Source organism: Narcine bancroftii, chromosome 7 (assembly GCF_036971445.1).
Source record: "Narcine bancroftii isolate sNarBan1 chromosome 7, sNarBan1.hap1, whole genome shotgun sequence".
NCBI classification, from domain to species: domain Eukaryota; kingdom Metazoa; phylum Chordata; class Chondrichthyes; order Torpediniformes; family Narcinidae; genus Narcine; species Narcine bancroftii.
In genome coordinates, this window is record NC_091475.1 from 136,137,883 (window position 1) to 136,282,061 (window position 144,179).

Here is a 144,179-nt window from a genome sequence, read left to right on the forward strand (position 1 = left end):
GAAGAGACTGCCATCCGTGCGGTACCGGATGTAAACAGCGTCTTCATTGTTGGGGTCTTTCATGGCTTGGTTCAGCATCATGCTGAAGAAGATTGAAAAGAGGGTTGGTGCGAGAACACAGCCTTGTTCAGCCAGATCTCACATATCTAAGACTGATGTTAAGGATATGATTGGGAGGAGGACCTCAAGACAATTCCTATTACAAAAGAAGCAGTGTCAAACAAAAAAGTGGGTCTAAAGATAAATATGTCTCCTTGTCCTGATGGAATACATCCCAGGGGACTGAAAAAAATGGCAGAAGTTATAGCAGATGTGTTTTGGCTATTTACCAATATTCTCTGAACTCTGGGCAGGTCCTGGCAGACTTATTATAAGACTGAAGTCAAAAGGTAGGTAACTGTAGGGCTTTAAATGTTATGTCTGTTGTACATAAAATGTGTAATGCTATCATTAAGCACAGAGTAATGAGTCATGTGAATAGAAATTGTTAAATCTAGTAGACATGGCAAGGATTTGAGACTTTAAGGATAGAATAAGTGTAGTGAATAGAGGAAATAGGAGGACATTGTATATTTGGATTTCCAGAATGCATTCAACAAGGTGCTGCAAAAAATACATCCATAAGACAAGGATGCACAGATTTGGAGATAATGCATTATCATTGATATAGGATTGGTTAACTAATTGTAGTCAGAGTTAGGCCAAATGGGTGTGCCTCTGGTCAGCAATCAATAGTGAGTGGAGTACCAGAAGAGTCAGTGCTTGGCCCACAAATATTGACTAATAACATTAATGATTTGGAACCGAGTGTAATTTGATGATGATGCAAAATTGAGTGGAAATGCAAATTGTGCAGATGATGTGAAGTGACTGGAGCAGAGAGATATAGATTGCTTAAATGAGTGGGGAACAGACTGGCAGATGGAGTACAATGGTGGTAAATGCAAGGATGTCCACTTTGGAAGAAAATTTAATAGATCTGATTATTTCAATTGTGATAGATGTGAAGGAATTGCTTTTTCCCGTAAGTCATGAATCTCTGAAGTTCTCTGCCCAAGGATGCAGTAGAGGCTATCTCATTAAATATTTTGAAGAATCTTGGATAGATTTTAGCATATTAAGTGAATTAAGGGTTATGAGGAAATGGCAAGTAGGGGAAGCTGAATCCACGGACAGATCATCCATGATCTAATTGAATATCTGAGTAGAATTTCTTGTGTTCTTATATTCTTATGAAACATCTCCCATGGTATCAAAGGCTTCAACATTAGCAGAAGGGCTGATTGTAAGGTATAGATTGCATCAATGAGATTAAATCTACCTTTCGGCAGAAAGTAAACAACGTATATTGAGTTGTGAGGGTTGCAGATTAGCTGGCTAACTGGAAACAGAATTGATAACTTTTTGAATGTGAGGTGTTACAAGCTGTGTGCTGGAGGATCAGCACTGGAGCCAAAGCTTTTTATTTTATGTAAGTGGTGTGGGTGTATCAAGATGCATTAGTCAAAGTTAATGATGACAGAAAGATAACTAAAAACTAAATTGTGAAGACAGCAAAGGAAGATTATAACAATGTTAAATATTTGGGCAAAGATCTGGTAAGTGATGTAAGAGGGCAGAAAATCTGGAATGGCCAAGTCTGGACAGAAAATTACAAAAGAAGCAAATTTTCTTCATAGCAGGAAATGCAAAACAGAAAGATTAAAGGGATGTGGAGTCTTACAAGATCATTTGTTAATTGCATAATTACTGTAAGTAATTAGGAACAATCATAAAACCAGGGGAATTAAGTGCAAAATAAAGAGGCTATTTATATCAGGCAATGTTGAGGTGACACCTGGAATGTCATGCACAATATTTTTTTTACTTATTTAGGGCAGAATGATATTGCATTGGAAACAATTCAGTGAAGGGTGATTAAACATAAATGATTTGGAGGAAGGTATCACATATAACTTATTTATGTTTTCTGATGATGTTGAACTGAAAGGAAAAGAAAATTGTGTAAAGGTCACAGAGAGTCTGCAGAGCTATAGATAGGTTAAGTGTGGGGGCAAAGATATGGAAGATGGAGTATAATGTCAATAAATGTGAGGTTTGGAAATAATAATAGTCAATTGAACCATTATTTAAATGATGAAAAGTTGTAGAATGCTGTTAGGCTGGGAGAGTTTGTCCATGAATCTCACAAATTTTGCAGGTCCAGCAGGTAATCAAGCAGGCAAATAGGATCAGAATAAGAATCAGAATCAGGTTTATTGCCATGAACATGGACACAAAAATTGTTATTTTGTGTCAGGTTCAAAATTGCTATAAATTAAAATGACTAAATGCAATATTAAAAAAAATAATTAATGCAAAAAAAGAGAAACAGTGAATGTCCATAGGTTCAATGTCTATTCAGAAATCCGATGGCAGAGAGGAAAAATCCATTTTTGCAATGTTGAGAGTGTGTATTCAGGCTCCTATACCTCCTTCTTGGTGGTAGCAGCAAGAAAAGGGCATGGCCTGTGTGGTGATGGACCTTGATGATAGAAGCTGCTTTCTTGAGACACTACCTCTTAAAAATGTCTTTAATGGAGTGGTCTAATGCCCATGATAACACTGGTGGAGTTTACAAATTTAGCTATTTCTTCTTCTGTATATTGTCACTTCAATACCAGGCAGTGGTGATACCAGTCAGAATGCTCCTCATAGTATATCTGTAGAAATTTGCAAGAGTCTTTGGTGTTATACCAAATCTCCTCAAACTCCCAATGAAATATGGCTGCTGGCGTACATTCTTCATGATTACATCAATGCGATAGCCCCAGGATAGGAGTTCAGAGATGTTAACACCAAGGAATTAGAAAGACATTACCCTCTCCACTGCTGACCCCTTGATGAGGACTGGTTTGTGTTCTCTTGGTATCCCCTTCCTGAAGTGCACAATCAATTTGTTAGTTTAACTAACACTGAGTGATGATTGTTATTGTGACATCACTCAACCAGCTGATCTATCTCACTCCTGTAAGGTTCCTCATTGCCGTCTGTGATTCTGCAGGCAACTATAGTGTGATTGGCATTTGATAACCTAATCACACAGTCATTGGTTTAGAGAGAGTAGAGCAATGGGCTAAGCATGCATCCTTGGGGATATGTCTGTGTTAATTGTCAGTGCAGTGGAGATGTTTTTACTGATCTGCACTGACTGTGATGTTCTGATGAGGAAGTCACAGATCCAGTTGCAGAGAAAGGTGCAGAAGCCCAGGTTTTGAAGCTTGTTGACCAGGACTGAGGGGATGATGGCATTAAAAGCTAAACTATAGTTGATGAAAAGCAGTCTGATGTAGGTATTTCTGGTGTCCAGGAGGTTCAGGGATGAGTGGAGAGCAATGAGATTGCATCTGCTGTGGAACAATTGTGATGATAGATACATTGTTGTGGGTCCAGATCTTTTCTTGGGTATAAGTTAATACTGGCCATGCATTTCATTACAGTAGGTGTAAATACTACTGGGCAATAATTATTGAGGCAGTTCATCCAGCTCTTTTTAAGCATCAGTGTGATTGATATCCTCTGATAGCAGGTGGGAACCTTCGACTTCAGCAGTGAGAAATGGAAAATATTCTGAAGCTAGTTGGTGGGCACATATTTTCAATACTTTACCAGGTTTGCCATCAGGTCCTAATGCCTTGTGAGGTTCACCCTTTTTAATGGATTTTCTGATGTTGACCTCTGAAACAGTTATCACAGGGTTGCCATTGGTACAGTTTAATTCTCCTTTTCAAAGTGAGCATAGAAATTTTTAGCTCAACAGGGAGTGAAGCATCACAGCCATTTATGATGCAAGAGTTCACCTTGAGGGATATAATGGCCTGCAAGCTCTTCCATAGTTGGCCAGTATGTGATTCTATTTCTAATTTCACTTGGAATTGCTTCTTTGCCATTAAGATAGTCTTCTGTACACTGTACCTTGACTTCCTACATAGATCTGGATTACCAGTCTTAAACACTATTGACCTATCCCTCAATGGGCTGCAAATATATTGGTTCATCCATGGCTTTTGGCTGGGGTACTCCCAGTATGTATGTATGGGCACACACTCATCCACCTAGGTCCTAATTAAGAACATAAGAACTTAAGCAATATGAACAGGAGTAGGCCATATGGGCTGTTGAGTCTGCTCCATTATTCAATAAGATCATAGCTGATCTGATCATTGACTCAACTCCACCTGCCTGCCTTTTCCCCATATCCGTTAATTATTATTTTTATGTAAAAATCTATCTAACTGAACATTAAATATGTTTAATGAAGTAGCCTCAACCACTTCCCTGGGTAGAGAATTCCACAAATACACTACTCTCTGGGAAAAACAGTTTTTCCTAATCTCCATCTTAATTCTACCCTCCTGAATCTTGAGGCCATGTCCCCTAGATCTGGTCTCACCTACCAGTGAAAACAATTTTCCTGCCTCTATCTTATCTATCCCTTTCATAATTTTATATATTTCTATAAGATCTCCTCTCATTCTTCTGAATTCAAGTGAGTATAATCCCAAGTGATTTAGTCTCTTCTTGAAGGTCAACCCCATCATCTTTGGGATCAACTTGGTGAACCTCCTCTGGACTGCCTCCAAAGCCAGTATATCCTTCCTCAAATATGGAGACCAGAACCACACACAGTACTCCAGGTGCGGCCTCACCAGTACCTTGTACAGTTGCAGCATGATCTCCGTGCTCTTAAATTCAATTCCTCTAGTGATGAAGGTCAACATTCCATTTGCTTTATTAATAACTTGTTGTACCTGCAACCCAACTTTTTGCAATTCATGCACAAAAGTCCTTCTGCACTATAGCAGGCTGTATTTTTTCACCATTTAAATAATAACCTGCTCTTCTATTTTTCCTACCAAAGTGGATGACCTCACATTTACTAACATTGTACTTCATCTGCCAGACCTTTATCCAACTCACCTAACTTAACTATATCCTTCTGCAGCTTCTCCACATCCTCTGTACAATTTGTTTTAGTGATAGCTGTAGCAGTGTAATTAAAATTTGAAGATGAATCCTCAAACATTGTCCAGATAATTGATTCAAGTCGGTCATGCAGGCACTCCTCCTTCTCAATGCTAGAGGGATTGAATTTAAGAGCAGCGAGCTTCAGCTGCAACTGTTCAGGGCACTAGTGAGACCACACCTTGAGCACTGTTTGCAGTTCTGGTCTCCTTACTTGACAAAGGATGTACTGGTTTTGGGGACAGTGCAAAGTGGGCTTACCAGGTCAATTCTGGAAATAAAATGTCCAGTTATGAGGGGAGATTGAGTAGTCTGGGAATGTACGGCCATTGGACTTTAGGAATGTGGTGGAACATGATAATGCAGGTGGGGACCTCACTGGATTGATCAGGTTGGCCTGCCACTGGTAACTCCTCCCCATAGTTTCCCAATAAAGGCTGAGATCCCTAGTCTCCTCCCTCAATTCCAGCCTTAGATCCGGGCCAGAAGCATGTAGTTATATGCTGGATGTTTCAGGACATTAAAGTCTTTAATCGTGTGCTTTGCGTCTGCGTGAGGTTATTGATTCTGCTACATGGAAGATAAGAGGGTATTTTATAGAGATAAACAGAATGATGAAAATAATAAATTAGATAGAAGTTTGCTTCCACCGGTAGGTGAGACCAGGACTAGGGGACATAGACTCAAGATGATGATGATTTAGATTGTGGATTAAATGATTTTGTGGCACGAAGTAGAGTACGAAGTGTAGAAAAATCAAAAGCTTGCAGAGAGACTTGGACAACTTAGGAGAATAGGTGAAGGATGGCAGGTGAGATATAATGTTGAGAAATGTATGATTGTGCATTTTGGTTGAGGGAATAAACAGTCGGATCATTATTTGGATCAGAAGAAAATTCAAACATCATAAGTACAAAGGGACATGGGGGTCCTCGTGCAGGATAACCTGAAAGTTGACCACCAGGTTGGATCAGTGGTAAAGAATTCAAAGGGGATTGTGTTTAAGAATAAAGAGGTGTTGACAATACTCTATGGGGCATTCACAGACTTCATTTCGAATACTGTGTGCAGTTTTGGACACCATATCTTAGAAAGGATATAGCAAGGCTGGAGAGAGTACAGAGGAGGTTTACCAGAATGATTCCAGGAATGAGAAGAATAACATATGAGGAATGCTTAGTGGCTCTTGGACTCTATTCATTAGAATATAAAAGAATGAAGGGGGCTCTCATGGAAACATTTTGAAAAATGAATGGATTAGACAGAATGGATGTAAAGAAGGTGTTTCCCCTTTTGGGTGATTCCAGGACAAGAGGGAACAGTCTTAGATTTAAAAAGTACCAATTTACAACAGAGATGAGCAGAAATTTCTTTAGCCAGAAGGTAGAGGGTTTGTGGAATTTCTTTCCACATGCACATGTGGAGGCAGGAACTTTGGGGGAATTTAAAGAAGATATTGATAGGTATCTAATTAGTCAGGGTATCAAAAGATATGGGGACAACTTGGAACTAGATGTGAGAACAGTTTAGCTCAGGGAAGTTTCACGGAGCAGACTCTATGGCCTGCTTCTATTCCTTTTTCTTGTGATCTTGTGATTTGTTTGGGCTGTTGATATAGATGGTTATGAAGAGGAAATGCAGAAATATGAATCTTGGAATTCAATGCTCAAGAATCCAGTAGAGGCTGTTACATTAGATATATTCAAGACACAGATGGATATATTTTTGAATCATAGGAGAATTAATGGTGATAGCGATCAGGTAGGTAAGTGGAACCGAGCTCAAGTCATGATTTAATTGGAGTACAGAGCAGGCATGATTGGACAGATGATCCCATTTCTGCTTCATTTTCTTACATTTTAAGTACATTATATTTATTACTTGACAATGAACTGTGCCTCTCATACCTTTCCAACAGGGTGACCTGAACTCCTTGCAGGATTACAAATGTGGACTTATCAATGCCTCTTATGTTGTATCATGAGTCCCAACATTCTCATTGAATATCCTGTGCAATGAAGGCAAGTGTGCCAAAGGCCTTCTTCACTATGCCGTTCACCAAAGTCACCACTTCATGGAAATATACACCTGCACCCCAAAGTTTCTCTATTCTACAACACTCTCCAGGCCCTGCTATTTACTATACAAGTCCTACCTTTGTTTGTCACACTTATCAAGGTTAATTCCATTTGGCACTCTTTGGTTCAATTTCCTAACTGATCCACATTGAGTTGTAAACTTAGATATCCTTTCTCACTGTCCATTGTACCACCAATATTGGTGTAATTTGCAAATGTATCAATCATGATTACAGCATTACCATGAATACAGGTAACAAACATTTGGACTGGAACCCTTCATCAAGTCTTGATACAGATTCATGAGATACAGTCTTCCATGCACAAAACTATGCTGAGTATTTCTAATCTCCCATTCATTGCCGACATCTATGTGAGGCGCTGTTTGAAGATGGCAGCCAATATCATAAAGGACTCCCATCACCCTGGTCCCAACATCATCTCACTGCTACCTTCAGGCAGAAGGAACAGAAAGCTGAAAAAGAGCACATTTAGGTTCAAGAACAGTTTCCAACAACTATCAGACTCTTGAACCTCCTCTTGATACACCAGTTGTGTGCTGTCTGCATTATTGAACATCATTTTTTTTGCACTAGGATTGCTGAGAATATTATCTATTTATCATCTATTTTAATTTAATTCAATTTTTGTTTTTAGTTTTATTCAAAGGTACCATTTGGCTGTAGCCAATAATTTCAGGCAATGTGAATGACAATAAACTCATCTCATTGTCTCATTATCCCTGCCTATCCAAATGTCTGTAGGTCCTGTCCCTCAGAATTGCCTCAAGCAATATTTCTACTTTTGATGGTAGGGCCACTTGCCTGTGGTTCCCTGGCTTCTTCTTGCTGGCCTTTTTAAATAATGGCATGAAGTAGCTGCCCTCTATTCCATCGCTTGGAGTGAGGTCAAATATAATGTAAGCATCTCTGCAAGGGCCTCTGTATTTTCTTATCAATTTTCTCACAAGATATGAGGATGCTCTGGGGATTTCTCTATGTTAATGTGCTCCAAGCGGCCAGCACCTCCACCTATACTCCACGATATCACATGTTTACTTCAATTCCTTAAGTGTTAAATGTTAAGACCATTATTCTAGTGCAATGGTTCTTCCAGACCCGTTGTGATGATGTAGTAAGTTCCAAATTTGTGTTGTGCTTGTGATCACTGGTTTAATCTAATCACCTATGAATCAAATATCCCATCTCAAGCAGAATTGTCATCTATTCTGCATTATAATTTCTGTCTTGATAACTAATACAGGAATAACCTACTTGAGGTCATACAACCACTGGACTGTCTGTGACTGCCTGCACTTGTCCGCACTCCTACACTGCCTACTGCGGGGGGAAACCCATTGTACCTGCAGGGAGGTAACTTGGGAGACTGGCTCCACCTACTTTCTGCCAATCACCCACCCCATATAAAGGCTCACGCCAGCCCTTTGGGCAGGAGCAGAGCACACGGAGCCAGAAGGGATACAGAAGTTTGTGTGCAAGTTTTAAGCTAATTAAGGCCTGTCGTAAAGACTTTTGTTGTTTGTGCTAGTTTTGTTTGCACTGCAACACACCACAGAACTTATAATTAGAAGCCTAAGATTGTGCATTTATGCTGCCTTACTGTTTTTTCCAACATAGCCTTTGAACTTGCTGTTTAATTTTCATTGCAATTGTGAAATGCAAGTATTGGACTCGAACATACTCCCAGAGTACATGGCCATTAAAGATTTTGCACACGTGCAATCTCACGACAATAAGTTTGTGGCAGTTTTTAAAAAATGATTTTCAAAGGATAAGTATTGAAAGTATTACTCCCAAAATTAGTTTGTTTACATTTAGGTCATCAAAATTAAACGTGGAATACATTTAATACATGAGTATTTCTAATCTCCCATTATAATCTCCCATTTCTAATCTCCCAAATACATCAGGAGATGTATTTGAAAGGGAGAGATTTATTTTGGAATGATGAAACTCTCTGATGTCCCTTAGGCTCTTTTGCAATCTCGAGAAACAGATTTTTAAATCTATGTGGTTGCCCTGGTGACCTTAATGAACCTTATCAACAAACTGTTTACATTCAAATTTGGGGCTCTGATTTGAAATGGGCAGCTAGGAAATGGCTGCCATAAGCTTCTGAAATAATTTGCCACGTAAATATGCGGCATATATGGATAAACCTTGATCTATACAGACAGGAAGTATAACATGAACATCTGTAAACACCATGGTTGAAGTAAAACACACAATGCTGGAGAAACTCGGCAGATCAAAGAGTGTACTTTCTATATAGCAAAGGTAAAAATACTTAACCAACATTTCAGGCTTGAACTCTTCGTCAAGGGATCGAAAAATATCAGCTGGCGTCCGAGCAAAAGAAAAGGGGGAGGTAGGATCACAAAGGCAGGAGGTGATAGGAGAAGAAAGGAAGGAGGGGACAACAGCAATCAAAGGGAGGAGGGATGGCTGGTTGAAGGGAGGGAGAAGGGATGTAAGGGAACTGGATAGCAGGTTAGTAGAAACTGGAAAAGTCAATGTTTATGCCGTCTGGTTGGAGAGTGCCCAGACAGAAAATCAAGTGTTGCTCCTCCAGTTTGTGAGATAGTACATAAGGCCATGGATAGACTTGTGAGTATGGTAGTGTGACACACAACTAAAATGGTTGGATACTTGGAGGTCTCCGTCACTGTATCAGATGGAGTGAAGTTGCTCAGCTAAACTATTTCCCAATCTGCATCAGATCTCTATATAGACAGGCTAGCATATTTGTTAGCAAATGCTGTTACAGCTCCAGCGACCCAGGTTCAAATTCGGCGCTGGCTGCAAGGAGTTTATATGTTCTCTCTATGCTTCTATGGTTTTCCTCTGGGTGCTCCGGATTCCTCCCACCTTCCAAAGACATATCGGGGTTGTAGGTTATTTGGGGTCTTTGGGAAACATGGGCTTGTGGGCTGTATATTTCAATGTAAAAATGCATCCTTTAAAATGGTAACATCATTTCTCATTACAATACTTAGGATATCTTCTGAATTGAAAAATCAGTTCAATTTTTAACTGTGCTGTATCAGTGAGGTTGAGTTGTCAATAGTTGAGAATGGACTGCACAATATGAGATGTTTTCATCTTCTTTGCCATCACTTAATAATATTTTCAGGATATCTGTCTCAGCGTTATAAGGTGTGGTTTATAAAATCTGGTTCTTATTTTGATCAGAAGTCACACACCCACCTTAGGTGTCATAGTCCTTCCAGCAAGGCTCTTTTGGAGACTCCAATATATTTAGCTGATTTCTAATTTGATATTATGATGTCTGTGCTCCATAACACTACCCAGTGTCTAGTCATTCCCAATGTATGTCTTTCCCTGGTTTAATCTCTTAAAATATATTACTTCACTCTTGTCCAAGGTAAATTGAATATGAGATCCTGTCTTCTTCTTTGCATTTGACCTCAACCTGGCTGTGCAGAAGGCCAAAGACATGCAGGTTAGTATTAGGATAGAAAGGGGAGCTGAAATAGCAAGCAGCTCATAAATCATTATGATCATTCCAGATGCTCTGTAAAATGGGCATCCAGTCTATTCTTGGTTTCACTGATGTAGAGGTGGCTACATCAAATGCCCTGGACAAATGCAGTGGACAAATTTGGCAGAGGTAAATCTCTGCCTCATCAAGAAGAGCTGACTAGTTCCTTGGATGCTGGTGATGGAGAAGATGCAGGGTCACGTGTGGCACTACCATTGGCTGCAGAGGTAGAGAAGGGGATGGGGACAGGGATGTGTGAACAAAGAAGTTATTGAGAGAGTATCGTCACCATAAATCGTGAGTTGAAGATGTGACTGATGGTGGGATTGCATTGCGCCTGGCAGAAATACTGAAAAATTATGATCTGAATGTGAAGACTGATAAGGTGAACAGTAAAGATGAAAGGACCACTATCTCTTTGAGATTATGGGGAAGAAGAGCCAGTGGAGGAGGAAGACAAAAAAAACGAAGATTGCAGACAATCTAGAAGCTCCCCTTTACACAAAACTTGTCTTTGAACTCATCCAGCAGAGATGCTGGTAAAGATATAGCAGTTATTGAAAACCACACAACATATCTTCTTCCATCACTGATTATCATAACTCGAATTTTCTTGGTTCTGGCACATAGAAAGTCTCACACAAGTGCAAACTCAATAAATTTGCACAAAATATCATGATAATTGTTTGTTTAAAATTGTCAAATGCTTTTTAATGAACAATTGGTCATCTTTCAAAATGAATAATTTCTGTTTTGTTTCACATGCATAAAATATTATGTTCTGATTGATGGAGGGAAGGATGTATGATAATGATCAGCTACTTCATTGTCAGAGTTATGATTATTAGAAATCAAGTTGGGATGGATATGTCCTTTATAAAGTTCCTAATATGAGGGTAGAACATAAGTGAACCAGGAGGTGCCTCAAGTCAGTGTTTGAGTTGAGGAATCAATTCACACATTGGTTTGCTCGAAGCACGTTGGTATGTTTGATAGCTGGTCACCTTACTGGCTTGGTATGTTAGATAGTATGACCAGGGGATTTTTGATGTCATACTCTTGGAAGAATTCTTAATTACTACATGTTAAATTATTTGCTGCATTTTAGCTGTCAGTGGAGATAGATGTGTTAAGATAAACATTCATTATCATAAGCCTCTTTCACACTTGCAAGTGATCCCACAAATTAACCACTAATCGGCCTTTAAAGTGTCTAGTGTGAAAGCAAAATCAGCTCAACGCTAGGGTCAGATGATGTCATCTCATGCCAGGGATTGACGGCCTCAGCCCCTACTACAATTCACGGTGTCTACAGAAGCTGGGGTTGCGATCAGGCAAGTGTAAAATGGGTAATTGCATTGTGGGATTGAAATGACCCAAGTTTTTGCCAAAATGCACAAACGTAAAGGAAGAAAAGATTAAAATGAAGGTATAAAGTTTGCTGTGGGAAATTTGCAGTGGTGTGTGTGAGAGAGAGAGAGAGAGAGAGAGAGAGAGAGAAAGAGAGAGAGAGAGAGACAGACAGACAGACAGACAGACAGAGAAGAAATAAATAGCAAAAGCGAACAATTTTTAAACAGCGTAAGAAAATTGGTAGAGCTATAGTGAACAATTTATAAAGACTATGGGAAAAAGCAATGGTGGACCTGACTTTCCAGAATGCTGTGCAGCAGAGAAACCCCTCCATGAATGCTTAATGCATGCAGCTGTGCATACAGCCCTTTCTCTGCTGCATGAAATTCTGGGAGGTCAGTTCCACCATTGCTTTTTCCCATGGTCTTTATAAATTGTACATGATAGTGCTAGCAACTTTCCCATGCTATATAAATTGTGCGCTATAGCACTACAAACTTTCCCACACTATATAAATTGTGCACTATAGCACTACCAACGTTCCAACCCTGTTTAAAAACTCTCCGCTATTGCTATTTATTGCTAGTATTTTCCCATGGTCCCTTATAAAGGTTATATAGGTCGGCACAACAACAGGGGCTGAAGAGTTCATACAGTGCTGTACCTAAAGCTTAATTATGTTATAATTAGGCATGATTAATTTTGTTAAAATATAAGATCATAATACATTGATCATGATTTTTGGCAGGTCCACCATTGCTAGATGTGCCAGTAGAAGGTAGAACAGCCCTAACCCTAGGGATGGCTCCTTGCAAGTGTAAAAGCATTCAGTGTTCCAATTAGGAGTGGTCAAGTGTGAAAAGCCAAATAGCTATTCCTATCCTGTGACACTGAACAGCCAATCTAGTTGAATGCAAGTATGAAAAAGTCTCTCTCTCTCTCTCTCTCTCTCTCTCTCTCTCTCTATATATATATATATATATATATATATATGTATATAATGTACAGATATAGCAATATTCTTATTTGTTGCACTCAAATACACACCATAAAAAATAGAATGTAGAGTATAGAACATACATGTAGAAATCTACAACACAGTACAGGCCTCTCAACCCACAATATTGTGCCAACCTAATAACCTAGCTAAAATCTGCCTAGAACAGTGGTTCTCAACCTTTTTCTTTCGTTTCACATACTACTTTAAGTAATCATGATCCTAAGGGATTGCTTAAGGTGGTATGTGAATGGGAAGGGAAGGTTGAGAATCCCTGCTCTAGACCCAAGTGACACTGAAATATTTTGATTGAAGAAAATTGTCATTGGCCCATTTCCTTTGGAGTTATGAAACCGGGTACATAATGAGTCAATTAGGTCTGATTAACATAGTGGTTTTCAAACTTTTTCTTTCCACCAACATATCACCTTAAGCAATCCCTTGCTAATCACAGAGCACCTATGGCAGAGAGAATACTTAAAGTGGTATGTGAGTGAAAAGAAAAAGGTTGAGAACCATTGGCCTAGAATAACCCTCCATTTTCTCAGCTCCATCTACCTGTTTGAAAGTCTCTTAAAAGAGCCATTGAACTTACTGCTCCTACAGTTTCTGGAAGTGCATTCCATGAACCCACCACTCTCTGAAAAAAAACCTTGCATCTTACATCCTCCCTGTACTTACTCCCAACCACCTTAAAAATATGTTGCTTCGTGTTAGCCATTTTATCCCTGGAAAAGTCTCTGGCCATCCACATGATCAATGGTTCTCTTCATTTAATACACCTCTATCAAGTCACCACTTGTTCTCCATCAGACCCACGGAAAAAAAGATCAAGTTCACTTAACCTATCCTTTTAAATCATTCACTCCAAACCAGGCAGCATTCTTATAAATCTCCTCTGCACACTTTCTAGAGCATTCATATATTTCTTGTAATGAAATGACTAGAATTGCACACAATATTCCAAGTGGGGTCTAACCAAGGTCTACAATTACCAAAGTATAAAAGATTACCACCATGTGCCAAGACAGATAAAGAGATAATAAATATCAAATGATAGATGGAAAATTATCATAATTGCATTAGTGTAAGAAAAAAAAAGTGACTTTTCAGTCAAGCAGACAAAACTTCTGGTGGTAATGGAATCATTTATAATTAGGGTTAGAATAGTACAGGGAGGTTCAGTAGTCATTAGCTGTTGGAGATAAACTGTTCTCAATACTAGAGGTGCTGAACCTTTGGCTTTTGTTCCTGCTTCCTGATGGTAGTAGTGAGAAGAGGTTGTGACCAGGGTGTTGTTGCTCCTATAAAATGTTGGCTGCCTTTTTGATGCAACAACTCATATCGACGTTTTTATTGGACACCCATTTGGCTAGGTTTGCCTTTCTGCAGCTTTCTGCATTCCTCAGCATTCAGATTTCCAAAGCAAGCTGTGCTGCAGTCAATATACTTTCCACAATACACCTGTGGAAGTCTGATAAAGTCTTTGATGACATGCCACATCTTCTCAGACTTTCAAGAAAGGGGAGGTATTGGTGTGCCTTCTTCATGTTTGCCTCAATGTTCTGGGTTCAGAGTGGTCATCCAATAGGTGGACTCCTGGGAACTTAAAGGTACTAATCCTCTCCATAGCCACCCATGAATGGGCAAGTCAATGGCCCTTCAGTCTCCCCTTCCTAAAGTTCACAAGAAGTTCCTTGGTTGAGCTGATGTTGAGAGAAAAAATGTTCTTTCAGCACCACCCAACCAGATTCTTGATCACTATTCAATATTCTGACTCATTAATGTCTGTTAAGGACATTGCTACAAGCAGAATTGATGGAGTTTATAAAAATGATACTACTAGAAAGCCCACCATCACCCATTAATGGTTAAGACTAATCCCTTGTTCCCTTAATTCATTATATACTGTGTAAGTTTCATGACACAAATTTATCGTAAAATAAAACAAAACTATAGTTTTGGAAAATGCCAATAGCTATAAATACTGATCTGGGGATTCTCGTAAATTATGTTTTTATACTTTTTCACTCACCTGAAGATGGAGACAAAAGTAACAACATGACACTTATTGAATAAACTAGATACTGAAGTGAGATTGGACAGTTGAATGGTCTTGCATGAACAATTATCATGTTCTAAAAAAAGGTTTTGTAGTGTAATTTCCATCTCTAAAATTCTGTGGTGAGCTTAATTGGCAATTAATGTTTAATTGCAGAAATAAATGCTGGCAAGATGAAGACACTTACAGTATTTGTGTGAAGCAAATAGCGGAAAGGTGTGAAGCCTCTAGGGTCTTCTCAACTCATGGCATACTTTTCAATCACTTAAATAGTTAACCTGTGCCTGAGCTAATGATGAAAACATTACCTATCAAGCAGAATCTGGCCCAGTATTAATCAAAGGAAGTTGACAGGGTAAATGCACAATAAGGATCTTGCAAGATGGAGACAGTCATAATTATTGGGGTCATATATTCACAATAATACCATGAATAAAACTTTTCAAAACAGAGGCAGACACCTCTATTAATCGGTTCATTGATATTTCAGTGGGTGACTTCTGTGCAGCTAATTTGTATCATGGTTTGAAATACCACGAAAGTCAACATGAGATAGTTTAATAAGTTAGTGACATCCACGCAGAAAGCAATATAATTCAGTGTAGCAACATGAGATTTTTCTAATGTTTTATTCCATATGGGAGGTTTTTATTTGAAAGTGTGAATAATAGTTTTCTGATAGGCTAAAGAGTAAGGAGCAGTCCAAGCTCACTTGAATTTCATGTGCAAATCTTGCTCTTATGTTAAAAAAATCTTTTTCATACCTCAAATACTGGGATAAATTGTTGGAAGAAATATATAAATTTGTTATAGTTTATTTATTTATGTAATACCATAATGATTTCATCAGTCACATTGGTTAAAAACTAAAAACGGTCATATAATTTTCAAAACTAAGAAAGCTTGCAGATATAAATAGGTAAATGAACTCTCTAATGACATTTAATCTGATTTGATAGAGTTCATTAAATCATCCATCATACCAAGATGGTATCGCTAATTTAGGTGTGAGAATTAATGACCAAATTTTCTGCTCCCCCAAAAATTTAATAAGTATTTTGTTATTCAGCAAGAGCTATCAATATTTTAAATTATTTATATTACAATCTGATGCATAATTTCAGACAGAAGCTTTAAATTGGTCACTAATGTAACAGCAGCTAAAAGAACATATTCTTCCAAGGGCGTTAACATAACAAATTTAAGTGACAGTAAATCGCATTATAATTGTAAAAACATGAATCATTTTAATTGTAAAATGCACCTCAGGTTCAGTTACTCACTTTTTAAAAAGGAATTTGCAATCTCTTCCAATATGTAGGATCATTCTTGTAAATGTAAATCGTGACTAACTGCATCTCAACAAGCACCATGTCCTTAAACAACTGCAAGCTCAGAGGGAATTTTAGTTATCAATGGTGCTATTTAATGTAGTAGTCTAGTCTTGATGAAGGGTTCTGGTCCAAAATATTGCTCCAGATCCTGAGCCTCTGCAACTGGATCCTTGACTTCCTCTTTGGAGGACCACAGTCAGTGCAAATATCATCTCCTCCTCACTGACAATTAGCACAAGTGCACCGCAAGCATGCATGCTAAGCCCACTGTTCTACTCACTATGCACCCACGACTGTTCCAGTGCTATCTACAAATCTGTCAAGGACACCACGGTTATCGGAAAATCACAAAGAGCAAGGAGCTCGTTGAGTGGTGTCCCAACAAACAATTTGCACTCAATTTTAGCAAAATCAAGGAGATGATTGTAGCCAAGGAGAAAGTCAGGAGAACAGGGCCCAGTCCAAATTGGGGGATAGGCAGTGGAGAGGTTGAAGAGCTTCAAATTCCTGGAGTCAACTTCTCTGAAGACCTGTCCTAAAACCTCCATGCCGATGCAATCATGAAGAGGAGTTTGAGAAGATTTTGGATGTCACTGCAGATTCTCAATAACTTCTACAGATATAGCATGGAGAGTATTCTGGCTGGTTGCATCTGGAGGTGCCAATGCCCAGGAAAGGAAAGATCTCCAGAGGGTTGTTATCTCAGCCTATGACATCACGGACACCAGTCTTCACTCCAACAAGGACACTCCAACAAGGACACTCCAACAAGGAAAGTGGCATCTCTCACCTCTAAGATTCAAGATTTGAGATTATTTTATTTTATCATATAAAACAAAAAAATGTGGCACTGCACTAAATTGTCTTTAGTCTGCCAAAATGCAGACAAAAATTCACCATCACCACACATTGTCTGGCACCCCTTACAGTCAGAGAAAAATGAGCAATGAAAATTGCCCCAGATTCACCTCCTGTCCAAACCATCAGCAACCTGAGTTCCACATCCAAACCCCTGATACAGCCAAGAAGCCCTCAGTGCCCTGGTCATCCCATTGGATCTCAATACCTAGTATCCCTTCAGCCAGTCTCGAACCTGTCTCTAGCAGTCTGCAGTCTGGTGTGAGCCCCTTGACCGCAGTCACCAGTAGCCCACAGCCTGGCTGGGTTCCTTGCTTTGAGTTGCCAAAAGCCTGCCACTTCAGCCTTAAAGCCCTTTGCTGGTTACCATCTCCTGGGACATCTCTTCTGCTTCTCCTTCTCAAATAGGGTATGGTCTCCCCATTTTCTGGTACCTTGTGCAAGTCCTCTGCTTTTGCAGAGTCTGTAAACCATCCCTATACATAGGCAATTTTGCCATCTGCTATTCGGACACATGATCTGTCCACAGCCTGATTAGCAAATGCGGCCAATTTGAGTCTGGTACCAGGATAAACTGAAATAAAACCGAGGCAATGCTATTTGCTAAATGGTTTGACCAGTCCACCATCCCCTTCACACCCTTAAAAGGTATTGGAGGGGCCAGGCATGCCTCAAAAATTGGTCAGAGCAGGTCACAAAGGTCCAGCAAAAATTGTGTCTGTGCTCACATTGTTCACTCTCAATTACAGGAAAAAAAAAGGTCATCAGGTACGAGGAGCTCTCAGTACTGCTGTACATGGCACAGATGTGTTTCATCCCCTGCTCTTCTGCCCTGCAGGTCACCAGTGTTTTGTTTCATATGGGGATCCAAGATGGAAAGAGTCCGAAGGGTCATCTTGAACAAATCGTCAAGTGAGCCATCTTCCTGATGGCCACCTTCACAAGTGGCAGCATCAGGCTGTGCATGGAATCGAACTACTAGAGCACTGTGTCACTTGTGTGCTGAGGCTCTGTCTGTCCCAGCTGTTAGGAAAGATGGGCCTGGCCCCGCTTCCATACTACGTTACAGTCTGCTGGATTTTGCTACATCACCTATCCTTTATTGAAAAGTTTTTCCAGACAAATACTTTTGACCACAAGGTTATCAGGTAGCATCCTGCAGACACTGAGAGATGAGAGTGTGACGGGAGAGTGTGACGGGAAGGTAAGGTCTTTTTAAAGACTCTTACTGGGGACAGAGCCTAGCAGTAGGGAGAGGAGAGGAGAGGAGAGGAGAGAGGAGAAGGACAGAAAAGAAAAGAGTCCGGGGCAGGTAAGAAAACTTTTTAAAAAGTCTCTTACCAGGGTCTGCGGGGAGGAGACAGCGTCGGAGGCGGCCATTGGTCGAGCGAGCGTACAGGAGAGTGTGTAGGGGTTAATTGGTAAAAGCCCAATAAATAAGAGGGACAGCGAGCGGGTGGCCCAGCGAGTGAATGGCCCAGCGAGTGAGTGGCCCAGTGAAGGAGTGGGACTTCCAGGCTTTGGCTCATCAGGCTTCGGCGAAAGCAGGCAGAGAGAAACCTAAGATAGTCTTTATTACTACTTCATTGGGGTAAGGGATGAGTGTTAAGGCTGTGTGTTGCCGGGAGTGCCGGATGTGGGAGTTCCTGGAGTCTTCCAGACTCCCGGATGTCCATATCTGCACTAGGTGTGTCGAGCTGCAGATTCTCAGGGACCGTGTTAGGGAACTAGTGCTGCAGCTCGATGACCTCAGGCTGGTTAGGGAAACAGAGGTAGTCATAGACAGGAGTTACAGCCAGGTGGTCACACCAGGGCCACGGGAGGATGAAAGGTGGGTAACTGTTAGGAAAGGGACAAAAGAACGTAAGGTGCCAGAGAGGAGCCCTGTGAATGTAACCCTCAGCAATAAGTACACCTCTTTGAGCACTGTTGAGGGGGACATCAAGGTTGGGGGGAGCGACAGTGGCTGTGCTTCTGGCACGAGGTCGGCCCCTGTAGCTCAGAAAGGGAGGGAAAGGAAGAGGAGGGCAATTGTGGTAGGAGACTCCATAGTTAAGAGGACGGATAGGGGATTCTGCGGACGCAGCAAGGAGAACCGGATGGTGGTTTGCCTCCCTGGTGCCAGGGTCCGGGATGTTGCTGCTTTTGTCCCGGATATCCTAAAGTGGGAGGGACAGGAGCCAGAAGTCATGGTACATGTAGGTACCAATGACATAGGGAGAAATAGAGAGGAGGTCCTAAAAAGTGAGTTCAGGCAGTTAGGTAGGGAGTTAAAAAGAAGGACCGCAAAGGGGGTAATCTCTGGATTACTCCCTGTGCCACGTGACAGTGTGAATAGAAATAGAATGAGGTGGAGAATTAACACGTGGCTGAAGGGGAGGAGTAAGGGGCAGGGTTTTAAGTTTCTGGATAACTGGGACCTTTTTTGGGGGAAGATGTGACCTGTACAGTAAGGACAGGTTACACTTAAATCCCAGGGGGACCAGAATCCTGGCAGAGGTATTTGCTAGGGCTACTCAGGATCCTTTAAACTAGAATGGTTGGGGGGAGGGAACAAAATAGTACAGAGCAGTAAGGAGAAGGTTAGAATGCAAACAAAGAAAGTTTGTAGCAAGTATTTGAATATGGATGGGCAGGTGATAGAGAAGGGAAATGCTCTGGAAGAAGATGAAGGGCAATTGGCAGGAAAAGTAAATAATGTTGTTATTAAAGATGAGGGAAAACAGGGATTAAAAATTGGGAAATCTCTGAAATTCATATATTTTAATGCCAGGAGTATTGTAAAATAGGTGGTTGAGCTGAAGGTGTGGATTGATACTTGGAAGTATGATGTGGTAGCGATTAGTGAGACATGGTTGCAGGAGGGATGTGATTGGCAGCTGAATATCCCTGGGTTTCGTTGTTTTAGGTGTGATAGAGTCGGAGGGGCAAGAGGAGGTGGGGTTGCATTGCTTGTCAGGGAAAATATTACAGCGGTGCCTAGGAAGGATAGATTAGAGGGCACATCCACAGAGGCTATTGGGGTGGAACTGAGGAGTAGGAAAGGAGAGGTTACACTTGTAGGGGTGTATTATAGACCACCCGGAGGGGACCAAGACCTAGAGGAGCAAATCTGTAGGGAGATAGTAGATATTTGTGATAAGCATAGGGTTGTAATTATGGGAGATTTTAATTTTCCACATATAGATTGGGAAACACATTCTGTGAAAGGACTGGATGGGTTAGAGTTTGTGAAATGTGTGCAAGATAGTTTTTCACAACAATATGTAGAGGTGCCAACCAGAGAAGGAGCAGTGTTAGATCTACTGTTGGCAAATGGGATGGATCAAGTGACGGAGGTTAGTGTTGCCGAGCACTTCGGGTCAAGTGATCATAATGCCATCAGCTTCAATGTCATTATGGAAAGAGAGAAGTCAGGGCCAAGGGTTGAGGTTTTTGATTGGGGAAAAGCTAGATTTGAGGAGATGCGAAAGGACTTGCAGGGTGTGCATTGGGACAATTTGTTTTATGGGCAGGATGTAGTAGAGAGATGGAAGTCTTTTAAAGATCAGATTTTGAGAGTGCAAAAGCTTTATGTTCCTGTTAGGTTAAAAGGAGGGGAAAAAGGTTTGAGAGAGCTGTGGTTTTCAAGGAATATTGGAAACTTGGTTCGAAGAAAAAGGGAGGCATACATTAGATATAAGAAGCATGGAGTTAAGGGGATGTTTGAAAGATACATTGAATGTAAGAGGAATCTTAAGAGAGGAATTAGGAAAGCTAAAAGAAGGTACGAGGAAACTATGGCAAGCAGGGTGAAAACTAATCCAAAAGAGTTCTACAAATATGTTAATGGTAAAAGGAAAGCTAGAGACAAAATTGGTCCCTTAGAGAATCAGAGCGGAAAACTGTGTGTGGAGCCTAGAGAAATGGGGGAGATATTGAACAGTTTCTTTTCTTTGGTATTCACTAAGGAGAAGGATATTGGGAGATGTGAGATAAAAAAAAGCAAATTGCGTAAATATGGGGAATATAGAGATTACAAAAGATGTAGTTTTAGGGCTTTTGAAGAATATAAAGGTGGATAAGTCTCCGGGACCAAACGGGATCTTCCCCAGGACATTGAGAGAAGTGAAGGAGGAAATAGCAGAGGCTCTGGCAGTAATTTTCCAAATGTCATTAGATATGGGGATAGTGCCGGAGGATTGGCGCATTGCGCATGTGGTTCCGTTATTTAAAAAGGGTTCAAGGAGGAAGCCTGGCAACTATCGGCCTGTAAGTTTGACGTCTGTGGTAGGTAAATTAATGGAGAAAATTCTTAGAGATAGTACTTATAAACATCTGGATAGACAAGGTCTGATCAGGAGCACTCAACATGGATTTGTGGGAGGAAGGTCATGTTTGACCAATCTGATTGAATTTTTTGAAGAGGTGACTAGGAATGTGGATGAGGGTAGCACAGTGGATGTTGTCTATATGGACTTCAGAAAGGCCTTCGATAAGGTACCAAATGGAAGGTTAGTTAAGAAGGTGCAGTCTTTAGCTATAAATTTTGAGATAGTCAAATGGATTGAACATTGGCTGAAAGGGAGAGGCCAGAGACTGGTAGTGGATAATTGTCTGTCAGGTTGGAGGCCGGTGACCAGTGGTGTTCCTCAAGGATCTGTATTGGGCCCATTGTTGTTCGTTATATACATTAATGATCTAGATGATGGGGTGGTAAATTAGATTAGTAAATATGCAGACGATACTAAGATAGGTGGAATAGTGGATAATGAAGAAGGTTTTCAAGGATTGCAGAGGGATTTGGGCTGCTTAGAAAAGTGGGCTGAAAAATGGCAGATGGAATTTAATGCTGATGTGTGAGGTGCTTCATTTTGGTAAGAAGAATCAGAACAGGACATACGTGGTAAATGGGAGAGCATTGATGAATACAGAAGAGCAGAAAGATTTAGGAGTAACGGTACATCGTTCCCTGAAGGTAGAAACTCACGTGAATAGGGTGGTGAAGAAGGCTTTTAGTATGCTGGCCTTTATCAATCATTGCATGGAATATAGGAGTTGGGAGGTGATCTTGAGACTGTATAAGACGTTGGTGCGGCCTAATTTGGAGTTCTGTGTGCAGTTCTGGTCACCTAATTATAGGAAGGATATAAACAGAGTGGAGCTAGTGCAGAGAAGGTTTACCAGAATGTTACCTGGGTTTAAGTATCTAGAGTATAGGGAGAGATTGGACAGATTAGGTCTTTATTCTTTGGAGCATAGAAGGTTGAGAGGGGATTTGATAGAAGTATTTAAGAGTATGAAAGGGATAGACAGAGTGGATGTGGATAGACTATTTCCGTTAAGAGGAGGAAAGATTAAAACAAGAGGCATGAGTTAAGAATTAAAGGGCAGAGGTTTAGAGGTAACATGAGGGGGAACTTCTTTACTCAGAGAGTGGTAGACGTGTGGAATGAGCTTCCGGGAGAAATAGTGGCGGCGGAGTCAATTGTATTATTTAAGAAAAGGTTGGACAGGTATATGGATGAGAAGAAGATGGAGGGTTATGGGCATTGTGCAGGGAGGTGGGACTAGAGAGGGGTGATTGGTTCGGTGTGGACTAGAAGGGCCTAATGGCCTGTTTCCATGCTGTAAATTGTTATGTTATGTTATGTTATGTTAGGACTCAATAGATACAGTGAGGTTGTTCCCTAAGCAGACCATCTGGCAGAATGCCTCATTCTTAATACTCACAAACAAGTGCCAGGACTTGGCCTGGCTGACAATAAGAGGATCCTTCCTGTACAATGGGAACATCATCCACAAAGCACATTGTCTCTGAGATGACTGCAGTGTAGTGGAGACAGTCACCCACATCTTTGCAGAATGCAGATTCACTAAGAGTGTGTGGAGAAGGATGCAAGTGTCCTTGTCACAGTTCATCCCTAGTGGCAGCGTGACAAAGGACTCTGATTTACGGGCTGTTCTTCACACAGAGTCAAACATCTAGCACGGGTGGAAAACTATCAAGTCGGTGAAAGATGGACTTTGGTCTGCTTGAAACATATTTATCTTTCAGCACATGGAAAGGGAATGTTGCTGACTGGTACATTCCAGTGTCCATGCTGAAGGATGCATTGAGGTTTTGCACAACCAACACCAGGGAACTGTGGGGAAGGACCACAGTCCAGATCCTCCCATTATCAGGCATTGAGAGGTTGAGACCAAGAGGAAGCCTTTCAAAGAGAGGCAGGAGTAACAGCAAGATGCCACAGTGGAGGCAATGGTGTGAATAGAAATGATTGTAGCACTGTACAGTCATGGAAATATACAGAAGGGACTGTGAACAGTTTTCCTTTGGTAAATAAATTATTATGAATAAAGTCTATTTTTGATTTTTAAAAGAATGTTAAAGAAAAATAACTTTAGTCTTTCAAGGAACTCAATAGATAGTAGTATGTAGTCTTCCAAAGGGGCTATTTGCCTTGGCGAGTCTGTTGTCTATCTCGTTATCGATCCTTGCATCTGATGAAATGGTGCAATGAAATATTTCATTTGCAGTGATTTAATTGTATGAATCAGTAAGATTTAATTATTCTGAACATTTTTTGAAAGCATTTTTTTTTTGCATCAAGACAATTGGATGATATATTAACTGCAAATTTTATACAAAAGATCCTGATTTTGTCACCCAGCCGTAGAGATGGTGTCAATGAGCTGAAAAGAATGCAGAGAAGATCTACAAGGATGTTACCAGGACTAGCAGTCTTCAGTTCTAAGGAAAGGGTGGGCAAGCTGAGACTTTTCTTGAGGGAGAAAAGGAGGATGAGGAATTACCATTTAGGTATATAAAATACTGTGGGACATAGATCAGTTAAATTGTTATCGTTTTCTTCACAGTTTAGAGGAGTCTAAAACTGGAAGGCATAGATTTAAGGAGAGACTGAAAACTTAGAAGCATGGGGTACCTTTTGACATAGAGGGTGGTGGGTATGTGAAGTGAGCTGCCAGAGGAAGTGGTAGAGACAGATCTTCTTTCTTTCTTCTTTGGCTTGGCTTCGCGGACGAAGATTTATGGAGGGGTTAAAAGTCCACGTCAGCTGCAGGCTCGTTTGTGGCTGACAAGTCCGATGCGGGTCAGGCAGACACGGTTGCAGCGGTTGCAGGGGAAAATTGGTTGGTTGGGGTTGGGTGTTGGGTTTTTCCTCCTTTGCCTTCAGGTGGGCTCTGCGGTCTTCTTCAAAGGAGGTTGCTGCCCGCCAAACTGTGAGGCGCCAAGATGCACGGTTTGAGGCGATATCAGCCCACTGGCTGTGGTCAATGTGGCAGGCACCAAGAGATTTCTTTAGGCAGTCCTTGTACCTTTTCTTTGTGCACCTCTGTCACGGTGGCCAGTGGAGAGCTTGCCATAGAACACGATCTTGGGAAGGCGATGGTCCTCCATTCTGGAGACGTGACCCACCCAGCGCAGCTGGATCTTCAGCAGCGTGGACTCGATGCTGTCGACCTCTGCCATCTCGAGTACTTCGACGTTAGGGATGAAAGCGCTCCAATGAATGTTGAGGATGGAGCGGAGACAACGCTGGTGGAAGCGTTCTAGGAGCCGTAGGTGATGCCGGTAGAGGACCCATGATTCTGAGCCGAACAGGAATGTGGGTATGACAACGGCTCTATATACGCTTATCTTTGTGAGGTTTTTCAGTTGTTTTTCCAGACTCTTTTGTGTAGTCTTCCAAAGGCGCTATTTGCCTTGGCGAGTCTTTTGTCTATCTCGTTGTCGATCCTTGCATCTGATGAAATGGTGCAGCACGAGATAGGTAAACTGGTTGACCGTTTTGAGTTTTGTGTGCCTGATGGAGATGTGGGGGGGCTGGTAGTCATGGTGGGGAGCTGGCTGATGGAGGACCTCAGTTTTCTTCAGGCTGACTTCCAGGCCAAACATTTTGGCAGTTTCCGCAAAACAGGACGTCAAGCGCTGAAGAGCTGGCTTTGAATGGGCAACTAAAGTGGCATCGTCTGCAAAGAGTAGTTCACGGACAAGTTTCTCTTGTGTCTTGATGTGAGCTTGCAGGCGCCTCAGATTTAAGAGACTGCCATCCGTGCAGTACTGGATGTAAACAGCGTCTTCATTGTTGAGGTCTTTCATGGCTTGGTTCAGCATCATGCTGAAGAAGATTGAAAAGAGACAGATAAAATTGCTTAAAAGACATTCTGACAAGTACTGGTTAGGAAAAGTTAGAGCAGTGGTTTTCAAACTTTTTTTTCACTCACATATCACCTTAAGTATTCCCTATGCCATAGGTGCTCTGTGATTAGTACAGGGTAAGGGATTACTTAAGGTGGTATGTGAGTGGGAAGAAAATGTTTGAAAACCATTGTTTTAATCATACCTAATTGATTCGTTATGTGCATGGTTTCATAACTCCAAAGGAAATGGGCCAATAACAATTTTTCTCATGCAAGATATTTCAGTAACAATTGGGTCGAGAGCAGTGATTCTCAAACTTTTATCCCCACTCTAATGTCTAATGTCTAAAAAAAGAAAATAGGACAAGATCCTGAAGGCAAACACCCAATCGTACAAAGACAGCTTCTTCCCCTCTGCCATCAGATTTCTAAATGGAAAATGAATCACAGACACTACCACAATTTTTATAGCAAATTTTGCACCTGTAATACTACCACATAACAACAAATTTTCTGAGATGTCATGACAATAAATTCTGATTTTGATTCTGAGTAAGACTCTTTAAGAACAATAGGAAACAAGGTTCTTGATCCACCCTAAGTATGATAAGTGAATCGTCTGTGACTTTTCAATTGATGAAAACACTGCAATAGTTTGCTCCATGTCTTATATTTGACATTGGCTCAGTCTAGACATCAGCCATTCGAAAATAATCTCCAGGATGCAGTTAATGCAAAAGATGAAGGCTTTGAATAAAATAGCCTAAACAAGATACTCAAATAAATCTGTTCTTGCATATATTTGATCATTTAGCAGAAGATAAGATGAGATGTGGAAATCACAGGTTTGACCAACATTAATTGACTATTGTCCATTTGTCCTTGAGGTGGTTTCTTGAATTCTGCTGTCCTTCACAAATTTGATTCAGATTTCAGATTTATTATTTGCTAGGACACCCTAATCAGAGTGTCCAACCGTCACCAGGGGTGGGTGTTACCACTGGAGCCATCAATCTACTGAATGGCTCATGAGACTATCTTGTGCATTGAAGTCAAGCTTGGGTACATTTATATAGACAGCTCACTTCATTTTTTTGTAGAAAAAAGAGGTAAAGAAAAGTCAGGTGTGGTTTGGCGAAACTCTGTGTCGCTAATTCTCTGAGTAAAGTGGGAGTTAGATTCCTCAGCTATTTGTGCAGCCCAAACATTTTGGGCACAGTTACAACATTATCAGAGTACATACATGACATCACATACAACTCTGAGATCTTCTGCGGGTAAGGCAGAATTACCACTTGTTAGTAAAAAACACTATACAACATGTACATGTAAACACATAAACAGATAACAAATGCAAACAAACTGACTGTGCAATACATAGAGAATAAAAAGATATCAATAAAGTGCACAAGTAAGAGCATTAATGAGTCCCTTATTGAGTTTGTTGTTGAGGAGTCTGATGGTGGAAGGGTAGCAGCTGTTCCTGAACCTGATGGTACGTCTTGTCGTACCTATAACGCTTTCATAGTGGCAGCAATTAGAACAGCTAATCTATCAAAATACATCCCTTTCCTCCCAATGCTGTTTTTATAACCTACTTTCCCATTTAATTGTGCATTGTCAGCAAATTTGTCAATCACGCCAACTTCAAAACCTGCATAGATTTTTATCAGTGTCTTAGAAATAGGTTCTACTTGAAGTTTGTTGGAAATCTGGACAAGAGTACATTGCACTTTTGAATTTAATTGCACATCCTGCTGACTTCTGGTTCAAAAGAAAGATGATCCCTGCAAAGTTAGAACTGTAGAATCTAGGCCAATACTTCACATTTGGAGACTTTCCAGCAGCAAACCAGTTTCATTGGTGTTGGATTTGAATAAGAGTGCAACATTGTTATAGTGATTTCTTGTGTGTGGATCTCTACTTCTGCAACTCAAAGCAGAGTTAAACCAGGAAACAAAAACCATATGTGATTATAAATATTTTAAACATTTTACAGAAGATTTAAGATTAGATAACACATCATATTCAAAGCTGAAGATGAAATAGCATGAGTAAAATTAATAAACAATAGAGAATTATTTTTTTAAATCCATTATATTTTAATTGATAGGATGACAATTTGCATATGCTATATAAAATTCATTTTGAGAATCAGTATTCATCATTTATTATTTCATCAAAAGATCACTTCCACTTTATGCAAAAAGGTATAATTACTTTTGGAGGTTTTGGCAACAATATTGATTTATATATACCGAATATTTCGATGTATAAGTCAACCGACATATAAGTTGACCCTCATTTTTGAACCTAATTTTAAGGGTTTTATGATATATCTGGCATATAAGTTGATACCCATTTTTTGGGCTGTTCAGGCCTCCCAGGAACAGCCCAAATTTTTTTTAACAGAGCAGGACGAATGCTACCCCCGGGGACCACAAACCCACCCAGTATACCCACAACACCTGGCCAAATGACTGCCCCCCTCCCTAGCCCAAACCACACACCCTCCCTAGGAGGTTCCAGATTGTACAGAAACTAACAGTACGCCTGGACTTGTGAGTAATACCAGACCTTTTTAAAGGGGGTGAATGTGATGATACGCTGTGGTACACCACTCGGCCACTGGTGGCCTAGAGACACGGCACCCGGCCTAAAGACATCCGACAACCAGGTAGGTCCAGAGGGCCCATGGTATAAAGCTGAGATCTCGACTGTGTGCTCTCTCTCTCTTCCTGGGATCACTGCTCCAAGCAGCTAGCAGCCAACTAGATCTTAATGTGAGTGGAATAAAGCTGTGTTTCCCCAAACAGTATTGTGCCTGTGTTTTCCTTTGGTGCAGCCTGCCACAATAACTGGGGTATCTGAACAGAGTGAATACTGTGCAGAGTGCTTTAATGACCATGAATGTGATCATGTTGGGGTAGGGGATGGTGAATAGGAAATGTGAGTACTCGTCCACAGTGCTCAGGAAGTAGATGTACTGATTCATGGAAAGGTGGGCCCCTTGAAGTTCATGCTGAGACGTTCAAAGGAGCGAGTGGGCTTGATGAGTTGGGCTCTCTCTGTTCTGTAAAATTGTGGCTTGCATTCTGCACAGACCAGCAATTGTGAGTCAGCTCTCTGACTTCCTCCACTGAGTAGGGAAGGTCACAGACCCTCACAAAATGGTAGAGCCTTGTGACCCCAGGGTGACAGAGGCTATCGTGGAGGTGATCAACTTGTACCCGACCGCAGTTTCCCCTGGACAGGGCATCGAGTGGCTCATTGAGCTTTTCCGGCTAATATAAAATTTCATAATTGTAGGTGAACAGCTCAATTCTCCACCTCATGATCTTGCCATTTTTGATTTTACCCCACTGTTTATTGCTAAACATAAAAGTGATAGCTCTCTGGTCCTTCAGCGGGATGAATGGTCTGCTGACCAAGAAGTACCTCCACTATAGCCTGTGCCTCCTTCTTGACGGTGGAGTACCTGTGTTCGGGGCCTTGGAGATTGTGGGAAAAAAATGCCATTGACCTGCCTGCTTGGTTCAGTGAGGTGGCCAGAGAGAAGTCAGAGGCATCACTTCCACTTGGACTGGGACGGATTCATCAATGGCATGCATCCCAGTCTTGGCACTCTCGTCCATGATACACTTGAAAGCCTTATGGCCCTCCACTGATGGGGTATCCGTAGGAAATGATAGAGATGGCCATTGGCCTCAAACACTGTGCACAGCCGGTCTTCTGGGTGAATCAGGAATTGATGCTACGCTGATTTGAGGTCTGTGATAGAGAAGATCCTATACTATGTGGGTCAAAGTATAGGCATCCAGTAAGGTGAACCTGTTGATCGTTTGACTATAGACTATCACCATCCAGTACTTGTCCCCACTCTCCACCACCTCTACTTCTGCCCTCCAGGGACTGTTACTTGGTTGCATTATGCCCTACCCCAGCACCTGGTTCACCTCCGACAATGAATTCCCTGCCCTTGGGGCTGTATTGCCTGCTCTTAGTGGTCACAGGTTTGCAGTCTGGGATGAAGTTATGGAACAGTGGAGGGAGAGGGATTCAGATGGTGGGGCATTACCAGCAGTCTGAAGTTCTTATATTTGGTGCCCCCCATGGTTGGTGCATTTCCCACGGATTTCCACAGAGAGGGATTTGGAGGCTAGTGATACCTTGCACTTGGCTGGGGATGCGGTCAGGGATCGATGTTTGGCCATGCCCAGTTGTATGAAGCTCTTGGTGCTTCCCATGTTGAACAGATAGCTAGTGGTGTGACTGTTTACCTCAATGTCCATCATTGATCGTCCAAGCTGCTGTGGTCTACTCTGGTCCAACACATTGGAAGCCAATGCAGCTCACTGTCTGAATCATTGCTCCATGTTATTGGGTTGGCTGCCACCAAGGTGGCCACCCTGGAGATTGTGAAGATGGCCACCCCCATGGATCACATGCATTAGAGTCTGGAATTAGAGAGCATGCCTTGTGAGGATAGGTTGAATGAACATGGCTTTCTCTCCTTGGAGTGATGGAAAATGAGAGGTGACATGACAGAGCCGTATAAGATGATGAGTGACGTTGATCATGTGGATGGCCAGAGGACTTTTCTCAGTGCTTAAATGATTAACATGAGTGGGCATAGTTTTAAGGTGCTTGAGGGTAAGTACAGGGGGTGGGGATGATATAAGAAGTAGGTTTTTCACACAGCAAATGGTGGCTGCATAGGATGCGCAGCTGGCAATCATGATAGAGGAAGGTACAATAGGGTCTTTTGAGAGACTGTTATATAGATACATTGAATTGAGGAAAATAGAAGGTTACGCAGTAAGGAAATTCTAGGCAGTTGTTAGAGGAGGTTATTAAGTCAGCACAACGCTGTGGACCAAAGGGCCTATACTATGATGTATGTTCTAATTATCAGGGATTCCCTATCAGATGTTGTTGATGTCACAACATTAGGTAAGTTTACAGTGGAAGTGTATCACTTTCCATGCACCACCACTCAAGAAAACTTGCCAGAATTGTTCTGTGAAACTTGCAAATTATGTACTTGCTCCCATTACAACATTCTAAAAACAGCGTGGTGCAATTTAAATACCTTAATGTTGACATCAGTCAAGTTGTGTGCATAACATTTCTCAATCTATTCCTAACTTTTTATAAGGTAGTTTTATGCAGACAGCTGAACACTTGTTAGTGAAATTCTAAAGTTCATAGTTTGATCCTGGCTTCATGGTGCTGTGAGAATTTGCCAGCTGAAACACCCCACCTTCACCAACCCAAAGTGCTGTTGAAAAAATACCCCCTATTGAAAGTTGATACACGAATAAAATATTCCATGCAGTCACAAGCTTTTTTTTTAATTTAAAAAAATTAATTCCTCCCTGTCGGTGAAGAGAGAGGAGAATTAATGAGGTTGTTTCTCAATTCAGCAGCCCACAAAATTGAAAAAATGAATTCTATTTAGAATGCTGCATCTTCACTGAAGAATGATTCTTTTTTATCATGTTTCTTATAAAATTACTTAGAATTGTGTCTAAAATATGATAGGTACTCATCCAACATGTCAGAAAATACTATTCAGCATGTCACTGCAGCCTCCTGGGTTACTTACAACTAATGAAACCCATTGGTAATTCATTTCTTTAGGTCAAGATACTGGACTGACTACACAGATCTGAAACAATTGAGCTGGATAGTGAACATATCAGCCCTCTTGCATGTTGAAAAAGGTAGACATTACTAAGTCTCACACTAAATATTCTAATGTCCTTCAAAGATATAAAACTGGAGCTTTCAAATATATGCTTATTATAAGGTTTGAAAGGCATTACAGATTTTTTTATTAAAAAAATGAAATAATTTGAAAATTTATGGGTGTTATTTTCCTTATTTTTAAGTATTTGTTTAATCTATTAAAATATTCTTTACTGAATAGTGAACAAATCTAATAATGACTATATTTGGCTGATTGTTGCCAAATTATTACTTTGGCCATCAGATTTTTACATAATTTCCTGAAACATACGAGAACATATTAATTCGAGGCTACATCTGAACCAGTAACAATGTGTGCAAGCGTGTTAATTACATCTACTTTTATGATCTTACTGCTGATGGTGAAGTTCAAGGATGGTTACTGAAATCATAATCCCTCTCTGAGGAACTTGAGTGGCTAAACCACTAAGAACACGACTGTCAAATTGTGTACAATTCTGGGTGTGGATTTGAGAAAAGATGTGCTGATATAGGAGAGGGTTCAGAGAAAATTTACTAGAATGATACTAGGAAGGAAAAGGTTAGTATATGAGGAACAGTTGATGGCTCTTGGACTGTACTCATTGGAGTACAGAATGATGAGTGGGAACTACATAGAGGCATTTCAAAAGCTGAAAGGCCTGGATAGAGTAGATGTGACAAGGATGTTTTGCATGGTAGGGGATTCTAGGACAAGAGGGCATAATTTGAAGATGCAAGGACATCAATTTAAAACAGAGATGCAGAAATTTTTCTTTAGTCACAGGGGTTATGAGTCTATAGAACTTGTTGCCACTGGCAGTCTAGGAAGCGAGGTCATTGGGTGCATTTTCCTAATTTAGGACATTCTGACAACATATGAATCAGTGAGGCTTCAAAAATTTTACACTTTTCACATAATGGATCAACATCTGGATAGAAATGGGATCATTTGGGTTTGGACATGTGTAATCTGTGTACCACCGTAAATTGTAATAAACAATGCCTTCACAAAATGAAGAATCATTGATCAAACTAAGAGTGGAATACCAAACCTTATCTGAAAGAGTTATTTTAAGATAATGCTCTGAATCATTTTTTATCTTAGCTATTGGGGCTAGTCTTAAATCCAAAAATCAATACAAAAATATGTGATATCAATCTGCTATGAACAAATTGTAGATCAATAAGTGCATCAAGAATATTTGAGTCTGATTCGAGGAAATGTATTTGATTTAGAGTGAACAAAATTCCTAACTTGCAAATATCTAAAAAGATGTCTATATGAAAGCTTAAATTTAACTGACAATTGTTCAAAAGAAGCAAAGTTATTTTGAATAAATAAATCTTTAAAACTTTTAATACCAAATCTGTACCATTCTTTAAAGCCTTCATTGAATACAGAAGGTGGGAATAGATGATTATCAATAATAGAAATAGCCAGAGAAAAGATATTATAACCAAAATATTTCCTAAATTGACCCCATAATTCTCAATCTAATTCTCATTATCGGATTATATGAAAAGGGTAAAACAGAACCTAAAATTGTCAACATAGATGATTTCTTCGAAAAGTTCAATTCTATTTCTGCCCAAGAAGGGCAACATACTAATTTATCAAATTATAGCCCTGGAATCACAGTGGAGACAATGAAATAACCACAAGGCATTTCTTCAGTGAATCAAATGGATTTACTGGTCAGAACATGCACAACCTTTTAAAAGCCCAAATCACCTGCCCAACTCACGTTGACGTCATCATGCACTGATGTCACGTAGTCATTTCGATGCCTTCTGGGAGATGTAATGCCACCACAAAATTTTAATAATAAAAGTAAACTACGTATATTAATTGCCGAGTAATGAATTGAAAATTTGGAAGTGACATTCTCTCATTCTTAATAATTTTCTGAAGATGGGTTTTGTTTTATATCTTGTTGTTTTCCCTGCCATATTTAAGGATTACCAAATCTAATGAATTACTGTTTGATATGATACTAGAACCATTAGCAGTAGTCCTTCAACAATGTAGAGAATTTAAAGGATTAATCAGAAATGGAATTGAACATAAAGTATCTCTCTATGAGGATGATTTATAGCTATTTATTTCAAATCTGGAGGTTTCTATACCAAATATATTAACTATGATTGCTTAGTTTGGACAATTTTGGGGATATAAAATACACTTACACAAGAGTGAACTTTTACCTTTTTCTATGTATTCTAAATTTCCATTTTAAATAGTGAAAGACCAATTTCACTACCAGCAAAAGTGTAAGAAATTTATGAAAGAAAATTTTGTACTATTACTTAATCAAATTAAAATATTATTATCGGGATGGTAACCACTTTCAATGACAATGATTGCACATATTAATTTGATTAAAATGTACATTCTACCTAAATTTTTGTACCTTTTTCAGGCCTTACCAATTTTTATTCCTAAATCATTTAGGTGCATCTTAAAGCAAATATTGACAGTATTTGATTAGTCAGGGCATCAAAGGTTACAGGGAGAAAGCTGGGAGTGAGGCTGAGTGGGATTTAGATTAGAATAGCAGAGCAGGCTCGATGGGCCAATGGCCTACTTCTACTCCTACATCTTGTGATCTTCTGATATCTGGCCTCTTTTAATCATAAAAAAATGCTGAATGAGGAATATATTGAGCAGGTGAATAATTTACTTACTTCCTTTAATACAGATAGATAACTGAAGTAGGAGTTACTGACTGCAGTACACGAGACTGTTATCTTTAAGAATGATAAAAAGCCATTAACAGTAAAATTGTAACCAGCATGTAACATTTTCAAACAAGGAATATAAATGACTGGATGTTTTTCAAGTTGTTAAGAATGTCTACAAAGTCTCACTTCAAATGCTCCCCAGAGAACACCATAAATGAGGCAGAATAAATCACCTTGTTCCTGAACCTCCCCTCTGCCATACAAGTTTATTTGTTTCAATCTGAGCCACAAGTAGGAGTTTGACTTGGTCCCATGGGGAAGCCAACCCTGAATCTGGGAAAGCACATAAAATGTCTGCATCTGATGTATTTGTCTTGATTATGATCCTCCAATTAATGCCCTACTTTTCCTTCCTTAACCATGATCTATAATAGCAGAGCATTGCTGTCAAACTGCACTATAAAATGGGAAGTACGATTCTGTGACCAATTTCTTTTTGGGTCATTTCAATTACTATTGAAATGACAGCTGGACTAATGGTCCTGGGACCCAAAAAGGTGACATCCAGGAGACTCTGTTCAAGGGCTTTCAAGTTCACCTAAAACTGGGCAATACTTCAGCGAGCATGGTCGTGATCATGGCTTTGGGGTTTCACAGCTGTGATATGGCAAGATCAGGTGGGATTGAAGAACCTTTAGGAGAAGCCTCTCAAAGTCTGGAGATTGTTTGGATCAAGTTTGATAGGTCCTGGTCAAAGAGGTCATAAAATGGATACAAAAACTGAATTCCAATGTTCACTACCACAAGAGCACTGGAAGTTATGGTGTTAAAATTAACAATGCTGTGGAAAATCAACCTTTCACCCTTTTATTTGGGTTTCTGCCATTTCTTGCTTTACTTCAAGAAGGATTTCAGCCCAGAACATTACCTTACTCTGATTGTCCATGGATGCTGCGTGACACATTGAGTTTCTCCAGCAATTTGTCTGTTGCTCCAAAATTTGTTTTCCTTTGATTGACCTGTAAGGGCACACAGTAAGATGCCACTAGTCCAGCACTACACTCAAGATAAGAATGAAAAGGAAATGAAGGTCCCTTCAGAGACATTGAGTGGCTGAGGATCCTGCCACTTCTTCTGATGCGCAAATCAAACAAGGCCTTTGGGAAACTGAAAGGAAGAAGGGAATACAGTATTTGATGGCACATAAGACTCAAGGCATATCAGAACCCCTCCTCCCACCTTATCAGCAGTGAATATTAAGTATGTTTTATAGTATATTTACGGGCAAATATCTCTCAATTGCTTGACCTACCAGCACAGGCTACTGTAAAACCTTCAAAATAAAGTAGTTTAATTTCTCACAATAGATCAGAATATAGCTTTCACTTTTCTTCTCTTCTTTGGCTTGGCTTCGCGGATGAAGATTTATGGAGGGGTATATCCACGTCTGCTGCAGGCTCGTTGGTGACTGACAAGTCCGATGCGGGACAGGCAGGCACAGTTGCAGCGGTTGCAAGGGAAAATTGGTGGGTTGGGGTTGGATGTTGGGTTTTTCCTCCTTTGTCTTTTGTCAGTGAGGTGGGCTCTGCAGTCTTCTTCAAAGGAGGTTGCTGCCCACCGAACTGTGAGGCGCCAAGATGCACGGTTTGAGGCGATATCAGCCCACTGGTGGTGGTCAATGTGGCAGGCACCAAGAGATTTCTTTAGGCAGTCCTTGTACCTCTTCTTTGGTGCACCTCTGTCTCGGTAGCCAGTGGAGAGCTCGCCATATAACTTTTAATACAACTTTAATACCACATGAAGCCTCCCCCACCAGCAAGCACTGCGCTCCCTCTGCACCCTCCCAGTGACCATGCTCCTTTGGTTACCCGTGGTTCCTTATCTCTATTTTGAAGCAGCAGTGTGGCTACAGCACTTTCAACGTCACTGGACATGGTGCACACCACCTGGCATTGTGACTGGCTTATCAGCCCCCAGGCCAGGGTCAGGCCATTGCTTCTCCCTGGCAATGTGGCCAGTGAACTGGAGCCACACAGCACACAGATTCTGCTGGGAAACTGTGGCTGGCAAACAGGAGTTGCGGTATGGTAAGGAAAATTCAACTTTGCATATAAGGCCAAGAGGATCATTTTGAGCCAATTATTTGGGGGAAAAATAGCTCTTACATGCCATCAAATATGGGCATCTTAAAGAATGGTATTTTGGAGAAATGATGAGGCCATGAAATGTCCTTTGTAAGAAGAATTAAGGAGAATCCCAGGATATTGAATATATTAATCTTCTCCACCTGTCTCATCATAGCCCTCAGGTATGTGGTTCCTCAGCCCCCAAAGAAGATTTGCTTTCCAGAAGTGACGAGCCAGAAATTCAAGGTAGTCAAGGAGCAAAAGTGAATGTTGTCTCTTCCACTGAGAAGAAGTTTCTTGGGAAGCTGAAAGGTCTGAAGGTGGATGTCACCTGGACTGAAAGAACCACACCCTAGAACCTGAAAGAGGAATAAGAGATTGTCGAGGCAAAAGTAGTGATCCTTTACGGAATGGATCCAGAGGATGGAAAATCACATATGTTACTATTTAAGGAAAAAGACTGGAAATTATAGACCAGTTCACCTAAATTCAGTGATTGGTGAGGTTAGAGTAATTTGTTAAAGATGGAGTTTCAGGGTACTTGAGGAGATTTACCAATATGATGCCTGGATTGGAGAACATGTATGAAGAAATGTTGAGCAATAAGGACTTTTGCCTATTGAGACAAAAAAAACAAAGAATGAGCAAAGACAATACCCACAAAATGCCCACTTAAGACAGGAATAAGGTGCTTTCTTTTCATAGTGAGTCATGTCTTTAGGATTCTATTGCTGAAGAAGCAATGAAAGCAGAGTACTTGAATAATTTTAGATCAGATATTCATGTGGAAAAATATAGAGTGGAAGGGAATGCAAAGTCAAGCTTCTGATTATATTAACCCACCATCTTATTAAATAGCAGAGCAGGCTTGGGAATTGAGAATCCTAAACCTCTTTACTCACATGCCTCATTGTGGTCTGAAACCACATGAGATCTCTGGGAACACATCTTCTTAAAGAGGGAACAGACAACTTGGCAAAGTTCCAACAATAACTTTCCCAGTAAAAGAGAGAAATGGGGAGGGTGAGGCTTCAGCAAACATCATAGTTTGCCCTATTACACTTTTTTACAAATGGTACTGTAATAATTTTAGTGTTGCAGAGGGAAACACGGGTTTCCTTTGTCAGATCAAATTTAGGAAATGAATAGAGCCAAGATGATATTGCTTCTCTAACCACTTTTAATATATCAGCTGATATGCTATTTGGATCTTGTCACCTATTGGCAAGCTGGTGTGAGTTTCCCAGATTGGGTGTGAAGCAAGGGTGCAGTACTACTTTTTTAGGTGCCTGACCTCCTCAAAAATGGTGACAAAGATGTGCTGGATCTGCACCATGAGGTGCCCAGAGCCACCCCATGTGGTATGTGGAGCAGGCCCTGAGCTCCAGCAACACTGCACCCCAAATGGATAGAGTTGGCTGTGCCATTAGTCACCGTCAAAGATAATCACAAAAAAGTATTTTCTTATATCAATGACATGAAACTGCATCCTCTAATTCTTAATCTAACCACCAATAGAAAAGGTCATCTTTATTTACCCTATCTGCACCAGTCAGAGTTGTGTACAGTGTTATCAACTTTAACTCATTCTTCTCTGTTCCAAGGAAAAGAACACTAGATTTTCCAGTCTAATCGTTGGCTCAGGACTGGAGTAATTCTATGAAACCTCTTCCGTACTACTCAAGGGCACTCGTATCTCTTTGAGGTGGAAGAACCATAAATAAATGGATGTCACCCTCCTGCCTGATCTGATCAATGTTTTATCAAGAATGAGCATGGCCTTCTTGATTTTACTTTATGATCCATAAATTTGCTCTGGAACAAAAAACAGTTATGATACAATTTAACCCAAAATGGAGTGAAGTTGTATTGATGCAATTTCTTTTCAGGATGAAATAAAGCTTGCAATGCTGATGTGAAAAAAACCTATGACAGATTGTGTTATTTTATATTGTATATAGATATGTATTTGGAAGCTAGACTGTGGAGTTTTTAGTTAGGTCACACTTCAAAACAGATCCCATTTAAATTGCAAGAGCTTGGCTCAAGCCAGTCAGGCTCTGAGTGCCTTTGTAAAACCTTTGAAGAATGCCTATAGAGACTTCACAAGTAGGTGTTAATTGGACATGCTGCAAAGTAAAGGAATATTGTTTTGGAAAGCAACAGATGAACAAAGTCTGAAGATTGGGTCTGGTGCCACAGTCTGTCTGAATGCAGTTTGCTGTTCTAAGAGGGTTATGTGGTTTACTTAATCAAATTAAAATATTATTATCGGGATGGTAACCACTTTCAATTACAATGATTGCACATATTAATTTGATTAAAATGTACATTCTACCTAAATTTTTTCTCTCTCTTTGAGTGAGAGAGAGAGAGAGAAGAGAGAGAAGAGAGAGAGAAAGAGAGAGAGAGAGAGAGAGAGAGAGAGAGAGAGAGAGAGAGAGAGAGAGAGAGAAAGAGAGAAAGAGAAAGAGAAAGAGAAAGAGAGAGAGAGAGAGAGAGAGAGAGAGAGAGAGAGAGAGAGAGAGAGAGAGAGAATTCAGTTCCACAGTTCAGCAGCAGTAGCTGGGACTGGAACAGGACAAGTTGGAAAGCTTGTGGAAAACCCGTATTTTGAAAACAGGTTGTAAGTTCTCAGTTCAGCTTGTTCAAAGCCCTTGTGGTCCATAGAAGAGGAGATAGCTGGCTGTATAATCGTTCACTTGAAATAAGGGAAACAGAAATGGAACTCTGTGGTGACCTGAAAGGAAGAGGTTATCATCTGGAAAACCCTGATGGAGCAAGTTTCCTCAGCAAGACACTAAAGTGGTTAATGGGAAGGAATCAGTTTGTGTCCAATGAGCAATGAATCTCTCTCTGAAAACCAATAACAACCTTCCTGAGCAGTAACCATTTACCTTTCAAGCACCGAAACCTGGTAAATTCATAGATGTTAAAATTCTGTACACAATATAAGAATTGCCTGATACCAGTGAACTTGAAGGAGTGAGAAGTGAGATTGGACTGTGAATCCTGTTTTCATGTTTAAAGATAATTAAAAGCAACTTTTGTTTAAGTATCCATTTGTCTTGGTGAATTTCTATTGCTGCTGAGTTTTGGGGTCCTCTGGGCCCATAATAAAACAAACTCCGAAAAGGCCAGGCATCTGGGAATCATGTCCTGGAAACACTAGGCCCTTTACTATTGCCTTGTAATATGGGGTTAACCAGGAAATTTACTAGGTTGAAGATCTATTTGAAAGGGCCAAACCGGGAAAATCTGTCAAAATCTACCTGGGTCCAAGACATACCTTGAATGTGGTCAGTCAAATTTACCCAGGTGTCCTCCTCTGCCTACTTGAAAAGGGAAATGGCTCACCCAGTTACTCTGGAACTTTAAAGAGAAAGGGAACAGAAATAACACAGGGAACAGGGGAATCCCTGTGGCTGTGTGATGTGTCACTCACCACGTCATCACAGGGGCTGCATCCCACTTAAAATGCCAGGTTGGCAATTTAACAGATAGGTTAGGCTGCTATCCGGGTCCCAGGAAGGCTACCCAGTTGCTGCAATTTGAAAGTGCCTAGTAAAGTTCTAAGGATAATTCTGCTGATACAGAACAAACATGAAATTGGATGCATGTCACATCATCACTTGGCACTAGTGGGGGTGGGTGTGTGAAAATGCCAGGAGGAAACCCATTGCAAAGAACTATCTCATGAAAAGTTTATGTTATTTGGAAAATTAAACATATTTGTTGTGTTTAGTAGGTTCTCCATTTGATTATTGAATTCAGTTGACAGGACGTTAACTAGTTACAAGCTGAGTAGTAAGTTGAATTGCCTGCAAAAACAATCGATGAAAAAATATTGGATTGAATCTGGCTTCCTCAATTAGAACCCAATCAAACAAAAAGTGAATTTTGTCCTCATCCTGATACTTCCCAATCCCACACTGTATCATAATCTTGATCTATCGGGTCTCCTCCTCCGTATTTCCTGAACCAAACTCTCTCCAGAACTCTCTGCTATATTATGCTGCATATTCTGCAAATGTCCATCTTTGAAAACATGCTCCTGTAGCTGCGCCTGTTCTAAAGGAAGTCACACTCAAGATTGCAGTCAGGTTAAGCTCTGTTTTTTATTGGGAGCTCAGGCCCGACATTTATACCTCTCATGTTCCCACCGTTTCCCACTTTTTTACTGATGCAATGAGCCGCATAACAAAAAGCGGCTTCCTGTGCGACAATCTCTCCTTCCCCACGCGCTGTCCCTGTCTGTTGGCTGTGCAGCAGTGTCAGTGCCATTTTAGGGTCACAGGCCCTTAAGTTGCCCTTGCCATTCATCCGCCAGTTCGCTTGCTAGGGCCAGTGCTGCAGTGCGGTCTGCTGGCTTTTAGGTGCACTTGCCACCCGGAGCAGCGGTTTGATTGCTGCGGTAGTGGGCTGCCACATGACCCACCCACCCTCCACCCCCCCACAGAACTGGCGATATTGTCCTTGGTGCCTGAAGGCAGTCTCTGCAGGCTTCGGTGGCCTGCCTCTTTTGTGTGGTGCTAGCGTCTCGACTGGACGCACCAGGTCCAGGTATGCCGGCTTTAGTCTGTCTGGGGTGAAAACCTCCATCTTGCCTCCAACGTTCAGCTCGAATGTGACTCTATTTTTACATATGACCCGGAACGAGCCTTCATAAGGTCTCTGCAGCAGTGGATGATGTGGACCCCTGCGAATGAAAACATACTCACAGTCCTGTAGTCTTTTGGTATGTTGGTCCTCGCGTGTCCTTGCCTGGAAGGTGGAGTCAGGGCCAGGTTGCTGACTCTTTCCTTCATCTTGCTGAGGAGAGCTGCTGCGTCATCCTGCTGCCTGCCTGGAGATGGTACAAATTTCCCCGGAACCACCAGTGGAGCTCCGTAGACGAGCTTGGCCGAAGAGGTGCTGACGTCCTCTTTGGGTGCCATGCGGATCACCAGCAGTGCCCATGATAGCTTGTCCACCCAGTTAGGTCCTTGGAGTCTGGTCATGAGCACATTCTTGAGGTGCCTGTGGAAGTGCTCCACCAGCCCATTGGACTGTGGGGGATAGGCCATTGTGTGGTGCAGCTTGGCACCCCACAGGCTGTCGAGGTTGGACCACAGGCTGGAGGTAAACTTGGCCCCTCTGTCAGATGTTATGTGGGATGGTAACCGGAACCTTGCCACCCAGGATGAGTTAAGAGCCCTGGCACATGAGATTGTGGACATGTCTGCCAGCGGGACTGCTTTCAGCCACCTGGTGAAGGAGTGGACTATTGTGAACAGGTAGCAGAATCCAGGGATACCGATAAGGGTCCTATTATTCCACGTGGATGTGGTCGAACCTTCTTTCCCCAGGCTTGAAGTGTTGAGGTGGGGTCTTGGTGTGCTGCTGTACCTTGGTTGTTTGGGATTGTTTGCACACCTTCACCTACTCGCTGACCTGTTTTTGCAATCCATGCCACATGTACTTGCTGGCCACCAGTGAAACCGTGGTCATGGTGGATGGGTGATCCAGTCCATGGATGGAATAGAAAAGCTTTTGTCTCCAAGCCACCAGGATTATAGGTCTGACCTGGCCAGTGGCCAAATTGCACAGGAGGATGGTGTTATCTGTGTCAACTGGGAAGTCCTGGAGTGCAGTCCCAATATGACTGTCCTGTACTTGGGCATATCCTTGTCATCTTGCTGCAACTCTGTCAGCTCCACAAAATCCATTCCCCTTGAGAGCATGTGGATACTCTGCTGGACAGTGTGTTGGCCACCACGTTGTCCTTGCCAGAGACGTGCCTTACATCTATGGTGCACTCCGAGATATAATTCACGGGGGGCATGTTTGGCGTAGCGGTAAGTGCTATTGATTCTCCACTATCTGTAAAAAGTTTGTATGTTCTCCCTGTGTCTGTGTGGGCTTTCCTTGGGGCTCCAGTTTCCTCCCACCGTTTGAAAAGTACAGGGGTGTCGGTTAATTGGGTGTAAATTGGGCGGCATGGGCTCGTGGGCCTAAATGGCCTGTTGCTGTGCTCTTTGTCTAAATTTAAAAAAAAAGTTTAGATATACATGATGGTAAAGTCCCTTCCTGCACATGATCTGATACACCAATTAATCTTTTAAACCTCATACATTTTTGATGGGTGGGAGGAAACCAGTGCATATGGAGGAAAATCACGCAGTCACTCTCCTTACAGTCTCCGTTGCAGTAATAGTATTGTGTGAACTGCAAAGCTAATAGTGCCTCCCATATGAGAAAAATATACTGATTGTCTACACTATCAATGCCTCTCACAATTTTATAAACTTCCATGAAGTCATCTCTCAACCTCCAATGCTTCAGAGAAAACAACACCAACTCTCCTTCTAGCTCATACCCTCTAATCAAGGCAACACCATGATAAATCTCTTCTATCCCCTTGCCAAATCCTCCATATCCTTTCTATAATGGGGGAACCAGAATTGCACATGGCATTCCAAGTGTGATGTAACCAATGTTTTATGTAGCTGAAGCATGACTTCCTTTCTTGTTATACCTTAATGCTCCACCCAAAGAAGCAAGCATACCACAAGTCTTCTTTACTATCCTATCTATTTGTATGGAAACTTTTAATGAGCCATGGACCTGAACTGCAAATCACTCTGCACATAAATGCTTTTGATGTAAGGAATCTTGTCATTCAATGTATAATGTCACCTCACATATGGAAACATTTGTATTTGCTGACCGTCCATGAGAATATTCAGTCCTGCATAAGATCCAAACCACGGTGCATGACCAACAGGTCTTTCAATGTAAAGGCACATAAAGTTCTTCAGCAGAAAATATTCATTCCAAATTTCTGAAAAACAGCAGGTTACTTGGTGGAAGTCTGTCAATGAGTAGTGTGAAAGATATTATGAGTTTACAATTGGGTCGAGACAACAATGGAAAGAGAATGATCAAGACCTTGGAGACCTTGGACAGATTAGGTCTTTATTCTTTGGAGCATAGAAGGTTGAGAGGGGATTTGATAGAATTATTTAAGATTATGAAAGGGATAGACAGAGTGGATGTGGATAGACTATTTCCGTTGAGAGGAGGAAAGATTAAAACAAGAGGACATGAGTTAAGAATTAAGGGGCAGAGGTTTAGAGGTAACATGAGGGGGAACTTCTTGACTCAGAGAGTGGTAGCCGTGTGGAATGATCTTCCGGGAGAAATAGTGGCGGCGGAGTCAATTGTATTATTTAAGAAAAAGTTGGACAGGTATATGGATGAGAAGAAGATGGAGGGTTATGGGCATTGTGCAGGGAGGTGGGACTAGAAAGGGGTGTTTGGTTCGGTGCGGACTAGAAGGGCCTAATGGCCTGTTTCCGTGCTGTAATTGTTATGTTATATGTTATGTTATGTCTTGATTAGGTTCGATTGGGAGTCAGAAAATTGAGTTGTTCAGGTCGATGAGTGGGCAACCCTTGGCATGGACTAGGTGTGAGGGTTAAGATTGAGGGTTAAGTATAGAGCACCCTTCTGAAAGTGCATTCAGATATTGAACCCTCCAGCAACAGACACAGGAGCCAGATATGTTGAGGTAACATTGAAACACCTTTTGCATCTCTGTTTTTCTGTGTCAGAAGCTCTGAACACATCATTTTATTTTCTGTGAGAGGTGCAAATATAATTTTTGAAGTTTTAACAACAACAATTTGTTAATTATATTAGTTATCCTAAGTAATGCAACAACATTTCAAAGACAACAAAGTCAAGCTCAGATGCACACAACTGATCAAATTTCCTTTCAGTAACTGAAATCAAAATCTGTGTGAGCAACTGTGCTAGAGATTGTAAAATAATATCTAAAATATCTCAGTGTGCTGTACTGTTTGCCATAAAACTCATTCTGAAGCAGATAAAACAGATAACTCCCTGTTATGATTGTGGTATATGTATTCTGATATCTCAACATTGATTGAAATGACGATCAGAAAATCTTTATGGAGGTAAAAATCTCTCTATACTCTATACTTCATTATATAGTGTCACACTACAATAGCCCTTTTCACATTGGCTAACCAGTAAATTGGCTGTTCAGCGAACCGGTTAAAGAAGCTGCTTGAAGCTAACTGAAACAGACTCAGAAAATATTCAACAGCTCAAAGCTCGGCACTCATGAGCTACTGCAAACCATCACCGTCATGATTTATAATCTCATGACACAGCATATTACTCCCCAAATCATCATTATCTAACCACAGATCATCACTGCTTATCATGAAGAGTACACAAAGGCTAACTGGAAGCACATCAGTCAGTGAGAAATGAGGAGTCAATTTGGTGAGAGGTTCAAATGAGTTCAGAACACCTAAAACAAGATGTAATGTATTGGAAAAAGCTCTGCAATTCTGTCATTTTACACTGTGAATGTTGATGGACAATTAGACATAATCCAAGATCAGAATCAGAATTTATTATCATGAACATGTCACGAGATTCATTGTGTTGTAGTTGCATCAAAGTACAAGTATTGCTATAAAATTATGTATAAAATAAATAAATTAGTGCAAAAGTAAGAGAAACTTCAGAAATCTGATGGCAGAGTAGATGAAGCTGTCCTTGTGCTGCAGGGTGTTCATCCTCAGGCTCCTGTACCTCCTTACAATACTAGCAGTGTGATGAGGGCAAGATCTGGGTTCTTGAGGATAGAGGCAGCTTTCTTCAGACACCAGCTCTTGTACATGTCCTCGAAGGAGTAAAGACTGCTGTCTGTGATGGTGATGGCCGAGTTTACAATTCTGTAGTTTTTTTTTTGTCCTGTGCATTGGCATCTCCATATCAGACAGTGATGCAACCTGTCAGAATGCTCTCTACGGTACACCAGTAGAAATTTGCAAGAGTCTGAGGTAATAAATCAAATCTTCTCGAATTCTGCATAAAATAGAGCCACTGGTGAGCCTTCTTTGTGATAGCATTGACGTGGAAGCCCACGGAAAGGTCCTCAGAGATGTTGACACCCAGGAACTTGAAGTTCTTAACCCTCCATTACTAACCGCTTGAAGAGGACTTTTCAGATATAAGAACATAAGAAAATAAGAAAAGGAGCAGAACCCCCAAGCTGTTGCACATCAGGAACCCATGCAGCTATACTGGGGCACAGGAGATGGTGGTAGTGGAGGAGGAGTTGGGATTCACAGACACAACAGGGACTCTCTTTTGCTTCTCCCTTTTGCCTTGATCATGGAACTACATTAATAGCACCTCTGTATAGCTTTTCAGAGCAAAGCAAAGATTTCTGTGTATTTTGAGTGTGTGCCAATAAATAGAATGTTAAACCTTGATGACCATGGCTGATCTACACAATTCCTCTTCAGTACCTCTTACATATTGCCCTACAAGCTCTGATTTTTAAATATATTTTCCACTTACTGTTTAAATTCCCAAATAATTTTGCCTCCAAAACCATGTGGTAAAGAATATTACAGCTTCCCTCTGCAAGAAGAAACCCCTTATACACCTGAGTATTAAATAGTTGTAGCTTAATCTAATAACTATGTCCTCTCATATGACAAATTGCCTCCATTAATTCAAATAAACTATAGGGCTTTGCCTAAATTCCTTTTGTCAGTTCACAAAGTGATCTCACAATATCCAATATAAATTGAAGGGCAGCACTAACACTGGTGAGGACCTGGAGAGAGTGGGGACCGGAGATGCAATGCTCCTCCACAAGGTCCAACTGCCTGGTCCTAATGCTGATACAGGCTTTAAATGGCCCATTAAAAAGCTGACCATGTTTTTAATTAAAATCCTGCGACTGCAGGTCTGTGCCCAATATGGTGGCCACAAAAGGTTGCAGACTTTGGTGTGGGGGGGAGGGGGGGAGTAGCGGATCACCAGTTTAGAATCAGGGAGAAGACCTGGCCTTGAGAAAGAGAAGCATACGAGATGACATTGCAGGACAGTGACCATGGCAATGAAGTAGTGAAGGACATACACAGCGCATTGGTAACTTGTGTCAAAGGATACATACAGGTAATGATCTGCTGGAGACTGGCTCATGGTAGCCAGGTATGAGAACTGGAATTTGAAAGGGTGATGAGGCTAAGAAGGTCTCCCAAAGGTCCTTGAGAACTGAAGGCTTCCTGATAGTATTGGAGGTCTGGATCTGGAGCTCGGTTTGCCAATGGATCAAGCAGGAGACTATGAGGCTGCAGAATTTGCGGAAGTGTTGGAGGCAAATCCACAGACACACAATGATTCCGAAGGGGGTCTCTTTTCCTTCTCTTTCTCTTACTGTAAGCAGTGCCAGGCAATACTATTGGCCACTAAAATAAAATTTGTGTCATTTTCTGTTTTGTTAAATGATAATAAAAGAATCTTGAATCTTAAAGTGGTGCCAATGGTAGATTGGTGGTGGAGAATGCATTTGGCACACTTGGCTTCATTGAGTACAGGAGCAGACACAGCATGTTACAACTGGACAAGATGCAAATGAAGATGAGACTTCATTCAGAGCAGTGGTTATCAAACTGCCTCCCCTAAACTCACATCCCACCTTAAGCATTCTCAATGCCATAGGTGCTCTGTGATTGGTAAGGGATTGCTTAAGGTGGTATGTGAGTAGAAAGAAAAAATTGTTTTAATCATGCCTAATTGACTTGTTATGTGCACATTTTCATAACTCCAAAGGAAATGGGCCAATAACTATTTATCTTAACCAAAATATTTCAGTAATAATTGGGTCTAGAGCAGTGATTCTCAACCTTTCCTTCCCACTCACATACCACCTTAAGCAATCCCTTACTAATCACAGAGAACCTGTGGCATGGGGATTGCTTAAGGTGGAATGTGAGTTTAGGGGGATAGTTTGAAAACCACTGATTTAGAATATGTGCACAGTTCTGGTCACCATCCACTAGTCATTAATCTGGAAAGGATGCAAAAAACATTCACAAGAATGCTTCTGGGACAAACCAGCTTTAATTACATGGATAGAACTTTTCTCCTTGAAGTGTTGATAAACAGTCATGGTCTTTTTCCAGGGCAAGGGAAACTAATGATTGATGGCATAGATTTAACATTTGAGGGGAAATATTTAAAGGGGAACTGAGGTGGATCATTTTTCACATAGAGGATGGTGAGAATATGGAATAAGCTGCCAAAGGAAGTAATGGAGCCAGGTACAACTTTAACATTTAGAAGATATTTGGACAGGTACATTGATAGGAAAGGTTTAGAGGAATATAGGCCAAATGCAGAGTTATGGGATTAGCTTGGGTAGACAACTTCTTCAGCATGGACAAGCTGGGTTAATTCTATGTAGTGTAAGTCTTTGCCTCAATATAAAGTACTTCAAATTCCATCCTTCTGCAAGTGTTTTCTTTTACTCAGCGAACTCCTTTGCATTGTTATCTGAAATCACTTACCAATTTTTAGTTCAGGCTTTTCAGCCAAAGCTTCATGGTCATTGTTTGGACTGTCAACAAATTCCACCTGCAATGGAGCCAGTGTGTTTTTGTTTTGATCAGCACACTGGCCCACATGTAGGGAGCTGGCTCCATTTACTGGATGGGTAAATCGAAGTGTTGAGGTTTTGGGAAAAGATGGATGGGTACAGTTGCCATCATATTTGGTCAGCTGGAGCATACACAAAGAGACATCAGAGCAGGTTTGGACTGAAGGTCATTGCTTTTGAAAGGAACATAATATTTTTGTGGAAAGATTTTTGACCTTACCTGAGCAGACCTCTTACCAATAGTTACAGTAGTTACAATTCTATATTTTACATCACCCACCCATGATTTGAATGCACAGCAGACTCGATGGGTTGAATGGTCAAATTCAGCTCCTCTCTCTTATGGTCTTCTGGCCTTACCTTGTATTGGTATGTTATTGGCTAACAGACACAGTTGCAACAAATTCCACTTTGGATGCTTTTTTAAAGCACCCCATTATCTGCCTCTGCTTTCACATAACCTTGCATTCTGACTCAACTCTAATTCTTTATAGACATTGGACCTTTCTTCTTTCTTGTCTGTCTTCAAAGTTTGTTAATTGTTTAATTTTCCTGAGAGTACAAAATGTCACCTACTTTGACCAAGATTTCTAAATCCTTTCCAATGTTTTCAGCTCAGCCACCACGGTTTTCAGATTACCCTGATTCACTCTATGTTTTACTGGGCTAACATAATGATGCCAATGTTACGCTAACAGCAGAGGATTTGTAAAGCTTTGGAGATGTCTTCTCTTTATATTGAAGTTCTGTGAACACCAACATCATTTTAGACACTACGTCCTTCCCCAAATCTTGCATAGTTTCAGTCTAATGAAAACAAATAGGATTTGTGTAGATCCTTCTATCAATATGTTGTAAATTTAATCAGCTATAAGTTCACTTGTTCTATTTCATTCACTAAACTATTCCCTGTAAACCACATAAACAGCTCCAAAACATACAACAGTAAATCACTTTTCCAGATATGCCTCACACATATCTGGTTTCACCTTCTGTTCTATAATTATTGATTCAACATTACTGTGAATATATTACATTTCATGGTCTGGATCACTGTCCTCTTGTCAAAACCAGTATGCACAAGTGTCTATATAAAGCTTAATTCACAGTCTAATAATATCAAGATGTCAAGGCAAACTGGTTCCCAGCTTTTCTGCTGATAGCACAAAAATAACAATGGCAAAGAGATAAGACTATCAGAGTGTTTGGCACATTTCCCTCATCTGACTAATAAGACAAAATGGGCCATTCGGCCCATTTAAATCTAAATCTAAAGATTTAGATTTAGTTCATCCCTTTAAATAGTTGACTTATATGTTCTTATTTTGTTCATAGAATGACCAGAGTCTAAAGAAGTGTCTAGCTGCGAGTTAGACTGTAGCATATATGACTGTTGATATTGAGTGTCCTGAATGACTCCTCTAGAAGTAAATAATATGTATGAAAGTGCATGAATATAAAGTTTAAATGTACATTATATGCTTGTAAGATTATTGTTATTTTTTAAATCATGCAGTGTTATTGAGTACAGTTTTAAAAATCTCAAAAACAACTGTATAAGGTATCTGGAGTATTGCGGGCAGTTCTGGTCGCTTTATTGAGGAAGGATATCTTGGCTTTAGAGGAGGTTCACCAGTTGATTCCAGAGATGAGGTGGGTTAGCCTATGAGGAGAGATTGAGTCACCTGGGACTGTATTTACTTGAATTTAGAAGAATGAGAATGGATCTTATAGAAACATAAAATTATGAAAAGCATGGATAAAATAGAGGTAGATAAGTTGTTTCCATTGGTGTGGAAGACTAGAACTAGGGACATTGCCTCAAGATCCAGGATAGTAGATTTGCGAGAGAAATGAGAAGCAACTGCTTTTCCCAGAGGGTAGTGAATCTACAGAATTTGCTGCCCATTGAAGAGAATGGAGGTGACCTTGGTGAATATATTTAAGAAAAGGATGGATTGATTTTTACAAAGTAGGTCAATTAAGGGATATGCGAAAAAGGCAGGTAAGATGAGCCTTTCATTAGATCAGCCATGATCTCATTGAATGATGAAGCAGGCTTGATGGACTAAATGGCCTACTCTTGCTTCTATTTCTTAGGTAAACTATTACCTTGTAGTGCACCATGCACGGAGACACGGACCAGCGTGCAAAATGTCTGATAAATGTTGCAACCACGCAGACCTGTGAGTAACACCAGCCATCGTCCCAGGTGACCTCCGCATGGCGGAAAAATGGGGAACTCTGCTGGGACCAGCGACCAATCCTAGGCCAGCGGTCCAATGACGTGGGGCCCTGATGTCAGCACATTTGGAGTGCTTGTCATTTTACTCCATGCTCGCGTAGTGCATACGCTACAATCTAAGCATACATTTGCTCCATTTTTTGAATTTTATGTAGTCAGCTCCAGGAATTATTACTGTGATCTTTACGTGAACACCAGTGCAAGTTTTAGCACATTTCCAAGCATAGGGAAGTGGCAAGTGTTGTGCTGGAGTCTCTGCCAACAATTAGCAGTGTGGAAGTGATTTCAGTGCTTCAGCTATTTGTGAACCATCCTATATGGCAGCTTCAAGGCTAATTCAGCCTTTAGCAGCGACACTCGCATTTTCTCAGGGACACAGCAGAGAGACCTACACATTTTTGACACTGATTTTAATACCAAACACATTTCTAATTTTTTTTCAGCTCATGCATGATTGTTGAACTGTGTTTTTCAATCATTGGTTTGGACTAGTAAGCTACTGTTCACTAACCTGAATATTGTGTGGGAAAGATCAATGGTCATGTGCCTGGCTGTTTCTCTGATACAGCAACCAAGCACCATCAACAGACTGACCGTGATAAATCTCCTTTCATCTTTAAAAAGGCTTTAAAAAATACAGGTATATGATTAAGTAAGCTGCTTGTTGATATACTTGCATCCATAATGCCCTGTTTTGCTCATTACACAATATTCAGCTTGCAACTTCAAATAATATTTTGGACAAAATAATTTTAAGCAGAGTGGTAAAGAGGCAAATCTAACTTATGCCTGACAAGTAAATTCTGGCCCATTGATGAACAGATGGAAATGCATAATGGAGATTCAATAGAATCTCATTAACAATATGATTTCTTATGCTATTCCTCCAAAAATAAAATGAGATCTAGCATCCAAGAAAAATTCAGTGTTCTTTTTCTCCAATAAATTTTCTGTTACAAATAATGGTCCTTTCCATCTTTTAAAACTGATATTTTTGATGACATTTTGCTGATGTTTTCATTCACTTTCCATCAAGCCTATTTGGAAATTAGCCATATTCAATGATTGGATACTCTTTCCAAGGGTTAACTTTGTGTCAATCACAATTAATAAAATAGGGTGTGGCACTAACACAGCAATGATGGAAATGGATTAATGCATAAATGTGTGAGCAATCCATCTTATCTTCTGACAGCATGAGGCATAATGTGACAAATAAGTACTTTAAATGGTATATAGGCAAGTTGTTATTTTAGCGTAAATAAGCAACTGAAGATGTCTGATGATTGAGGAAGGTAGGGCAGTTTACACTTGAACATGCATGGAATTGAGGGATAATGGTCATGTGTGTACCTTTGCCCAGGATAGGAGTAGCAAACAATAGAGGGCATCTGTGCAAAATGAAGGGATGAAGGCTTAGGGCTGAAATCTGGGGTAATTTTTTTTTACACAGAGTTGTGGGTACCTGGAATGAATTACCAGGGGTAATGGTGGAGGCTGGAACAATTGGACCATTTAAGAGACTCAAACAGGCACATGAATGAAAGAGAAATAGAGGATTATGCATGAGTTTTTCAAGCTCTGCTGGGACCAAGGAAAGCTGTCTCAGGACCTTCATGATGCCATCATCATCGCCCTATACAAAAACAAAGGCGAGAAATCAGACTGCTCAAACTACAGGGGAATCACGTTGCTCTCCATTGCAGGCAAAATCTTCATTAGGATTCTCCTAAATAGAATAATATCTAGTGTCGCCGAAAATGTTCTCCCAGAATCACAGTGCGGCTTTCGCGCAAACAGAGGAACTATTGACATGGTCTTTGCCCTCAGACAGCTCCAAGAAAAGTGCAGAGAACAAAACAAAGGGCTCTACATCACCTTTGTTGATCTCACCAAAGCCTTCGACACCGTGAGTAGGCAAATACTAGAGCACCTCGGATGCCCCCCTAAGTTCCTCAACATGGTTATCCAACTGCACGAAAACCAACAAGGTCGGGTCAGATACAGCAATGAGCTCTCTGAACCCTTCTCCATCAATCATGGCGTGAAGCAAGGCTGCATTCTCGCACCAACCCTCTTTTCAATCTTCTTCAGCATGATGCTGAAACAAGCCATGAAAGACCTCAACAATGAAGACGCTGTTTACATCCGATACCGCACGGATGGCAGTCTCTTCAATCTGAGGCGCCTGCAAGCTCACACCAAAACACAAGAGCAACTCGTCCGTGAACTACTCTTTGCAGACGATGCCGCTTTAGTTCCCCATTCTGAGCCAGCTCTTCAGCGCTTGACGTCCTGTTTTGCGGAAACTGCCAAAATGTTTGGCCTGGAAGTCAACCTGAAGAAAACTGAGGTCCTCCATCAGCCAGCTCCCCACCATGACCAACAGCCCCCCCCCCACCCCACATCTCCATCGGGCACACAAAACTCAAAACGGTCAACCAGTTTACCTATTTCAGCTGCACCATTTCATCGGATGCAAGGATCGACAACGAGATAGACAACAGACTCCCCAAGGCAAATAGTGCCTTTGGAAGACTACACAAAAGTGTCTGGAAAAACAACCAACTGAAAAACCTCACAAAGATTAGCGTATACAGAGCCGTTGTCATACCCACACTCCTGTTTGGCTCTGAATCATGGGTCCTCTACCGGCATCACCTACGGCTCCTAGAATGCTTCCACCAGCGTTGTTTCCGCTCCATCCTCAACATTCATTGGAGCGACTTCATCACCAACATCGAAGTACTCGAGATGGCAGAGGCCAACAGTATCAAATCCATGCTGCTGAAGATCCAACTGCGCTGGGTAGGTCACGTCTCCAGAATGGAGGACCATTGCCTTCCCAAGATCATGTTATATGTTGAGCTCTCCACTGTCCACCAAGACAGAGGTGCACCGAAGAAGAGGTACAAGGACTGCCTAAATAAATCTCTTGGTGCCTGCCACATTGACCACAACCAGTGGGCTGATATCGCCTCAAACGGTGCATCTTGGCGCCTCACAGTTCGGCGGGCAGCAACCTCCTTTGAAGAAGACCGCAGAGCCCACCTCACTGACAAAAGTCAAAGGAGGAAAAACCCAACACCCAACCCCAACCAACCAATTTTCCCTTGCAACCGCTGCAACCGTGTCTGCCTGTCCCGCATCGGACTTGTCAGTCACCAACGAGCCTGCAGCTGACTTGGACATTACCCCTCCATAAATCTTCGTCCGCGAAGCCAAGCCAAAGAAGAAGAAGATATATATGGGCCAGTATGACATTGCTGAAGGACATGTACTGTGCTGTAATATTCTATGTTCTATCTAGACAGATGGCATCAGATTGTGTTGGCAGCATGTCTGTTGTAGACATGTTGGGCAAAGACCTATCATTGTCCTGTACTGTTCCATATTTTATATAGCACTTGGTGATGCTCAAAGAAGGAGGCTGCCTCATTAAATGTATTTAAAACACAGATTTTTGAAGAAAAGGGGCATTAGGAGTTCCACAGAATAGGCGGGTAAGTGAAGTTGAGCCCACATCAAGATCAGTTGTGATCTTATTGAATGGCTGAGCAGGTTCATCAGCCCAGATTGTCAATTCCTGCTACTATTTCTCATGTTCTTTTCTATCAACCATGCTTCATTTAAATTTAAGTAAAATCACAAAATGCTGGTGAAGCTCAGCAGGTAAGATAGTGTCCTTTATGTAACAAAGGTAAAGATACATAACTGACATTTCAGGCTTGAGCCCTTCATCAAAGTAAATTTAAATTTAGTCATTTTGTGTAACTCCTAAACTCTGACATAGGCCTCAGAAGGAAGAGACCAGACAGTGATCCTGGTAAAACCCCACAGAACTTCATCAATAAAACATATTGATATTTATTGATTGCTAACGTCACTACGCTCATTATTAATCCTGTTTGCTACTTTTCCTTGGATCAATGTGAGACTTTTTCAAATGCTTTGCCAACATTCACGTGAACTTTATCAAATGCATCTATTCCTTGACGGTCCTCAAAGTATTCCGTAAATTTGGCCTCCTTCTTCAGAAATCCAAGCTGATTTAACAATCAAATTTTACCTTTAATGTTCTGATTTATCCTCCTCCTCAGAATTTCTACTGCATATCTATCATTTGTTTCTATAATGGTTAGATGTTAATGTAAAATCCAACTACCCCTGTAATTTTAAAAATTTCAATAAAGGTTTCAATAAATTTCATTTTCACTGAGCATTCTGTAACCAAAGTGTGAATAACAGAACAAGAGTACAAAACTAACTAAAACTATTGAGTAAGATTCTTGCAAATGGAATAATGAAAAGCATTTAGTTCAAAGCATTGATTGGAAAAGGATAATTGAAATTAGAGGGAAAATGAAGCATGGCTAAAAAGAAATCAAAATAATCCTCCTAAATTGATCCTTCTTTTAATATCAGTCTCCATCAAATGTGAGATACTTGGATTAAAAGACATGTGTTGATTGGTTCAATAGCTCTCCCACTGTGTTTTCTCATATCCTGGGCCATTCTGGAAAGGAATTAGAAGTGTGGAGGAATCAGAGAAATTGCACAGTCCTCTGGTGAAGTCTTTTTTTTTAATTTTCTCTGTTGTTTTCAGTTACAAGAAGTACAATTTTTGGGTGCTTTGTGCCTCATGGGAGGAACGTTTGCTTGCCATTTATCCCACAAAATGTTCATGATAAAGGGACTGCTTTTGATTTATAATCTCTCTAATCAACAAATGCGGGCTAAGGCTTGCTCTCTGCACAGTGTGCAGCCAATCTACAGATCCAAAATGGCTCATGAACTTGTATTAGTGCACATCAAGCACAAAGGCAAACTATCCTAAGTTTAATTCTATTTACTTTTGGGATTGTGGCTGAAATTTAGAATGTTACAGAAAACTTTCATTTAACTTTATTTAAGTTCTCTTCCACACAGAAAAGAGTTAGTACAACATGCGCACTGTGGACAATTATCATAATGTGAAATGGTTATGATCAAGTGAGTTGCCCATTTTTTTCACCTTCGATTTTCAGTTAATTAAATAAAAATAAAGATTAATGTTCAATGGAGGACTAAAATCATATTGTTCATTGTACATTTACAGCCATCGTTAAAATTATCTCTCGTTTTCAGGGGAATGCTAGTTAGGGAACCAGACAGCAAATTCTGGAGATGAGATGAGAGAGTGAGAGTTTATTATCATATTCATAAATACAATGTACAGAGCCATGTAAATTCTTATTTGCTGCAACCAGGCAGGTACATAAGATACACATCTACAATATTATAAAGTTAAATTACCATACTCTGCCAAATCAAGAAAAAAAATATAAAAGGATAGACAAATAAGTATTTACAATTACTGTTAGTGCAAGGAAAAGAAGTTACATTTCAATTGTGCAGACAGATTTTTTGGTGGTGCCAGAGTAGTTTATGGTGAGGTTAGGGTAATAAGGGGTGGCTGAAGAATGTGACAGCTACTGTAAAAAAAAAACTGTTCTTGAAGATAGAGCTGCTGGACTTTGGGCTTTCGTATCTTCTGCCTAAAGGGAGCAATGAGAAGAGATTATGTTTAGGTTGATGGGGATCCATTATAATATTGTCTGTTTTTTTGAGAGTGTCTCACATAGATTCTTGGAAGGTCAGTGCCCGTGATGGGCTTGCTAGGTTTGCAACTTTCTGCAGACTCCTGAATGCATGGGGACTTGAATTTCCAAACTAGGTCATGATGTAACTAGTCAATATACTTTTCTCAACATATTTGCTAAATTTTTCTATTTGATGGCAAATCTTCTTGGATTTCTCAGAAAGTAGAGATGCTTCTGAGACTTCTCCACAGTTGCCTCAATGAACTGGTTCCAAGAGAGGTCCTCCAAAATGTAGATTTCCAGGATCATGAAAATACTAAAATTAATGAAGAGTTCAAGACCAAAGAGCTGGTTATGTATCTGTATTTTTGTTATTTAAAGGACATTGTTTGACCTGCTGAGTTTCTCCAGCATTGTGTTTTTACTTCAACCATGGTGTCTGTAGACTTTTGTGTTTTACTTTTGTTACTAAACTCTGGTTCAGTATTTTTCAATGTTTTAATACATTTGAATTACATATGGTGTTGAGAAGTGTATTAGGTTTGGTGGGTAAACAGAGAGATGAGACTGGACACAAGTGTTACAACCTTAATTAACACATGGGAGACAAACAGACAAAATGTTAAACAGTACTCGATCACTATTTCACTTAAGCGATGATATAGACATTCACCTTAGACTTCAGTTGGACTCCGACAATGGTAAACCTATACTCGATCCGCTCACACATGACAAACAGGAACTCTTACACACACCCAGTTCCATTACCAAAAGGGATGTGGCTCTCTGCAAGTATTGATCTATCACAATAGGAGGGGTCAGTTTGAACATAGTACACACCTTGCCTGCGACACTTCCAGTGATGTCCATAGTAGCGACCTGGCATGGAGCGACTGTCATGATAATGAATATGTATGAGATGTACCGGAAGTCACGTGGTATGAGAGAGAGATAAGAACACAAGCAAGAGAACAAAGGAAACCGGAGAATAAAAAGCCACTGAGAAGTTTACCTGATAAAACTTGTGTTTAATGTTTTATTAACTTCACATTTCGAGCCACAAATGTGACATTGGCGACGAAGATGAAAGAAGCTTGAAGAAAATTAAAGACTAAACAAGATTACAGAGGATTACAGACAACTTCAAGGTGATAAGAATTTTCTCTGTGACTCAGTACTTTTGGGGCTGGAATATTTCCTCATGGCTGGTGCAAACTGTGACTTTCTAACACATAGTGGAATTGCTCATTTTGACCCAACGGGTGATGCAAGCACTGTAAGTGTGAAGTGGAAGGCATGGCTGGAAGAATTTGAATCCTACGCCGACAGTCGGGGCCTATTTCTACATACCGGTACAGTTGAACAAAAAGCGCAGAGGAGGGCGTTACTTCTTTTCACTGCGGGATCCTCAGTTCGGGAAACATTTAAAACACTTTTGAATACTGGAAGAAAGGATGAGTACTGGAAAGCGGTAGATGCATTAAATGCACACTATGTAGTGACACCGAATGCTACATTTCAACGCCATTTGTTTCGGAGAATGAGACAAGAAGATGGCCAGACAATTGCTCAGTACGTGACAAGACTACGCCAGCTAGCTGTTGGATGCAATTACATGCCAGCTGATTTGGACAACCAATTACTGGATCAAGTTGTACAACACTGCAGATCAGATAAACTCAGAAGACGTCTACTGGAAAGAGGAAGTGAGTTGGAACTCACCGATGCTTTAACCATTGCTGCTGCATTAGAGGCTGTTGAAGGGCAATTTCATATCATAACCCTGAAAGACAACTCAAGCCAGCAAATTAAGAGGCTCTCACATCGCCATAATCAGCCAAGATATATGTCGACACAGGACGTGGAGTGTTATCGATGTGGAAACCGAGGTCACTTTGGAAAAAACACATATTGCCCGGCCAAAGGCAAAGTTTGCAGAAAGTGTGGAGGTAAGGACCACTTTGCAAAGAAGTGCAAAAGCAAGTCCAATGCAGACCAGAAGAGGAAGAGTACAACTTCCAAAGGCAAAGCCTGGGGGAAAGGAAAGTATCCTGGAAAGAAAGATACCATTCGCCAGATAGACGGTGACGATGATGATACCCAGGAGGAACAGAGTTGTTACCAATTTACGTTGAATGAGATACATCATGAGAAGGTCCCAGTGATCATTGGTGGAGTGACAGTTCAGGTCATTGTAGACTCAGGCAGTGACAGTAATGTGATTGATCGACATTTATGGGAGAAGTTGAAAAGGAAAAAGATTATCTGTACCTCAAAGAAGTGTTCCAAGAAACTGTATCCATACACAGCAACCAAGCCATTGCAGACCATTGGATGTTTTACTGCAACTGTTGAAGCTGGAGATAAGTACACCGAAGCAGAGTTTATGGTCATAGAAGAGAGGGGAGAACCATTGCTGAGTAGAAGCACAGTGCAAGACCTGGCAATACTTCATATTGGAGCTTGTGTCAATTCAATTCAGTCATACGAGGATATGAAGCAAGAATTCCCCGCAGTCTTCCAAGGAGTAGGAAAGCTGAAAGGTCAACAATTGAAGCTAGCAGTAGATGAAACGGTCAAACCCAAGGCACAACCAATGCGCCGAACTCCGTTTGGACTTCGTGGGAAAGTCGAAGCCAAAATTAAAGAATTGATCGAACAAGACATTATTGAACCAGTGGAACATTCGACACAATGGGTCAGTCCTGTAGTGATTGTGCCCAAACCAAAGGGTGACATAGGACTATGTGTTGACATGAGAATGGCCAATGAAGCTATAATTAGGGAACGACACCCTATACCAACGGTGGAGGAAATACTTCAAGAACTAACTACCAGCAAGGTATTCTCAAAAAGTGATCTGAAATGGGGCTATCATCAATTAGAGCTGGATCCAGGTTCCCGAGATGTAACTACATTTGTGACTCACTGTGGATTGTATCGTTACAAGAGACTATCATTTGGAATTAATGCAGCTTCGGAGATCTACCAGTATGAAATCCGTCGAGTGATTCAAGGCATTCCTGGAGTTGCCAACATTTCTGACGACATCATAGTCCATGCATCAATGAAGGAAGAGCATGACAAACGGTTGAGGCGTGTACTATCTAGACTACAGGAGGCAGGCATTACCGTGAATGGAAACAAGTGCTAGTTCGGTGTGTCAGAAATGGACTTCATGGGACACAGACTTACACGGGAAGGACTAAACCCTGCAGAGGCCAAGGTGAAAGCTATTGAAGAGGCACGTGCACCTCAGAATGCAACAGAGGTGAGGAGTTTCCTGGGATTGGTCAATTTTTGTGCAAAGTTCATTCCTAATTTCGCTACAGTGGCAGAACCACTAAGGAAACTAACCAGGAAAGGAGTACCATTTCATTTTGGATCTGAGCAGAAGAAAGCGTTCACAGCGCTGAAGCAAAACCTGACAGATGCAAAAACTCTTGGATATTACGATCCGGCGGCATCAACCAAAGTCATAGCGGATGCCAGCCCAGTTGGTTTAGGAGCCGTGTTGGTCCAGATGCATAATGGAGGACCAAGAATCATTGCCTATGCCAGCAGATCGTTATCAGATGTGGAAAGAAGATACTCTCAGACAGAGAAAGAAGCACTCGGACTTGTATGGGCCTGTGAGAGGTTCCATGCATATTTATACGGCATTGAATTTGAACTCATCACAGATCATAAGCCTTTAGAGGTGATCTATGCACCTAGATCCAAACCATGTGCCAGAATAGAGAGTTGGGTACTCAGACTACAACCCTACAAATATAAAGTAATCCACATTGCAGGGAAAGCAAACATTGCTGATCCGCTGTCCAGATTTGTGAAGGATAGTGGTCCAAAATCCAAGTCAGAATTGGGAACAGAAACAGAGAGCTTTGTACGCTTCATAGCTATTCAGGCGACACCGAAAGCTGTGACTACGAAGGAAGTCGAGAGAGAATCCGAACGTGATCCAGAACTCATGGAAGTAAGAGAATGCATGCAGAGTGGACAATGGGACAAGTGTACTCACAAGGCTTACATTCCCATTAGAGACGAACTTTGTTGCATCGGACAGTGTGTATTAAGAGGTTGCAGATTGGTGATACCGCAAAGATTGAGACCGAAGATCGTATCCTTAGCGCATGAAGGACACCTAGGTATTGTTGGTACCAAGCAAAACCTCAGGACCAAGGTATGGTGGCCAAGTTGTGATAAAGACGCAGAGAAATTTGTTAAAACTTGTCACGGATGTCAAATCACAAGTAGGAGTAATCCGCCAGAACCGATCCGGAGTACGCAACTCCCGACAGGACCATGGATCGACGTAGCTGTTGATTTTCTTGGACCTTTACCGACGGGTGAATCAATTATGGTAGTGATAGATTACTACAGCAGATACTATGAGTACGTGGTGTTGAAGTCCACAACGACTGAAAAAACAATACAAGCATTAGCAGAGATATTCGCAAGATATGGATTACCTGTTACATTATACTCTGACAATGGTCCACAATTCATTTCAGAGACATTTGCGGAATACATGAGGACCACAGGTATCCACCATCATAAAGTAACTCCGAAATGGCCGCAAGCCAATGGAGAAGTAGAGAGACAAAATCAGTCCATTGAAAAACGATTGAGGATTGCACACGCAGAAGGACAAAATTGGCGAGAAGCATTGCTATCTTATGTGGCTGTCTATCGAGCAACGCCTCATGCCACCACTGGAAAAAGTCCTGCAGAAGCATTTTTTGGGAGGAAAATCCACACAAAAATGCCAGAAATAAAGGAAATCCGAGACGACCAGGAGATGAGGGACCACGATGCTGAAAAGAAAGGTGCAGCAAAGCTGTACACAGATTCGAAACGTGGAGCCAAGTACTCAGACATCATGCCAGGAGATCATGTTCTCGTGAGGCATGAAACTGGTGGTAAGCTAGACACACCTTATTACCATCAACCCTATACTGTCGTATCCAGAAGTGGCAGTATGGTGACAGTCAAGTCTCCGACTGGAGTCCTGTATAAGAAAAATGTATCAAGTGTAAAAAGGTAGCAGTCCAGAGATACATCGAGCGAAGAGGTTGAAAGGCCAATACGAGATGCTGAAACTGAGAGACCTGATGATGTTCCAGAGGCAGTTACCAGCACTTCTGATGAAGTGACTAGAGCGCCAGAAACACCCGAAGCCGTGGCGAGCAGTATTTCCGACGCCGAGAGTGAACAACCGAGAAGCGTTGACAATATCGCAGGCAGGCCGAAACGAAACCGGAAAGTGCCCAAACGATACGAAGACTTTGTGCCATAGTTTTAATAAGAACTTTGGGACAGTATTTAATCTTATATCATAAAGTGCATGTATGGGTGCTGTAGGAAGTAAATTTTATGTAGTTGAGTTATAGTATTACCATTAGTTATGATGTTTGTAAGTTTCCGAGGGATATTGGTAAGTGAAGGTAAAGTTTATTTCTGATTCAAGGAGGGATGTCATGATAATGAATATGTATGAGATGTACCGGAAGTCACGTGGTATGAGAGAGAGATAAGAACACAAGCAAGAGAACAAAGGAAACCGGAGAATAAAAAGCCACTGAGAATTTTACCTGATAAAACTTGTGTTTAATGTTTTATTAACTTCACATTTCGGGCCACAAATGTGACAGCGATGGTTGAGGCTTGGACCACGAGGTAGAGAGAAAGAATATACTGTGTATTGGTGTTATATACAGTGCTAATCTGTGCTTCTAGCCAATAATGATCCTAGGCACAACAACGGCAAGGTGTGCACTAATGGGTGGCTGTAGTCCAACCTTAATTGACAGGTGATGTGACTTTTAAATAAGTTTCAGAGGGAAGGACACGTGACCACCCATACATGCATTCCAGACAAGCAGGGACTCCATGCTTTCTCCATACACAACACATGTATAAGGAGTATTTTCTGGAACAAGGAAAATACTCTGATAAATACATTTTAAATGTATACATTCAGTTTGGTAATGGGACATTTCAGCCCATGAGCCCATGCAGCCCAATTGACCTACACCCACGGTAACAATAACTGGGTATACATTTTTAAATACCTCGAGTCAACTATCTGTATGATAGTAGTTTTGGTATGTTTGCATTTTTGTATTTTTAGATTTTGGCATTTATATAATTTAAGGACTAGGGAGGGGAGAGTGTAAGGAGGGGAAAATAAGGACTCTTTAAATCATATTATGTGGGAAGAGAATGTAATATTTTGTTTATTGGATTTGCATGAGTCTTTGGGAAATCAAAAATAAAATATTAAAAACATCTATCTGTATGATCATTAAATAGCATTTTAAGAATGATTCCTTCCATTTTCACCTCATTAATGGTGTCAAATTGACAAGATAAATGTGTTCATAATAAGTGCCTGGAAATCATTTTATCTCAGTATCTCTTGTTAATTTTTTTAGAGGGATGAATTTGTGTTTCCTTCCCATCAGTTGCTCTTTGATCATATTGGTTCAGCTGACAGTGAAGGCCATTGGTTCTGCAACCTAATGATTCCTAGGGTTGGCATTGCAAATGACGTCCACATAATTTGAAAAAGAGATTTCGAAAGAGTAGCAGCTGCTGGAGTCATCTGACTAAGGGAGAAATGAAGAGTTCAAGGCACATTAGGCGTCAGGAGACTTGCATACAGATTTCTGCAGATGTAATCTGCTATTTATAGTAAATATTTTGCCATTCTGTTGACTGACACCTGGACTTTAATTTCTATTGGGATCTTGGTAGCAGGAAACAAAACTAACATGACTAAGGGTATTCTCATTTGAATAAATCAGTGAAGCATCTTAGCCATATGACAATTGGACAGATTGTCTTCCTGCCTATTGATGGAATTGTTCATCTGGCAATGAACAAGTCAAGAAATTCAGTGTTTTTGTGGCAGCATATCATAGTCCAAACATTCATGTTATGAACCATCTGACAACATTATATATTAAAAAAAAAGTGCACAGAAAGTAAGGCAGGGTCTTTAGTTCATTGATTATTCAGGAATCTGATAGCAGTGGGGAAGAAGTTGTCCTTGTGCCGTTGTGTGCTCATCTTTAGGCTCCTGTACGTTTTCTCCGATGGTAGCAGAGTGAAGAGGGCATGGCCTGGGTGCTGGGAGACTTTAAGGATAGAGGCTTTTTTTTAAGACAGGCTCGTAAATATCTTCAACGGAGTGAATTCTGGTGCCTGTGATGTCACAGGTTGAGTTAACAACCCTCTGGAGTTTATTCTTGTCCTGAGAGTTGGCACCTCCATACCAGGTAGTGATGCAACCAGCCAGAATGCTCTCCACGGTACAGCTGTAGATGTTTATGTGAGTCTTCAGTGGCATACCAAATCTCCTCAGACACCTCACAAAATATAGCCGGTGGCGAGCCTTGTTTGTGATTGCATCAACATGGAGGCTCCAAGACAGTTCCTCAGAGATGTTGACACCCAGGAATTTTAAGTTTTTGACCCTAACCAGTCCTTGATAAGGACTGGGTTGTGTTCCCCTGACTTCCTCCTGAAGTCCACAATCACCTATAAGAAGGCAAATTATTATGAGTGGTACAAATTAAGAAAAGGGGATGCGCAACCAGATCTGGATGTCACAGTGCATCAATCATTGAATGCCAGCTGGAATGCTGGTATAACAGATGGTGAGAAAAGCAAATGACTGTTGGACATAATTATGAGAGGCTTTGAATATAGATAAAGCAGGCTAAACTCTCCACTCTCCACTAGTCAGTTCTGATATCTCTATCAAGCTGATACCAGAACGTTGATGTCTGCATAAATAGCTCTACAAAATTGAAGCTCAGAAGGGCTTAATTCTGGGTAACGTGTGTGTGTGTGTGTGTGTGTGTGTGTGTGTGTGTGTGTGTGTGTGTGTGTGTGTGTGTGTGTGTGTGTGTGTGTGTGTGTGTGTGTGTGTGTGTGTGTGAGAGAGAGAGAGATTTGTGAATATGGGAAACAATATCAGCTAACAAAGATGAAGAAGTGTTATGAGTGATGTGCACTGTAAGATATAAATTAAATTGGGATCAATAAGTGGCATTGTCTTCTTTGAAAATTTGCAAAAATAAAATTCTAAATTTCAAATAAAAGTTGAAATTTATTGCCAGATTGCATCACACAAAACCCTGAGATTCTCTGCCTGCAGGTCAGGCACAATTTCTATTTATCAGTAAATGCAAATAATGCTGTCATTGGCTGATACTCTTAAGCATCCCATTAAATTGGCTCCTCAGTGTCCTGGGATAGGAATGGGGATTTGGCTTTTCACTCTGAACCACTCCTTACTGGGACATTGAACGCTTTCACATTTGCAAGAATTAGGACTGTTCTAGCTTCTACTGGTGATGTCATGACACATCGAGTGATGGTGGACCTGCCCTAAATCCTGATCAATGTATTATGATATTATTTGAACAAAATTAATCATGCAGAATTATAACATAATTACACTTTATGTACAGCACAGTATGAACCCTTCAGCCCCTGTTGTTGTGCCGACCTGTATAAACCTTCCTAAGGGACCGTGGGAATGTGTGAGCAATAAATAGTAATAGCGGACAATTTTTAAACATGGTGGGAAAGTTTGTAGCGCTATAGCACTCAATTTAAACAGTGTGGGAAAGTTGGTAGCACTATCACGTACAATTTCATAAATACAGTGGAAAAAAGCGATAGTGGACCTGCCCTCCCAGAATTATATGTGACAGAGAAAGGGCTGTATGCCCAGCTGCATAAGTGGAGCATTCATAGAGGGGTTTCTCTGCCACATGGCATTCTGGGAAGTCAGGTCCGCCATTGCTTTTTTCCCCCAAGGTCTTTATAAATTGTACACTATAGCACTACCAATTTTCTCACATTGTTTAAAAATTGCCTTTATTGCTATTTATTGCTGTTTATTTCCTCTCTCTCTCTTTCCCACTGCGACTTTCCCATGGCAAAGTTTGTACCTTCATTTTAATATTTTTTTCCTGCACTCATGCAAAAAACTTGGGTCATTTCAATCTCAAAATGCAATTACCCCTTTCACACTTGTCTGATTGCCTGCAGATGCCAGGGATTGTACTAGGGGTTGAGGCTGGCAATCCCCGGTGTGAGATGATGTCATCTGATGCCGGCGTTGAGCTGATTCTGCTTTCACACGCCACTTTAAAGGCTGATTTATGTTTGATTCCTGGGATCACTTGCAAGTGTGAAAGGGGGGGGTTTATAGACATTGAGGTGACAATGGATGAATTTCCTTGTTATATTTCGAACTAAGAGAGCTGCTTTCCACCTGGGTCGAAGACTACATCACATAATCATATTTATATACTTTGGTGAAATAAACAATCTGCTGGTTGACTGGAAAAGATTCAGAACTGGTATGCATTTCATAATCTATCAGATTCAATGTTTTCCCTGTTTTGTCTCCATTCATTTCAGGGGAACCAGAGTGGCAAAGGAACAGATTCACTTCAGTTCACAATTCAGTGCTATCACTGCTTACAGAAGGAGTTCACAGAGCATCAAGGAGACAGGGAGAGGTGGAGAGAGTATTGCTCACTTCATTTTAAGCAAAGCGGGTGGGGGTGGTGGTGGAGAAGAACTAAATGACAGGAAGGGGTAAAATACAGGATTCTGTTGACACCGAGGTTAAGTGGAAAAAAAAACACCAATGCTGGAGAAACTCAGCAGGTCATACAATGCCTTTATGTAGCAAAGGTAAAGATACATCACCAACATTTCAGGCTTGAGCCATGAGAGATATCTGAACGAAAGGGGAAAGGGGAGTGGGGAAGGTGGGAAATGATAGGTGGGGAAGGGGAAGAAACATCACAATGGGGGGGAGGAGTCTAGGCTAGATGGAGAGAGAAAGGAAGTAAGAACTGGAATATCTAGTTAAAGTGGGGGGGGGGTGGTAGGGGGAAAAAACAAGCTGATTAGTGGAGAACAGTGAATTCAATGTTCATGCTCTGGGGTTGGAGAGTGCCCAGACGAAAAATGAGGTGTTGTTCCTCCAATGTGTAGGTGGTCAGGGTGGGAGGGAGGGGTAGTGTGAAAGGCCATGGACAGACAATGTGAGATTTAGTGTGACGTAATTGAAATGGTTAACTACGGGGAGGTTGCTTTTGTTGCGGACGGAGGGGAGATGCTGGGCGAAGCAAAAATGAATTAATAAAATCAGAGGACAAAAGGGCCTGTTACCATGCTGTATGTCTAAATATAAAAAAAATTAAGAAGAGCCACATAGCTATTGGACAAAAAATTGTTTTGGAACTGGAGGTGCTAGACTTCAGGCTTCTGTACCTTCTTGGCTCCATCAGGCTTAGTGTATTATAATTGGTCTAGCTGTAATATATCTAGTAAGCAGGGAAATTCTTCATAAAATTTAAAAGCAGTTGTGGCAATTATCCTTTGATCAGGATATCTCCAATATTATGAATGAAGTATATGCTTCATTAACTTATCTCTCAAGTTACTTGGATTTGAACAGGTAGATAATCTTGGAACAACCTAAGATCAGTCTGAATTAAACAAAGTAGACCTACTGCATGGTAACAGGCCATTTTGATCCACGAGTTTGTGCTGCCCAATTTACACCCCATTAACCTACACCCCCAGGTAAGTTTTGATCAGTGGGAGGAAACTGAAGCCCTCAGAGAAAACCCACGCAGACACAGGGGAGATGTAAAAACTCTTTACAGACAGCACGAGACCCAAACCCTGATCTGGTCCCAATCGCAGGCCCTGTAAAGTCATTGCGCTAATAACCTCTACACCAACCATTGTTGTGAATGAGAAATCTAGTCACATTCATGACAACTGCTCTCGACAGATTCTGCTCCATTGTACAAATGAGCCTGTCAGTGTGGTGATATGTAAAGCTGTCTTATACTCACACTGCTGGTGTGGTTATTGTCAGTACAATTTAATAAACTAATATGTACACTAAGAAGTCTTGTCTCTCTGCAAGACGAACCTGGAAGGCTAGACTGCAGCCCTGGACTGTTTTATATACAAGGTCACCGGGATAACCCCTGGTGTAATTACATATCACCACAGTCAATTTACCTCAAGTATTATCATGAGACCATTTGTTTCATTCATATGAAGACAGACAGTAGTGATGTGTCTGGCACTGTGCAAATACTTCATTATTGTTGTTTTTTAATCTAACATGAGGGAAAAGTGATGTCATAGAGATGCAGACATATCTGCTTTTGTGCATTAAGCCAATGATTTACCATAGCAAAGTGAGTCACTTTCAATAATGTTCTTATCTTAGAGTTATACTTTGCATATTGCCATCAGTGAAATTAAAAAAAAATGTAGCATTCCAGTCTATGATATGCTGCTCACTTGATAAATTTGACTGCTTTTGTTTGATTGGATCAGTCAAGTTCTGCTCTTTATGACATGAGAAATGGAGTACTGCTCATGGTACAGGAGTAAATTTCAACACAAATGGTCCATCATTGAAAGGGTACTTGCAGGATGGATCACAGCACAGTATGGGATCTGCTCAAGATTAGCAGAAGCAGCAGAAGGTAGTGAAAGCAGCATAGAATATAATGCATAGTTCCCTGCTCTCCATCGAAATCTCCTGCTGCCTGGGAAAGACAGCCAACATATTGAATGATCCATTCCCAGGGCATACTCTCTTCTCCCTCCTCTGCTTTGGGAGAAGGTTTGAGAGTGTGAATCCATGCATGAACAGCCTTGAAGAGAGTTTCTTCTCCGCAGCCATCAGGCTTCTGAATGAACTGCACAATAATGCTATGATGCTGTCCTTGCTTGGTGCTTTCTTTCCATTTTAATCCAATGTAAGTTGTACTCTTTACATGGTTGTATGAATGTTAGAGATTATCTTTATGTTTGCCTGCAGAAGAATATTTCTTACTGTTTGAGATATTGTACTTAAATTAAAACTTAAAAACCTTTTCATTTTTTTTCAATATTTTTCTTAACACTAAAATTTTACATCAAAAAATACAGAGTAGGTACAGATATATGATAAAAGTCATATATTACACATAATTTCATCCAAGGCACTCAACATTTTAATCAAAGAGATTATATTGTATTGATATGTTATTATTATTATTAGAAAGGACATTTTAAATCCACCACCAAGAATAAAAGCTGTTTGGCCAAAAGAAAAAGACAGAATTCTTATCAGAGTTATAAATTACTTTTTAAACATTTTTGAAAAAGATGCCATTTGGCATCTGGAGTCTGCTGGCTCCAAGCAGGGCAATTCAATCTTGTCTAATTTCCCTGTCGCTCTACACAAATCATGGAAAACTTTCTTCATTTCCCAACCCCACAGGTCAACTCAGTGTGGAAAAACGGGGACCTTGGGATGTGAGAGGAAATGCAGAGAATCTCTCTCTCCCCCCCCCCCCCCCCCCCCCCCCGAAATATACAATCACTGAGAAAGTGGGAAAGTGAAAAAAAAATCACACATATGCTTGAAAAACTCAGTGGGTCAAAGAGTGCCTCCATGTAGCAAAGGTGAAGATACATCACCAACATTTCAGGCTTTAGCCCTTCATCAAGGGGTGTGGGGGAATACGAGAGATGTCTGAACAAAAGGAAGGAGGGGGAGGGGGAGTGGTGAGGATGGGAAATGATAGGTGAGGAAGGGGGAGAAACACTACAGTGGTGCGGGTGGAGGAGTCTAGGCTAGATGGAGAGAGAAAGGAAGTGGGAACTGGAATAACTAGTTAAAGTGGGGGGTGGGGGAAGGGTGAAAAGAAAGCTGATTAGTGGAAATGTAGTGAACTCAGTGTTCATGCTTTGGGGTTGGAGAGTGCCCAGATGAAAAATGAAGTGTTGTTCCTCCAATCTGCAGGTGGTCAGGTTGGGATAGTGTGACAGGCCATGGACAGACAAGTAAGCTTGAAAGTGTGACTTAGAATTGAAATGGTTGGCTACGGGGAGGTCACATTTGATGTGGACAGAGAGGAGGTGCTGGGCAAAGTCATCTCCTAATCTGTGACCGGTCTCTCTGCTGTAGAGAAGGCCAGAGAGGGTGCACCAGATGCAGTAAATGAGTTATTTGGAGGTACAGATGAAGTGTTGCTTAACCTGAAAGATCTGTTTGGGACCTCGGACCATGATGAGGGAGGAGGTGTGGATGCAGGTATTACACCTCCTACGATCACAGTGGAAGGTGGGGGAACATGGGTGGGGACAGAAGAATGCACAAGGAAGAGGTCATGACAGAAGGCTGAGAGGGGAGGAGAAGGAAAAATATGTCTGATGGTGGGGTCCTGTACTAAATGCCGGAAATTCTGTCAGATAATGTGTTGGCTGTGGAGGCTGGTGGGGTGGTAGGTGAGGACGAGGGGGATTCTGTGTTTATTGTTTCTGGGGCAGTGGGGAGGGCTAGGGCAGGAATTTTGGCATTTCTGGTCATCAGATATGGAGACTTTTTCCTCTGTTTTATGAATCAATAAACATCAGTCAGTCAAATGGACAGTCAGTGAAATAAGAAAATGGAACACAAGAGAAAATAAACTGCATTTCTATGGTGTCAATGATCAGTCATGAGGCCCAAAGCACTTGACAGCCAATGCTGTGATTTAAAAATATACTTACTACTGTAATATAGAAAGGATGGGAGTTAATTTGCAGACCTGCTGAGTCCCTCCAGTAGATAGTGTTTAATGAATGGTCGACTATCATTAAACAGAATGCAGAATATCTGCATTTGTTTAGTGCTGTGGGTTGAGGAATAATTTTAAGAGGATGAAAGGGAGAATTCCCTTGCTCTGCACAACTGGACATTTCCTGTCCAACTGAGAGGACAGACAGTTTAACATCTCACCAGCATATCAATTCAGTTAGAAACACCAGGGCTATCTTTATTAATTGCTTCTAATTGGCTTTCGAAAGTGAACTGCAATTCTGGCTAATTTAATCACCCGTTGTCATTCATGAGCTGAATTGATTATAATATAATGCTATAGATTGGGTAAAAAAAATGAGATTTGATCTAATATGGGAGTGTTATAATTTGCACAAGGTAGAAGACTGGCAGCAGGATCTGACAATTACAGACAACTTTCCTCTTGCTTTCAATGTGAGGGAAACTCACATGAATACTGAGATTACAGCCCTGTGTCATCAATGAAAACTTCTACCCAAGAACTGTTCTTTAATATTTGCAAACTTTTCAACTCAAACCCCTTTATCCTCTTCTCTCCTAACATGTAAACACAGCATACCAAACTAAATTCAGTCAGTTTGGCAGTTTCTTTTATATTGTTACATGTTCATCTGCAATAAATGAGAAGACATTCCAACAGCAGCAATAAGCTTCCAAAATAGATGTATTTTTCCACCATTTTCTTAATTTACCTCAGTAACATAAACTTAACTTTAAAATATAGAACATTACAGCACAGTACAGGCCCTTCAGCTCCGGATGTGTGCTGACCTATGTAAATCTACTCCATAGTAATCCAATTTTTCTCCATCTCACACCATAACCCTCTATTTTTCTTACATCCATGTGCCAATCTGTGTTTGAATATCCCTGTTGTACCAGCCCCCACCACCTCCCACAGCAAAGCATTCCATGCACCCATTGGTCTCTGTGAAAAGAAACTTTTCTGACTTCTCCCTTAAACTTTCCTCCACCCACCTTCAACAGATTCCTCTGGTATTTGCTATTGTCAGTGAGTTGCTTCATATTGAAAAATGCAAATACTCTCATTTCCTGAAAATGCAAGGTCACTGTCCAGATTATGCTTCTGGAACAAGCTGCTAATAGTGGGTTGTCCTTCCATCTGGCAGCACGGTTGGCGTAGCGGTTAGCACAATGCAATTTCAGCACCAGTGAACAGGTTTGGTGTTCAAATCCCACGCAGTCTGTAAGGAGTTGGTACGTTCTCCCTGTGTCTGCAGAGGATTTTCCTGGGGGCTCCGGTTTCCTCCCACCATTCGAAACATACCGGGTGTGGTGTGTAATTGGGTGGCACAGGCTCGTGGGCCGAAATGACCTGTTACTGTGCTACATGCATGTCTAAATCTCAGCCTGAACTAATTCCTTGACTCTTATTATTACTTTGCTTTACGACTTGTCTTTTCAACCTTGATGAAGTATTCTGGCCTGAAACATTGACAGTTTATTTTTCCCACACTGACCTGTTGAATCTCTACAATAGATAGTGTTTAATGAATGGTTGACTGTCTTAACTGTTTCTCCTATGCCATTGTGTGATAGTACAGATTCTATTACCAATGTATATGAATAGATTGTAGTGTAGGATGACTGTGATTGGCTGAGAGCGTAGCCACACCTACTGATAAGGATTGGTCGTTACTACATGAACATTAATGGTCCAAATTATTGGAAAATAAAGTTTTAAGCATAGAAAATGTAAAAAAAAAAAAGAAATAAACAACATGGAGACATGTTCATTTATATTGCCTAAATCTTTGCAGAGAAGTATAAATATTATATAAAACTAAAACCTCCCGGGCACACAGAAAGTAATATTTAGTTGACCTGTCCATCTTGAGATCAGTTTGTTTATCTCACACCATTTTATGAGTCTCTCAACTGAATCTCTTTAAACCAACTCTTCATTGTTGCTGATGAGGCCAACTATTGTTGTATCATTCACAAACACGGAATCTGGCGATGCAGTTGTGAGTCAGTCAGCAACGTAAACAACAGTGGGCTGAGCACACAGCTCGGAGGTGTGCTTGTATTCAGCATGATGGCGCCTGGCATTTTGCTACCAACCAGGATTAACTGCAACCTTTCAGTCAAGAAGTCCAAAATGCAATTGCAGAGAAGGGTCTTGAGTCCCAGTAAAGGACAGTATCTCAGTCTCTGAGATACAATCATGTCAATGAACAAAAACCTGAAATATAAGGCATTATTTTCCAAAAGCCTGGCATATTTCAGATTTACAGCACTTTTAAAAAAAATATTTCAATGTAGCTACTGACTCTGCTCTTGTAGTTTTTCCAAAATGTATTAACCGTGCATTTCCTATGTTACAGACCTGCCCTGTTCTTTCTGTATGTTGTGCGATATCCAAAAACTCTTTCCATTAAGAAAAGTGCATTGGAAATCTTAACCATACAAGACCATACCAAACATATAAATACCACATGGCATGCTTCCTTCAAGTGATGTTGACTGGTTTTATATCTTAAATAAACTCACTTCTTTCTTAGTTCTCAGCAGGGTACATCAATCATAGCTGTATCAACATATGTTCTGGAACCATTGAAAACTGCAGCACAGAAACAGGCCCCTTCACTCCTTCTAGTGTGTGCCAAACTGTTCTAATTTTTGTCTGGTTCCACTGATCTGCACCCAATCCATAGCTCTCCATATCTCTCCCATCCCCAGACCTGTCCAAATTCTTCTTAAATGTTAAAATTCAGCCTGTATTCACCAGCTTGGCTGACAGTTGTTCCACACTCCCATCATTCTGTGTGTGAAAAAGCTCCCGGTCATGATCCCCCTGAACTTTTCCCCTTTCACTCTTAACCCATGTCCTCTGGTTTGTATCTCACCTACCTTCAGGGGGAAAAAGCCTATCTATATTTATTCCATCTATCCCGCTTATAATAATAAATACCTCAATCAAATCTCCCCTCATTCTTCTACGCTCCAGGGAATAAAATCCTAACCTGCTCAACCTTACCCCCCCCACCCCCCCACCAAGCAAGGCATTGTGTCCCTCCATACAGACAAGGCCATCATTCACTGTCAGACCTGTCTCCACCTCTTGCCCTGCCACTAGTGTGCATCAAGCATCAAGTGACACAATAAAAGCAGCATCCTCATCTCCTAAGTTGAAGGGGTGGACGATGTTAATGTTCATCAACAGGTAAGTCCCAGCATCCAAAAACATCCCCCCCCCCCCCGCCCACTGAATGTGTTTGTGAGCTTTGCACTGTGCCTTCCCCCCCACCCACCAATGTGCCAATGCCCCTCTCTAACATTTGTTCTGGCACTGACCCTGAAGGCCAATATGCCAAAACCCTTCTTTACAACCCTATCCATATGCGACACCACTTTTAGGGAATTAGGTATCTACCACAAGGAAAAAATTCAATTTGATTCAGCAATGAAAAATGTTTTACATTTACTCTCATGCTCTTACCTTCAGAGTATTAGCTTGAAGCATCCTATTTTGTGACATCAGCACAGATTAGCTTTAATGATCATCCATTGAAAACATCTGCTCAATTTTCTAAGAGTCGGCAGACGCTAAAATCTGGAGAAAAAACAACCTTCTGGACGAACACAGCATCACTGGAGGAGAAAAGGATGCTAGATATTTCTGATAGTGCTGCAATATAATGCTTTCACAAAAGATGTTCCATTGTATACAGTTTGATATCTATATTTCAATATCAAAAACAAAAAGAAATTAAAAATAATCCCTTCAATTTACTGACTCAAAAAAGTGAGTTCTTACTGCATCATCTAAATTCTCATGCAACTTATCAGTTAGAATTGATTTGAAATCAGTCCAGGTTTCCAGACTGATAAGGATTGGTCGTTATTACATGGTCATTACTACATGGACCAAATTATTGGAAAATAAAGTTTTAAGCATAGAAAATGTTAAAAAAATGAAATAAACAACATGGAGACATGTTCATTCATATTGCCTAAATCTGTGCAGAGAAGTATAAATATTATATAAAATATATAAAACTAAAACCTCCCGGGCACACAGAAAGTAATATTTAGTCGACCTGTAACTGAACGTTAAAATATACAAACGAGATGGTTGTCGACTTCAGGAGGGCCCAGGGAGATCATGCTCCCCTGATCATTGACGGCTCTACCGTTGAGGTCATCGAGGGTATCATGTTCCTCCTGGAGAATTTCAGCTTGTCCCTGAACACCAGCTCCATAGCCAAGAAAGCCCAGCACCGGCTCTACTTCTTGTGAAGGCTGAGGAAAGTTCATCTCCCACCCTCCATCCTCACTACATTCTACAGAGGATGCATTGGGAGCATCCAGTGCAAATGTATCACCACCCTGTTTGGAAACTGTACCACCTCAGACCCTGGAGAGGATAGTGAAGTCAATGGAAAAGACCATTGGGGAACCTCTTCCTAGCATGAAGGAAATCTACTACACTAGATGCAGGCAGAAAGCAATAAACATTGTGGAAGACTCCACACATCCCACATGTAAACTGTTCTCCCTTCTGCCATCTGGCAGGAGGTACTGTAGCACTCAGGCCCTTATGTTCATTGTAGGAAATAACTTTTTGGGCCAAGCCATCAGGCTCCTGAACTCCCAGTACAGATGTGTATAGTGTACCTTAGACTTTCAATGTATACATCTTAGTACCTTAATATTTTAATATATTAACTGCTTTCCTAACTTGTATCTATGTAAATATTGTCCATGGTCCTGGAGAAAAGTTATCTTGTCCCACTGTTCGCGCATGGTATGAACGATAATAAAGTTGATTTGACTTGACGACAGGAAGCCACTTTTTGTGAAGCATTATTGAAAAGATGATCCCAAAATTAAAACGATTGAAGAGGTTGAGGTGAAGCCCATTAATAAGAATGAAATAAACAATCAATTCTTGGACATTGAGCCAATTCTGAAATTAATAGATTTTATATGCACACATAAGAACTGCAGCAAAGGAGAGGGTCATTTGATAAGGCTACAACTGATAATTTACCAGAGCAATCAGTTCTGTTGGAGTAGGTTTGAGAGGATGTAGGCCTTGCTCTGCTCATGCTTCTTATGCATTTAATGCTGGGGGAGGAATGTGGCTACTTTGCCAAGTATGCTGAACATGCAGGAGTCACAGAGATCCAAAAGCTGCATTGCATTTATACAGCACATTTCAAGCCCTCTGATCCATGATGTTGTGCTGAGCTAGATCAAACTGCACTGGGTAGGTCGTCTCCAGAATGGAGGACCATTGCCTTCCCAAAATCGTGTTATATGGCGAGCTCTCCACTGGCCACCGAGACAGATGTACCAAAGAAGAGGTACAAGGACTGCCTAAAGAAAACTTTTGGTGCCTGCCCCATTGACCATCGCCAGTGGGCTGATATCGCCTCAAACCGTGCATTTTGGCACCTCACAGTTCGGCGGGCAGCAACCTACTTTGAAGAAGACCACAGAGCCCACCTCACTGTCAAAAGACAAAGGGGGAAAAACCCAACACCCAACCCCAACCAACCAATTTTCCCTTGCAACCGCTGCAACTGTGTCTGCCTGTCCCGCATCGGACTTGTCAGCCACAAACAAGCCTGCAGCTTACGTGGACATTACCCCTCCATAAATCTTCGTCCGCGAAGCCAAGCCAAAGAAGAAACTCACTTCATGTCAATCAACCCTTCCTCACAGCCTATAACGGTCCATGTTTCTTACATCCATGTGCCTATAAGTCTTTTAAATGCCTACCATCATCCACCACCACTCCCAGCAATGCATTCCAGGCACACACCACACTCTGTATTTAAAAAAAACTTTCCTCTGATGTCTCCCCTAAACATTTCTCCATTCACCTTAAACTAATGTTCTCTGGAACATTGCTATGCTCGGAAGAAAGGTGATAGCTGTCACTATCTCTCTTCACTTCCATTAAGTTTCTCATCCTCCATTGCTAACATCCATGTAGATAATATATACTGCTCTGCCCTCATCAATTTTCTTAGTCACCTCTTCAAAAAACTCAGTTAAAAATGTGATATAGGATTTTCCACACACAAAGCCATGCTGACTAACCTTAATCAGTTCCTGGCTTTCCAAACGGTGGTTGATAATGTTGCTTAAAATCCCATCCAGTAATTTACCTACAACTGATGTTATTCTCACAGGCTTATAGTTCCCTAGTTGTGCTTTCAGCCTTTCTTAACTATCAGTGTAGTTAACATTCACTCAATATTTTGCCTCCATGGTGGATAGAAGCAGATCACCAAAAGATATAAAGGACTCAAACATTTGACAACATAAATATTGTGGTGCTTACACCAAGCTCTTCTTTCTTCTTGAGAAGAGGTATTTGCATGAGTCATCTTTGAACTGATAGTGAGTATTTGTTGAACATTCCAATTCACAGAACAAATACATCACATACTTGACAGCAACAAAGCTGATCTTTCCAAGTGGTAACTTAAAATAATGTTTCAGCAGCAGGAGAAATCTTTTTAAGTGGTCTTTTATACATTTTATATTGTTTTGATATAATTTTCAGACAGTTGAGTTTGTTGCATGCTTCCCACATCAAGGAAGGGCCAACACCTCAGATGTACTTCATTGCCTGTTAAATGTATTAGTTTCCTGAGATCAAAGATGGAAGAACACAAGTTGCATCTTTCTTCCTGTACACTTCCATAATGACCTGAAGACTCCATTTCTCTTAAATGGAAGCTATATTAATAGTTTGAAATATTCTGTTTTTAAACAGACATGTTATTCAACATCAAAAGCTTTATATGTATTTTTCCCTTTACTTTTATATAAAAATGTTTTATTCCATAAACAGAATGGTCTATGGAAGATCAGACAGAAAAGTCTTTAGGAATTACAATATTTTAGGGCAATATTTTAAAATCAGCCCTTAATAATGCAGTGCAGAGGAATTTTTACATTTATTTTTCTTAGGTTTTTACTGTGTTGCAAACAATTTGGGCTAACCAACAGATACCGGGCAAAAATAATTGTAATTTTAACTTAAAGAGGAAAATTCTTGAATTGGAGGATACAAAAAGTTTGGTTCCTGGAATGACGATGTTCTCTTGTGCGGAACAGCTGAGCAGTTAGTATCTACAACAGTGAACAATTATTTATCTATTTTTAGACATACATTCAACATGGTAACAGGTGTGGGTGTAATTGGATGCCCATGCCACCCAATTACACCCAATTGACCTACACTTTCGGTACAGTTTGAACGGTGGGAGGAAATTGGAGCATCCAGATGAAAACCACATGGACATGGGAAGAACATACAAACTCCTTATAGACAGCACTGGATTTGAACCAAGGTCGCTGGCACTGCAGCAGAGTTGCACTAAAAGTGATGCTAATTGTAAAATTGTTCACAATTTTCTGACTTGATTTATTGTGGCAAATTATTTTTTGTTATTGTTGTTGGTGTGCCTTATGAACCTCTTTGACTACAGCATGTAAGAATTTTGATATTGTAAATGACAAACTCACATTGACACACACACATACTAAATGGGGTTTATAAGAAAGAGACAATATCTCATTGCTTGGATCATTCTTCCCATGCTCTTCAGTTTTCTCTAAATTTCTCACCCGAACATTGATTGAAATAAGTCAGAGATGAACTATCCAAAGGAATCTTATATTCTACTCAGCCACTGGACTTGCTTCTGAATCAAGCAGTGAATAACTGCTAAACTGAGCATAGGACCAGCGTCACTTTACACCAGGCCCCGCATGATGCTAGGGAGGAAGGATAGAAGAAACAATCTTTTTACTGAAAAGTTTTAATAATAATGAACACTGTTGACTTGAGAGCGTTGATTGGATTTCTCAGCCTGTCTCATTTGGGAAAATCGATTATACCGCTCATGTGCTGGATAAGTGCACTTGCAAGATTTGTTATTAAAAGGAGAAGTTCAACATTTTTGAAGGGAATCACCAGGAAAGTTGATGAAGGAAAGGCTGTGGATGTGGTCTTCATGGATTTTAGTAAGGGTCCACATGGAATGCTGAACATTCGATAATGGCAGGGCAGGAGAAGCCAGAGTGTAGTGGTGGATTATTACTTCTCAGACTGGAGACCTGTGACTAGTGGGGTACCTCAGGGATCAGTACTGGGACCATTGTTGTTTGTCATCTATATTAATGATCTGGATAATAAAGTGGTAAATTGGATCAGTAGGTTGCAGATGACACTAATATTGGAGGTGTTGTGGACAGCGTAAAAGAGGCCAGATGTAGAGGGATCTGGACCTGTTGGTAAAGTGGGTTGAAAAATGGCAGTTGGAATTTAATGCAGACAAGAGTGAGGTATTGGATTTTGGAAGGACAAACAAAGAAAGGCCATAAATGGTAAATGAAAGGGCACTGAGGAGTGAGTTAGAACAGAGGAATCTGGAAATACAGATACATAATTCCATGAAAGTGGTTTCACATGATAAATGGGTTGTAAAGAATGTTTTTGGCATATTGGGCTTCATAAATCAAAGTATTCAGTATAGGAGTTGCTTGTATTGGTAAAGTGAGGCCAATTTTGGAGTATGGTGTGCAATTTTGGTCATCTAACTACAGGAAGGATATCAATAAAATAGAGAGAGTGGGAGAAGATTTACTAGGATGTTACCCAGATTTCAGAGACTGAGTTACAGGGAAAAGTTAAACATGTTAGGACTTTATTCCCTGGAGCATAGAATAATGAGGGGAGATTTAATAGAAGTATTTAAAATTATGAGGGCAATATACAGAGTTAATATAGATAGGCTTTTTCCATTGAAGGTGGGTGAGATTCAAACAAAAGGACATAGTCTAAAGGTGAAAGTGGAAAAATTTAGGAGGAACATGAGTGGGAATTTCTTCATTCAGAGAATGGTTGGAGTATGGAATGAGCTTCCAGCTGAAGTGGTAGATGCAGGCTTGATTTTAACCTTTAAGGGAAATTTCAACACATACAGGAATGGGAGAGGTACACACAGCTATGGACTGAGTGCTAGTAAGTGGGTCTAGATAATAAAAAAATGTTTCATCACAGACTAGAGGGGCCGAGGTGGCATGTTTGTGTGCTGTAATGGTTCTATGGTTCCGATTTTGGACTCAAAGCAACAAATGGCTTCGTTGCATTTTGAGAAGCTGACAGTTACATGGACAATAAGTTTCAGAAAGTGCTTATTCTCTAGCTTAAGTATTCACTGACAGAGAGGGGAAGGTGAAGGCTGGACAGACCAGGACAAATGGGTGATATTGAGTTCCTCTAAGTGCACTATGAGTTCTATCCTGTATTCATCTTTCAGTGTTGGGGAAGATTATGATTGCTCAGTTATACACATTCAGAACCAAGTCCATTACATTCTGTTCAGGGTGGTTTGAAAGGGTAGAAGGACGTAGTTCCAGGATATTCAAAAGTGATGGGGTAGGGGGTGCAAGGGATATTTTGGCAGCCACAGACATGATTTCAGGATGATATTACTTGAAAATTAATTCTAATGTAATGTTCGCAGTTTTTCTTTCCACAAGATGGCTCCATATCCCTCGAGTTTTTCCAGCATTCGTTGTTTTTATTTCAGTTTGCCAGCAACTTGACTCACAAGAGTGACTGCAGATTATGGAATCTGGAGCAACAATCTGCAGGGTGGGGGTGGGGTTTGTTGGGCAGAATCAGTGGAAGAAAAAGAATGAGCGCAAACAATAACATCTGCAGATGTTGGGACGTAGTGCAGAACACAAAAGTGTTGGAATAACACAGCAGGTCACCCAGCATCCATAGAAAATACAAGGCAGTCAATGTTTCAAGATTCAAGATTCCATTATTGTCATGTACTAATACATCAATTGTAACAATAAATGAAATATGTTAACTTTTACCTGCCAAAAAGGCACACAAAGAGCATTGCCCAGCACCCCAACGATAGGAAAAAAAGTAAATGAATATCCCTTCAGAGACACCTAGTGTTGGGGAGCATGGCAAGATGGTGTAGGAAAGTGACGTGAGGAGACACCACTCCCTGACTGAACTATTCAATACTTTTTTGACTTTATAAATGATTTGAACAGTAATTTAATTTTGGAGGATCCTGGAATTGAAGAAAGAAAAAAAGCAGCTTATAGAAAGAAGTTTTTAAACCTGTAAAAGTACCGAAGAAGCAAGGTCTACCTTACAGAAGGAAATTCGGAAGCAGTTAGAGATGGATCTGAAGCCTCAACATGGAAGTCAGGAGCAGTTGGAAGAAACGTCGGCATCATCTATGCATCTGGAGATGCAAGATGACGCCAATGTCTTTGGCCTGGCAGTAGGCCAGGAGGAGGACAAGCGTGGTATCTGACGAATGCTGGGCTTAATTGAGGAGTGTGGGGAGCGGGCACCCAAATGCAAGCATGTGTTAGTGGTCAGGGGACTACTTGCATGCAGTGACACATCTGGCAGCACTCCCCTATGCACTACTGAGCATGGACGGAAATTCGCGCATGCTCGAAATTCTGGATCGGGCTCAAACTACGGGGGGATCCGATACACATCACTCTGGTGAGGTCGGAGCTCTGTGGCAGGGGGTCCAGACCCACAATAGAGATGCCAGGTACGGGGTGGCAGAAGAAGAGGAAGAGGAAGAAATTCCAGAAGTTCTAGAAGAAGAGCAAGAATTACTACTTGCTGTAGCCAGACTCATTGAAGGTAAACGTAAGGCTTTAAGAAAGTCTACTTCTCCAATTAAGGTTGTTGTTATACCAAAGATATCTTCTCGAGTTTTAAAGGCCCCTGTTGCACAGATGGAAGTCAACCTTATGTTTGAAGAACTTATTAAACAAAATGAAAACATGATATCTTATATGACCCAAGGATTTGAAACTTTGAATGCTCAATTTGTTGGTATGAAGGAAGAAATTACAGCTATTAAAGTTGATGTGAATAAGTATTTAACAACAGTGGACACTGTACAAGATAAATTTAAGAAGATTTTATTGACTGTAAAGACTGTGTGGACCATTATGCAGAGAGAATAGTTTATATTGAGGATTTGTTTACAGGTTGGGATGTCCAGAAGAGAGATTTGTTATAAAAAATTGATTTGATGAAAAATCAAAATCGTCGTAATAATATTAAGATAGTTGGTCTACCGGAAGATATTTAAGGTTCAGATCCTGTTAAAAAAATTTAGGAAATTGATTCCAGAGATGTTGAGAGTCAAATTTTTTTCAGATGGACTGGAATTAGATTAGGCTCATAGGGCATTAAGGAGAAAACCTTTTCTGGATCAATTGCTGAGAGCAGTTCTTTTAAGATGCTTGCGATATCAGGATAGAGAAATGATTTTGCGACTTGCTGTTCAGAAAGCTCACCTTGGTCAAAGCCCAATCATGGTTCAAGGCAACAGGGTTTTCTTTTATGCTGATAGATGTCAGGAAATTATTAAGAGACAGAAAGAGTTTAATTTAGTCAAACCAGTGCTGTGGAAGAAAGGGTACAAGTTTACTTTTCACTATCCAGCAGTATTTAGTGTTTTATGGGCCAAATCAGTCTCAATTTTTTGAGAGTCCTTATGGTGCATTAACTTTTACTAATTCCTTACCAGATTTTAAGAAATTGATGGGGAAAATGCCTGAGGTTATGATTGGGAATGGGAATGGGTAAAAGAAGTTGGAATCAGAATCATTGATTGATGTTGAAGATGAAGCTCAAGCTCAATGTGGGGTGGAATTACTGGGATGAATGATAAGGGATAGATGTATTTTAATGTTCGGTTGGGGGAGTAGTTGACTCTGCTATTTTTAAAGTCATCCGCCACTTGTGGTATTGACCACATCCAGTCAACAGGGGGGTACTACTCTTGCAGTAGTAGGTTTTTTTTTAAAAAAGGTATTTATTTTTATTGTTTGAAGGTTTTTTTTTAAAAGGAGATATATATATAATTATGAAGTGTCAATCGTAGGAGTGAATTAAATTTTGAAACTTTTAATGTTAAAGGACTTGATAACCCGACTAAAAGGAAGATAATATTGGCATTTATAAAGAAAATGAAAGTTGATATTGCTTTTTTGTAAAAAAACTCATTTGTCTGAGAAAGAGGATATGAAACTGAAAAGAGATTGGGTAGGACATGTTTTGCACCTTCATTTAATTCTAAAGCTAGAGGTGTTGTTATTTTAGTCCATAAGAGGATAACGTTTCAGTTGGAATAATTCTCTGCCACATTAGGTAGAGTGCTTTTGGTGAATTGTAAATTTATTACTGAAGCATGGACTTTGATGAATGTTTATGCACCCAATGAAAATGATGAAGAATTTTTATCTGGGTCAAGCTAATGAAAATATTTTGTTTGGTGGGGATTTTAATTGTGACTTGGATCCATCCAATGTTGGATAAATCCCCAAAATGGTAAAAAGAACCAAAATGGCTAAATGGATGTTAGATTTAATTAAAGATTTGAATTTGGAGGAAATTAAATCCAACAGAAAAAGTATTTTCTTTTTATTCACCCAGACATGATTCTTTTTTTTAGAATTGATTTTTTTTCTTAGCGTCAGCACAATTACAGGATAGATATATACATGCAGAGTATAAGAGTAGGATTTTGTCTGATCATTCTTATTGTTAAGTACATGTTCAGGTTTGGACATTGTATCTTATTTAAGAGGTCTGATAATCAGTTATTCTGCAAGAATTAAGAAACAGTATTTGGCAGTGAGCCAAAATCTGGAGAAGGAAATAATTATGTTAGAAAAGGAATTACAATGAAATTCAACTGAGGATAAAAAGGCTTTTTTGACTAAGTTGAAATTACTTTATAACACAATGCAAACATATAAATATGAAAGATTAATACAATGATCCAAACAGAGTTAGGAGAAAGAGCACACAAGGTTTTAGCTTGGCAATTAAAAACTGAAAGGAATCAAGGACAATAAATGCTACAAGAAATAATATAGGAGTTACTTTTAAACCTTAGGAAATTAATGATGAATTTTATTAATTTTACCAGAATTTATATACTTCTGAACTAAGTCAGGATGAGGAATGTGTTGAGTCTTTTTTAGCTGGTTTGAATTTATCAGTTTTGGAAGATAAAGAAAGGACAGAATTGAAAGTTCCTTTTACTGATTTAGAAATTAAAAAGTTATGTTGAATATGCCAAATGGAAAATCGCCTGGAGAAGATGGGTTTATAAAGAGTTTATAGAGTTTTAGATAGAGGTTTATAGAGTTTTAGATAGAGGTTTATAGAGTTTTAGATAGAGGTTTATAGAGTTTTAGATAGAGGTTTATAGAGTTTTAGATAGAGGTTTATAGAGTTTTAGATAGAGGTTTATAGAGTTTTAGATAGAGGTTTATAGAGTTTTAGATAGAGGTTTATAGAGTTTTAGATAGAGGTTTATAGAGTTTTAGAAAGAACTTTATGAGGTCTTGTCTTCTGTTTTTATGAATGTTCTTAAACAAGCCACAGAAGAGCAAGCATTTCCTGGACTTTTTTTCTAGAGCTATAATTACAGTTATTCTGATAAAAGAAAAAGACCCATTGAAAGTTGCATCATATTGACCAATATCTTTATTGAAAGTAGATTACAAGATAGTAGCTAAGGTATTGGCAAATAGACTTGCCAAGTATTTACCACGTTTAATACACGTTGACCAAGCAGGTTTTATTAATAATAGATTGTCTTCTGATAATCAACTGTTGACGTTGATTAATGCGTCAAGACACTGTTTGAATCACTCAATGATAGTGGCATTAGATGCTGAAAGAGCATTTGATCAAGTTGAATAGTACTTTTTATTTAAAGTGCTTGAAAGATTTAAGATTGGACCTTTTATTTTACTGGTTGGGTTAAAGCCTTGTATAAAAATCCTTCGGCTCAGGTGATGACGAAGGGACACATTTCAGATATGTTTAATTTAACACATTCTACTAGACAAGGTTGTCCTTTGTAACTAGCTTTGTTTGCATTGGTTAGCTCAAGCAATAAGACAAAATAATAAAATTAGTGGGATTAAAATAAATGAAGAGGAATACAAGATTAGTTTGTTTGCATATGATGCATTAATATATTTAACAAATCCTCAACAATCATTATGACATTTGCAAAACTGTTTGGTACAATATGGAGAAATGTCTGGTTATAAGGTTAATTAGGGATAAGAGTGAAATAGTACCCATTACAGAGGAAACAAATTATGCAACTTAGATAGACTAAGAAAATTAAATATTTAAGGGTATTTGTAGAAGTTGAACTATGTTCCTCTATTATCAAAAATAAAAGCTGATTTAATTAAATGGAAAGATCTTTCTTTGACATTAATGGGTCATGTGAACTGTGTTAAAATGAATATTTTTTTCTCATATTAAATACCTGTTTCAATCAATTCCATGTTTGCTTCCAAATATATACTTTTAAAAAGTTAAATGCGGCAATAAAAATATTTTTATGGAAAGGTAAATTGGCTATAGTGTTGCAAAAATTGACATGGGAAATATGCATTAGGGGGATTATAATTGCCTCATTTTCAGAATTATTATGAAGCAGCCCAGTCAAAATTTATAAATAGGATGTTTGATGCTAATCAACCTCTTAGCTGGGATAAAGTGGAATTAGCACAGATTTCTGATTCTATTATACATCAATTTATATTTAGATAGCTCCTCATCTTTTGCATTATAATGTACCAGTACTATGATATTTATGCGATATTTGGTATAAAAGGAATTTGGCAATAGGAACTGGAGATAAGGTTTCATTACAAATTCCATTATAATCATATTACTGTTTAGAGCGTGGAAGCAGGCCATAATCAGCCCTTTGAATCCACGCCAGTTCACTTGAACAACTCCACTAGTTCCCCCCCCCCCTCACCAGTCTCCACCCATAAACCTCCAACCCCCTCATATCCATGAAGACATCCAACCTTCTCTTAAATGGCAGAAAGGACCCTGCCACAACTATCTCCTCTGAAAGATCATTACATTCTGCCACCACTCTGAGTGAAGAAGCATCCTCTAACATTTCTCCTAAAGTTTTGCCCCTTACCCTTAACTTATGCCCTCTTGTTCCAACCTCCCCTGCCCTCAGGAGAAAGAGTTTACTCATGTCTATTCTATCTATTCCCTTCATAATTTTAATACCTCTATCAAATCCACTGTCAACCATCTATGTTCCGATGAATAAAGTCCCAGTTTCCATAATCTCTCTCTGTACTCTAGATATTGTAAGCCAGGCAACATTTTTGTAAATCTTCTCTGCACCCTCTCCTTCTTATCTATATCCTTCCTATAATTTGGAGACCAGAACTGAACATGATACTCCAAACCTGGCCTCACCAATGTCTTGAACAGTCACGGTATCACTTCCCAGCTCCTATAATCTATGATATGATTTATGAAGGCCAGCATACCACACGCCTTCTTAACCACCTTGTCTACACAGGAATCCACCTTCAAGGAACTCTGAACCATAACTCGAAGATCACTCTATTCCTCTGCATTCCTCAATGCCCTCCCCTTAACTGCATGTGTCCTATTTTGGTTATTTTTTCCCCAAAATGCAGCACCTCACACTTGTTTATGTTAAATTCCATCTGCCATCTTTCAGCCCACTTTTCCAAACAAACCAAATCCTTCTGTAATCCAAGAAAATCTTCCTTACTATCCACCATTCCCCCTATTTTCATATTGTCTGCATATTTTTTTTACCCAGTTAACCACCCCATTATCCAAATCATAAATATAAATGAAAGCCAACAGGGAACCCAGCACCGATCCTTGAAGCTCACTGCTCGTCACAGGCTTCCATCCTGACAGACAGTTGTCCACCCTGATTCTCTGCTGTCTATCTTCTAGCCACCTCTGAACCCATCTCACTATCTCTCTATTAATCCCTATTGACTGAACCTTCCTTATTAACCTTACATGTGGAACCTTATCAAAAGCCTTACTAATATCCAAATAGATCATGTCAACCGCCCTACCTTCATCCACTTTTCTTGTCACCTGTTCACAAAAAACTCAACATGACTTTCCCTTCACAAACCCATGCTGGATGCCTCTGATCAATCCCTGCCTATCCAGATATTTGTACATACTATCTCTAAGAATACCCTCCATAACTTTCCCCACCACCGAAGTCAAACTTACTGGTTGATAATTACTTGGCCAGTAGCTTGTGCCCATTTTAAGCAATTGAACTATATTTGCAACCCTCCAATCCCGTGGCACTGCACCCTCCTCCAGAATTCATTGAAAAATCACTGTCAGAGCCCCCATTATTTGCTCCCTGATCTCCCTTAATGTCCTGGGAAAAATCCCATCAGGACCAGAATACTTATCCACCTTTATTGACCATAGAAGCTGCAAAACCCTCTCTTTACTAATCCTTATCCTTTCCATAACTAAGCCAGTCCCCTCATTTATCTCACACAGTCCAATATCCCTTTCCTTCGAGAATACAGATAATAAAAAAAATCATTCACTATTTTCCCCCATCTCATACGGTTCCTCACATAGTCCACCATTCCCATTTTCCAGTGGACCTACTCTATCCTTTTTCACCTTATTAGCTATGGACACCTCATACCTTCTTTTTGCCTTTTTAATTTCCCTCTTAAGGTTCTTTCTGCAATCTAAGTAATGATCATATATCTCATCAATCTTTTATTTCTTATATTTAGCATAGGCCTCCCTCTTATTCCTAATCAACTTCCTAATTTTTCTAGAAAATCATGGCTCCCTTGAACTTTTGGTCTTGCCTTTTGGCCAGACGGGAACATAAAGATCCTGTACTCTCAAAATCTCACCTTTAACTACCTTCCAATTTTCCTCTACTTCCTTTCCGGCAAAAAGATCACCTCACACAACTCTCTGCAAATCCCTTCTCACTTCTTCAAATCTGGCCTTCCCCCACTTGAAGACCTTCGACTTCGGATCCGACCTATCCCTTTCCATAATTAAGCTAAAGCTAATGGACCCATGATCACCGGTTCTGAAGTTCTCCCCAACGTTCATCTCCATCACCTGCCCTATTTCATTCCCTAACAACAGATCTAACACTGCTCCCCTTCTAGTGGGCACCTCCACATACTGCTGCAAAAAGCAGTCCTGAACACATTGTATAAACTCCAAGCCATCCTATACCCTCTCACTCTGTGTTTCCCAATCTGTTAGGAAAATTGAAATCCCTAACCAACACCACCCTATTCCTACTGCACATCTCAGCTATTTCCTTGCACATTTGTTCTTCTAGTTCCCTCTCCCCATGTTGCATTCTATAACATACCCATATCGTAGTAGCCAAACCCTTCTTATTTTTTAGTTCTACTCACACTGCCTCCCTTGATGAGCCCTCCAGTCTATCTTGCCTCAGCACCGCTGTAATATCTTCCCTGACAAGTAATGCCACACCTCCCCCTCTTACTCCTCCAGTTCTGTCAGATCTAAAGCAACGAAATCCTGGAATATTTAACTGCCAGTAACAACCCTCCTTCAGAATAAATTAATATCCTTTTCAATGAATAATCAGTATTTAAAGATTTGGCAGTTGAAAGGTATTAAAGTGTTAGCAGATTGTTTTGCAGATGGAATATTTCTTTCTTTTGATAGGCTTCGAGGAAAATTTGAGGTACCAGTGCCCAAGAAAAGAAAAAATTTGGGTGGGAATTGAAGATACCCAAGTTAACTAAATTTGAAAAATTAATTGTAAATAGGAGAAAAAAAGGATTTATTTCAGAAATGTTTTTTGTTGCAAGAAAAAATGGCTAAACTGGACTTAAATAAATCAAAGATTAAATGGAAAAAAAAATATCTTTAGAATTAACTCAAGAAGAATGGACTACTATGTGTGAAGATAGTGTGACTAAATTGATTAATGTACAATACAATTTGGTGAATTATAATTTTCTACATCAGTTGTACTTAATGCTAGAAAAGTTAAAAAGATATGGATTTAGTAATTTGGATTTATGTTTTCGCTGTAGGACTCAAATTGGTACATTTTTTCATTCTGTCTGGTTGTGTGATAAAGTTAAGTCTTTTTGGATACAAATTAAAGAGTTTTTGTAGGATTTATTTAAGACTGCTTTAATGTTAGATCCAGTGCTTTTTTTAATGGGGTATATTACAACTTTAACAATGGGTTCAAGAATGGATAAATCTCAAATTGAGTTTATTCAGTTAGTATTAGCAGTGGCCAGGAAGTGTATTGAGATTACATTAAAAAATGATGTGGATTTAAATATGAACCAGGCATAATGAATTGAAAGCTTGTATTTGTTTGGAAAAGATAACATATAATTTATATAATAATTACTCTTTTTATATGAAGATCTGGTTTCCATCTCTGAAATATATGGGTTTGGAAGTATAATAGTTATTATTTTTGGTATTTTGTGCTTTTTTTTAAAAAAATGTAAAGGTTTGGTTCATTCCACAGCAATAAATAAGTAATTGATATTTTTTTTTAAATTCCTTCCTCAGTACAGGGAGCTTTTTTGGGGGGAGGGGATTATGGGGAGGGGGCTGGGGGTATATAGTTTTTTTTTTCTTTTTTGGGGGGGAGAGTTTGTTTTGTTCACTATGTATTTTATATATATATATATATATTTTTTTTTAAAAGACACCTCTTATCCATGGATTCACTCCCAGCACTCCTGCAGCCACACAGACTCCTGTTTCATCCATTGGCAACTCAAGCTCAGGATCAAAGCCTCAGACTCTTCCTCTGGAGGTTTTCAATGCTTAGGGTCCTTCAGAAGCCCTTTTTCCCCTTGGTATTCTCTCAAATCCTGGTTTGCTTGAGTCAGTTTCCAGCAGCACCCAGCCTGGAGTGAATGTTTCAACTGCAGCTTGTTACCATGATCAAAACTATCCTTCAACAGATTATTAGACTGCACCAATTTTTTTTTGAGCATCCTTTTGTTACCTCCCTGATGTAAGGATATAATAATCAATTCAACATTTGTGGCAGACAGGCTATTGGAAGAAATTCTGTGAGATGGCAATTAGACCATAACACCATAACAGACAATAAGATGTCAGTTAAAGAGGCAGGGCATTTGGAAAAGACAATAAGCATGGATTTGTGAAGGAAAGCCCATTTCTGATGACCTCCATTGAACTTTAAGAGGAGGCAACATGGAACATCAATGAGAATCAAGCATTTGGCAGAGAATAGTCTAATAAGTCACTAAGTCCCACATTGCACATTGATCAAGAAAGTAAAACTTCAATCCAATAACTGCTATTTTTGGGGTTATTGACCCAAATATAGGAGTTTTTATGTACCCTTTCAATGGGTTGTGGCCTTCTCTACATTGTTGGCAAGAAGAGCTAGCCTATTTAAATGGAAAGACTCTAGACCTCCAACAGTTTTCAATGGTCTTCTCATATTATGCCTTGTCTAAGCTTAGAAAAAAAATTAGATATTATGTATTTGATTCATCAGTGAAATTTGAAGGTACATGGTGACATTTATGTCTTATTTTAATTTGATGTAAATGTTTTTAATGTGATTAGATGTACTAATTCTTCCAGATGGAATATAGACTTATCTTTTTTTTTTATTTACAGAAGGAACCAAAAACTACCAAATATATGTAACCCTCAGGATAAGCTGCTCAACTGTTTTTTTGGTTAGTTTTTGAATTTTTTATTAGAGCAGATTAGGTGTTTTTTTTATATATATAATTTTTTTTTTTAAAATATTAACCCAGTGCAGAGGAGGGGAAGCAAGTTTATACTGTTTGAAGTAAAATATATATTTTTATATTTATATACAAATGTGATACTGTATTTTCTGTTTTGATCCCTTTTATTCATTATACTGTATTTATTATAGAAACCAATACAACTTTTTAAAAAGTAAAGAAAGAAAATAAAACAGAACACAACACTAACTTCCCTCCCCTCTCACTCTGCTGAGAAAAGGCAGCCAGAATATCGATGGACCCATCTCAGCCCAAACAATCTCCCTTCTCCTCCCCTTCCCATCGGGAAGAAGGTTCAAATTGTGAAAATATGTACCTGTAGTGGGCACAAAGCGCAGTATTTCAAACCACCACCATCAATTCACAAACTTACCTGACACATCATGGGCTAGCAGCATTGGGCACCAAAGTATAGCAAGTGAATCAGATGAAGCCCCTGCCTAAAGCATAGTTTTAACCTGCTGGTCCTGTGAACCAGCAGCTGTTCACTAACGAGCTCATTAACAGGCAGGGAATAAAAGGTCTGTGTATGTCTGCAGCAAACCAGTCTTGAGTTGACTACCTTTGTGTGTGTTTGCATTTATTTAGTAGCATCTACCCTAGTAGCTGCTACAAATTGGTGACCCCAAAGTTAAGATTCAATGGATTTGAATCCTTATAGAAAAGGATGCTGCCATCACAACTGCTGCTGCCACAGCAGTTAATGCAGTTGGGCTTCATTTGCTTCCTTTCTGGAGACATCAGCCTCAAATTTGCTTTCTTCAAGCTGAAACCGAGGTTCATCTTCGGGGTATAACAGCGGAAGACACAAAATTTTGGCATGTCGTGAGTACATTGGACATGGCCACTGCATCACGAGTAAGCAAATTTATTGCTTCTCCTCTGGCAGAAGACCAATACACCAGGTTCCACCAGTTTCTTCTTGACACATTGGAACTTACTAGGCATGAGTGTGGCAAGCATCTTTTGAACATGGAAGGCCTAGGTGACAAAAATCCATCAGACCTGATGAATGAGATGCTGGCATTGTCAGATGGTCATTCCCATTGTTTGCTTTTCGAAACCGTATTTCTGTCAAAGCTTCCAGCTCACGTTGCCATACCAATTGGTAACCTGGATTTCCGCCATCCCCATGATGTGGCTCGAGGGGCTGATAGGTTCTATCATATCCTACATAAGAATCTACCCAAATACATCCAGTTTTTACAGCAGAAGCATCTCGCGCATCCTACCAGCCTCCTGTATTAGCAGTCCAATGCAAGAAAGAGGAATGTGTTGATGTACATTGAGAGTGGTGTTTTTACTATCGCCGCTGGGGAAATAATACCCATTAGTGTGTCCAGTCATGTACCTACTACAAAAAGAAGTCAGGAAACAAGAGAGCCAGCTGCCAGTAGTGGCCTTGGCAGCTGGCGTACATACAGGCCTATTGAATCTTCAGGACAATGTGGGTAAGCGCGAATTCCTTGTAGACACAAGTGCTGAACTTCGTTTGCTCGCACCAACCTATTTTGAAAGGGTGCATAAAAACCCCACTTGACCCTGCGACTGGTGAATGGAACTGCTATTCCAAGTTTCGGCACTAGACAAGTTGCAATCGGAATAGGTGGAACCATGTTCCATTGGAATTGTGTCCTCATTTCTGTCGCTCAGCCCACTTTGGGTGCGGATTTTTTTATGTTCCCACAACTTATTGGTAGACGTAAAATGCAGAAAATTAGTTCACGCCACCACCTTTCAGACTTATCCACTGGCGTGCATCAAGGGGAGAGTTTCACAGCATTACACAAGGACACATATACTGCTGTACTCCATGAATTTCCCCATATTCTCACCCCTAACTTTAATGCTTCAAGAACAGCCCATGGTGTGTCTCATTACATAGACACATCAGGCCCACCAGTTCATGCCAGGGCTTGTCGTCTGGCCCCTGATAAATTGCGGCAAGCAAAAGCAGAATTTAAAGCAATGGAAGAATTGGGTATCATCTGACGCTCACAGCCCTTGGGCCTCACTGTTGCATATGGTACCCAAGAAAATGGCAGGTGGAGACCCTGTGGAGACTTCCTTAGGCTTAATGAGGTCACTACACCTGACAGATACCCAATTCCACACGTACAGGATTTAACTGCCGATCAGCATCATTGCCACATATTTTCAAAGATTGATTTGGTTAAGGGATATCATCAGATACCGATTCATGAGAATGATATTCCCAAGACAGCAATTATTATGCCGTTTGGTCTTTTTGAATTCCTCAGAATGACATTTGGTTTAAAGAATGCTGTGCAAACTTTTCAACGGCTTATGGATGCTCTAGGTAGAGATTTAGACTTTGCGTATATTTACTTGGACGACATCCTTGTAGCAAATCAAAATGAGCAAGATCACCGCCAGCATTTGCACCGCCTTTTCCTACGGCTCCAAGACTTTTGTCTGACAATTAACCTTGACAAGTGTCAATTTGGTAAGTCAACCATAGAATTCTTGGGGCATAAAATTACAGCAGATGGCATATCAGGCAAGGTAGATGACATCTGTACATTCTCCAGACCTTTCACCGTCAAATGACTATAGAAGTTTTTGGAAATGATAAATTTTTATCACAGCTTTATTCCTAGGATTGCTGACATCCTGCAACCCCTATTTTACATCATCTCTGCTCCAAACAAAAACATTACCTGGACCACAGAGGCAGAGGCCTCCTTTATATCCGCCAAAGAGGCATTAGCCAAAGCAGCAATGCTTGCGCATCCAAATCCTGAAGCTGTTTTGACGCTTAGCACAGATGCCTCGGGAACAGCTGTGGATGCAATTCTGGAACAATACGTCAATGGCCATTAACATCCCCTTGCCTTCTTCAGTCATCATCTTCTTTCTTTGGCTTGGCTTCGCGGACGAAAATTTATGGAGGGGTATGTCCACGTCTGCTGACAAGTCCAATGCGGGACAGGCAAGCACGGTTGCAGCAGTTGCAAGGGAAAATTGGTTGGTTGGGGTTGGGTGATGGGTTTTTCCTCCTTTGTCTTTTGTCAGTGAGGTGGGCTCTGCGGTCTTCTTCAAAGGAGGTTGCTGCCCACCGAACTGTGAGGCACCAAGATGCACGGTTGGAGGCGATATCAGTCCACTGGCGGTGGTCAATGTGGCAGGCACCAAGAGATTTCTTTAAACAGTCCTTGTACTTTTTTGGTGCACCTCTGTCTCGGTGGCCAGTGGAGAGCTCGCCATATAACACGATCTTGGGAAGGTGATGGTCCTCCATTGTGGAGTTGTGACCCACCCAGTGTAGTTGGGTCTTCAGCAGCGTCTTAGTCATTATCAGTGGAAATGAAGTACAGCGCCTTTGATCGAGAACTATTAGCACTTTATCTGGCTATAAGGCACTTACATTGTATCTTGGAAGGTCCACATTTCACCATATTCAGAGACCATAAAACACTCATTTTTGCCTTTAGCAAAGTCACAGATCCTTGGTCGGCAAGACAACAATGACATTTGTCCTACATTTCTGAGTTTACTACGGACATGCATCATATTTCAGGAAAAGACAATCTGGTCGCAGATGTGCCCTCTTGGTCAAGTGTGTGCCATATTCAAGGTGGAGTCAGCATTGCTGAACTGGCTGCGGCACAATCCGTGGATCCGGATATACAGGCATACAGTACAGCTATTACTGGACTCTACATTCAACAGGTGGCACCACAACAAGGTAGTCCAGAACTCCTTTGTGATGTATCGTTGGGCTGTCCTCGACCATTGGTCCCATTATCTTGGAGACGGCGTCTTTTTGATGACATTCACAATCTATCACACCCATCCATCAGGACTTCAGTCAAAATAATGCCAAACAAATACATGTGGCATGGCCTGAAAAAAGACATCGCGCAATGGGCATGAATGTGTATATCCTGCTAATCTGTGAAAATTCAACACCACACCAAGGGACCCCTGCAGCCTTTTCCGACAAAACGCAGAAGATTTGAGCATGTGCACATGGATCTGGTTGGACCATTACAGGACATGAGGTATATTCTCACAGTAGTAGACTGCTTCACATGCTGGTCAGAGGTCATTCCATTACCAGTCAGTGATACTGAGGCATGTGCTAGAATGTTCATCTTAAGTTGGATTGCTAGATTTGGAATGCCTACACACAACTTCAGACCGTGGACCACAGTTCACTTTGGCGTTATGGGTTTCCTTTGCTCGTTTTTCAGGTACACAGTTGCACCACACTACTGCGTACCATCCACAGTCCAGTGGCCTGGTGGAACATTTCCATCGACAACAAAAATGGCTTGACTCATCAGCCCCAACTGGGTCGATGAACTTCCTTGGGTTCTACTAGGAGTACGAACAACTCCAAAAGATCTGTCTGTATCGTCTGCAGAATTGATGTATGCGTACTGACAATAACCACAACAGCAGTGTGAGTATAAGACAGCTTTAATAAATTAATATGTAAGAGGTCTTGTCTCTCTGCAAGACAAACCTGGAAGGCTAGACTGTAGCTCTGGACTGCTTTATATACAAGGTCACTGGGATGACCCCTGGTGACCTAGTGGTGTAATTACATATCACCACAGTATGGTATGGCCCTTATGGTTCCAGGAGATGTTCAATTGATAACCAATTCAGACATGGACGTCCTGCAACAACTCCGCAAGTGTACTGCTAACAGAAAACCATCCTCTTCAAACTGGCATGGCAAACCTAGGCAACAAGTGGCCCAATCACTATTAAACACTGAATTTGTATTCGTAAGAAGACAGGTTCCAGGGGCACCATTACTAAAAGTATATGAAGGACCATTTTGTGTAATTAAGAGAGATGGAGTTGTATATACATTAGACATCAGAGAGCATCCACAGCTATTCAGAGTGGACAGACTTAAACCTGCCCATACGGACCCTACTTCACCAGTTCAGTGCCCTCAACCTAGGCGATGTGGACGTCTGCCTAAGTCAAGCGTATCTGGCATCTTAAGTTATGGTGACGAATCTGTGGGGGTGATGTAGCGGGCACAAAGTGCAGTACTGCGAACCCCCACTGTCAATTCACAGACATACCTGACACATCATGGGCTGGGTGCTGAAGTATAGTGAGAAGATCAGATGAAGCCCCTGCCTAAAGGTGCAGGGTGCTAATAGCTCATTGATTTAACCTGCTGGTCAAGGACCAGCAGCTGTTCACTAATGAGCTCATTAACAGGCATGGAATAAAAGGTCTGTGTATGTCTGCAATAAACCAATCTCAAGTTGACTACCTTTGTGTGTGTTTGTATTTATTTAGTAGCTACTACATACCAATAGGTGGAAAGGCTGTTTCTTCCCCACAGTCATCAGGCTCCTGAATGAACACCCACATCAGTACTTCCAAGCTGTCCTTACTTGGAGCTAATTGATCATTCTTTTCATTTCAATTTGATACTCAGTATTTGTGCTCTTTGCATGGCTGTATAAAAATAAGTTAGTCTGCTTGCAGAAGAACCCTTTTCACTATTTTTTTTTACAAATAAAGTTTAAAAACCCATGGATCTAAGGAGAAATGACAGATGAATTAAAAAGCAGAGGAAAATGGGCAATGTGAATAGCATTGACTCCAATCCTGTGGCCAGCGAGGTTCTGTGGTGCTCAATGTCCCATTCAAGTCCATAATTAGCAGTGTAATTGTTGGAATAGAGACAATGTTCAGGCTAGAAGAAAATTAGTTGGTTAGCACAAAATTAGGAAGTGGAATTTAGTCAGAAGAAGAATGAGATAATGCATGGTCAGTGTAGGCAATATAAATATAGGATACGAAGAATTGTGGAGGAAAGAATACATATCCAGAGATCTCTGATGGCAGTGGGATTGTTTGATGAGATAGCCAAGAAGGTAATAGAATATACAAGATTATTTTCATTATGGGTGGGCATGGGGTGCTCATGCTAAACAGCAAACAATCTGCTGGAGGAACTTAGTGGATTAAGGAGAATCAGTGGCAGAATCCGAATGGTCAACATTTCAGGCTGGAATCTTTCATCAAGATCTTTCAAACTTCTACCCAGAAACGCTGCCCATTCTTTTGTTCCCAGCTGCTCGACCTGCTGAATTCCTCCAGTATATTGTTTGTTGCTCCAGTTTGCAGCATCTACAGTCTCTCTTGTGCCTTGAGATCACGCTGAGGTTGTATAAATGTCAACTGGGTCATTAGGAGGTCAATATATTTAGTTTTATTTACCACAGAACAGAAAGGAGAAGCAATTAGTAAATTGGGTGCAGAGGAGATTTGTGAGGATTCTACAGGCTGGAGAATTTTTTAAAATGAGGAGATTGACAAGGGCATTTGGGAGAATATCATGAGACTGGAAACTGACTTAATGGGAGTGTAGAAATTTGTGCAAGGTGTTGGTGGGAAGAGCAGAAAAGTCCTATTTGGCAGATTTGTCACTCACTTTGAAAACAAAAACAGATTGAAGTTATTTGGTAGCAGGATTATAATTTGAGAAGTGGGGGTAGGCTGCGATTGGCAGGGATTGGTGATGATGGAAAAAAAAATCATCCAAAGAGTTATGAAAGCTTGGAGCTCATGGACCAAGATCAAAACATCTGGATCTGGAACTAACCTCACAATCAGTGGTTTCAACAAATTTATCTCCCTGCTACATTTAGCCAATGAGAAAGATGGAATGTGAGTGGTTAAAAAAATAATTTAAACCATACAACAAAATTGCCAATTTTCCTCCATGCATTCTCTTGGTTATTGTCTTGATATTAAGGGAAATAAAATATGTGATGCCAAAATACTTACTGAAACATTTTTGCAGCATGTAATGAATTCCTTCAAATATAGGCTTAGTTGTTGTCAGCCGCAGGTAAGAATTGGTATGTTGTACTTGTGTATGACAATACACATCTTTCTTATTATCACTCACAATGTTTAAGATCATTTGTATTGTTATTTCAGACAGTAAGACTCAACCAACAGCCAGCACAAGGCAATGCTGCATTGAGGAACAAAAAAGCTTGAAGGAAGTCACTAAAGAAGTGGAAGGAGAGAGAGTGGAAAAATACATGTGTCAGGATTCTGAAGAGCTCAGCATTTCATCTTTGTTACTACGATTGATGCATGTATGTGTTGTGATGGCACCTTCACTCAAGGATTGCTTGCTCTAATCCATAAATGATGTTGCAAAATTACAGATTGATAAAACGGTTCTAATCTTTTTTCATTATCTTTTGAGACAGATAATTATACTCTTCCAGTTATGCATTTCCATTCCATGATAGTACAGTAACTTTTCTGTCTGGGCACCCTCCAGCCAGATGGCACTAACTTCACTGCTTTCCATTAAACCTGCTCGCCTTTTCTCCCCCCTCCCCCTTTTCTCCTTTCCTGTCCTTCCAATTCTTTCACCCACCTAGTCATTCCTCCTTCCCCTCATTGCTGCTGTCCCCTTCCTCCTTTGCCACCTGCCCCCCACCCCCCCCGTACTCTTTTGTTTGGATGTTTGCCGGAATTTTCTTATGTCGGTTATGTATCTTTGCCTTTGCTACATGAAGGACACTGTTTGACTTGTTGAGCTTCTCCAGCATTTTGTGTTTTTACTTCAACCACTGTGTTCTACAGATTTTTGTGATTTAGTTAACTGTAACTATCTGAGACTGCAAAATTCGGGCATTGGCTGACAAAGCTGCATAATAGGTGAATAGAGGAGCCAAAAAGAAAATATTATGGTATCACTTTGGTCCAAGGCAAACTAGTTTAAATTTATTTAACATATATTTCACAAAGAAGTTCAATGCACACATACTTCTGGTTCAAAACAGCAATATAGTGTACACTTCCCTGAGTACACTTAATGTTCTACTCAAACATGAGAATCACCTGAGTAGCATAACAATCTGATACCCATGACAAATTCCTAATGGCATGGAGGTTGAGTCATTTTCTTCAAGGATAAAGGTAGTTGTTGCAAAGTCAAGTGTCAGTAAATTATTATTTGACGAGTAATGTTTCAAGTATACATTCTGGAATTTCAGACAGATGGTGTTTCTTTTTAGCGTTGAAGGACATCCAACAGTGAAAAATAATGTAAAGGTTTTGAAAGCTGCATTTGAAATGTTGATGCTTAGGTTTTATTCTATTGATGATTCCAATGGAAATACTTTCAATGGATGTTGGGAACAAATTGAGATGGTGAGATTATAGTTTTTGACTTATGCCATGGCATATGAATCCTTTTGAAAACTTTTGAGATATGAGTGAAATTACATGCATGGATCAGATCAATTATCTACAATTGCATCACCAAATTCTGCTCCAATAAAATCTACAAATTCATTGATGACTCTTAACTTTGTTGACTGAATAATGGGAAATGATGAATAAGATTACAGGATGGAGATTGAGAATCTGGTTGTGTGGTCTCAGAACAACAGTCTTGCTTTCAACATCACCAAGATCCGTGAGCTGCTGTGAGATTTTTGGAAGGAAAGGCCGAGAGATCATGTACCACAAGGTCCACAAAGATAGGACTGAAGGGCTCAGGCCTGAAATGTCAATTATATATCTTTATCTTCTTTGTATGCTGTGAGACCTGCTGAGTTCCTCCAGCATTTCTGTGTTTTTATTGCAATCACAGAACCTGCAGACTTTCATGTTTCACAAACTTCTACAGGCATTCAGTTTAAAGTATATTGACTAGTTGCATCTTGGCTTGTTTCAGTAACTAGAATGCCCAGGAATGCAGCAGGCTGCACAAAATAGCAAACATAGCCATGTCTTTCATAGGCTCTGACCGCCCAGGCACTGTATGTGAGATGCTGCCGAAAGAAGGCAGCCAACATCATAAAGGACTTGTATAACCCTGGTCATAAATCTCTTCTTGTAGCTACCTTCCAGAAGAAAGTATAGGTGCCTGAAGTTCAGCACCTCCACTTCAAGAAAAAAGTGTTTTTCTTCCATCATCTATCTGTCAGGATCTTTAAGCTCCCCTTACTATCTAATTATAAACTACTCCCACACCACAAAAAGACCTGTCTGCAGCATTGAATATCTGCCTATTTTCTTGCTCTCCTGTAACAGTGAATAGTTATTATCTATATATTATTTTATGATCTCTTTTTGAATGGCAATTAAATGTGTGCCATTGAGTTGTTTTTAACAAGGTATCTGTTTATCTGCAGCAAATAAGAATTTTGATGCACATGCATATTGCAGTAATGAATCTGGCAATGAACTCATAGTTAGAAAACTCGTATTATACATTGAACATCAATCTTATCTATTTCATTACCACGGATATTCTCCTGCCTATTTGCAACTGATGTCCAAATCTGAATCAGCAAATATAGATGAAGCTCTAGCAATGATTGAACTCCTGATCTCACCACAGCACCATACCTCTCCAGTTCCAAGCTACTATTCATCTGTTGAATGGAAGATGAATCAGATTGTAGTTTTAGATTCCGTTAAGTGTAGGTAGTGTATTGTCATGAACATGTCACAAAATTTGTTGTTTTGCAGCACATTGCAGTGCAAATATTGCTATAAACTACATTTAAAAAAAATAATAAATATTTCATGGAAATAAAAGAAAGTGAGATACTGCCTGTGGTTCATTGTCCATTCAGAAATCTAATGGCAGAGGGGAACAAGCTGTCCTTGTACCACTGAGTGCTCGTCTTCAGGCTCCTATGCCTTTTTCCTGATGGTAGCAGAGTGAAGAGGGGATGGCCTGGGTGGTAGGGGCCCTTAGGGATGGAGGCTGCTTTCTTTAAGTCCAAACATCCAGATCAGTTCAGGAGCAGGTATGACCTGTGAAAAGTTATTGTCAGAGTACATACACGGTGTCACATATAAACCTGAGATTCTTTTTTCTGCAGGCGAGGCAGAATGATCACTAATTTTTAGTGCAAAAACACTGTACACTGCATACACATGTAAATAAATAAAGAACTGTAAACAGATAACAAATGTAAACAAACTGACTGTGCAATTCAGAGGGAACAAGAAAACAATCAATAAAGTGCACAAGTAAATGAGTCCCTGATTTTGTTTGTTGTTGAAGAGTCTGATGGTGGAGGAGTAGCAACTATTTCTCAACCCGGTGGTGTGCGTTTTGTGGCACCTATATCTCTTTCCTGATGGCAGCAGTGAGAATAAAGTGTTTTTTGGGTGGTGTAGATCATTGATGATTGCTGCTGCTCTCTGGACGGTTGGTTTTGTAATGGGTTATGGCATTTAGGCCCTGCCACAGGTGTCCTTTGTTGTTTCAAGTGGAATCTCCACTTCACCTGGGAGATCAGCAAACTCCAAGACTTGGAACTCAATATCCCACTGTGCAATTGGATCATGGATTTCCTTACCTCCAGACCACAATAAATGAGGATTGGTACAAGCATATTCTCCACAATCACCACCAGTACTGGAACACCAGTACTGGCTGTGTTCTTAGCCCCCTGTTCTACGGCTGTGTAGTTCGTTATAATAACATCATCCACAAATTTGCTTATGACACCATGGTAGTGGGTTGTATAAGGAAAGGTAATGAGTCAGCATACAGGACGGAGATTGAAAACTTGGTGGAATGGTGTACCAACAATTTTGCACTCAATGTCACCAAAACTAAGGAGCTGATTGTTGATGTCAGGAAAGGAAAGCCAGAGGTAGACAATCCAGTGGTCAAAGGGGGATCAGAGGTTGAAAGAGTAAACAAATTTAAGTTCTTGGGGGTCATTATCTTGGGGGAATCTTCTCTGGAGTCAACACACTAATGGCATCATGACTGTATATGTGTGAAAAAGAAAAAGTGTATATCATGGCTAACGTGATTTATGGTGTGAAAAATAAAAAAAATTTAAAAAAAAAGAAAGCAAATTAGCACCTTTACTTCCTCAGAAATTTGCAGAGGTGTGGTATGACTCAGAAACCCTGGAAAATTTCTACAGTTGCATCATGGAATGCGTGCAGACCAGCTGCCACGTGGTCTGGTATGGGGATGCCAACATCCCTGAGCATAAAACCCTGTAAAATGTAGTGAATGCAGGCCAGGACATCACAGGCAAAACCTTGCATGCTCTCAAGAACATCTACAGGGAATGCTGCCACCAGAGAGCAATCATCAAGGATCTTCAAAAGCCAGCACATGCTCTGTTCTTGCTGCTGCCATCAGGAAGGAGATATAGGTGCCACAAGGCTCATACCACCATGTTTTGGAAAAGCTGCTACCCCTCCACCATCAGACTCTTCAACAACAAATTAAATGAGGGACTCATTTAACGACCCTTACTTGTGCACTTTATTGATTTTTATTTTTGCACTGCATATAAGTGGTAATTCTGCCTCATCTGCAGAAAAAATAACCTTAGGGTTGTAAGTGATGTCTTGTATGTACTCTGACAATAAATTTGAAACCTGAAATGTGCCTCTTGTGGATGTCCTTGATGGAGCGAGCCTGTGATGTCACTGGCTGAGTTAACAACTCACTGGAGTTTTCTCCTGTCCTATGCATTGGCACCTCCACACCAGACAGTGATGCAACCAGGCAGAATGCTCTCTGTGGTACACCTGGTGGAATTTATGAGAATCTTTGGTACAAACCAAATCTCATCAAACTCCTCAAGAAGTATAGCCCCTGGTGAGGTTTCTTCATAATTGCATTGACAGAGGCTCAGGACAGATCCTCAGATAGGTTAGCACCCAAGAATTTGAAGTTCTTGTCCCTCTTCACTGTTGACTCCTCGATGAGCACTAGATTGCGTTCTCCTGATTTCCTCCTGAAGTCCACTATTATCTTCTTGGTTTTGCTAATGTTGAGTGCAAGGTTATTATTGTGACACTGCTCAGCTAGCTGACCTATCTCCCTCCTGTACACTCCCTCATTGCCATCTGTGATACTGCTGAAGACAATGGTGTCATCAGAAAATTTGTAGATGGCATTTAAATTGTACTTAGCTATCAGTCATGGGTGGAGAGTGTACAGTATAGGTTTGCTTGTTTAACAGCGTAACTTTTTCAACTGTGCCAATACCCCTTATCAATCCGAGAGATTCAATGATTTTCTGGGTTATAATGTAATCAGCCTCTCACAAATGATTAAAATATTCATTAATTAACAAATTATTTTTTGGGAGAGCATTTCTTACTCATCCTGAGAATGTGATGGTGAGTCACTTTCTTGAATTGCTGAAGTCCTACTGGTGAAAATGGTCACATTTTTATATTATATACTTCCTATGAATGCTGCGTGACCTGCTGTGTTTCTCCAGCACTTTTGCGTATTGCACCCAACTACAGCATCTGCATATTTCCTTGTTTAACTCAAAGTGGAATACAGTACCTTTTAATAGGGTGGACTGAGATATAGAACAAGTTCAGAGTACCTACATGACATCATATACAACCCTGAGATTCTTTTTCTTGTGGGCGCAGCAGAATTTATGCTTATTGGTATTGCAAAAACTCGACTCATGAAAATATACACTTCTAAAAGGGAGAAATTTAAATAAAGGAAAGTTCAAACAAACTGATTCTGCAATACAACAAAAAATATTCAATATTACCTAATGTGCAAAGTGAGAGTCGTTAAATGAGTCTCTGATTCAGTTTGTCATTTTGGAGTCTGATAGTGGAGGGGTAGCAACTGTTCCTGAATGTGGTGGTGTGAGACTTGTGGCATCTCTTCCTCAATCCTGATGGCAGCAGTGAGAACAGAGCATGTCTTGGGCGATGTGGATATTTGATGATTGCTGTCACTTTCTGATGAAGATTTTCTGGATGGTGGGCAGAGTTTTACCTGTGATGTATTGGGTTTACCTCTACCTTTACCAGAATATTCTGATCAAAGGTACTGGTTTTCCCATACCAGACCATGATGCAGCTCATCAGCAAACTTTACACTACACATCTGACAAAATCTTCCAATGTTTCTGATGTCATACCAAACATTCTCCAACTCCTGAGAAAGTAGAGGGACTGATGAGCTTTCTGCATGATGACATTCCTGTGCTGGATCCAGGAAGGATTCTCTGTGCTAGTGACTCCCAGCTATTTCAATTTGCTCACTGTCTCCATCTTGAATCCACCAATGATTACTGGATTGTACACTGCTTGTTTTCCCCTCTTGAAGTCCACAATCTGTTCCTTGGTTTTGGTGATATTGCATGTGAGGTTGTTGTTGGTGCACCATTCAGCCAAGTTTTCAATCTCCTTCCTGCATGCTGACTTTATCATCCCCTTTTATACATCCCACTACCGTGGTATCATCTGCAAATTTGCAGATGATTTACTGTCATTCTGAGCCACACAGTTATCAGTTTCAAGTGAGTAGAGCACAGGCCTAAGTATGCAGTCCTGTGGTGCTCTGGTATTGATGGAGATTGTGGAGGAGATGTTCTTACCAATCCTTGCTGATTGGGGTCTGGAGGAGAGGAAATCCAGAATCCAATTACAAAGCAGGGTTTTCAGGTCTAGGGCTTTGTAGCCCGTCGAATGACTCAAAGACTTGTTGACTCAAACCAAGGCTTTTATTAACAAAGGACTGGAGCGTAGTACATCGAGGTTGACCAGTCCAGACTGACCTGGGTCTGGTTAGGAGCAGCCCTTTATGACCTGCCAGTAGGCGTGGCTATGGCTCTCAGCCAATCACTGTTACTATATGTAAATTTATACAAATATATACACAGTCTTGGAGTTTGCTGATCAGTTTTGAGGGATTGATGCTGTTGAAGTTCAAACTGTCATCTATATAGAGCATAATGATAAATATGTCTTTGCTGTCCAGGTGTTTCAGGGCTGTGTGTGGAACCAGTGAGATGGCATCTGCCGTAGAACTGCTGCTGCAGTCAGCAAACTGCTAACAAGTCCATGTTGCCGCTCAGACAGGAGCTCATATGCTTCAACACCAGCCTCTCACACCGCTGTGGATGTGAGTGTCACTTTTCACTATTTACTTAGTTAGATTTAGTAAAATTGAGGCCTCTTTGAAACAAATGGGGACCATACCCCTTAGAGACAGATGGTGAAGATATCCGTGAATACATTGGTAATTGATCAGCAAAAAATTTCAGTAATTGGCTGGTTACTCAGTCTATACTAGATGCTTTCCTTGGATTCACTTTCCTGAACAGGTCATATTTGGATACTCTCAGTAGAGGATCATCAGGCAACATGGGGGTATGCAGTGGCTGTTCCTTGTTCAGGTGGTTAGATTGGGCATAGAAAACATTGAGTTGATCCAGGAGTGAAGCTTTTCTGTCTCTGACTGCACTGGATTTGGTTTGTTGCAGGTTCATTTAGGCCCTTTATTGGAAAAAAATAGTGTGCAATTTCGAGGAATGGTTTCATAAGGTGGTGTTCCCATGCACTAAGTCACTTGACTTTGTTGGTGGGATAATTTGCACATTGGAGAGGTGCTGTCAGAGTTCCCCAGGTGCTCAAAATGAAAGCATTTTTCCAGCAATACACACAATAGCCACTTGCACTGGTGGCAGAAATAATGAATATTTAGAGTGTTCATTGAGGTGCCAATCAGGCAGGATGCTTTATTTTAGCTGATGTTGAGCTTTGTGATCATTCTTTTGTGAAAGCCCTTGCAAGCAGATGAAGAACATTCTATCATGTGGCATTCACCTCATGATATCTGGTCCCTGAGCTGCTACTGGAACCATGGTATTAATATTCCTGATATAATTCAATTTCTGGGTAAAAATAATCAACAGGATATTGATGGTTGTGAAATGAGGCAATGGTGATGCCTTTAAACAATACAAAAGAGAAACAGGCCTTTCAGCCCATATCCTGTGTGTCAAGCTATTTTTTGACTGAGACCTGTACCCAGGCCGTGGCCCTCCATAATCCTCCCATCCATATACCTATCCAATCTTCACGTGTCAAAATCAAACCCGTATCTATCACTTCCGGTGGCAATCCATTCCACATTCTCCCTTCCCTCTGCATGAAGAAGACTCTCCTTATACTTTTCATGTTTCACCCTTAACCCTTGCCCTTTCATTCTTGTCTCACCCAACCTCAATGGAAAACAAAATTGCATTTCGCCTGTCTCTATCCTTTATACTTCCTTATACTTCTATCAAATCTCAGGCCACTCGTCAGAGTACTACTGGTACCTTGTAACCCAGTACTACCTGTCACATGGTCAGGTGGTCAGTGACTAAACTAGCTCCCCCACCAGGGTTGCCAGGTGTGGAGGGTGGCTAGACACCCAGTTGGATGAAAAACAAGATCTGTCAAAGGGCAGATAAATCCTCTCATAGGGTCAATGATCATATAGCAGACACATGCCATGAAGCATGGAAAGGGCATCCTTTGCATCAAAGCTTAGTCTGGCTATTTACTGCAACAGAAATCCCCCAGCCATCTTGGACCTTATCGTACTGCTGGATCTAGAGGGGATGTCGAGACCATGGGTCTGGACATGTGCAACTCACTATTCACCTAGAATCCATTCACACACATGCTGCTCATTTCTGAGGAGTGGGATACAAACTCCACAAACTGGCTTAAAGGAACCATCATCATCCTATGGGATGAATAGTCATAAGAAGAAAATGAGATCTCTCATTCCCCTACACTCCGGAGAATACTTCTGATTTATTCAAACTTACTCTCTAACATAGCTCCTCAAGTCCTGATAGTATTTGTACATTTTCTCTGCATCTTTTCAATCTTATTGATATCTTTCCTTATACCAACACAATTAGGCACTTTCAGGTAGACCAAACATTCGTTTGTAAAGGCAGAAATTCTTTGCCCTTACGGCTAAAGACGTACCTTCCTGAATGCACCATGGCTGGCTCAGAAACACTGATTCCAACCCTTCTTCGGGAAGGATAATTGGCTGAGTACTGCACTCCGCCAACTGACCTGAATGTTCAGCTGCTGCTTGTCTCCCCATTCATATTCACCCCTCTCCCTCCAAGGCAGGGGCGGCGGGGAAGCGGGAGCCCTCTGGTCAGTGGGGACCATCGGGGTAGCAGGAGCTTTCAATGAGGGAGATGTCAGTGGGGGGAGGGGGGGTGGTGGGGCAGTGGGGACCGGTGGGGCAGTGGGAGCCACCAGGACAGCAGGAGCTGTCAGTGGGGGCTGGCAGGGCAGCTGGAGCTGTCGGCACAGTAGGAGCCATCAGGTCAGCAGGAGCCTTCGGGGCAGTGGGGACTGTTGGGGAAGTGGGGACTGTCAGGGCAGTGGAAGTTGTCAGCGGGGATCATCAGGTCAGTGTGAGCTGTCAGGGGGGATCATCAGGCAGGCCAGCAGGAGCCGGCAGGGCAGTGGGGGCCGGTGGGGCAGTGGGGACTGGTGGGGCAGCGGGAATTGTCGGAGCCGACGGAAGCCATCGGGAGGTAGCTGATGCGGGCTGAGACAGCAATACTGGCCCACTTTGACCTTCGGGGCTGCACTCTACAGCTCCAAATGCTGCAGAGCAATGGCTGTCTTCCCTACCCATAATCCCCTATGCTGCTGGAACTGTTGTGGGAGCCACAGAATGGTTCCAGCTGCCTGAGGGATTATGAGTAGGGAAGACAGCCATTGCTCTGCCATGTTTTTATGACAGGTGGCACTGCAGCACCAGTTGCCCCTCCTCCATCAGATCTTGAGGGCGCTACAAGGCATCTCTGGATATGAATGGGATGCTTAATTGTGCAATTATCAGTAAATAGCCCCATGTTCAAATGAATAAAGGTGAAGCTGATTAGACTTAGAACACTGCCCTGAGGAATACCTGCAATGATGTCTTGGGATGACATAGACTTGACAAACAGAACATTTTCCATTGGGCAAATTATGTCTTCAGCCACTGATATCCTGCCATTTGATGCTAATGGACCTTACATGACATGATGTGATCAGTTGCAAATTGGATTAATGGTGCCTGGATGTCACCTGAACTCATTTTGTTCTTCAGTCCACTAACTGGATGGCAGGTTTTACTGTATCAAAGTAGCTGGACACTCCAGGTGCACAGATGGATCAATCATTTCCAAAACAGCACAAAGCTTAATACCTTTTCTTTGCAACCGAACTGTTTGTTTATAGTTGACAGTAAGTCAGATTGACTGCACTATTGGTTTTGAGTATTAAATTTGAACAATGAGGAGCAGGCTATAAAAGATACTTAAAATATGCTGAGAATCTTTCCACGTTTTAAAATAGCATCCAAGCAGATTCATTAGTGCATGACTGACAAACTAATGGAATGGAACCCAGTTTTGTCAGTGTTTGAGTATGAGCCAACTTTCTTGTCATTTAATGCATGAAACAAGGATATCGAGACAACACTTTCAGGAGAAAAATATAACATTTACCCTCAATTGTAAATGTCAGAATTACCAAGTGGAAACATTTGATGGCCTGAATTTTACCAAGGATATATGTGGTGTATTGTGGTATTAAATTGTTTCTCATTCACCCTTTAAGATGGACACTAACTCAATGGAGAATTATTCTTACAGTTCATGCCAATGTACAGCTTTCAATCAAAACCCAAATACATCAGCTGGGGCTGGGGGCTGGGGGCTGGGGCTGGGGGCTGGGGCTGGGGGCTGGGGCTGGGGGCTGGGGCTGGGGGCTGGGGGCTGGGGCTGGGGGCTGGGGCTGGGGGCTGGGGCTGGGGCTGGGGGCTGGGGCTGGGGGCTGGGGGCTGGGGCTGGGGGCTGGGGGCTGGGGCTGGGGGCTGGGGCTGGGGCTGGGGGCTGGGGCTGGGGGCTGGGGGCTGGGGCTGGGGGCTGATTGATGATCAGTGAGGAGATGTCACTTCCAATTTGTACTAGCTGCAGTCTTCCAATGACAACGTCAAGGATCTGGTTGTATTGCAAATATTGATGGGGTTAGTGGGTTAATTGATTATTTGGGCAGTACAGGCTTGTGGGCTGGAACTGACTGTTACCACGCTGCCCCTCCAAATAATAAACAATAAGAAATTTAATGGGATTGCAAAGTGATTATCTCTATTGGAGAAAATGGAATAGGAGGGAATATTTTGAAATATTATAACTTTGGTTAAAAGTATTTCCAGATATCCTTCCTAAATCTGTGAAAATCTGGAAATTATTGCTCATTATGTTTGCTGGGTTGAAATGTTCGAGATCGAAATTGATAGATTTTTATTGTGCAAAATTATTAAGTATAAATAGGCTTGAAATACTAATGAGAACAGTCTGAATAGAGTGGCCCATTCATATTATGCTGCTGCACCTTGTGTTTTGTTTAGAAGGTAATTGTTTACCTTCTCGAGATGGCAGAGGTCGACAGCATCGAGTCCACGCTGCTGAAGATCCAGCTGTGCTGGATGGGTCACGTCTCCAGAATGGAGGACCATCGCCTTCCCAAGATCGTGTTATATGGCGAGCTCTCCACTGGCCACCGTGACAGAGGTGCACCAAAGAAAAGGTACAAGGACTGCCTAAAGAAATCTCTTGGTGCCTGCCACATTGACCACCGCCAGTGGGCTGATATCGCCTCGAACCGTGCATCTTGGCGCCTCACAGTTTGGCGGGCAGCAATCTCCTTTGAAGAAGACCGCAGAGCCCACCTCACTGACAAAAGGCAAAGGAGGAAAAACCCAACACCCAACCCCAACCCACCAATTTTCCCCTGCAACCGCTGCAACCGTGTCTGCCTGTCCCGCATCGGACTTGTCAGCCACAAACGAGCCTGCAGCTGACGTGGACTTTTTACCCCCTCCATAAATCTTCGTCCGCGAAGCCAAGCCAAAGAAGAAGAATTGTTTAGTAGTTCAAGCCCAATCAATGGACTAAATGGACTATTTAGTCACAAGCAGGTTGTACTCTGCTTCCAAAATACATTTCTTCGACTTCAATGAAATGACACAACTGACTGTGTCTCAGAGCTGATTTGAATGTGAAGGGAGATATTACTAATCAACAACACCTTGAAACCTGAGTGCAAGTTTGGTTCACCTGCCAGTAAATTGAACAAGTACTTTAGCATTTTATTTTAGAGCTTGGTGACTATTCAGTAACAATTCAGGACCAAAGAAATAAGATTTCAACTTCCAACTTGTTAATGTTGGGCTGGTACAGTGGATGAAGCTTCAGAAAGAATTTAACTTTGGAGAAATCTTGTGGGGCATTCAACATTCTGAACTTAACTGTAAGTGCAGAGCTCTTGATTTAGCAATGAATACATGGACATTTCCATTTACAAAGATAAATAGCGATGGTTTTGTTTGAAACTGCCAGCATTTACCACCAAGATCTGACCATTATGATTTTGCATCCATTTCTCACCTTACTTGTTCCCGTTTGCTTTTCCAAAATCAAGTTGATAATCGCGAATGCGAATTCATGAGCTGATGAGAATGTATTGGAAAAACCCAGGAGATGATAACTTGTTTGCAAATTTTAGTTTTGTTAGAGCAGTTTGATGAGGAGCTGGAGAGAGTGAGTTGGACATGAAAACGTGTTAGTGGTACGTAATGTTGATCTACCAGTATTACACTGGAACATTTGTACACATAAATGTATCCCACACACTTTGGAATACAGACACAACTATAATATCTTCTTCTCTTTCACCTTCACTGTTTTGTTGGAGGATCTGTTCTGTTTAATTTGTTCCTTCTACATTTGCTATTGTTTAGCAATGCACAGATCACAATCCATGATCACCTTCCTGCTGATATTGATCATTGAGAAAATTATTGTAATGCCACCTCAAATATGCTTAAATTCTGAGTGTCCCTTCAACATGCTGAAATTATCTGCAATCATTCCCCTGATACTGTCATGTCTTGTCTCATTCCAGGTTCCAACATCCTGTCTTGTTTCCCTCCTGGAGGATTACCTACTCAGCCCATTTGGGTTTCACCTGTGTCTGATTACCCACCTGTGTTGTGTTAGTTTATATACATAATGGGGAGGGGATGATGTGTTCTCTCTTCTCTCTGTCAGTTTGACTTAGCCCTATGTTGCAAGCATTCCAGCATTCTTCTCAGTGTTAGCCCACAATGTCAGTATTTTTAAAAATCTTTGGCCTGTTTTTGACCTTATCTCTACCTTGCCCTGTTGATTTGACTTTGCTGATTGACCACCTGTGTACTGATACTATTATTCTGAGTAAAAATTCCGGCAATTAACTAACTGAAATGTCTCTGAGTCATGTGTTTGGATCTATTCTCTGTGAGCCTGATTCCTTGATAGCATGAACTTGCCACAGCATAGACCCAACTGGCTCTATCTCATTTGAAGCTGCTCTCTGCTCTCAGGGTGTACTCCTTTCTCAGCATTAGAAAGCTCTATTTGTCCTGGCCTCCAGGAGATTAATGCTCATCATGAGGAACTCTGGACTTTGCTCTCAAATCAAGTGAATGCTCTTACCGATTAGATGCAGCAGCTCATGGCACTACTTGATGTGCTAGGTCCTGCTCCACCAGTAGTTTCTCAGCTGGTTATTAGCCATCCTGCTCCAGTGACTGTTTTTCTTTCTCCCCCCCCCCCCCCACTCCCAGTGGTGAGCTGTATTATCTCTGCTAATTATAAATTTCATCCTTTGACTGATATTGATGTTGTTTCCCCTGTGCTTTCTGAGAAGTTGAAGGTATTAATTGACTCGGGTGCAGATGAGAGTTTCTTGGATTGGAAATTAGCCAAGAAACTAAATTTAACTGCATTTCCTCTGCCTCATCCACTAGAAGCCAACGTCTTGGATGGGAGATTACTATTTAGAGTCACTCATCATACTGAACCTCTTCGGCTTATCACCGCTAACGGTCAACACCGAGCAGCTCAGTTTCCACCTTTTTAGCACTCCATTTCACCCCCTTATTCTAGATTATCCTTGGGTATCGTTGCACAACCCTCAAGTTAACCGGCCCACTGGGGAGATAACAGGTTGGGGGGCAGAAATGTAGGCTACATTGTTTCCCATTCAAGTGTTCTCTTGCCTCTCTACTGCACCCCACTAAGTCCGTTAATGTTTTGTCATCTCTCTGAGAGCATAGGGGCCACAGTGCCCTCAACTGACCTTAGTATCCCAGATTACCCAGACCTTTCTAGAGTTCCCCAGAGTTCCCATGATTTCAAGGAAGTGTTTAATAAGGCACGTGACACCTCCCTTCCTCTTCACAGAGACAACGACTGCACTATTGACCTGCTCCCGAGAACTTCTCCTAATGGTTGGCTGTACTTTCTTTTCGGGATCACGAAGTAGTGGACAAATATATTTCAGCCTCCTTGGAGGTTGAAATAATCTGGCTTTCTTTGTCCTTGACAGGTGCTGGGCTTTTTTTCATCAACAAGAAGGACAAGTGCCTCTGGCCCTGAATCGATAACATCACCATAAAAAATGGTTACCAACTTCCTCTCATAACCACTGCATTCAAACAGCTACAGGGGTTAGACCTTTGAAATGTCTATCACTTGGTGGGGATGAGTGGAAAACTGCTTTTAATACACTCAGTAGTTATTATGAATCCCTTGTTATACCCTTAGGCCTGACTAACACTGCAGCTGCCTTCAAGGCTTTGATCAATGATGTTCTCAGGGACATGCTCAATGATTTTGTTTTTGTGATTTGTGTGATATCCTGATCTTCTCCCCTGACCTTGAGATTCATGTTCAGCACTTGTGCCATGTGCTGCAGAGACTCCTAGATAATCAGCTGTTCGTAAAGGGGGAGAAGTGAGTTTCAAGTTTCCACCATCTCTTTCCTGCGGTTAATTGTCTCACAGGATGACCGCCGAATGGACCCTTTCAAGGTTGGTGCTGTCACTGAGTGGCCACTCCCAACTACACAAATAATTACAGAATTTCTTGGGCTTTGATAACTTCTACAGGTGTTTCATCTGAAATTTCAGTACAGTTGCTGCTCGCATTAACTCTCCCATGTCCAAGTTTGAGTAGTTTCTCCCCCAGGCAGAGGAAACTATCACTGAAATTTCTTTTCAGAGACTAAAGACTAGTTTCATCACAGTTCTCGTCATCACACTCTCAGACTCCCACCTCCAGTTTGTGGTCGAGATGGATGCCTCTGATTTGGGGATGGGGGCTGCCCTGTCTCAGTGGTCCCCCATGGACAAAAAGCTCCACCCATGTGCCTTCCTTTCCTGGAAATTGTTCCCTGCTGAAAGGAACTATGATGTGAGCAACAGGGAGCTGCTGACAGTGAAGGTGGCCTTGGAGGAGTGACGGTGCTGGTTGAAGAGGCCCAAACAGCAGTTTCTCGTTTGGGCAAATCACAAGAACCTGGAATACATCTGCTCAGCCAGAAGACTCAATGACCAGCAGGCAAAGTGAGTCTTTAATTGTTTCAATCTTATCCTGTCATAATGCCCTGGGCCCAGAAACATAAAACCCAATGCCCTGTTCTATCAATTTGACTCAGAGAACCCCTTTCAAGAACCTTCCCAAATCCTGCCAATTTCTCATGTCATGGGGGTGATCACCTTGGGGATTGAGAAGCAAGTCGGGCAGGCTGGATTGAACACCCCTGTTCCAGAGGATTGCCTTCTGAACAGACTGTTTGTGTCTCTCTCTGTACCTTCTCAGCTCATCTACTGGGCCCATGAATCCCCTTTGCCTGCCACCCAGGGGTAAAAAGAACCACACACCTCATCAAGCAGCAGTTTTGATGGCCAACTATGGAGAAGGAAGATGGAGAATATATTGCTGCTGACTCCACATGCTCATGTAGTCTTGTCTTCCTGCTGGGCTCCTCAACCCTCTGCCAATTCCTGAAGATCCCTGACCAGACATCTCCTTAGATTTTTGTCATTGGACTGCCATCCTCTGAAGGTAACACTATAATCCTCACTGTTACCCTCCAACAAGGAAATGGCTGAGGTGATGTTGCAACATGTCTTCTGTTTACATGGTTTTTCTAGGGATGTGGTGTCTGACTGGGGACCACAATTCATCTGAATTTTGGAAGGCCTTCTGCATGTTCATCAGGGCCACAGTCAATCTCTCTTCTGGCTACCATCCCCAGTCTAATGGTCAGACTGAGAGGATCAGCCAGGAGTTAGAGAAGGCTCTCCACTGCCTTGTCACCAGTCATCCCTCATCCTGGTGTAAGAATATTATCTGCGTTGAATATGCTCATAATACCTTGCCCTGCTTTGCCTCTGGTCTCTCCCTTTTTCAGCATTCCTATGGTGATCAGCCTCCTCTGTTCCTGGAGGTGGAGAATGAAGTGATAGTTCCCTTAACCCAAGCTCTCATGTCAGTGCTGCTGGGTGTAGACTAAAGCTAGACATCAACTGTTGAGGGGCACTGCCAAAACAAGAAGGCTGCAGACTGGCAGCAAATCCCAGCTCCATCCTATTTTCTGGGCCAGAGGGTTTGGCTTTTGACCCAAGATCTTCCACTCAGTTGAGTCAAGTAAGCTGGCTATCGTTTCATTGGACCTTTTCCCATAGCCAAAAAAATAATTAACCATGCTGTTGTTTGCCTCAAGCGCTCCAAGACCTGGAGGATTCACCCCACCTTCCATGTATCCCATGTCAAACCCATCAAGGTCAGTCCATTGGTTCCCACCTCCAGACCCCTTCCTCCACAACCCCCTCCCCCCCAAAGATTATTGATAAGGCCCTGGCCTTCTCTGTCAGGTGGCTGTCTGCTATAAGGAGTGGTGTCATCAATATGTAGTAGACTGGGAGGGCTCTGGGCCTGAAGTAAGGTTGTGGGTCCTGTCCTGGATCCTTCTCCTATCAGAGACTTTCACGAACACAACCCAAACCTCTCCTGTCGAGTTTCCCACATCCTGTCGGGTTTCCCACCTCCTGTGTGATTACCTATCCTGCCCTAATCTGTTTCACCTGTGTCTGATTACCCACCTGTGTCTTGTTATCCTCCCCTTCCCTTGTGTATATAAGCTGTGTGCTCTATTCCCTCTTTGCCAGTTTGTCTTGGCCTTTGTTGCAAGTGTTCCAGCATTCTTGTCTAGTGTTAGCCCACTTGTGAGTATTGTTTTGATATTTGGACTGTTTTTTAACCCTGCTTCTGCCTTCCCCTGCTGATTTGTTTGCTTTGACAATTGACCACGTGTGTACTGAACCTAGTAAAGATTCTGAAGATTGTTGTTTGGGTCTATTCTCTGTGAGCCTAATTCCTTGAAAGGTAGTATACTTAACATTTAACTGTGCATCTAGTGGGCTTCATTGGTCATCTTTCTGGCTAAAGACATCAGTTATGTATTAATTTGTCTTCTCTGAACCCTTAAGTATAGATGGAAGCATTGATAACTCCTGGGGAATCTAGTCCACAGCAAAATTACAATCATAAAATTATGATTGTTGGAAAGATGGAGAAGGAGCTTATGGACCAACGATTCCACCCAGATATGTTAACATGATTATTTGCTCATTCTAAATACCAGTCCTTGTAAATCAATCATCAATTGCTTCTCATAGAGATTTGACTGAGAAATGCTGAATAAAGCCACTTTCACATTGGCGAACTGCTAAACTGGCAGTTCAACGAACCTTTTTTAAAATCCTGGTAGAGCGTTCACAATGTTAACCGGTTCTCTGTGCCCTTTCACATTCACCACCTGGCATCGCAGAGCAAAGGAGTGCCTATCATCGTGTGATAATGTTCTCCATATCTTTGTCCCGTTCACACTGGGTGAACTGGTATGCTGATTCAAAGTGAATCTGAAATGATACTACCCCACTACCCCACCCCCCAACTCGAGACAGTTCATTCCCTGGATGATATGGCTGCTGTGTGGTTCAGTGTGGGGTGAATGATGAAATTTCCAGGTTCAACCCACCTTCAAGTGGCAGTATGAAAGGCAGCATCATCTCCAGAAGAACGCTGAAAGATATGTGTTAAGCCATATTATACTTTGGTAGTGGCTGTTAAAACTTTGCCATCAAGTTGATCAGGGATCAGATCTATTCCATTGGAAGTTTGTATCCCTTGCCAGCTAATTAGACCACCAAAGTATTCTGTTGTATGGATTTGACTGGAAAAATTGATCTCTTCCAGTGTTCACTCTGTTGTAGTGAGGTGAGTGCCACTTCTTTGTCCAGTGTATGGCAATGGCCAATGGGTCTCTGAGCTGCTGGTGTGGCCAGAGGTAGTAGCATTGGTGCTTGCAATGCATGTCAGCCAAAGTAATATTTAAAACTGTGGTGGCACACATATATGTCGTGGTGAATCAGCTCCACTTGTTATGCATGGTCAGTGGAGCAGCTGCGGCAAAGATGGTGTTGCAGGTCCTTTTCCGGTACAGACTGGAAGTATGTGTACATACTTATGTCAGCATGACATAAGTTCCAGGACTTAAGTGGCCTGGCTCCAGAGGCCCCTACAGGCTGCACAGTGAAACTCCAAGTAAACTAGTTGTGCTTAACAAACTCACAGCCTGCTGTCTTAATTCTTCTTGCTGGTGCACACGTTGCCACACTGGTGACCCTGACGAATCTCCATGTTCTGAAGACTCAGCACAATGAACCCCACAGCTGTAGGCATCATTGTGTTAAAGCTGCCCACGTTCTGGACGAACAGGCCCTGCACTTTGCTCGGCCAAGCGGAGGACCAGTTTCAATTCACACAGATTACCTCTGATTCAATAAACTACTTCCACATCATCAACTGGCTGGACGAGGAAGCCAGTCATTGCAAGAGGAAGGTAAATACATGGCTTGAAAGACCCTCCTCATAAATGTGGGCTTTCAAGACACAAAAGGGCCTCCAGTCTCCTCCACCTGTATGGCTTGGGGGACAAAACGCCGTCTGCCCTCATGGATGAGATGCTCTTGTAGAGGGACACGACCCCTGCTTTGTGTTCGAGCAGGCATTCCTTGAGTAAATGTCCAAAGACATTAAGCTGCTGTTAGCTGACATGGACTTCAATGACCTACATAATGTCATAGCACATGCAGATGTCTTTTATCACTCCAAATGCAAGCCCGCAGGGACAGTCAACTGTGTTACAAAACATCAGCCAAAGCTAGCACCTAAGACCAGACCAACAAATGAGCCAGAACTATCCTGCCCATGAACAGAGAAGCCTGACCTGAAGTGGTGCTTCTACCACCAAGGGTGGGGTGCAGGTGTTGCCAACCATGTTTATTTCAGGGAAACGACCGGGCCAGCTGAACAGCCTATTCCATGTCTGGGACAGGATATTGGGATGCAGATTCCTCGGACACTGTTGATGATATAACTATCATCTCCTTCCCCCTCCCCCCACCCCACATTGCTTGAGACACGCATGAGACCCTGTAGCCCCACCCTGAGTGCAGCCAACAGCACCACTACTAAAACTTTTGGCAAAAGGTGCATCCCTGTTCATTTCGGCGAGACCACTTTCATTTGGTCATTCACACTGGCCACCCAGCTTGCCTCTATAGAGACTTCACATGGCCAATACAGCCCCCCTCCTTGCTAGCTATCCCGCCATTCTGTATCCCCAACTCACTACCAACATGCTGAAGCACGGTGTCCAAAACCACATCTCGACTACAGGCCCACCTGTACATTCTCGAACCTGGCATTTGGCTCCCGGCAAGCTGAACCTCACTAAGGAAGAGTTTAAACGTATGGAGGAACTCTGTATCGTCCGACAGTCCGTGGTCTTATCATCTCCACTTGGTGCTCAAGTCCAATGACAACTGGAGACCCTGCGGAGACTACAGATGCCTCAACGACATGATGATGCCTGTCTGTTACCTGATCCCATACATACAGGATTTCTCAGCAAACCTCCATGATGCACACACCTTCTCAAAGGGTGACCTGATCCAAGGATACCACCAGATTTATGTTCACCTGGAAGATGTCCAGAAGACTGCTATCATCACCCCCTTTAGCCTTGTTGAGTTTTTCCGCATGCCATTCGGCCTAAAGAATGCAGCCCAGACCTTCCAGTGCCCCAAGGATGCAGTCGGCAGAGACTTACAGTTCCTCTTCATCTTCCTGGATTATATGCTGGTAGCAAGCAAGACCTGCGAGGAACACATCTCTTGCCTTCGCCAGCTTTTTGACTGGCTAGCCGAATACAGCCTCACCATCAACCCGGCAAAGTGCCAGTTCAGCCTTGATTAAATCGACCTCTTGGGCCACAGGATGACCAAGGACGGTGCCGACAAGGTTAAGGCTATCTGACAATTCGCCAGGGCAGTGACCCTGAAAGGAATGCAAGAATTTGTGGGCATGGTGAACATTTACAACTGGTTCATCCCCACAGCTTCCAGCATCATGCACTTACTCTACAGATTCCAAGAGTGACTTTGACTGGACTGCATTCCAGAAATCCAAAGAGGCTGCTGCAACAACAATGCTTGTCTACCTATACATGGATGTGCCCACAACCCTCGCTGTGGACACATCCAACACAGTAGTGGGTGGTGTCCTGGAACAGTTCATGGACAACACTTGAGACCCCTCGCCTTTTTCAGCCTTCACTTATCAATGACTGAACTGGAGTACAGCACGTTTAACAGGGAGCCCTCTACCTCACCATTCTCCATTTCTCTTACTACTTTGAGGGGCGGCCTTTCACGGTCTACACTGACCATAAGCCGCTGACATTTGCTTTCTCCAAGTTCTCTGACCCATGGTCTCCCTACCAGCAGTGGTACTTATCCTACGTCTTGGAGTTCACCATCTCCATCTGCCACCTCTCCGGCAAAGAGAATGTAGTCACTAACACACTCTCCAGGCTAGCTGTTCACACCCACAAAATGGGACGAGCCTAGCAAGATGATGTCGAGAATGCACAGCTTCAGGACAGTGATCACGAGTCTGCAGCTCCAGGACGTCTCACTGGACACTAATGACATGACCTTGCTCTGCAACGTTTCCACCAGCCAAACCTGACCAATTGTCCCTGCCCAATAGAGACAAAAGGTTTTTGCCATGCTACCTGGCCTTTCCCAACCCTCCATCTGAATAATGGCATGGATGATATCCCCCCCCTACCCCCTCCCCGGTTCATCTGGCATGGGCTGCGCAAGCAGGTTAGTAAATAGGTGAAAATCTGCATGTACTGCTAAACTGCAAAGTTCTAGTAGCACACCAAGCCCCACATCCAACAGTTTAACGCACCAACTCCGATTCCAGCATGTCAATCTTGACATAGTGGGCCCCTTTCCAGTCTCCTGAGAGTTGCACTACCTTCTCTCGATCGTGGACATATTTACCAGGTGTCCAGAGGCTGTCTCAATCCCGGACACCACCACTGACACTTAGGCCCAGGTTTTACTCTGTGTGGAGTCCGAATTGGAATCCCATCACACTTAACAACTGACCGGGGGCCCAATTCACTTTGCCCTTTGTAACAATTCTCCAAACTCTTGGGTACCCTGCTGCACCACACCACTGCCCATCATCCCCAGTCCAATGAATTAGTCAAGCACTTTCAACACTACCTTGTCAGCACTAATGGTAAGGCTGGAGAGGCCATACTGGGTGGACAAACTGCCATGGGTCCTCCTCAATCTGCATAGCATCAAAGAATGACCTGTGAACCACCTCAGCTAAGTTGGTCAATGATGAACCCTTAGTAATCCCAGGCCAATTCCTGCCTTCACCACCAGGGCATGACATCACCACCACCATTATTATTGGAAAGACTGAGACAAACTGTGATCACTCTCACCACCATTTCTGTCATGACATTGCCAACCCCCACCTCAGCTTACCCCACAGGATTGGACACCTTCAACTGTGTATTCGTGTGCAGGGGTAGTGGACACAGGCCACCCCTCCGGCCTCCCTTTGAGGGACCCTACAAAGTAATTCACAGGTATGCCTCCACTTTCACACTTGACATTGGGGGCAAATAACTTTTCACCCTGAACTGCCTCAAACAGGCACACTGGCCTTGTCACAGCCAGTGGAGGTCCCACCGCCAACAAGCAGGGGTCAGCCACTGAAGCAGGTGACCTTCCCATGACACGCAGTGAGACAACTTCCCCAATGGTGGGGTGGGGGTTTGTGTGCCAGAGCAGATATTTATAGTGGTGAACTGGCACTGCTTGTTATGCACGGTCAGCGGAGCAGCCATGGCAAAGATTGCATCGCGGGTCTTTCTATTCTGGTACAGACTGGAAGTATGTGTGACATGAGTTCTGGGACGTAAGGGGTTGGCTCTATAGGACCTTGAAGCTGAAACTTGAAGTAAACTAGTGCTTAACGAGCTCACATCTGCTATCTCAGTTCTTCTTGCTGTGCTCATGCACACACTATTACAAAACTCCTATTGAGCAACCATCCTGACATAATTGAATAAGTAACCTTTTTCCAAAGTGCTGTGAATCAATCCTTTCATGCTCAAAAGAACAGTTATAAGTACAGACAAGTTGCTGCATATTGTAGCTTCCGCTATAGAATCAAGAGATGACCACGTGGTGTGAAACTGAACCAGTAACTGACTTTATTGTTTGAATTCCTCGCGCTGCATGCAGGGAAGCACACTTCCGGTGATGTGTGTGCCGGTTTCTGGAAGAGACGTCAGCGCATCGCAACGTCACTCCCTGACTGGTGGTGCACCAACCAGAAGTGGTGATTGTCCCCTGGGCAACACTCATCACTAACTGTGGGTCTCTCCTCGGGAGTGAAGGGAACCTAAGCCATTTTGAATCAGACAACCAGGGCAGTGATTCGACCCATCTAACTGTGCAGCCACAACCTGCTACAATATTTCCATTAGATTGAAGCCGGCACATCTAAACCTATTATGCTTTGAGTTGCCTTCATTACTGGGAGTCAGGCCTCTGAAGAAAACTGAAAAATACATGCAGTTACATGTGAAAATTGGATGAAAAAGCATACCAACAGGTTTCATTTCTGATAACAAGAAGCTCCTTGCTCTTGTGTATTAAACGAAGAGGTCATTGTTTGGTCTAGAGAGCGAATATGATTGAGAATAAGATTCTGACAGGACTAGATTAGTTAAATAAAAACATAAAATCAGTTTCAGGATTAAGGATAAGCCTTTTAGGACTGACATGACGGGAAACTTCTTCATTCATAGGAAGTTCCACAAGTTCACACTTCTTACTGAAAATATCAAATGAAGCAGCTTCAACAATCTTCTGTGATAGGAGTTCAATGTAGCCTTTATGGCTAAAGGATGGAGTATGACAGCCAAATATGATAGTATTGAATGATGGCATACACTCAAAGAGTTGACTGATCTTCTCCACTTATTTTTTATGATCCACTTTTTAAATCATTTTCAGAAATAATATGAAAAGTTTCTTTTTGGTCGATTGAATTTTGCCTTTTCTGATCATGTAATTAACAACAAACATTATGTTATGTCTCTTTCCCACAGCCTCATTGCTACCATGACTGATTTACCTTGTTAAAATGTTGAATATTTTGGCTAATAAGAAATAGCTGTGGTTATCATTATATTGTCACCTGGAGGTAAGAGGAATAGGTTCACATGAGAAACTGTTACATTCCCCTCTTTCACATAGCTTTGTAGAATTATCTGGAATAGGCTTGTTTTGCATTTCATGCACCAGCCTGAAGTAAGGTGCATAATTTGGCATTCCATCAAATGTTGACATTTTCTTACTGGGAAAGAAAACTACAGTGGTAAATAAAGTTTGTGCATTAATCTTGATATTTAATGATATGGTTCATCTGCAGTAGTTCTCCCAAATCTGATGGGTGGTCCCAGACATTTTTCAACCACCTGCAAAGGTAGTGTGCTACATACAGGTGTTTTAGATGTAATAGTGGCATATTTATCAGCATACTCATGTTAAATGAATAATGTCCCTCCAGTTTTGTATTTGACATGCAGAGAGAAATGATGGAAAAAAAATTGAATCCATTTTGTTCTTCATGGTAAAATCTGAGGAAAATGTATTATTGCAAGGTCTAAAGCAATGGGCAATCATTTTCAACAGCAGGATTGTAGCAGATCAAGAAGCAGGCTCACCACCACCACCACCTTCTCAAGTTCTCCAAGTGATGCCAACATTCTGTAAATGACTAAAACACTGGAGGTTAATAAAAGGACCATGCTCTTACCCCTGATGCTTGTGCAGATTTTGCACAAAATGTACAAATGCCGTAGTCTGAAGCTGTAACACTTCGGCATGTGTGTTAGGAAATATGAGGATGATCATTTTGTATTTTAATAGGCAGAATAAGCTATTCCCTCTCACCCTGCAGTTCGATCCCTACATGGATCTAAATAGTTTAACTGCAAAAGAAGGCTATAATTGTGCAAAATCTATAGTTCTCTGCCTTTGAGTTGCCAGAGTTTATGAACTGGACAAGTATGGAAGAGGAAGAAATTAAGGTGGCTGCTCACAATACAACACATGGCTTGAGCATTTTCTGCACTGATACAACACCTTTGATTAGTTCATCTGTCAGACTCCTGAGGAGTTGTGGCCATTATATGACATGCCTTCTGTGACTTGGAATCCATTATCAATCCACCGTTCACATGTGGCTCTTCTAAACACTTGCATTTGGAGAATATGAGAGGATAGATTGAGCTCTAGCAAATCCAGAGGTTTTCCAAGATATCACTGCAGATCCACTCTTTAATATTGAGAAAGTCATTTGTTATCTTACCTGCAAGTTAAACTTGCTGAAAGTTGCTCAATGAATCATCAAGACTGCTGGTATTTATGGATTGTCTGGAGCTGTGTCCTTTTGTTTAAGACCAACCATGGCTGGTAGACCAATAGAAATCACTTTCATTTGAGTGGGGTAAATAATCATTATATTAAAATGTAAATTCAAGTTAAATTATTTTTATCTGCAATGCATGAGAGGGCCAGAGAAACTCATCTATAGGAAGTAAAGGATGACCAATGTTTCGGTCCTGAGCCCTTCAAGGTATAAACACAAAGCGGCCAGGCATATGAGTAAAAATATAGGGGGAGGAGTGGAGGAAGGAAGAAGCCAGGGGAGGAGCAAAGGATAACTGGATATAGGTGGGGGGCCTAACACTTGCCAGCCAGACAGCATTAACATTCATTAAAATGCTTCCTGAGTCTCTCTGTCTCCTTTCCTTCAGATCTCTACCCTTTTCGCTTCCCTCTCCATTCAGTGCTATTACTTTGCTTTTTTCTCTTCTACCCTCCCAGCTATGTGCTCACCTGTGCTCTGAATGCCCCTTACAATCTTTCCCTCCACCCACTTCCCTACCTTTTTGGGTACCTGCCTGCATTTTTCTTATACCTTGATGAAGATATTTTATCATTTATGTATTTTAAGCAAACATTACATTTTAATATTTTCATTATTTAAGCCTTGTTAAATGTCTTGAGATATCAGGAAACTGTCAAAGATTGACATGGGATTCTTAAGGCTGGGTGATGGGTATCACCATCTGAGCCCAGTTCGTCACTCGAACTCTGTTGGTAAAAGGGGTACAAATCTCCAGGGGAACATGTGCTGCAACAGAGAGCAATGGCTGTGAGAGCTCCTTGACTGCAGGTTCTGAAATCTTCAGTAAGCCCGTGAGTTGTGGAAGGGACTCAGTGGGTCAGGCAGTAACCATGGGTGGAAATGTTCAGTCAACCATTTGGATTCTAGATCCATATGTAATATTTGCCTCCTTTTTGCTTTGGTCAATGAGCAAGGAAAGCAGCTGTGGAGTGGTGGAGGTGAAAGGGTGCTGGGAGAAGTGGAGAGATCGGGAAAGGGGGACTGAAAGTAAAGAGAAAAGTTCCCACAGGAGTAGGTAAAGAAATGGAATGACTGGGAGATGTGTGCAGGAGGTGAGAGCAGATGGGTAGTCAGCAATCCTATCATGAATTCATTGCCAAATGATCTAAAATTAAACAGATTATAACCAACACTTCAAATCATTTAATAAAACGTTGAAATCTACAACACTTAGGCTCACGGTGTTGACATAATAACATATTCCTGATTTTCCTGAATACTCAAGAATTTTCTGATTGTATAACTCTCCATTTTATTCTGTCCAATGTCCCTATCCAATAATCTCAAAAGATCCTATGGGACCTGCCTCTTCCATTGTTGCTGGCAGCCCATTAAATGCACCCATCATTCTCTGTGTGAAGAACATGCCTCTTGGATTCCCTCCCATCCTTACTCCCAAGCATCTTAAACCTATAACCCCTAGTGTTTGCCATTTCCCCTGTGGAAAAATCCTCTGGCCATTTGCTCGATCAATCATCACATCTTGTACACCTATCACCCTTCATCCTTTGTGACTCCAAGGAGAAAAGACCAATGCTTGCATCTGTCTTCCCACACAATAATTTTGGCTTGGCTTCGCGGACGAAGATTCATGGAGGGGGCAAAAGTCCACGTCAGCTGCAGGCTCGTCTGTGGCTGACAATATAATGTATTATTATATTGTGGCACACAATATAATGGAAAGTTTAACCACAGTGGCAGCAAAAAGTGATATAGCTATTTGGTGAGACAAGAGTCTCCGATATTATTCAACATTCTTAATGCGTCTTGTACGAAGTATGAGATTTCTGGTGTAAAAACGACGCCTGCCGACATTCTCTCAAACCTTGATGAAGGACTCAATCCCAAAACGTCAGTCATGTATTTTTACCTTTGCTATATAAAGGACACTGTTTGACCAGCTGAGTTTCTCCAGCATTTTGTCTTTACTTCAACCACAGTGTCTGCAAGTTTTTGCGATTAACTTATGATTTCTTCTGGTGTGCCCATCAAACAATCTCTCATTGTATCTTCGTATACATGACCATTAACATGAACTTGATTGTCTTGAGAACATAATACAAAGGCATACCTCAGACTCTGCATATAGGGATATAGCTTGTCAGCTATAAGGCATCTCAAGAGCAGGGGATGAAGCAATAATGTTGATATTAAGATATCAAAAGATAAGTGTTTGGTAATTTTCACAAAATAACCACACCTCCTACTTTATCTCTCTTATCCTTAAATGTAGATTTTAGGTACCTTTTACCAATGCATGGGGATATATTTTGAGTTTTGTCATGCTTGAACTTTTATAATTGGAATTTATAATTACAGCTGCTTTTAAACCTTGAAATTGAAATGATTAGCTCATGGGGATGTTTATCAGTTGCTTCATTTTTCCAATTACAGTTGTTTTTCTCACATTACGCCTTGTTCGATTTAATGTGATTATTTCCTACTTTTAGACTTTGAACAGTTTATTTGTATCCTTACCATAAAGACTGAAGCAAAGCAATTATTCATGCCTGCCACTTTGTGATTTATTTTTTTTTCCATTAGCACAATAATTTCTCTCTATTTATTAGAACTTGAACTTTCATTTAAATATCTGTCAATTCTCACTTTTAACCTCTTTTTCCTTAAATTTACTTTCTGGGGCTTGTGTTCATTTTCATGATACCTTTTAACTTGCTTCATTAGCAAGGATTTCATTTTGTGAGTTGGATTCCATTCTGGATTAGATACTTCTCTGAAGAGTGCTACTTTGGTCGTTTCGTCACTTTGGTAGTTTGACCTAGTGCATTTATGTTGAACATTTTGGAGAATGACAAAAAAAACTAATGTTATTGAAATTGTGAACTGCCTCATGAGTCAAACTTTATCTCCAAACCAATATTCATTCCTACACAGTGGCCACTCTCTGTTATGTATTCCATGGCAATAAGATTGTGAACTAATTGAATCTCATGATAAAATCTGTTATTAGATGAGTCCTTTTTTAAAAAAAAAAAATGACAATTGTAAGTTTACAAAACCACAAGCAACTTTTTGCAGCTGTCATTTTCAGCATTTTCTTTTCCTTTTTATTTCAGCTCTTGAAATTGATCCAGTTTGGTATTTAACTTGTATGCCTGATTTGCTATTTGGAATGCACAATAAAGCATTGTGTATAATCAGACATGAAGTATTTAATCATGCCAGTGATGAGGAAATTCTGCAATATTGAATGTGTGCATTTTTAACCATTTTCCATGAGGAAAATTAAGAACTTGATTGGATATCAGCTAGTAGATTATTTCTGCATAGCTGCTGAATGCAAGTGGAGACTTGATCTGTTATCCTATTTTGATTACATTCCATCATTTTTATCTGTACTTGTTGTGATTAAAGGCAGAGTTTCACAGTTACCTCCTTTTTCCACTGTGATTTGCAGTTGATTGGAATTAAGTTATGTAATTTTTGTCTGCTGGCAAGACTAAGTCATGCCTCAAAATCCAAATTTGTGACATGAACATGCCATGAAGTTTGGTGTTTTGCGACAGCATTACAGGTGCAAAATTGCTAAATATTACATTTTTTAAAAAATGGTGCAAGAGAAGCGAGATGGTGTTTATTGTCCATTCAGAAAGCTGATGGCATAGGGAAGAAGCTCTTCCTGTATCATTGAGTGTTCATTTTCCAGCTGGTGCACTTCCTTACAGATGGTAGCAGTGTGAAGAGGGCATGGCTTGGGTGGCGAAGGTCCTTGAGAATAAAGGCTGCTTTCTTGAGATAACTCCTTGTAGATGTCCATAAAGGAGTGAAAACTGATATCTATGATGGTACTGGCCAAGTTCACAACTCTCTGTAGTATCTTCCTGTCCTGTACATTGGCACCTATCTATCAGACAATGATGCAACCAGTCAGAATGCTCTCCAGAGTACACCTGTAGAAATTTCCAAGATTCTTTTGTGACATACCTAATCTCCTCACAAAGTGTAACCACTGGTAATCTTTCCTCACGATTGCATTGACTTGGTGGCCCAAGGATAGATCTTCAGAGATGTTGACACTTGAGAATTTGAAATGTTTTACCCTTTTCCCTATTGACACCTTGATGAGGACTGGTTTCTGTTCTCTTGATTTTTCACCTTCCTGAAGACTACATTCAGTTCCTTAGTTTTGCTAAAGTTCAATGCAAGGTTGTTGCTGATCTGTTTCACTACTCTTCACTTCCTCATTGACGTCTGTGATTCTGCCAACAACTGGGGTGTCATCAGCAAATTTGTAGATGGCATTTGAATGGTGCTTAGCTATGTGTATAGTGCAAGTAGAGCAATGGGCTAAGCATATATACTTGAGGTGTACCTGTGCTGATTGTCAGTGAGAAAGGGACATTTCCAATTCTTACTGACTGAAGTCAAGGATTCAGTTGTAGTCTTGTGTAGAGGCCTAGGTTTTGAAGTTTTCTGACCAGTACTCAGGGAATGATGGTATTGAAAGATGATCTGTAGTCTATGAAAAGTAGCCTGCTGTATGTATTGCTATTGTCTAGGTGATCCAGGGTTGAGTGGAGAGCCAATGAGATTGCATTGGCTGTAGAGCAATTTTGGAAGCAGGTAAATTGTAGTGGATCCACATCTTGGGTACGAGTTCATTCTGGCCATGACCAACTTCTCAAAGTAGATGCGAGTGCTATTTGGTGTTGGTTGTTAAGCCAACTCACTCTTTTGGGCACTGGGATGATTGATGCCCTTTTGAAGCAGGTGGGAACTGATTGAGTCAGATGAGCATAATGATGGTACAAATGTGATGATATGTTGCAGCTCTTACAGAAAGTTAGAGAATCAATGATGGATATGGTAAGGAAATGAGTTTGAAATGAACATTTGAAAATGCCATGAATGAAGTAATCTTACCGAAATTTAGAGAATTTCCTCTGTTCTATTTTTTTCTCATATGATGGCTAGATTGAGCAATTGACCATCTGCTGACATTGAAAGCTTGTGGTTCTCTCCAGAAAGTGAGGGATCAGGTCGTGATGAAAGTGTTTGGTTTCTTGGGGACTTGAGATGCGGCGAATACAGGAATCTGAAATGTATCAATCTGTTGGAGAAACTCGGTGCTTGAGCAGCATCAGTGGGAGAAAGGAATTGGTGTCTTGGAACCTGTCTGCAAGTTAAAAAGCTGTCTCATAAGAACAAGGTAGCTCTGATATGGCCAAGGCTGTTTCATCAGATGAGTAACTAATCAAGGGAACTATTCACTTATAAATTTTACATTCTTTTTATTTTACATTCCTGTTAAATTCAAACCTTTTTCTTCTGCAATTAGTCTGACATTAAAAATAATCCCTTATGGGTCAGAGGATGGAGATTGTGGATCCAGAGGTAAATGTTTTGTCCGTAAAGTTATCACAAGTTTTATTTTGAGATTATGTATGTGAACAGAGAGGCAGTAACTTGCAAGTAGCCAAGTAAAGAACATCCAAAACTGTCATCTTAAGTTTTGTATAAAATCATTTATAGTAGATGTTTGGTGGGAGTATTAAGGCTTTAAACTAAAGATTAAAGCTCTACTAAGCACAAGCTGCAGAGGACCAATTAAAGCACAGCAATTTTAAGTTATTCATATTCTATATTCTCAAATTTGTCAAGCACTAGAATTATTTATATCAAATAATTAGGGATGTATGGTTGGGGAGGAGGTTTTGTGTACTAAGTATCGTCATTGGAGCTGGTTCAGATTGAACTTGCAGATTACCTTGGGAGAAACCATTTGGATGTTTTAAAAAAAAAAAAAAAAAAAAAAAAAATATCTAATAGGAAATTGACATAGCTTGGATGTTGTAGTTTTTTTTAACACAATGGACTGGGGAACCATTTTGCACCCTGGAAATGATTATTGAAATGATTGAGTGTTTGGTAGAGGTGTAGATGATTTCCTGTCTGAATTCACTCATAATATATATTTTCTCAATGATTGTTTCCATATATACTTAGATTTACATTCCATTTTGTGAGAATGTTCTGACATCTTTTCAACTTCAATCATCTGATTAATGTTAAAATTTGTTGTTCTAAGCCAACCATTGTTTTGTACTTTAGAGTTGAACCCCATCTTATTTCTGTGTGCCACACTTTGTGGACTTTCTTTCTGCACTGTTTGAAGGCATCTCTTTGCCTCTTCTCAAATTTGTTAGGATGTGAATTATGATTTTCCTTTTGTTTCAATGGCCATTCCTCCATGCACTCTTCCAAGCTGGTCTGTGGGGAAAACTTGAGTGCATTCCAAATCTCTGGCTGTCACGCAAGGAAAGGTTTTGTTGTGTAGCATTGTATGAGAATTGAAAAGGAAGTGGGTTCAACAAGATTTCATGGTCAGATTCAAACCATCTTGGAAAACTGCCAAAATTTTCCTTGACAAATCAGCAGAGAATGGATCACTTGGAAAATTCTTGCATTGTTGATGCCTTTCTGTGTAAAATATTCCATCAAATCAAACCTGAATTTGAGTTTGTTCCCTTGTACTAATGCTTTAAGTACCGGTATGCCAAAGATTAAAACAATTGAGGAGCTGAGAGAAATTTTGTCAAACTTGGAGAACTGATATGGATGGACTCAAAAGTCATGGTTCTGATAAACCATATAATTTTTGTAAAACTGCAACATCACATACTTTCACTATAGTAGAGGTGTCTTTGATCATGTTGTCTGACAGATTGTACATTCTTTCACAAACTTCTCAAGGCTCTCTTTGCATGCTAGAAGTTGCTATGGTCAATTGTTGATATTGGGCCTGGAAAGATTCATGTAAAGCAATTAATTTTTTTACTCTGAAAAGCACCTGGAGTTTTCTCCTATTTATATTTTTAAAAAAGTGAAATGAAGGGTTTTGGATTTTCTTGGCTATCACTCATGGTATGATTGACGATAGCCAAAACAAGTTGAGAATGGCTGCTTCCCCATAGTGCCCTCATGTAGCCTGTGCAACAGTGTGTCCCTCAGCACTGACTCCTGCACCCTGGAATATACCAACATATCTGTGTGCTGAAAGAACAATCTATCTTGAGCAGACCAAAATGCAACTTTCACTGAGTTAATGATCTTCCAGCAGTTCTGGATGTCTGACTCTCTGTGTGTCCCCATGAACAGCTTGTAAATCCGAGGGTCCCCCGTCATGCCACTGCAGGGGATGAAATGTGACTAGGACCCTTGCATCCTTCACCATATATATCTGCATTCTGCAAAGCAGGGTCCAACTACCTCCACTGCAGTTATTTTGGAGACTATGTACATGGTGGGTGATGTTTCATTTGTACAGGAAGAATCTGACTATGAGATCTCCTCTCACTGTGAGAGTGAGACATTGTAGCAGATGACTGTGATTATCTGCTCTGAAAACCCCACTGAGTCCATCGAGTCTTGGTCACCGTATTTGCAGGACATTCTGTGCTGACCATTGCCTGTTGTCCTGATGTTCAAAGGTGTTTGGAAAAACTCTCCCATGATGTACAGGTGGTATTGGAAAGTCCAGTTGACTGGGGCATTGTGCAGGAATGGGGCCTGACCCATCTTTCACAACACCTGGCCCAGGTATAACCTCAGCACATAGTGGCACAGTGCCCTTGTACTTTGGTTCCATGCAAAGCTTGTTACAACCCCACATGAAGATGGTTATCAGAGAGCCATGTTGAGTATGTTCTTGCCCCACTATTTGGTGACTTGTATATGGTGATCCTTTGGAGCCTTTCCATTTTGGATCTGCATATTTACTGGATGACTGCTCTGGAGACCACCTGAGGAGAGGTGCAGGGTTTGGGCCACACCTGTGCCATGTACAGCAGTACTGAATGCACCTAGAAGCTGATGACCAGGTTCTTCCCTTTTTTTTTTGCAGGAGAGTCACATACCTCCAGATCCAATTTCTCATGGCACCATGTGCCTGTGTTTGTGCAGATTCAGCAAACACTGGATTGTACAGCATAGACAAAGTAACTAGAATCCCCTCTAATGTTGAATACAGAGGAGTGATGGGATGTAGATGATGGTTCCTTTGTGTCCTCTTTTGACTTCACTTTCACTTGGCATTTACTGATCCAAATACCAAATGTCTTTATGTCCTTGCAGATCACTGTCCCCTCAATACCAGCCCAGGGAGGTTAGTACATCCACCACTGGCACATTTGTTCCTTCTGCATTGGAAGGGAAGAATGGCTGTGTTTTGAATAGTGAGAATTGAGCCACATTTTCCTTCTCCTGCTATCATCTGCCATCCTGCTGGGGACTTTAATGTCACATCAAAGTGACAATTATCTGTGACATCCTGGAGACAGTAGATGTTCTTGTCAAATTTGCAGCATTCCATCAAGACCTTCCAGATAAGGCCCTGGGAAATTGGGGAACTTTCACTTGGGTCCTTCACTGCTACCCTGATGTTGTTCCAGATACTTTGTCCTCCTGAAGGGTTTGTCTCCATGGCCATTCTCATGAAACTGGTGCTATAGATAACCAATATTTCCAGTATGAGCCCTTTGTTAAGGTATGTGCAAAAAAAAAAAAAAAAACAGGCAGGAACCTAAGTAAAATGGGTCAGGGGGAGGAGCACAGGCAAAAGATGATGATTGAACATGGACAGGAGGACAGCAGAGGATAGGTGTGAATTAATTGAGGGAAGGGTGTAGCTCTGTATATAGAGCTGAGGGAGAGGAAATTGAGATGGGGGTGGGGGGGGTTGAACAGAAGTCTATGTTTATGCCATTCTGGTGACAAGGGCAAACGGCTGTCTTGTGGGATCTTGAATTAGTCAACAGGAGAATATTCAGTGACAATTTAAACCCACTGGTAATTTTGTACAAATCCAAAATTGTTTTTTTTTTAAGAGCATTAATGTGAAATAATATTTGGTGTGTCTGTATTTAAGTGTATATTCATGTAATTTGTATGCATGTGATTACTGTCACTTTTGCATAAAGATGTTGAAAGATCAGCTCTGACGTGGTTTCTTGTTGACTGCTTGGTTGAGTCATTATATAATCTTGTCAACTTTGAGCAAAAATCAGTTTCCTTTGCCATTCGTTATGGCTTCAGATTTCCATTCTTTATTGAAATCTTCTTTCTCTGAATCCAATATTAAATAAAACAGTGAGTTCAGGATCAGGCAAAATAAACTTATGCCCTAAAAGTGCTAAAGCCAAAACAACGATCCTCCAGTTTTCATATATGTGATAAGTTTCTAGAGTCTGCATGAACATGGAAAACCCATTTTCCTCAAGTGATCTTTAGTTTTATTCACCATTTCTTGTCTGTTAACAGTTTGCTGGAGGAACTCCGCAGTACAATTAGCATCAGTTGGAGAAAAAGGATGCCAATATTTTGGGCCAGAACGCTTCAAGATTTATATATTCTTGCCTGGTAATGTTGGTTGGTCTATGTAATTAGCTATCACACTACCTGTTCAAATTTTTTTGCCATTATAAACAAGGTTTATTTTATTTAACCTTGATCTTTAAAGAAAAAATGACGGCGGAAAGGGGTGGGGGCAACAACAACACAACACTGTTCTGCAGGATCCTACAGCCTCGTAGTGATGGCAACAACTCTGAACAGTCTTTAAAGGCCTGTTAGAGGAACACCCAGTGGTTTTTTAAATCTTGTGCTGATGGAGGTCTGTGCCCAAGACACCAGTGCCAGGTGGTTTGCAGATTCCAGAGGAACAGCTGGCAGGTGAAGGGCACCAGAAACCAGGAGAACATTGAAAAGTATAAGCCTGAGAGATGACTCTAGAGGAAGTGATCATGGCAGCGGACCATCGAGAGGCTCAGGAGTTGAAAGGAGGAGGGACAACAACTGGTTCCCCTTAGCCTGTCCCATCTACAATTGTGGCCTATGCAACCCTGAATGTAAACTTGCCCCTGTTAGTATAAAGGGACGGTTCCTTTAAAACATTGATTGCTAGAATGCAATCAGGAAAAGGCACTATTAAGACTGTTACAGGTTTATGTGGCCTCAGGCCCCCCCTGGGCAGGAGTGGGCAATGGAACAAATGTGCCGGGGGCCCTGGCCTTCCTTCTATAGGAGGAGTGTGGGTGTCTGCCACCTCATGGGTGAGGGTGCCTGCTGGCGCACATGGAACAGTTCCTGTCTCAGCAGGTCTCTGAGCTCAACCTTGAGGGCAGGAGAGACTATTTCAAATGTATGAGGAGCAGAGAAAGTGTCAATGTTGACAAGTGCAGCCCAAGGCTTTATCCCAAGGTGGCTGAGGTTTTCCCCTGGACTTTTTCCCCCCACAAAGTTCCTTCCACAGGGTGTAAATGGCAGAGGTCGGGATCTCATCTATGCTGGCATGGTCAACCCCTGTGCGCAGCAGATCCATGAACAGCTGCCTGCATGTAAAGCAGGGAAGGAATGCATTTCTAGACCTCTGCTGCCCTACTGACCTGGGTGGGTGCACCCCCCCCCCCCATGCATGTATTCTAGCCCTTCCAGGAGGGTAATGGCATCCTGCACAGTCTTCCCATTAGTCAGTGCCATGATGGGCAGAACCACTGATTTAAGGTCAGGGGTTTCAGTGGTTACAAGGTGCCCCATGAGTGCACCGGTCACCCTTGTATTTTCAATAAAATTTGCTTGATGGCCACCTAGTAAATCCTGTTGATCAGTCCCTTCTCGCTAATAACCTGGGTGCCCTCACTGATGGTGCCCCATTGTGGGTGCCTGTGTAAATCCCACTTCAGGAGGGCGGGCACTGGACCCTTATCTCAGTCACCACCCGATCCCACAAGGTGGTGTGTTTCTGGACCTCTAGCTGTGGCGCCCATAGGGCATTGTTAATGTTCTTCTGGTCAGAGAGGCTCCCTTGGTTACTCTCCTCTTGGTGCGAAAGGCTCAAATTAGGGGCCCCTTCCTTCCACAGCCAGAGCAGCCACACAGTGGCCAGGTGTTTCCCCAATTGCTGATGAAACCGGTCAGTGAGCTAGGTTAACTCATATTGGGAGAAATCTCATGTTTCAGTAAACTCGGAGTGGCCCCTTCAGGCTGGGCATCTCCCTCGCCACTCCCAGCCCCCACCCCCCATTCTGGGTCTGCGTAGGAATGGGTCGTATGTGCAGGGTTTTGTTTTTGGGAAGGTTGAGGTGGCTATGGGGCTTGGGCTCCAGCTCCTCCCCATCTTTCCAGATGTCTCAATCCCCCAGCCACGCATCCAATTTGTTGCCCTGCTGAATCAGGGTTTAGTCTTTCAGTGGGTCCGGCTGCCAGCCAGACCTATGGGCAGCCCACGCCTGCTTCAGCTGTATGAACCTACAGGCAACTTCAGTTCCCCTGACTTCAAGATCGTAAGCTCGAGTCTGGGCAGCCTGTGCTGCCTCCTGCAGCGAACAGCAGCACTGCCGGAGTTCCTCTAACTCTCTGTCCTTCTGGCTGAATAAATGCCTGATCTGGTTAGTAATCCCGACCTGGAGTCTCAGGAGGGATGCAAACAGCCAAAAGGCACCCCTTTGATTTAGGGGAACCCTGTTTTCTTCAGGAGGGGAGACCACCTGGTGCCCCAGTTTCTCACCATGTGGGTCCAATTGCTCAGACCAGTCCTCTGGTTTACTGTGACCTACCAGCATGCTGGCCAAGCACTCAAATCCCATCCCCTTGTCTATCCACCTAGGAATCCTGTCCTCTGCGCCTGCACTGGCTTTTTTGCCCCTGTTCCAGAACATTTCCCCACACCTGTGTCCAGCCAAGACTCCTGAGATCCTGCTCGCTGCGCCAATTGTTGTGAATGAGGAAACAGATTTGGTAGTGGGGTGAATGTCTGCCCTACTGGCGAGCCTTGTTGTACTAACATTGGCTGTGAATTATCTCTACTGTTAAGGACACTCCCCTTGGATATAACTGTACATGCACCTATTGTCTTTCATTATTGTACCATGAGTTTCTGCTAATAAAAGCCATGATTTTTGTTTGACCACATCCTCTTTGTCAATTTCATTAACTGGCACTTCAGGTAGATCTCAAAGACAAGGACTCTGTACAGAGTTCTGGTAGGGAAGGATTTCATTTACAGAAGGCAAATGTGGGATAATGGTAACTGATGCCTGCCGCACGCACGCACGCGCGCACACACACACACAAAAAATGATGTGGTCAAACATTAATCATGGCTTTTATTAGCAGAAACTCATGGTACAATAATGAAAGACAATGGATGCATATACAGTTATATCCAAGGGGAGTGTCCTTAACAGTAGAGATAATGCACAGCCAATGTTAGTACAGCAAGGCTCGCAAGAGGGGGGAGACAGGCAGCTTGGCAGACATTCACCACACCCATAATGGCAAAGAGAGAGAACAAAGATCACATGGCACCTTTATAGTGTTGGAGGGACAAGCCCACATCATTTGCTAGGAGCCAATGGCTCAGTGGCAGGAGGATTAATCTAATTACACACCCAAGGCCAAATACAGGCAGGCTGGAGAGTGCAGGCCAGGTAATTTCCATGGGTCCAGTAGCAAGATGTGCACTAATAGTGGGATGGAACCAAACTTTGATTGTCATCTGGTGTGTCATTTGACAAGGTAGGGGGAAGTGCTGTCACATGATGGCCGCAACCCTTCCCAATATGGCGTCTCACTTCTGACTTAATAAATGCCCTATTGCTGGCACTATATTGCTGACTTAGTAGTGGCATGCTTACAGTCAGGTGAGATTGGTGAACAGGGTGGGGCAGAGACCTGTAGCATCGAGTGACACAGTGATTGGGTTTGGGGCTGACGGTTGACCACATGGTGAGAGGAGGGCGGGTGGTTTAAAAGGTACTCACTGCAGACCATGAGGGGAGGATGGGGTAGCATGTGATGCTCTTCATGTTACAATGCAAGTCTAATCCCAGTAGGATAGGTACACAGAGCAATGGCAGTATGAGGAGTTTAAAGACCCAGTATACTATGCCATGGATAATTAATGTTACTGTGCAACTGCCATGAATTTCTGCCGTGAGATTTGAATGCTATGGAGATACGATGGCTCACGGTCTTCTCCCCAAGGGAGTAGTGCTGTCTAGTGTTTGGGTGAATGAAGCTTTCAGTGCTTCCACTGTTGAATAGGCCAGCAGTGGGGCAGCCATTTACCTGGATGTCCATCATGGACATGGAGAGTTGATGGGATCCATCCTGATTGAGGGTTACTAATTACACCATCGTCTCATCATCTAGGGAGTACCATTGGCTGCTGGCAGTCCCATCATAGTTCACCATAAGAGAAGGGAAAGAAGGCAGAAGTGACATTATCACAGGTGGTGGTCTCTGTTGCACACGTGCATGGCCGTCCCAAGTCCCCAGAAGTGATGGTGGAGTGATGGCATTAAAGTTGGCTGCTCCTGCTTGCACTCGTTGCTACTGGAACTTGTAATTGGTTTGAACTTGCAGACCTCTGGAAAGTATCCTTTCTTCCCATAGTTGGAGCAGATGGCATCCCTGCCAGGGCAACATTTCCTTGGGTGCTTCGCCTGCCCACAGAAGTAGCACTTCAGCTGGTCGCTAACAACAGTGATGGTCAATTCAGAGTGGGAGGAAGCTTGCGAGGCCACCTCCCAAGATGGCAGCCCCTGTGTTCCCCTCGAGGTAGCAGCATGTCTGCTGGAGAATGATTCGGCGTTGTGGATGTGTGCATCGAGCGTGTTCGCCAGTTCGATCATCTGGGGTAGACTCAATTGTGTTTGTTCAAGTAGTGTTTGCCTCATGTAGTTGGAGTGGATGCCTGTTACACAGGCATCTCTGATCTGTAGCTGTGTGTGCTATTCTGGCAGTTGCAGTCCATCATGAGCTCCTGCAGAGCTCTAATGAAGTAATTGAAAGTTTCCCCGCTTGCTGCCTGCATGAGAGGAGTATATGCCATGCATAGACCTTGTTCACCTGAACTTTATACTGGTCCTTCAGGATGTCCAATGTGGGTCCATGTCTTGTAGTCCCAGTGCCCGATGTATGAGTACAGCAGATAGAGCTTGTCCTCGTCATTCTGGATAGATGTGGAGGCTGTGGAGAACTTTTCGAAGCAGCGGCGCCTGAATGCCAACTTGTTGGCTGCCTCGAATTCTCTCGGGTCAATTTCTAGGCAATCCAGCTTCATGTATTTGTCCATGTTTTTAAAAAAAATCTTGTAAATATAATTGAAGCATGATCAATTACACAAAGAGCAAAATTGCCGAGACTGAAGGCTTTTATTTACGAGAGATGAACAGTATTCCTGTGTCGGTTGTTCACACTCACTCAGACTCGAACTGGGGGCAGGCTTGTGGGATGACAGCCTTTATGGGGGAGAAAGAGGGAGGAGTCACGAGCCAGCCAGCCAGGATCAACCAGGAAAGGTCATAACATTTACATATGGCAAATATATATGAAAGTGGTTTTACTACATATATCTGATGTTCTGACCTCCATTTCCCTCTGTACAGGATTCCAGACATTCACTAACCTTGGAGAAGATGTTTCTGCACACCTAATTTTAAATAACCACCCTCCTTGTTTGTGACTCTCACTGGTGAGAAAATCTCTATATCTAACCTGAAAAGTCCTCTTGGATAGTTATGTGTTTTGAATAAAATTATCACTCATCTAAACTCCAAGAAATACAGAGGCTTTCATATCTGTATTCATCAGTGTTTAGAAGAATGCCTAGTCTCTCTTCATGCAGAAACCCTCTTATCTTGGGCTGAATCTGCTTTGGACTCTATTTAAAAATATCTCATTTACTTCAATCCTTTACAGCTAATTCCAGCCTAGCTTTTGGAATGGCTTACTTTTTACCAGTGCTAAAGACGATCTGGTGTAATATTACCCTCTTCCACCTAACTGAGGGCTCCAACACTGGAGCGCAGTGAGAAAACAGCCAAGGATCAGCTGCAACCAAAAGATGGTCCCAATGCTGTGCTGGGAAGCTGCTTGTCCCAATGACAAATGATCAAGCTTCCTTGCAAAAAGCCAACAGAGTAGTGAATGAATAATGATACTATGCACTTCTCTTTTGATCAAACTGAGGTGACTTGCTGGTTGAACTTTTGGAATGTTTCAAGATTGCTACCATGTTTCAATGTAAAACAAAAATCAATTTTCAATTGGATAGCACTGAGAAAACAAATATTTCACAATGAAATGTTTAGGCTGACATCTGTCCAATAATGCCAAGATCTTTTATTGGCTTGGTTCTGTTGCATGTAACTAAAATATAATAAAAATAATTGTGGCAATTTATAGTAGTAATTTATTATATAAAAATGAAATAAATAACTCTTGGCAAATGCCTTAATAAAACCACTGTTTTGGTCATGATCAGGGCCTTGTCATATACAAACTCACCACAAGATGTCAATGCGAGAATGTTAACTGGCATTCCTTCTGCCAGAAATATCATCCAAGAATGTTTTTTAGATGTTTGTTATTAACGGTTGACATTATTCCTTTCTCTATTGGATAACATTTCTAATCATTTGAGTTTTATTTCACCATTTCTCTAAGTGAAGTAATAATGTTCTGTTAGTGTTACGTTCATGTAAAATGATTTATTTGTTTGGCTAATAAACTATTTCTGGCAACACAGGAGACTTTAGATGCTGGAATCTGTAGCCAACATCAATCTGTTGGGGGAAACTATGGGTCAAGCAGCATCAGTTATTGCTGGCCTTGGCAATTACCAGCTTTGACCCCAGCCATATATTTTGTTCTTGTATATCTGCTATTGCAGTTCCTGAATATCACAATTTCCAGGAAATTTTCCACCTCGAGACTTGAAGAATTGTCCTGAACCTTTAATTATTTTTATTCCCATTGGTACCACTTGACCTGCTTACTTCAGCAGGTTGTACTTTGCTCCAAAGTAGAGTGGATGTGCGTTTGGAGTGAAGGTGGAATCGATGTTATCATGGACAAATAAATCTACCACTTGCATGTTGTTCAGGACAAAGTCAGATAAGTTTTCTCTTCTGACCCTCAATACTACCAGCTTGGTTGCTGGTGTCTCTACCAAGCTATACTTAAGGCTTTGAAGATTGTATCCAGAGTATATTTGTGCCTATGCTACATTCAAGGCTGATTCTTTATTGTTGTTCAATTTGGTGAAGTGCTCATTTGTCAGCTTAAGAGCTTTCTTGTTTATATTTGACCTGATACTCTGAGAAATTGTGGGGTCTGAGGTCCCATTTGAAGTATCTTGGAGCAAAAGCCCTTCACCTATATATGTTGCATTTCTGTTATATCTGGCCAGCTTGCAGGAGAGAATATAGAAAAGGATTATAATGGTTGAATCTAGCATTTGTTCAGAAGGAACAAATCTGTGAGTGGTAGTATAAACAGATTCTGAAATTTAAAGTAAAAGCAGAAAATTATGAAAATGGTCATCAGGAAAGTCAATATCTGTGAGAAAAGAAGGAGAAATGTTAACTTTTGCTAGCAAGGACTTTGCATGGTTGTTTGGGCAGGGAGTGACATTTCTTTGACCAAATATAGTGCCTTGTTCAGTTTTGTGCCCACCCAGTTTGATTATTTTGTGCCAGTGTCACACTTGTACAAATGAGTGGGTTTCCAGGCTGTTTGCGACCACCATGTTGATGGATCTGGAGCTACAAAGACCAGACTGAGAAAAAATGGATGATTACCTCTCTGAATGATGTCAGTAAACCAGATAAGATTTTTAAAGCCATCTCATAGATTTGTGCTTATCATTACGATCAACCAATTGGAACAAATTTTGGAAACCATATTTTTCATGCTGCAATAGTGCTATGACTACAAGAGATCAAGGACATTATGATTCTGTTAAAGTGAATTGAAGTTTAAACGTGGGGGGAGTTAAACTATTTTTTTCTGGGAGATGTGAACTAGAGTACCAGAGCAGATAGTGGAGAAGAGGAGGAAAAAGTTGAAGTGAAGATTGCATGTAATGTCAATGTTAAAGTGTTGTATGTGGTGAAAATTTTCTTGTGTGCATCTATTTTAATGTGAGGAGTATTGTAGGAAAGGCAGATGAGCATAGAACATGGATTGGCATGTGAATTGATGACATTGTGGCCATTAATGAAATGTTACTGGTGGGGCAGGACTGGCAGCTCAATGATTCCATTGTTTCAGATGAGGTTGGAAGAGGGGTGATGAAAGGAGAGAAGTGGCATTGTTCATCAGGGAAAATATGACAGCTGAGCTCAGACAGAATAGACAAGATGGCTCGACTATTAAGGGTATATGGGTGGCGCTGAGGAACAGGAAAGGTATAACCATACTAATGGGCTTGTATATAAACTGCCCAATAGTCAGCGAGAATTGGATGAACAAATCTGTAGAGAGATAGCAGTAAGCTGCAAGAAACATAATTGTGATGGTGGGAGATTTTAATTTTATGGGACTCCCATACTATAAAAAGGCTCAATGGCTTTGAGTTTGTCAAATGTGTGCACGAGAGTTTACTAAATCAATATATAGAGGTACCAATTAGAGAGAGTAAAATACTGGATCTCCTATTAGGGAATGAGACAGGACAGATGTATTTGTTGGGGAACATTTTAGGTCCGGTGTTCATTATGCCATGTTGCTTATGAAGAAGGATATAATCTTGTCCTTGGGCTGTGATTCTAAATTAGAGAAAGGCCAATTATGAGGAAATGACAAATGATCTAGAATTTGTGGATTGGGATAAGTTGTTTTCTGTCAAGGATGTACTGGGTAAGTGAAAGACCTTCAAAGTTGAAATTTTATATGTTCCTGTGAGGATTAAAGCTAAGATTAGCAGGCATAGAGAACCTTGGTTTTTAAGTTCAGAAGCAGAGAGAGGTGTAAAATAGCTATAGGCAACATGAGGTACATAAGGGGTATAAAAAATGCAAGAAAAACTCAAAGAATTAAGAAGACATGAGGTTGCTTTGGCAGGCAATGTGAAGCAAAATCATACAGGTATATTAAGAGTAAAAGTAAGGGATAAAATTGGTCCCCTTGAAGATCAGAGTGTTTGGTTAAGTATGTAGCCAGAAGAATGGGGATAACTTGAATTTTTTTTTTGGATTAGGATTTATTCAGGTATCTGGTACAGAGTCCAGGGAAGTTAAGAAAACAGAAATGTTATTGAACCTATACAGATTAAAAAGGAGGAGGTGCTTGATTTTTTTTTAAAAAAGGGTGGATAAACTTTGAGGGAGGCTAGTGTAGAAATTGCAGTTGCTCTGGCAGATGTATTTAAAATATCCTTAGCCACTGGTGTGGTGCCAGAGGTTTGGAGCATAGCTCTTGTTGTTCCATCGTTGAAAAAAGGCTCCAAATGTAACCCAGGAAATTAGAGACTGCTGAGCCAGACTTCAATAGTAGGTAAATTATTGAAAAATGTTCTGAGAGATAAGACGTACACATATTTGGATGGTCAGCATGGCTTTGTGAATGGTACATTTTGTTTAACCAATCTTATAGTGTTTGTCGAGGAGGTTATCAGGAAAGTTGACAAAGGAAAGGTTGTGGATGCTGTCTCCATGGACTTTAGTAAGGCCTTTGATGAGGTCCAACATGGGAGGTAAGTCAGGAAGGTTCAGACGCTCCATATTCACATTGAGCTCATAAACTGGATGTGACATTGGCTAGATATGAGAAGCCAGTGAATGGTGCAAATGATTGCTTCTCAGACTTGAGGCCTGTGACTAGTGGTGTTCCTGAGGGATCAGTGCTGGGACCATTGTTATAATGTCATCTGTATCGATGATCTGGATGATGATGTGGTAAATTGGATCAGCAAGTTTGCAGGTGACAAAGATTGGATTTCTTGTGGATAGTGAGGAAGGTTTCCACAGCTTCCATACAGATCTGAATCAGCTGGAAAAATGGGCTGAAAATGGCAGATGAAATTTAATGCAGATGGAATTTAATGCAGACAAATGTGAAGTGTTGCATTTTGGAAGGACAAACCAAGAAAAGGTATACACAGTAAATGATAGGGCATGTAGAAGTGCTATAGAACAAAGGGATCTTTGAATACAGACTCATAATTCCCTGAAAGTGGTGTCACTAATAGGTAGAATTTTACAGAGAGCATTTGGCATATTGCTCTTCATAAATAAAATTATTGAGTCCTGTATAGGAGTTGGGATGTTGGGTTAAAATTGTCTAAGGCATCGGTGAGGCCAAATTTGGAGTATTGTGTGCAGTTTTAGTCATCTAATATGAGAAAGATATCAAGAAGATTGAAAGAGTGTAGGATGCTGCCTGATCTGCAGGAACAGAGTTACAGGGAATGGTTAAACAGGTTAGGACTTTATTCCTGGAGTGCAGAAGAATGAGGGGAGATTTGATAGAGGTATTTAAAATTGAGAGGTATAGACAGCATAAATGTAGATGGGCTTTTTCCACTGAGAGTAGGTGAAATACAAACCAGAGGGCATGGGTTAAGAGGGAAAGGGGAATAATTTAGTGTGAACATTATGGGGAACTTCCTCACATAAAGTGGTAGGGGTGTGGAACAAGCTGCCAGATGAAGTGATGAATGTGGGCTCAATTTTAATAATTAAGAATTTGAACAGTACATAGATGGGAGGGGTATTAAGGTTGGTGGACTGGGTTCAGGTCAGTGGGACCACAGAATAGTAGTTTGGGACAGCAGAAAAATATTTTGGAACAGATTAGAAGGGCTGTAGGGCCTGTTTCTGTGCATTGATGTCCTATGTTGTTGGTCATTGGGAGGAGCTTGCTGTGGTAGCTGACAGAGCTCAATAAAAAGGTACTGCAACAGCAAGGACCTCTCAACCACTTCAATTCCACATCCCATTACCACACTGACATTATTGTCATGGTCTTGTTTACTCCCAAGTTGGTTCTATCTGAACGTTGAAGAAAAAACACCTTGTATTTAGTTTTAGCAGTCTCCAAGCAGATGGCATCAATATTAATCTTGTAGTAACTATGTTGCGGTGTGAAATGAAGTATAAGAAAATTAAGTTTAGTGAAAGTAGTTTCCTGACCTGCAACTTTTTAAAACCCTAAGCATTCCAAATAATGTCATCAAGTGGTGATGTCATGATATCACTCAGATCCTCCAAAGCCGGTTCAACTAAACCTCCAGTGAGGCTTCAACGCAACCCACCACCCCCCCCCCCCCAACAAGAACTGGTGATAGGAGGCTAAACCTTTGGCCCCATTACAGTCCATCGCTCTTGGATGGTCGTCCACACCTTCACATCAGGGGACATGGCAAGGCCTGATCAGGTCAAGATGAGTGGGCTTTAGTCAATTAATGTCTCTGGATGGCCCCCAATGGCCAGTACACAAGTTGTACGAATGTTTTGTAGTACTCCGAAAGGGCCCTCATACAGCCTCTGTAAGGGTGGCCCATACATAAACACATACTCAGTCCTGGAGTTCCTTTGGGATGAAGGATGCCTTGACATGGGAACTGGGGTCAATTTTCCAAGCCACTCCTGCAGTCCACCTAAGACTTCAGATGGTGGCACCTCTTGTCCATGTGCTGTGGGCATGAACTCCCCAGGTACAATGAGTCAAGCTCCATAAATCAATGCTGCTAATGAGGAGCTGAGATCCTCCTTGGGTTCTGTTCTTATTCCCAAGAGTATCCAGGACAGTGGGCCCAGCGCTCACTGCAGTGAATAACAGTTTGATTCGTACGTATGGCACATAGACTAAACCAAGTCAGGACTTGCAGAGTAAATGGTAGAATCCTGGAAATTCCTGTGGAAGAGAGACCAAGGAGTACTGGTGGATAGTTCTTTGAAAATGGGGAGCCAGGTGGACAGAAACATTTGGCTCTCTTGCTTTTATTCTGAAGGGTACTTCATACAGAATGATGTAGCTATTCAAGGCAATAGTGAGTCCACATTTAGAGTTCTGGTTACCCAGGAGGAAGCATATCATTAAGTTAGAACAGTAAATAGAGTAAGGGCAATTAACTCATTTGAACTCTGGCATTTGTTTCTCTACTTTCTATGTGTTAACTGGAGTTTGAAGAAATGCATACCAACATGCCTGTAGCTTATGTTTGAGACATGTTTACATTGGCTAGCAAGATCTGTAGAAACATGATTCAACTAATGGAATATATTAACATATTTCTAATCAACTTTTGAATTTGACAACTATCTTGGAGGTTTGCTCACACATGTAGTTCTGTTGGCAAATTGTAGGTGCTGTCATTTTCACCTTTATTTAACCACCCACGTGTTCCCAAACTCCTGCACTCACAGGAATTAAAATTTGGCCCTTTGATTCTGCTCTTCCTCTAGTTTTATCAAGTATTTTCAAGCTTCACATTTTGAATATTCAACAGAAACAAAACATGATTATGGTAATCTTTGTCTAGAAACCTATGGAGGAAACTTTGGGGGACAAAAAATGACCTATTTTGCAAATTTTCATGAGTTCGCTTGAGGAACAGTGGGTGAAAATTATATGGACATGTTATTTTAAATGAGCCTTTCAATCATAAATATTAGTATTTCTGAAAATCTTTGCAGGTGTTAGTTCAATTTGGCAGGATGTGGCTTGCCATTGTTTTGGAAGTGCTTGGTAAAATGACGCATTTTCTTGATGCTGCTTCATTTGAGTTTATCAAGAAACCACTTGTGTATTTGGAATAGCTCGTCGATCACGGAGAGATCCAGAAATCTGACTTTGTGCAAATTTTCCATTACAATTTTGGTGTTTTTCAAACTGGTGATAATAGAAAATGTTTCAATGTATTTTTAAATTACTGGATGTTCTATCAGAGGGATCTGTTTTACAGCACAGGAACTGGCCTTACAGTCCAACTTCTATACCAGCCAAGTTGTCAACCTAAGCTGGTTTTGTTAGATGCCATTTAGGCCACCCTTCTAAATCTTACTGCCCACATCTATCACTTCCTCTGACAGCTCATTCCACATATCTACCAGACTTGGTAAATAGCCTTTGGTTTAGGAACATCAATACCCCTGACCATAAAGCCTTCCAAAAGGTAGTGGATGCAGCCCAGGACATAGGCAAAACTCTCTCCACAATTGAATACATTTACAGGGAACACAGCCATCAGAAAGCAGTATCAATCATCAAGACCCACACCACCCAGGACATGCCATGTCCTCACTACTGCATCAAGAAAAAGGTATAGGTGCCTCAAGACTTGAACCACCAGGTTCAGGAACAACTGCTACTCCTCAACAACAAACTCAATCAGGGTCTCATTTAAGGACTCTTACTGCACTTTATTGATTCTCTCTGTATTGCAGTCAGTTTGTTTACATTTGTTATCTGTTTGTAGTTCTCTTATTTGTTTACAGGTTTAAACTGTATACGGTTTATTTTTTTACACTACCAGTTCATGGTAATTCTGCCACACCCACAGAAAAAAAGGTATCTCAGGGATGTATGTGATGTCATTTATGTACTAAGACAATAAATCTGAAATCTGAAAATATGAGCCCCTGGGGAATAAGTTTCCTATCTGATCCTTTTCCAATCTTAATTAAATGTATTCCCTCCAGTACAAGCCATAATTTTTTCAATGAGGACAATTGGAAGGCCTGCCGATGGCCCACTCAGAAAAGGATTTAAGAGATGGCAGGTATGGGATTGATTGCTGCTGGAACAATGCAAGACATGCCCCATTTTCCCATTTAATAGAAAGCAATATTCAGGCAATTAGGCAGAAATTTGCTTCCTTTGGTTCAAATATTTCAGCAAAATTGCTTTATATGTTCTGAATAAATATTGTGCATAATAGCATGGCTTGTCTATGATGCCAGCTGTTTTGCTGTGCAATTACTTGCTGCTTCTGCTTTTAAAGTTGATTGTAGTCACCATGGAGGCATCAGAAGCAATTAAGAAAGCAAGTACTTGCATACAGTGAGTGCATAAGTAAGAAAATATTGAGTTTCTGCATTTAAAGTATTATGTTCAGTTTTGATCTCTGTACCCATGAAATGATGTATACTTGTGGAGCCTGAAGATGTTAAAGATGGAAAAGGACTTTCTTGTTAACAAGGAGACATCCACTCCTGGAGACCTTGATATAATCCTTCAACCTCATTACTTTTCAGAACTAAATTCATAGCAGATGATGAACAAGCTACCCTACCAATATTCAAGCATTTTTGTTGAGAGAAAGAAATTTGCATAACTGCTTGCACCATTTTGTTTCACCAGCAGATTGTATAATGCCTAAAGTTTAGTTTGTGGTAAGCCAGTAATAGACCCATTGTCTCACATTCAGTCAACCCTCCCACCCCTCCTGTGAAGTTTATAGTTTGTAACATAGCTCTCCCTCTTAAACATTGAATAGTTCTTGTTATATATATATATATATGTGTGTGTGTGTGTATGTATATATGTGTGTGCATGTATGTGTATATATAGAGAGAGATAGAGAGAGAGAGATTAGAACAGGTTTAATGAAGTCTGGGTAGATACACAAACTGCAGATGCTGGAATCTTGTACAAACAATGAACTGCTGGAGGAGGTCCACATGTCAGGTTGCATCTGTGTAGAAATAGCCGTCAAGGTTTTGGGCTGTCAGTGTTTTGACCCAGGATGCTACATAAATGCTAAAGGTGCATTTCCAACTTATTGATGCCTCATGTATCCACATAATTCCATGATCCCTAACAATGTACTTGCCTTGTACTCAGTGAAGTACAGATGATGAGATTGACTCTGAGAATCAATGAATTGTTCAATGAAAGATGAGTGTGATCTGTAGCTATTTAGAAGAATGTAAGTTAATCACACTGATTTTAAAAAAAACAATTCAGAGGATTTTAGAATTGACATTTTCCAGGCTTCAGCCCATATTGAGGGTAGGATCATGAAAGTTGAGTACACAGCGAGACTTCTCTCAGACCACTCACCTCTGACACTAACAATAGAAATGCCAGATAAGCAGGATTTGGCATAGAGTTGGCATCATAATGGGTTTCTGTTAAAAAAGCTGGAGTTTTGTAGTTTTATAAGAACTCAGATAGACCTTGTGGTGAATCTATGGATCACTTAGTCTGCTTTACTGACATTGGACATGTATTATCTCTACCAC